The following is a 117,500-nucleotide window of genomic DNA, read 5'->3' as shown; positions in this document are numbered from 1 at the left end:
AATTAACCCTTTAAGGCACTTGGGAATAATTTAATACCAATGTTCAAAAATTCGGAAAACACTATATACTTGAAAAATGATCTATATAATAAGATGAATAACAGAAATAAAACCAATAAGTGAGAGTGTTATATTTGGCTGTGCCGAACCTCATATACCCACCATCGAAACGTCTACAACTTACCGTAAAAGGAATGCTCCTCTATAAACACCAGGGTGATATTTGAAATATGGATTAAGTCAATTATGGACTGAGTTCTTTTGAAATTTCTAAGTTATTTTCTGAAGAGTACCTTCTTTATGAACCGATACTCATGAAACTGTGTACAAATATTTCATTTTATATAGAACTTGTTGATGTCAAATTTCATCGCAATGCGGGAAATTTTGGATGGATACTCCCTAAATTTGGTAGAGAGATTTTGGCTCGCATAAAACTTATGTGTGTTAAATTTCGTCACAATATTCCAATTTTTAAGTTAGTAATAAGCGTTATAGTCATTTTCAGAGGAGGATCTTATATGGGGGAAGGGTCACTCATGGTTTGGTTCATAAGAAATATACTTGCATCAAATTTCATCGCTATACTCGAATAAGGAATGTTGAAGTCACTTTCTGAAGGGGACTTTTTATGGGGGGTAGGGTCAATTTTGGACCGATCCACATTAAATTTGACAAAGACCTTTTCAGAGACCTCGTGCTTTTAAAGCAGTAATGCTTTATGCTCCCGTGTGCTCCCTATCGTGATTTCAACAGACAGACGGACGGACATGGCTAGATCGTCTTAGAATTTAATAAGGACCCAGAATATATATGTACTTTGATGGTGGGTATAAAATTTCTATATTAAGTAAAAAAAATATAATTAACCCTTTTTGACTATGGACTTAGCTTGAGGTGAACATTTTTAAAATAAAATTTTGTTTTTAAAACTGATATTTATGTAATTCTTTTTAAAGGTCGAACTTCAACCAAGTATGTCTACAAATAATTTTTATGTGCATAAGCGCGGTTTTAAATAAAAAGTGTTAAAAAAAATAAACATTAAGTTTAAGTGATAAGAAAAACTAATAAGTGCTAATATCCTCGCAATTTTGCGAAGAAAGTTTGAAGTTTAGTGAGTGCGTTTAGTTCTCACAAGTTTGTTTTATTCTCTCAGAGCTCGTCTGTGTGAAGAGAATAAACATTTTTGTTTGAAAACCGCTTTACTTAGTTTCGCCTATATGTACTACTATATGGCATAAGCTTTTCTACCTAATATATAATTTTTTGTATTTTGTGTCATTTCTCTAATTATATGTAGAATTATTCAAATTCAAATAGCGTTTTAATTTCACTTTAATAGCTGTTATTTTAAACATAAGATTTTATACTAAGAATTAAACTCATATTTATTAATCATGGCCAAAATATTAATAACTAGCTTATAACCCGCTACCTTGTTAGCAAACAGTTTTATAGGTTTTGTAAAAAAAAATTAAATTTGTAAAATTGTGGCAACCTCACTATTTCTTAATGTTGTGCTACCGATATTATAGAAATTTCAAGAAGTACCTTTTGAAGAACGAGAAAGTACCAAAAAGTATACTTTTACAGATTATCATTTACTACGGGCTCTATATTCTTAATTTCAAGTTTCAAAAAGTTCCTTTTGAAGAACGAAAAAGTACCAGAAAGTTCTCTATTACAGATTCTCACTTAATCCTGGTAATACATGATTAATTTCACGATTCTAGTATATTTTGTATATTTTGATGACGAAAAGTACCAAAAACACTTTTTTATGGTATCTCACTTAATACAGGCCATACATACTTAATTTATATGTTCAATATTATAGAAATTTCAAAAAGTACCTTTTGAAGAGAGTAAAGTACCAAAAAGTCCCCTTTTATGTGTTTTCACTTAATTACATGTTTCTAGGTTCAATATTGTAGAAATTTGAAGAAGTACCTTATGAAGAACGATAAAGAACCCAAAAGTCCCCCTTTATGTGTTCTTAATCAAGGTTATACAAACTTTATTAATGTTTCTAGTTTTAATATTATAGAAATTTGAGAAATACTTTTTGCAGAACAAAAAAGTACCAAAAAGTCTCCTATTATGGGTTCTCACCTAATCCAGGCCACATTTCACGTTTCTAGGTTCAATATTATAGACATTTCGAAAACTACATTTTGAAGAACGAAAAAGTACCAAAAAAAAGTACTTTTGTGGGAACCCATAAAAATGTTCCCACTTAATCCAGGTCATGCATATCTAATTAATTGCTTCTATGTTCTATATTATAAAAATTTCATAAAGTACATTTTGAAGAACGATAAAGTACCAAAAAGCCCCTTATTATAGGTCCTCACTTAATCCAGGCCATACATGCTTAATTTCATGTTTTTAGGTTCAATATTATAGAAATTTCAAAATGTACGAAAACGTACAAAAAAAGTACCCTTTTATGAAAAAAGTGCCGAAAGTAAGTACATTTTTCACTCCTTAAGGGTTGGAATATCCAAAAAGTACTAAATTCGTATTTTTATTTTTTTCTTTAGGTTATGAATTAGCCAAAAATATTTTTTGTATGTTTATAGGTTTAAAAAATACATTGGGTTTTTCCCTAAAGGGTCCGAATTTGAAAAAAGTGCCAGACACCTGTCCGCTTATTTTTTAAGTGAACGACGATAAGCTTTAAATTGTCAAAAATCCTTAGGGGATATATTTGGTGTGAGACCAATCTCCAGTCCAAGCTTCTACTCTTTAGCTTCAACCGTTTAGGCTGTGGGATGATGAATCAGTCATATTCAATAGTCTCTATCTAAAATAACACAAGTTTTTAGGAGAGCAAAAAAACTGTTTAATTCGCTAGTTCGTGAAGATTTTTGAGTTTTTTCTTATAGGTTTAAAAATATATTGTAGAAGAAAAAACTCAAAAATCTTCATGAACTAGCAAATTAAACAGTTTTTTTTTTGCTCTCCTGAAGACTTGTATTATTTTACATAGAGACTATTGAATATAGTCCCTCGATATATATTTTTATTTGATTTAATATCAATAAATTTTATATTTTATGCAATTTAATGAGGTTTAGGTACAAAATCAATGTTATATGGTTAAACACGGCAATAAAATTAATAAAATTTGTACCATAATGAGCAATATAAGCAAAATAAATAAGTCGATTTCTAATATTTTTGCGGATTTGTGTTCAGCATGTCCAAATAACTAAAAACATTTATTTAGCAACAGAAAACTATCCAAAATAATAGATTTTGAAGCAATTTTTCGATAAGATAGAGAGTTTTGCATTCAGAATTTTTCTTTTTTTAGGATAGAGAAATTTAAAAATTGCTATATAAATGCCAAAATTTTTTTCTTTTAAAATGTATGTCACTGGTGCGGGATAGTTTTCTGGATATTTTTCCATCAAAATCTTATTTTCATGAAAATGACAGATAGAGGCTACTGAATATAGTCCCTAGATATATGGATAATAGATATACTGAAAGTTCACAAATTTTGCAAAATTTGACATTTGAACTCCATATTTTATGGGTTAAAAATGTCCGATTTGAATAAAATTTTGAATATATATTTTATATTATCTAATCTTAAATACTCTTAAAATACTTTATATAAAATGTGCAACAAATTTTACAAAAAAAGTCATAGTTCAAATCGCAGGTACAGCTAAACAGTATTATTGATCTAATTTTCTCGCCATTTTCACTTATCTGTTGTTCATAAATCCCCATGAGATCTACTAAAAATTTTGAAATTAGTTTAACAAAGTTTCAAAAAACCTTAAATTGGGGATTTGAAACGGCCGTTGAAAATACTAAAACTTTTTGACCATAGCTGATAACAAGTTCGCGTTATCATATACAGACAAAACCTATTAATCTAGTAATTATAAATATATTTAAGGTTAGGTTAGGTTGATAGGAAAATGTATACTACATCAAATCCAAAGAAATACACCTAGGCCACATCGGGCCTGTTGTGCGCTCCAATTCATGAAAAAAATATTGTTCACTGAATGTATTATTTTTCCATGTTTAGAAACTCAGTTTCCTGAACGTTATTCCTGAGAATCTTCCAATCAGTGTTGGTTAAGAATGTTATTTCCGGAATAACATCACTTCCAAGATACTTGGATCTAACTTCGACGTATGCCTGACAGTGGCAAAGGAAGTGAGTGAGAAAATGAGTTTCACTGTCCTCTACAGATGCTATACGTCTGAATCCGTACGTCCAATTTGCATAAATGTGTTCGTAATCCTATATGTCCACTCAGAATACGTACCATCATACTAACTTCAGACTTGCTCATTTTGAGGAGATTTTTCGTCTTGCTCTAATCAGGGTCACCCCAAAGAATTTTCGTGATTTTACCCACTGTTGCATTATTCCAAGAGGTCTTATGGGATTCTCTCACCGATATTTTTAAGTTCAGCTTTTGTTGCGTCGAATGGTTTTGCGTTTGTCAGGTTAACAGTCTCGAGCTCCCTTCTCTTTAAAGCTATTACATTCGCCCTTTCGTTGCCGACTACTCCCGAGTGGCCTGGTACCCATATGATGTAAACCTTATCTCTGGGAGACTATTCAGTTAAAGCTTTCTTACAATCCAATACGATCTTAGGTTTAATTCTATTACCTGATATCGCCCTAATTGCCTTCTGGCTGTCGGTAAATATATTAATCTCTGTAGGCGCCATATTTATACTAACACAATTTACACATTCCGTTATTCTGCCGTTACTTCTGCCTGGAAGCTTGTGTTATGATTAGGTAAACGGTGGTATATTTCTGTTTCTGGGTCTTCAATGTAGATCCCCAGGCACAGTTTGTCCCCTAATTTAGAGCCATCCGTGTAGCAACGGATTCCTACTGGTATTTGCTCCAATGTTCCGCTTGACCAAGACATTCTATCTGGGATTAACGTTTCAAAGTTTCCGACATATTCTGTGTCTGGTATACGATCAGGCATGTCTGATGTGTCGAGTATACATTGATGACGTATACTCGACACATCAGACTTCAGAAAACCTTAACATTTTATGAATTTACATATTTTTAGAGTTGTTCCACTACTTTGGTTGGAGTAAAGTGGTAAACAATAGTGTGTAGTACCATTATTACAGTCGAAAAATATTGATAAAATTAAAATTATCAAACAATTTACATGTAAAACAATTTTTGTTTCTTAAAGGATCTTGTTATTAACTAGAAAACTTACATTGACTACTTAAAAACTAAACTTTATATATAAACATATCTATGTAAGTTTAAAGGTGTCTATGTATGTATTATAAATACAAATAAATAATAAATATATTTTACGTTAGTCATACCTCACTTGGTTGGTTTTTTTTTCTTAATTATTTTCTGAGTTTGTGCTGTTGTTGCTTCTTTATTTGTTGTATATATTAATGTTTTTTCCTCGATTTTTGTTGCTATTGTTGTTAATTCTATTTTAGCGTTTCGCTTGCTGACGTGTTTCGTTTGTTGTGTTTGTTTTTAATGATGGAGCAGCAGTGAAACCTTGAAAGTGTGTATTCACTTTATTTTCGTTTATTTTACTTTGTTTTTAATGTTTATTCATTTTAATCAGACGTTTTTACGTAAATTCCAATGACAGTGTTTTAATACATTTATTTGTAGTCGTATTAAATGGAGATTCAAATGTACAGCTTAAATACATTTAGTTAATTTTTTAGTGCTTAGACGCTCGAAATAGTGCGAAACTTTCAATTTAACATTTTCTAGGTTTTGTGAACATAAATTGACAAAGGTTTTATCCATACCCAACGTTGTTGCATCAATTAGAAACATTGAGCTTTACGTCCTCCGCACTAAATTGTTCTTAACTCAGATTATAAAATATAATAATCATACATAATTTTTAGTTTTTGATCTATCTATCTATCTATCTATCTATCTATCTATCTATCTATCTATCTATCTATCTATCTATCTATCTATCTATCTATCTATCTATCTATCTATCTATCTATCTATCTATCTATCTATCTATCTATCTATCTATCTATCTATCTCTATCATATTTTTGAGTTTAAAAGTGGCAGGTAATATTAAAAATTCTCCATTAATGTGTCTCAGATCGCTTGATTAGGAAAAGTGAAATTTAACTTATGATCAATGACAAAAAAAGTAATTTTTATGCGGTAGTTTAAAAACTCCTTTTCCAGTTTTTTTATAAAAATAAAACAGTGAAAAATTATGTTAATCCATCGTATAGTTAAACGTCAAATATACTATTATCTCTCTCAAAATTGTCACAAATATGTTTTATATCTATATAATTAATAGGCAAAGCGATTTTTTGTGACCCCTTTTACTCTTACAGTATACATCCGATTTTGGTCAAACCTATATAATTTTAATGGTACTTGTATGTATTAATAACACTGCAGATTTTCGTAATGATCGGCCCTTAATTTACCCTAGCCCCCATACAAACCCCCCTTCAAAAAATTTCTTAAGCGTCTAAAATTGACTTGTAACCATTTGTATTGCAATGAAACTCAACAAAACTTACTGTTATTTAAAACTATATCCTTTTCCCAAATTAACCGAGGATCGGCCCATGTTTGACCTATACTCCTATATAATGCGTCATTTAGAAAATATTTTTTTTTTATCAATAAATTGCGTAAAAACTTTGGAATTAAGGTAAAATTCAATATAAAAGTTTCTAAAAATTCTAAAAATATACTCATGGTGTAGGGTATTATATGGTAGGCCATGCCCGACTATACTTTCCTACTTGTTTCGTTTTGCTTTTGGTGTAATAATAATGTAGTTGGGAAAAAATTTATAAAACTAATATGTTTAAAATTAACAATAGTGAAGTGTATATAAGATTCGGCGCAGCCGAATATAGCATTCTTAGTTCTTTTTTTAAGTCTTTGTTAAACAAATTTTAAAAATATCACCAGAGTATTTTTAGAGTCAAGAGATTAGAGAATAAAACAGTGAAAAAATTAGGTCAATACTTCTTATAGTTAAATTGTACGTGGGATTTGAATTCTGCGATTTTCGCGAATAACTATTTTTACTCTTTGCGGATTGATGATGTGAATCTAATGGTAGGAAAAAATTTAGGTTTCGTAGAAATTACTTGAAGAAAGAAATGCAGAATTTCGGCTTTAATTACCGAAATTAGATTATTTATTATTTATTTTTCGAACAAAATTCCGAACTTGAAATGAAAACGGAAGTATTATATGTCAATTTGAAGAATCATAACATTATATTCAATTTAGCTTTTTTAACTCAAATAATAGAGTTGATTATAAGCTTAATCTCCAACTACAGGGAGAAAATTAAACAAAATTCTAAACTGGTATTGCCAATTTAACAATTTGTTAACAATATTAGACATTTTATTGTTTAATTCAAATGATAGAAACTTAATTAGTTTGAAAATTTACAGAATCTCCATGATTTTCATTTTTCAGAATTGTAAGGACAGAGATTGATACGCATAATATGCTCAAAGTTTGCGTCAGAGTATCAGCTGCATACCGGAAAATGATGATTCACATATGTAACTTCTTCCAAACATAGAATATAATTTGTAGATTTTATTTTTTTGTATTTGGATAAGTATGTTGATCTAACTGCACCCAAAACTCTTTTCCACTGGAAAGAGGTAAACTTAGATCCAATCTTATCTCAACCTGAATTATAGGACTTTGCTTTTGTAGATCACACAATAATGGATTATTGGGCAAATCGATAAGGAAATTTTATTCAAATCTGAAAAGCGAGCCTTAAAATGGGAAAATGTTAAAGACAGCTGATAAATAAATCAAAGCGAATTTTTGCTAAACAAAAAATGGTTATAAATTTGAATCTGTTTGTAATTTAATTTGATGTTTAAATTTTTAAAGATTAAACCCAGCTAGCATTTGGAAGATTGTTGGATGATTAATCAGTAAACTGAGTCATTTTTTACTTTTTTTAATGACCTAAAAGTGATTAATAAGTTGAACGCTTAAAAAATTACACGAAAATGATCCCCATATATGACTGAAAACTGAATATTTGAAAAACAAAATGTATTGCAATCATAAATTGATCATCCTGGTGTTTAAAATATGATGGGTTTAAAAACTTATTTTGTGGTCATATTTTAAGCAGTTGGATGATCTAAAATTGTTCCTTATGAAATTGTTTTTGTTTTAATGAAATAGCTAAACTTACACTTAAAAATTACTCAAAAACGACTCAGAACACTGAATAACCTTTGAGAATAACGACGTTTGGAAAGCCACCATATTTCGGCGAACAAAGATTAATCAGCGAATTCTGCTTTTACTTCTTCAAGTAATTCCTTACAATGTTTCAATTTTAATTGAAATTTTCATTGTATCCATTAAAATCCATTTTTTTGTAAACAATGCTTGCTGATGAATGATGCAATGAAAAGCAAATGTATCGAAATTATTTTATATTAAATTTCCAACGAAACCATCATGTTTTCCTACTATTACACAAAACATAACTTTATCCGCAAGAGAGATTACTTCTTCATTAACAACTTCGAATAATAGCTTTTCTTTGACATTTCTATGCAAAAAAACAGTCTTGCCATTTCTTCATGGGTGTCAAAATTGCCATTAACTGTTTTCACACAAACCATTAATTGGGCAATATCGTTCATGTCAGTGTTTTTATCTAAACATTTAGAATATAATTTACCGCTCTGAATTCTATTCCTTAAGTTTAAGTAGATACAATGAAAATTTCAATTAAAATTGTCAGTAAAATAGGGGTCGCCATAATGCATTGAGCCATAGACAATTCAAGGAATTACTTGGAGAAGTAGACGCAGAATTTGGTGATTTAACTTTGTGCACCGAAGTAAGATGGCTTTCCTAAGGTCGTTGTCTTCAAATGCTATTCAGTCTTCGGAATCATATTAATACATTTTTCGGAGAAAATATAAATCCTGACGAATTACTCACCAATTTTAATAATCCTAACTTTATATTCAATTTAGCTGACATGACAGAACTCATATATGTCAATAAGGGGAAATATAAAACAATTTTTGAACTCGTGTTGTCAGTCAACCAATTTGTAAGAAAACTAGAAATGTTATTTGTTAAATATAAAGGATAGAAACTTTTAATAGTTTTAAAGAAAACATTCAAAATTTCGAATAGTATTTATTCAAACGAAGATGTATTAATAAAATAGTGTTATCAGAACAGCTGATTGTTTTTTGCTACTATGTTAATTTTTCTCCGTGTTTTAGAATACATGTCAAACTTCATTTACATTCTGTAAATGTCAAATTTTGTTTTTATTTTGTTATTGTCAAACTGGTTTCATTTTGTATATGTGAAATTTGTGATCAAAGTGGAATTGTGTGATTAGGGTATATTTTTGAGTTTTTGATCTTTATAAGTTTAAACATTAAATTAAATTACAAACAGATTCAAATTTATAAATATTTTTTGTTTGATAAAAATTTGTTTGATTAATTGGTAAGCTGTTTTTTAAATTTTTTCCTGACAGCCAATTCGCCTTCAAGTGCAGGCACAATGTCAAACTACATATACATAAAAATATAACCAATTCGTTCGGTATTCTGAATTCGTCGAAAGTATATAAAATTAATATACCTTGATCCAAACATGGAAATGTTACATGAATTTGTAGATGTCAATGAAATTAAAAGGCCTGTTTTTCAGATTTTAATACAATTTGCACAATAATCCATTATAGTATGATCTGCAAAAACAAAACCCTATTATTCAGGAAGAGATAACCAGGATGATATTGGATCTAAGTTTAACCCTTTCCAGTGGAAAGGAGTTTTGGGTAAACTTAAATGAACATATATATCCAAATACAAAAAATTAGATCTACAAGTTGTATTCGATATTTGGATGAACATACATATGTGAATCATCGTTTTCAAGTCTGCAGTTAATGCTCAGTCAAATGAGAAATTGACACACGGACGCAAACGTTGAGCATATGTTGCGAATCAAATGCTAGAATCTAGTTTTTCTAATAAATTGCTTAATTGACGATACCAGTTTTCAATTTTGTTTAATTTTCTCTCTGTTATTGTGGATTAAGCTCGATTATAATCTCTTTTATTTCAGTTATATCAAGTTTCCACGATCACTTAAATTAGCTATTATTTGTTTTTTTTTTTTTTGTTATTTTTTTGAAAATTGTTCATTTCAAAAATGGACTTTTTGTATCAAAACTGGTCATTCCTTCCATTCTCTAAAGCCTGAATGTCAGTGTAATTTGATTGATTGGCATTGACAGCAATTGTATTGAAATAGTAATTTTAAAACTGCAAATTTGAAAGGCATACTTTGGTACTACACTATTCTACTGCTGCCGCTTCATATAAAACTTGTAATTATTAAAACTTTTTAGAAGAGCTAAACACGAAGAGTGCAGGTTACTATTTCTAATTTCTCATTATTCACGAGTTCTTAATGGATCTGATATTAGAAAACTTACCATGTGCCGGTTCACACAGAGAAGCTTTTGATTTTGTATGTGAGAGGAAGAGATGGTTGATATTTCATTCTCTCGCACGCAAATATCAAAAGTTTCCCTGTGTGAGACGGCACTATTTTAGCGTTAAAAAATTCATAGTATCATGTGATTTTTGAAAAAATGTTGCGTTTTATTCATTAGACCTGGTTCACACTGGGAAACTTTTGTTGAGAAACTTTTGTTTTAGTTATTTTATATGAAATTCAAAATATCACCCTTACCGAGGACTTTTTAGAAGATATTATTCTTCCAGTGTACGGAATCGTTACTAGCATTTACAGAACCAACATATTTTTATAAATACAGTTTCACTTGCAAAAAACAACTGACGACGAATAAGATTGATCTGTTCCAGGGATGGCAAAATTGGTACGTTGGTACTTTTTTTGTTACTATTTGATGTGCTAAAGTACCGTGATACTCCCGAGTCTTATTTGATACCATATAGTAGTATATAGGCGAAACTAATTGTCAAGGACCTAAGTCCCCTCTCAAAGACCTAACTGGTGAGAATGTATTGGTAGAAGCTCAAAAATAAACACAGTTGCTCAAAAGGTACTAATTAAAAAATGTTTTTTTTTTGGACGTTATTTTCTTTGTGTGTTATTATTATCTTAAAATATATTTTTCTTTGAAACTGAAGGGGTTCAGTTTCGCCTATATGTACTACTATATGACTATATGTTTGATACTTTCAGGGCTACAATCTCAATATCCGATTATCGTTTAACCGGTAGTAAATCTGTCTGTTTAAATAATTTTTTTTTGTATGGAAGTTTCAATAAATCGTTTTGAAATAACAAGAGAATTAGAATATGGGGATAAAAGTTCCTTTAAAATTTAAAATACTCTTTAAAATATTTTTTTTACACTTTTTCTCGAAAATGCATCAAATAAAAGTTGTAGGAAACAGCTACTAAAGTCAGAGACAGTAATTGTTATTATTTTTATTTAAACAATTTTAAATTACAAATTTTATTTGGTTTGTATTTTATTTCTCAAAAAATACAAATTGCTTTTAATCTGTATTTTTTATATTTTTCGTAAAAATTACTGAGATTTTTTTTCAAACAAAAATCAATAATAAAAAACACAAGTAATTGTTAAACCATAAAGCACAAATAAAAATCAGATAATAATTTTTATGATTTTACCTTTAAAAGACGGTAAAAATTATCGGGTTTAAACATAGATTAATAGAAAATTGGTAAAATTTCTTTACCACTGAGATAATCGACAAAATTTGCAGAAATTAGATTAGAAAATTGGAAAATTAAAATTTTTTGGGTGATTTTTATTCTTTGTTTAGAAAAATAAAAATCATTGATTGATTTCTATTTTTTGTTTTAATAAATAAAAATTACTAAGTGAGTATTATTAAAAAAATCATAAATAACTTTTTTTTTTGAAATAAATAGAATAAAAATCAAAAATAATTTTTATTTTAAATTTATAATATAAAAATCAAGAAAAAATGTTTATTGAAGAAATCAATTAAAAAAAGTTCGGGAAATATTTTGGTACATTCAAAATATATCCTGAGTTTTGAGAAAACGCAATTTTGTTCCCTTTTCGAGACTTTATATCAGCGCCATGAGTGCTTTAAATATAACATTTAATTATATCTTCCAGTTCAGTTAAGGCTGTAAATCTGTAAAGTCCCCCACCGGTTTCTTTTAGACTCTTTGAATTGCTTGCAATCTTTTTCTTTGTTCGGGACTTTAAGCCAGCTCAAGTCTGTTAAAAGTAATAAGACTATAGATTACAATACTGACTACACTATAGACTAGAGTAAAGACTAAACTATAGACTAGACTATAGACTAGACTATAGACTAGACTATAGACTAAACTATAGACTAGACTATAGACTAGACTATAGACTAGACTATAGACTAGAATATAGACTAGACTATAGACTAGACTATAGACTAGACTATAGACTAGACTATAGACTAGACTATAGACTAGACTATAGACTAGACTATAGACTAGATTATAGACTAGACTATAGAATAGACTATAAACCTGGCTATAGACTAGGCTATAGACTAAACTAGACTATAGACTAGACTATGGACTAAACTATAAACTACACTATAGACTAGACTATAGATTAGACTGTAGACTTGACTTGACACTATAACCTAGACTACAGATAACAGTCGAATGAACTTTTTTCCATTCATGTATAGCACGTGGTCCAATGGAATTCAATTTTAGGGTTAAATTTTGCCTCAACAGTTTGTCTCCTCAACAGTTTGTTTCTTTGATCCAAATACTGGTGTTCCCCTAGAAAATTCTGGATTTTCTTCCATATAGGCAACGAGCATTTTCAGTTGTTGCATGGTTGATTTATTTTAACTGAAACTGTTATTAGTTAAAATTGTATAAATATTTATCTTATTTTTTACTTACCATTTGCTATCCATTATTGTTTCCTTTTTTACGGGAAAAAATATTTTTTATAATTTTATTTTTTTTTTTTGCCAAGTCGAAAACAAAATTCCAAGTGACTACTTTCGAAACTTACGTTCATAGAGTTGACAACTCGATCGAAGTAGAGAAACCAAATTTTATATGAAAATGCTTACGTCATATAGTAGTATATAGGCGAAAGTAATTGTCAAGGACCTAAGTCCCCTGTCAAAAACCTAACTGGTGAGAATGTATTAGTAGAAGCACACAAATAAACGCAGTTGTTCAAAAGGTAGCAAATAAAAAATGTATTTTTTTGACGTTATTTTTTGTGTGTTAATAATGGAATGAATGAAAATATTATTTAATTATTTTTTGGAAAAGATATTTATCTTAAAACATATTATAAACACGTCTTTTCGTAATTTTTTCTGCACTAATGCAAAATGAAAAAAAAGTATGTAAAATACATTTTTTAATTTTCAATACGAAAATGTACAACTTTTCTTTTTTCAGTTTTAATTAAAATGAAATGTCAAAGAATAAAAATTATTTTTTTTTTCGTTTGCAAAATATAAATTATTTGACGTTTTGTTTTATTAAAAAAAAAACATATTATTTTTTCAAAAAACAAGATAGTAACACATTTATTTATTAAAAACAATTATGATAATTATTATTCACTACTTTTTTTCTTCATATTTTGGTTCTTTGAGTTCTCATTTAAGCTAAAGTTAAAAAGGTGCAAAATTTACGTCACAAAAGTAAGTATACAGATTATTTCAGTATATTTTTGGTTTAATGATATTAACAAAATTTATGAAAATTGTACTTGAATTAATATAAATACTTTTTAATAAAATATTTTTTACACAATAACTTGGAAAAAATCTACTTCTAGTTCCGAAATCTTGAAATTTGGGCCGATTGGCTCCGGAATTAATTAGTAGAACAGTTTTTTCTCATTTCTACGATTTTTTTCCACTTTAGACCCCGGATTGTGGATCTGGTGGTCATTGAACCCTCCAAATGATGCATTGGAAATAGAATTTTTTACTTTTGAAAAGAGTTGTTATTTCGAAATACATGTTATGTATATGCATGGATTTGGCCATTTTGAACACAGTACGTTCTTAAAAACCCGAAATTTAACTCCGATTTCTTAAGACTTACAACATAAACTTTAAAATTTGGATAATTCTATATATTTTCTTTAATTTAAATAGGTTTTCCAAATACTCCGATTTCCAAAGCATACAATAATGCTACCAATCATATCTGGATAACCATGTTTTATGGATCGGACATTTTATTTGTTCTAGCAACAAATTAAGATGTATCCGTGTTCAAAATTGTTCAATTCGTATTCATACCACCAATTGAGCCTGATTTAATATAAAAATCTTACTATTTTGGACAATAATCATTTTCAGAACCGACATGTAGTGTAAGTTATTGGCATGGTCAACATTCGACGATTATTGGTAGTATTTAGTAGTGTGTTATGGATGATTAGAACCAAAAAACTTATTTTAATTAATGGATACTAGTGCAAATATTATTAATATCGCATTTTAAGATATAAATTTTAGGAAATCGCCGTTACGTTTTGTATCCTTGAAATAAGATTCAAAAGGACCATTAGTAATTCGCATATGGTTTCAAATGTATTAATTTGTGACCGAATAAGATTGAGCAACATTGGTAGAACGCAATATGTTTCGCTAAGGTATTCCTGGAGATAATACTTAGTCAATATCCTTGCAGATTATTTTAGAATAATGACTTACACAGAATTGAGTGCACACAAAGTGCCGGTTCACACATAGAAACTTTTTTGGCGCAACTTTTAGATTTTGCATAAGAGATAATTAAAAAAAAATATTTTTATCTCTCCCAAAAATTAAAAAAGTTTTTCAGTATGAAAGGGCACAAATTGGGCTTTTCTCAAAGTTTTTTTTGTTTTTTTCGACCTCAGAAAGACATTTTAATTTTGTAGACAATTCTTGAATATAATATTTATAAATAGCGGACTAAAACGTTAAATACACACATAAGATAATGGCTTTAACATTTAAGATCTTCTAACAGTACAAAGTTTGTTCGAATTGCATGCTAACTTTCAATACTAATAAAACAGTTAAAAATATTTCTTGTAAATAAATATTTTAAGCCTGAAAGTATGTTACAAAACCATAAGTGAATCCAGGCTTAATAAATTCTTTATAGCCGTTTTAAAATAAAATATAACTTCAATTATCTCTCTGATTTAAGAGGTTTTAATACATAAACATCCGCAGGCTGCATTATGTGTGTGTAGTGTTTGGAGGAAGGGCGTACAAAATAACACTGTTATTTTCGCAAAACTTAGACCTGATCCACACTAGGAAACTTTTGTTGAGAAACTTTTTCTTAATTCTCTTTTGAAGTTTCCTTAGACCTGGTTCAGACTTGGTTCACATGCATATAAGATTTATGACCATCCACAAATAAACAAATTAATCGCAGAACATTATGCCCATTAAGCTCATTATGAACCCAATTTGTATTCAAAACATGTTTCGCTTACTATTTATAATTTACCTACAAACCTATTTGCTCTTATCTTCAGGTGGTTGCACAAACTTAAAGACCACCATTGAAACCAATGGCATCAGACCCTTTGTTAACAGTAAAGCCGGAGGTCCACACCATGCGTCTTCGCGACAAAGCACTACGAGCTTTTCATATTTACTTCGCTTTCTACACTATTTCACCATTAAAATCATTTTATTTTATTCAAATTGATAAATACGCATTAAATTAAGAATATAAAATGTAAAAATCAGCTGACACGATCGTGCGTCTCTTGTGACACTTATAAAAGTAGAATGTAGATCTACTTTAAGCATTATATGGGTGAAGGCATTCTACGTTTTTGCATACAAATAGATTGTCCAGTGACACAATGTTCATTGACATTACGGCACACCAAATGTGTGTGACATTGAAACTTCCTAAAAAGAGTAATGTATTGGAAATTTAAATTGTCATAACGTCCAAGGACACTATGACTCAATTAGGGGTATCTATGAACATTATGACACTTTTAAGAATTGTCAAAACGTCCGTGGACAATATTACACTTTAAAAAGAGAAATGTATTGGAAAATTTGTTTAGAATTTAGGAAAGGAAAACTTTTTTCCCGAAAAAATTTCTCCTAAGTTTGGTGTATGTTGCATTTTGGATTCCTTTAAAAGGATGCCCTTGATAGAAGGCCTTAGGCAGGGTGCAGGTATTTTTTGATCTGATGTACTTCGAATACCGGTTTTGCTAAATAAGGACTTTTCCGTAAATAGAATCTTTTGAATCCATGGACTTCAAGTCATTTTGTTCATAGACAATGTGACACTTTTTAAATTGTCTTAACGTCCATGAAGTCTATGATTCAGATACGACACTCCTTGGAAACGACTCTATATACATACATATGTACATACATACATATGTATATCTATCTGGCTGTAGACTAATGATCCACAGAGATATTTCAAGGATAGAAGTGGGATTTAATATATCTGACTAATAGCGTGATTTGAATTGTACCTTGCCTCAGCTATACTTAAGCCATTTATTGTTGAATTAAACTGTGTTCATATAAGTCAAATTTTGAAGGGGGCCTTTTATAGGGGCTAGGATCAAATGAGGCCCTATAATTATAGAGTTCATGATAGTCATCAAGGCTAGTATCAAAGTTGGGTTTTCAGCTTTTTGTCGAGATGCGAGTATATTAAACATAATTATGAACTTAAAAGCCCTATTTGACAGATTCAGTTGTACGTGGCAAGGTGAAATAATGGATCGATGTTAACCATTATCAATTGGCTTCATCTTCGATACCACAAAAGTCATGTGTCTAATTTTCATTGAATTATCTCCAAAATTGCGACATGTAGTTTGATTACAAGGTTTACAGCTACATCGACTCAGAATGATTCTGAGCTGATTGGTATACTTTAAGGTGGGTATAGGACCAATGTTATTGTGCGTTACATACATCAGCACTAACCCAATATACCCTCCTCACTAAAGTGATGTAGGGGATAAAGAGAATTTCCCATATGTATCTGGCTGTAAACTAATGCTCTACAGAGATATTTCAAAGATAGACATGGGATCTAATATATCTGACTAATAGTGTGATATCTTCTTAATGAAGTGTTTCGAATCTACTTGAAGTTTAAATGACTTTTATAATCACAGAAACTGAGTATAAAAGTTTAGATTTTAGACCAAATAAGTGGAAATTTCTTAATCTTTAGACATCAAAATAATCAAAATACCTATTATGTTAAAATTACTTAAACAATTTATAACAAATTTTATAACAGTAAACTATAGAAAAATTACTGAAAATCTCAAATTATATAAATGTTCTTAAAACTACAAAAAAATAAAACAATGATGGTAAAAGAACAAAGAACTAAAATACAAACAAAAGTACTTTACAAACAACAAATCATTATCGCTTTGAAAATCATACACACACACACACATACGAATACACAATTATGTTTCGTACATGTAAATGTTTGAAATAAAACAAAATTTAATGCTTACAAAATGGCCGCTATAAAAATTATGTGAAATTGATGCTAAAATAACATTAACAATGTTAAAAGTGTTTAAAACAAACAACAGACTTTGTAGAGTCTAATGGAAAATGTATGGAAATGTTTAGGTTTAATGTACATACATACATACTTATGTTATTATTGTTGTTAGAAACAGTTAGAATGAAGAAATTGTTCAAGAATGATCTTGATTTCGTTTTTGTTAGTTATAAAAGAAGCAGCAATGCTGCTTAAATTGCCATTTTAAATAAACTTGCTCTTGACAAGTAGTTTTTTTTTGCTCTTTAGTTTTTTTTTACTATTTTTCCTTAAACTCTTTAAAATAAACATGTGTTTTATATACTCTTACTTTGCTAACCATAGAGTTTTTATGTAAAGAGTGTACCTAAGAGAAGAGATAAGAACTGTCAAAAACAAAAAGCAATGTTAAATGTTAACAGTTTGAGAATTTTAGTACAACCAACAAAATGATAGTTTCTTTTATTTAATTTTTCTGTATATGTCATTGAATATGTTTTATGTTTTCTGTTTTGTTCTTTTTCTTTTCGGTCTAAAACGAACACGTGTGTAATGCCGGAATAACGATTAGTAATTTTTGCTACTTTTTATTTTGTTCTTTTCCTACTTTATTATTTTACTTCAAGTCCAAACCATAATTGTAGTAAAAACAACTGTAGCAAAAGCAAAAACAAAGCAGATATATACAAATGTCTGTATGTATGTATTTAGTTGTTGTTTTTGTCTGCTTTAACATTTGCCCTGTCAACGTTTTTCTTTTCAGTTTTCGCTACACTTGTAGTTTTTCTATATGTGTGTGTTTAATATGTGTGTTGTATGATTTTATCACAAAATTTTGCCATTATAATCACTTTTATGTTTTTGTTTTTTTTATGACTTGATTGCATGAAATCTAATTGAAAGCCGAAAAAAGTTTTATACAAGGTAGGATGCTTTTACTTAAGGATTCTTAGTCATATATCCATGTGGATAACTTGTAGCTAAGGGCATTTTGTTCGTACTTGTTGAAATCTTTAGTTAAAATATAAGAAATATCTGTTGTTCACGATGGAATTTAGAATTATCTATACCTATATAAAAAAGAGTAGCGTTACTGACTGACTGATTCATCATCGCCCAAACGGCTGAACCTAGAATCATGAAATTTTGAGAGTGGATGTGTTTTTAGTTATGTAGATCCACTAAGGAGGGATTTTTGGAAATTTGTACATATACGGGTAAAAAGGAAAAAACGGGTAAAACAGGTTTTCTTAATTATCTTACACAATAGTAATGATACCAGAAAAATTTTAAATGCACCTGTATCTACTCATAAAATGAGCAGATGGGTGTCTGGTACTTTTTTGAAATTCGTACTTTTAAGGGGTAAAAATGTGTAACAAAGGTGATTTTTGTACCTTTTTTGGCCCTTTATAACTTTTGAACTAATTAACATAATAAAATTTTTCTAAATATTTTAGATACATCTCTCAAAATTATGAGACACCTGTTTCGTACTTTTTTTTAAAATTTAGTCCTTTTTGAGTGTAAAAGGGAGAAAACTCTATTTATGATACTTTTTAGCACATTAAGAAAATTTTTCAGTTTATTGAATTATTCCTATTAAATTTCGGACTAACTCTGTAATATTTATTGAAATAAAATGTTTGCTATTTCACTGGGGAAAAAAGTACCAAAAAGAAAAAAACGGGAAATTTAATTTTATTGAAACTCATTGGGCCATTTTCGTACTCACATAAAATAAGCTGTTGGTATATTATTATTATTATTATTTTGGAATTCGAGTACTAAGGCCTATATAGGACCAAATTCAAGTAAATTGTTTGGTACTTTTTGAAAGCACTATTTTTCTGGAACAAATGAATGCAGATTTGAATCGTTTGAGTTTTATCTGTGATATACCTATATATTTAAATACGGAATATTTTGTAAACCTAATTCTCGAAAAAGTATATTTCTACTAAGTAAAATTAATCTACTTAAGTAAAATTTATTCCATTTTTGGTACTTTTTCTTCCTTTAAATGATACTCTTTGTATGTTCTTCAATATGAACTCAAAACACATGATTATTAAACATACACAGTCCTCATTAAATAAGATTTTTTAAGAGACAACTTTTTAGTACATTTTATCTCATAAATTGTACTTTTTTAATTTTCTAAAATATTCAACCTAGAAACATTAATTTTAACATACCTATATGGTCTTGACTGAATAACATTCTGTAAGCGGGAACTATTTGGTACTTTTCTATTCTTCAAATGGTACGTTTTTATAATGGTTAACCGGAACAAACACCGTTATTAAATGAGAATTTATTGAACTTTTTCGGTTTTCTGATTTTTTTTTAATAATTTTATGATATTGAACATAGATATTAAAAATAAAATTTAAAATGTAAGGATCTTAGTGAATTAGAATGTACTTAAAGGGACTTTTGGTACTTTTTCATTCATCAAATTATAGTTTTTGAATTGTATATAATATTGAACACAGAAACATAAAATTTTTGATTAAATCTATTAGGGGTATTTTATAGTACTTTTCTTCAAATATTAGTTTCGAAATTTTCCATAATGTGGAAGCTAAATGAATGAAACTGAAAATACAAAGTTCCTTACTGAATGCGAAGATAATATTCACGTGATATTGTACGTATAAAACTAAAAGATTAAAATAATTTTATTCAATTTTAATATTAAAAAAAGAAAAAAAAGCTAGCGCTAAAAATCTACGATGATTTACATTGCCAAGGCCACCAAAATGATTGAAATCTACAAGAGACTAAGCACTAGTAATTACATTTTTAAGGGCCAGCTACCAACATGTCAACACATTTATCGACCGAAGCCGCTAAGCCGCATCACTTAAATATATAATTCAGCCCCTAATCACAGCACACTGGTCTGCGGACAACGGTTTCCTGTTGTATCAGAAGTCTGATGAATTTAAGTTTTAAGTCTAATGAAATCGGTTGCACTTCAGGAGCCCCTTATAACCAATATGTACATAATTATCTGTGTATATAGTATGTAATACCCAGCAAAAATTATTGGAATACGTTTGGAGTACATGGTCCGTTTAGTATCTTTTTTATGACAACATGGTCCACAGATATACGGACATGTTTGTCTTACAATCTTGTAAGGACTTATTGTATACATAGGGCAACTTCGTGTCAAGTAACCCAACTCAAAAATTGATTTGGATGAAATTTGCACCATGGATAGTACTATCTCTATTAGCTCAATCGGCCAAGAACTGTCCATTATGGGACTATAAGCCCTTAAAAGAAATTGTATAAGCTTTCAACTGCACGCCAATAGTTGATAAGTTAAGTTTGAATAAAACCCTGTATGACCAAAATGTCCAACTTTGACCCCAACGAAAAACGGCAGTTCTTGACCGATAGAGCTGAGAATGTGTGTCCTACTATTCAATAGTAGGGTAGAAGGGGCACCTCTGTCAATGCGAATAACTTGAAAACCCAGTAATCGATTTTATCGCATTATTAAATTTTGTTTTCGTTTATCGATTATCTATCATCCCTGAAAATTTGAAACATTAACTTTACATGATTAATTGTTTTTCAAAGGGCTGTGAAAATATTTCACTGTGTGAACTTTTCGTGCTAACTTTTTCAGTTTTTATGATAGAAGAAATATATTGGTCCCTACTTGTTGAAATCTTTGGTTTAAATATAAGAATTATCTCTACTTTTAAAGCACGTTGGAACTTAGAATTATAGCAAATAACACAAGAGAGTAAATTTCTATCAAAGACTTTTTGAAATCACATTCTAGTGCGTATCAATGTCATTCATATTTTCAAACAAAATTTCATTGATTATTTAGCGCTAATGTTCTCCTATCATTGATTATGATGTTAAAACGATTGAATATTAAGCATAACGCAAGCTCCTCTTCCTTTTTTGAGAAAAAAAGTGCGATGATGCCATGAGCATGTAAATCTCGATAGTTCCAATCAAATCGGCCAAGACTATAAATGTTTAAAAGTGGGAACACTATAACATGCTGAAAAAGCATCCTGTATTAATATCCCAGCAGTCATATATCAATGCATACGAAAAAGACTGTAATTTCCACTAATTGTTAACCACCTGGATGATCGTAATTATTATGTTTTGGGTCATTCGTCACGAATGTTCCCTTTGTAATCGAGAATGAAGACAGTCGTCACTTTAGTGTTATCTTAATAAGCGGGAGCGGAGACAGTCGTCTTTTTACTGTCCTTAAGTAACCTAAAGATTATACTCTTAAAAGTATTTTTATATCCTACACCACTATAGTGGGGAGGGTATTATACGTTTGTGCTGATGTTTGTAACTTACAAAAATATTGGTCCAATACCCACCTTAAAGTATACCGATCGATTCAGAATAATTTTTTGAGTCGATTAAGACATGTCCGTCCGTCCGTCTGGCTGGTTGGCTGTCCATATAAACCTTGTGCGCAAGGTGCAGGCCGCAATTTTCAAGATAATTGGATGAAATTGGGCACACACGCTTCTCTTGGCCCAAGGACGAAGGCTATTGAAAATGGTAAAAATCGGTCCATTATTTCGACTAGCCCCAATACAAACGTACCCCCAAATAGGGCCTTTTGGCTTATAATTAATTTAAATGATCTATTATGTTAACAAAAGTCGACAAAACTTAGTTTTATAGAACTTTAAATGACACTGCCGATTTTTGTAATGATCGGGCTTCATTTGAGCCTATCCCCCATACAAACTCCCCATCAGAAAATGACTTAAAGGTCAAAATTCACTTACAAACACTATAATTATCATTTTTGATAAAATTCGAGAAATTTTTAGATTTAGTTAGTTTCTTTAAAAGAAGGAGAAATATACCTAGTCCACTATAGGGCAGTTGTGAGTTTCCTAACCAGTTCCGGAGATGGCAATCGAACCAACTACCTCCGGTCTACCAGACTAAAACACTAACCACTTACTTGAGACCACAATTAGTAGATTTAGTAACGTTATATATGCTAATGGGTTAAAACTTGGAACTCTGGTTTAAAGGACATTTGTTGGTACTTTGCGTACCTATAAGACATCTATTTGATATTTTTTCGTTCTGTGAAAAATACTTTTAAATTTTTTTTATAATGAAACATAAAATTAAGCATGTAGAGCCTGGTGTAAATTAGAACTTTTAGTCGTTTAACTGATACTTTTTATACACACCATCAAAAAAGATGGGGATATATTGGTTTTGTCATTCCTTTTGTAACACATCGAAATATTGATATAGACCCACAAAAATGTATAAATTCTGGGTTCTTATTAAATTCTAAGACGATCTACCAATGTCTGTCCGTCACGATACAGTCCGAACGGAATGAGCTGGAAATTTTTCACAAATATTTCATATGACAATATAGGTCCACATTTTCGCATTGAAAAAAAAAGAAATAATATTGAACCTTAAAACATAAAATTGGACACCCAGCTTTTTGATTGTATAAAGAATCTGTATGAGAGGAATTTCTGGTTGAAAATTAAACATGCATCATCCTGCTTTAATGATGATCTGTATTAAAATTTCTGTCATATTGAGACTAGAATCACATAATCAAAACTTTTTATACCCTTCACCATCTGTTTGTAATTAACGCGATATATTTTTTCGACCCTATAAAGTATTCTTATAGATAGCGGTGTCGATTAAACCATATCCGTCTGTCTGTGTGTCTGTTGAAATCAATTTTCTAAAGACCTCAGATATCTTCGGGTTCCAAATCTTCAATAATTCTGTTGTTGTTTTATGTTTTGTTATTGGTAAAGTAACGGTAGGGCTGAAGCTTATAACATAAGTTGGAATGTTATAAAATTGAACTTATTTTAAATACTCTTTGGTGAAGGGTATATAAGATTCGTTAAAGGCCAGGAATATTGTTCTCGATCTTGTGTTATCTATTTAATGAAAAAATGTGTTTTAAGGTAAGTACCGAACTAGAATATGGCTGCTGTCAACGAAATTGTGCAACCTAATCGGAGAACGTCGACACGTCATCGATCTTTGCAACTCGAGTTGTATATTGAAAATAGGGTCAGGGCAAACAGAAATAAATATATAGGCAGTATCGGGGCAAGTACACCAAGTTTATTGAAAATATGACCAGGGCAAACAGAAATATATAGGCAGTATCGGGACAAGTGCACCAAGTTTAGTACTATTCCATAGTAGGGCACGTGAACTGCCGCAGTTAGGGGGCGTTAAAGTTAAACATTTTGATTATACAGGTTTTTGTTTTGATGAGTGTAACTTTTCACCTATTGCTTCTACAAAAAATATAGTCTGGCCTACTATCCAATAGTACTAACTGACTGGGTCCTTGACACAAAATTGTTTATTAAATGTATATTAAATGAAGAAATCGCTGATGGATTATATATTGTCATCTGCAAAAGTTTTAGAACGGTGCAAATTATTCCTAAGAACGAAAGCGAATGATTTGATGGATCAGTGGGTGTATGAAAAGTCATCATTTACTTTGAAGGAGTTGATGATAAGTGTGCAAATAGATTTACAGAAATCGATAACAAAATGTACACTATCAAATCTGTACATTATGAGATAGTAACAATGAATTCTGTAGAAAACAAACAAACAAAAAAAAGAGCTAAGTGTGCAGAAGTTCTAAATGGACTAATTCGGAGTGGGAAACAAATTACTGTAGGGATCGACGAGACGAATTTTAACTTGTTTTGTAGAAGAGCAAGAAGTTAGTTCTGAAGAGAGCCTAGAGCAATTATTTGAATATCAACTTTTAGAGGTCCCAATATCCAATACATTGGAGGCGAAACATTAACCGGAATCGTCTTAATGACAAGAAAACGAGGTTGCTTCAATGTGGTGAACGCTAAACAATGGATTATGACACAATATCGAAAACTTTTGGACAACTAACGAAAGTAGGGTTCTATAGTTGAAACGAAAAGTCGACTTTTCGACTTTTTGCATTTTATGAAAAGTCGACTTTTCGACTTTTTGCATTTTATGAAAAGCCGACTTTTCGACTTTTTTCATTTAATTAAATGTCGATTTTTCGACTTTTTTATAAATAGTCGACTTTTTCGACTATTTTCGACTTTTTCGACTATTTTCGACTTTTTCCGACTATTTTCGTCTTTTTCTGAATTTTTCGACTTCTTTCGACTTTTTCCGACCTTTCGACTTTTTTCGACTTATCGACTTTTCGTTTTTTTTCGACTCTTTCCTACTTTTCGACTTTCCGACTTTTTTCGACTTTTATTTACTATGTCGACTTTTTTCATAGACTATAGTCGAGTTATCAACTTTTTTGGAACAAAATTTTTTGAGTTTTTTTCGACTTCTTCCTATTTTCGACTTTTTCCGACTTTTCGACTTTTTTCGACAAAAAGTCGATTGTTCGATTATTCGAAAGTCGATTTATAGAACCCTAAACGAAAGATGCCGAGTTAATGCCAAGTTTAATGTCAATTGCTAGCTGCGTTTCTATCCATAATCGACCCTAACTTTCGTGTTTAACATATTAATTTGGAATTTCACAATTTAAACTTAAAATGGTGAAGAGACTTCCGATAAAAAATCACTGAACATTTACTTTATAATGCAAACAAGTTATCGGTTTTTTTGTAATAAAGTAGCACTTTCTTTATTATTTGAATGCATTTAGATGTGAGCTAAAACGTTGAACAAATAAAATACTAAAAACAAATAACAAAAATAAGTATTTTAAAAATTAATTAAAAATATTTTGATTTTGTTAACCATATATTCGCATATATGTATGTATGTGTAGGTAATATAAAGTATATATGTATGTATGTAATAGTGTATATGTACATTAAGAATAAAATGCTGAAAAGAGAAAACAATATTATACAATATAAAAAAGAATAGCCTCAATCGGCATTATCCAGAACAGCATCGATAAGAGCCACAACCTTTTGGCGAAAGCGTCTATTTTGTTTCCCAGACATTTCCCTCAAATATGGATGCAAACTATTGAGAAATGATTGATCAGCATCAGGTGAAGTTGTCATTAAACAATGGCGTTGATGTTCATTTTTACTTTTTATCCATTCGGCAAATTCTGATAAATCCACAGCACTGGCACTGCGTGTTTCCGTTGTATGTGTAAATGAACCACTTTGTTGTTGTGATGGATGAGTGTTGTTGTTGTTGTTGGAGGTGCTATTGCTGCTGTTGGTGATGTTCGCATTTTTATGAGTGGAGGAGGAAGCATTCATAACGGCTGCGGAATTATTAGTAGTGTTAAGATTATTATTTGTGGTGGGATTTGTGATGTTGTTTAAATTGTTCTTGTTAATGTTGCTGCAGCTATTATTGTTTACACCTCCTGCAGTTGTATGATTTAGTAAATGTCTTTGTTGATCTAATGACTGTAGCAATTGATCCATAGGTGCCATCATAGAGTTTACACTGTTACTTTTTATATCATTCTCCTGCTTTATGGCTTGTAAATTTAACGGCTGTGGCAATGGCAACGGTGCATGCTGCCCTATAGCCACTCCTCCTACAATTGTTCCTTCATGTAATGATACCACAACATCACCCTCTGCTATGCCTGCCACTTCGGCTGAATTACTAGAATCTTTGGTGTCATCACTGCTAACAATAGGCATGTTACTGATACGCGTCATAGGAGGAATATTTCCGGCTGCTGCTGCTTTTCTTTGTGCGATTATGGTGCTGCTGTTTTTTAGTCTAGTCTTGGTGAACGGTATCAAGAATTGCAAGTACTTGGAAAGATAATATTTACGTTTACCCCGTCCAGTACTTGTACGTGATAACTTTAGGGAACGTAAAAAGCTGCTGCGTATGGTACGCCATCGCTCGCGACAGTTTCGAACTGAAAAATTAAGGAATAAAAAGAGTTCAGTTAATAAAACTTTTTAACGTGAGAAATACAAAGCGTTTGCAAATAAAATATGAGTTACATTAAATACAAAACAAAAACATATTAAGGTCTAGTTCCTAAACTATGACAAATCTAAAAATGCCAGAATTGATTTTAGTTCAAAAATATAAGGGGTCGTTTAAAGATAGCAACGCTGATTTAGTTGTTTTGCCAGCAGTCAACGCAACTGACATAAAACTTGGTATTATGAACGCCAACTTTCGTTAGTTGTCAAAAAGTTATCGATATTGTGTGATCTGTGATTATTTTGACAGACTAACAACTAAAAAATGTAAAACAACTTAGACCTGGTTCACACTAAGAAACTTTTGTAGAGAAACTTTTGATTTTTGCGTGTGAGATCTCTTTCTCTCTCTTCACACACAAAATCAAAAGTTTCTCTATAAAAGTTTCCCAGTGTGAACCAGGTCTTAATTTAAGAAAATATAGCAAAATTCTACACAATTGCTTTAAAAAACCCTTTCAGCAACCACAAAGTTTTAGCTGTCAACTGAAATTTACAGCTGGCGGAAGTCATCTGTAATGTAATTTTGGCAACTGACAACTCAACTAAGGTTTGATTCCTATTAACAATCGACCCATAAATTTTAAAAGAGAAATTTGAAAACGTTATATTTAGTAAGGAGAATAGATTTATTTTGGATGGATCTGATGGACTTCATAAGTATTGGAAAGATCTGCGTCTCGACAAATGTGTCAGAATTAAAACCACGTGGTTCTCTGGTAGTTTGGTAAAGTTTTCCTACAGAATGTCGCAACAAACTCTTTAGACTATTTGGACATTAGTAAGTATATACATATATACATGAACTGCAATAGGTCACTTGGATTGTTTATCGTATCCAAATAATATGGATTATAATGTATATAGTTAATCTGGAATGAAGATTCCTCTTTTAACCAATTCTTTCACCTGTGGAAGTGTTTTGTAAGTTGTGGACATCTAAAATTACTAAAAGTTTTGTGGAACAGAGATTGATTAAAGTATTGGAACATGTATTTTACAGGGTCAAACAAGATCCATTGCTATACATATGATCACATTTCTTTAATGGATGTAAAGATCAATTCTCGTGATATGGCAGTACCAAACGCGATCATTTAGTTTAAAGTTAATATGATCAGAAGCAGAATATTTAAATCAGTTAGTGCTCGACCGCGTACAGGAGAGGGCGAAGGTACTTATCGGTGAGAGTAGGGTATCCAACTCTATTGATTCACTGGAGCCCCGTCGCAACGTGCGGTTTACTGTGCTATCGATACTACAATGAAATGTTTTCCTTTGAAATTAGGGAACTTGTTCCCCATACCCGTATATTCTTGAGTAACACATGTCTTTCTTCAAGAACACACCTATTTGTGGTAGATTAGCCAGTGGACCGCACAACACATTACAGGGAAAATTCATTCTTTAGCCGCACTGTTCTTATGTGGAATAAACGGTATTCCCTCCCACTTTCGATATAAAAAGATTTAAATCAAATGTCCACAAATACTACTCCCTCTATCATCCTTCCCACAACCTATTTTTTTAGTTCCAAAACATCGCTTCGCATAAGGGGATGACCTCCCTATATTGGTGTAGGTTACAAAAAGATATACAAAGCACTTGGACTAGCATTTGCAACAACTTTACACAACTAGACTTTAGATGTGCAGGACATTTTAAAGCGGACCCCAAGCAGTTATTCGGATAGTCTAACTGTTTGGGGTCGAAATATTCAAAACACGAAAAAATTTATAATAGAAAAATATATATGTTTGTGCATATGTATACTATAAAAATTTAATAAATTTATCAATTAATGAAATACTACTCTAAATAACAAAAAAAATGTAAAAGCTTTAACAATTAAAAAGAAAATTTTAATGTACAAATAATTGAAATTCTAAGAAACTATAAAAAAGTTAAAAACAAAACATATGACGAATGTTTTTTGTAGAACACAAATAAAAGCTTTTTCTTAAAAATAATGCAAGTTCTAATAGTCTAACTAACAACAGCCAGTGGGTCTCTCAATTGCAGTAGCAATAACGATATGCATACAAACAAATTGCATTAAAGCACAGCGTCATCGTAAATGGTCTAAAAACACATGCACAAGCACACTCAGAAGAGTACAGCAAATAAGCGTTAAAGTAGAAATAGGAAAAAAAATTGAAAAAAAGCTTTTTTTCATCATTGCTTTGCAACAAATGCCAAATGTTTGCAAAAGTTTCAAAAGTATTTGAGCAGTAAGTATATAGTATAAATGAAATATACAAAAATACTTGTAGTTTAAGCGTCAAGCGAAAAGTTTTTAGATAAATAATCGAAATACAACTTTGAGTAATAGCAAATCAACACTTTTAATCCACAAAGTCAAATTGTTACAATGTCAGTTCTTGCGAAGGAAACATGTATGTATTTGTGCACTTCCAAGTAAATTGCATGAGTAATTGTATGTATTTACATGAAAATTCTATGTGCAACATGATTTGTGGTAAATTGTATTAAATTACAATAGGAATTTCACAATGGAAACTTTTTTAAGATCTTGTTAAATGAAGGTTTTATGCTAAGATACTTCTAATTGATACTTATTTATCAGACTACATGTCTTTATCCTACATAAAACATAATAATGATCATACTGTTTCCCGAACTATTCAAAACCTGACAGCAAAATAAAATCTGGATCCTCAGATCCTTAAAGCATAGACCCAGGTACATACGTTATACTACGAAAAAGTTGTTTAAGGCATAATTATCGGAAGTGGTTCTAAAGGCGACCAAAGTAATACATTGGTTTTATGCTTCTTGCTCGATAATGAATAGTATTATAGATCGAACTCAAAAACTGATAATACTAGATTCTATTAAATCTGATCATGTTATTTTAAGTTTTTAAATCCAATTTCAACAATTATTGGAATCTATGACAAACCACTATGTTTCAATGATTACTGCATAATGAACTACGAAACGTCGACATGTATGTGTAGATTTACGCATTTCAGTTTCCTAATCAAGAATTTTATGTTGTTTATCATCTTTCATAACGATTATTGATTCAAAAGTATCCTATTAGCCCTGATCGCGACAAATTACTAAAGTTGCGAATGCTTTCAAGAAAGATCTCTAAACTATCTAGAACTATGTACTATTAGAGGCACTTCACACGATCACACTTTACTTACATAAAGTCTAATGAAAAAGGAGAATAAAATTTATCGTATGATTAATATTTTTATGTTTACACTATTGGTATAAAACAATAACACGGTAAGATGGAAACAGCTGTTTCACTTTTTTGTATATGTTTACATAAAAATACATCCCTGATCTAATGCGACCTGCTTGTTTTTTGAATCATTTCAAAAAAAATGAAGAGAGCCATACGTCTATCAAATGTGTGATGGTTTCATTACATATACCATATCCCATTCGTACTCTTCTACACAAAATTTTGGCGGATCATATTACTAATGTGATCATGTAAAGCCGGCTTAAATAATTTTAAAAGGAAATTGGCCATCTGTTACACAAAATGAAGACAATATTTCCCAGTCAGGTTATAACCTTAGAATTCATTTGGATCGACATATTAAAACCGAGAGACTTTACATGAAGTTAAAAACTTCTAGTCTCTTCTGGTTAATAAATTACCATTCTGTATAAATCTTTATTAAAACCTATTTAGACTTTCCAGTATCAATATACAAAGAACACAATTAAAAATTCTTAAGATCATGTCGTTAGCATTATATTATTGCAGGTCCACACACGGAAACTTTAGTTGAGAAACTTTTTCTTAATTCTCGTTTAAATAACAGGTTAGTGCCGGTCCACACTAGGAAACTTTCGTAGAGAAACTTTTTCTTAATTTTCTTTTGAAGTTTCCAAAATCCTGGTTCACACTAGGAAACTTTTGTTGAAAAAATTTTTATTTTGTGTGTCAGAGAAAGAGAAAGAAATATCAATCATATCTTTCACTCACACACAAAATCAAAAGTTTCTTAACTAAAGTTTCCCAGTGTGAAACAGGTCTAAATGTCCACACATAGAAACTTTTGTTTTAGAAACTACGTATTAATTGTATTGATTTGTTGTTGTACGAATGAGAAGAATAACAAAACAAGTTTCCGAGTACGGGAAACTCCGTACCGTGAGAGAGATGAATGATATTCCTTCTGTTTCTCTCTCATGCAAAATCAAAAGTTTCCCAAAAAAAGTTTCCTAGCTGCTCGGTTTTTGTACGACTTTATATTGCCTTGACCTCTACTTGCTAGAAGATTTGTGTAAATCTACGTTATCCAAAGTGTGTCAGTTTATACTGAACAACTTTTAGATTTACCATGTTAGGGAGAATCTTTAGGTAAAAGATTAGGTATTAAATTAATCTTCGAAAGTAGTTTTTGAATACTCAATCAGCTAATTTTGTTTGCTAGTTTAAGCTCCCAATGGAGGTTTTTTAAACTTGAACAAGAAATGCAAAAGTGTAAACAGCTGATGCCAAAAAAATTAATACAATTTTTATTAAAATAAACATTAAAATGTTTGATTTATCGATTAATATAAATTATGGGGCCTTCACAATATATTTTTTATACCCTTCACCTTCGTGAGAAGGGTATATATAAGTTTGTCATTCCGTTTGTAATTTCTATAATATAATTTTCCGACCCTATAAAGTATATATATTCTGAATCCTTATAGATAGCGGAGTCGATTATGCCATGTCCGTCTGTCTGTTGGAATCAGTTTTTAGAGGTCCCACGATATCGACGAGATCCGAATCTTCAATAATTCAGTTAGACATGCTTTAAAATCAGCAAAATCGGTGTATAAATAACGGAGATATGAGCAAATTATGAAATATGCAATGTTTTGATAAGACCTGGTCCACACTAGGAAACTTTTGTTGAGAAACTTTTTCTTAATTCTCTTTTGAAGTTTCCTTAATGTCCACACATAGAAACTTTTGTTTCAAAAACTACGTGTAAATTGCATTGATTTTTTCTTGTTGTACGAATGTGAAGAATAAGACCTGGTTCACACTAGGAAACTTTTTTTTGGGAAACTTTTGATTTTTGTGTGTGAGAGAATGAGAAAGAAATGTCAACCATCTCTTTCTCTCACACACAAAATCAAAAGTTTCTTAACAAAAGTTTCCCAGTGTGAACCAAGTGTAACAAAACAAAACAAGTTTCCGAGAACGGGAAACTCCGTACCGCGAGAGAGATGAATAATATTCTTTCTCTTTCTCTCTCACGCACAATCAAAAGTTTCCCAAAAAACGTTTCCTAGTGTGGACCGGCAGTAACAAGCAATGACGTTTTCTGTGGTTTTGTATGGCAACACTGCGAAGTTTAATCTTGTACTCAAAATCATCAAAGGGGATTAACATCAAAATAGATTAACTAATCTGATTATGGTCATTTGATTGAATACTCAAAAACCACTCTTAGTGAATAAGACAAATACCAAAATGTTGGTCAATGTAAACGTTATCCAAAATGTGTCGGTTCACCCTGAGCAACTATTAAATTTTGTATATGAGAGAAAAAAAGAAAAATTCCAAAAGTTGCTCAGTGTAAACCGGTAACTTGTAGTTTGGGTCTTTAAGGGATCTAGAAAGCGGAAAACGTTTGAACCTCGACTAGGGCAGTTTAAAGCAAATATAAGATCCTTTTTCAATTATACATATGATTTATGTTACAACAACAACTATGAACCAAATCCAAATTTAAAATAAAAATTAATTTAAGGTCAATGCTAAAAAATATTTCAATTCATTTAAAGTTAATGAAAATTTAACATTAAATGTCAAGTTTAAAATTAGGAAATCAGCATCAATTGGCAAAATCGGGTTATTGAAACTTTTAGACATTTATAACTGCCAAACACACGCTTACACATATGCTAATGTCAAAGTCTAACTGTAAAAAAACGCAATTTATAAATAAAGCCAACTTTACTTACAGTTAAATAAAAAAATTAAACTAAAAGCTTAAATACTGCTGCAACTGCTTTTAGTGCATATAAATTGCAAAGCTCAAAAGTTAATGCGTAAACTAAACATAAAATATTAACAAAAGAAATAAAAATAAAAAGAATTTATCAAATGTAAAGAACAACAAGATTTTCACACATGGAAACTGCAACAGAAATGCAAAAAATTAGAAATAAACAAGGAAAGAAAAAGCTTTTCATAAGTTAAGTTATATGTACATGAAGAAGAGCAGTAAAAACAATGAAAACTAAAATATCAAGAAATAATAAAATATAGGAATAACTACAACAACAATACGTGCAAATATGTATTTTCCTCCAATGTCGCGAGTCATGCACACGCGAAGAAAAATGTATGTATTTAAATAAAATACCCATTTGAACAATTACACATAATAACAACAACAACTACTACAAGTACACCAAAAACGTCGACTGAAACTGCGAGTCCAATCGTCAATGCCCAACAGAAATATTATGTGTCTAACGATTGTATGTACATACATACGACTCATACTCTTCTTTAATAGTTAGTTGGTGACATACATGTGAAACATACACGAAAAGAAATTTAAAGCAAAGGTTTTATCAAGTTCTTGAAGTTTGGACAAAAAGCGTACAGTGTTCTTATAAGATGATTTTAGTTTGGGTGATTTTGTTTTCGTAATTTTCATACTCTTCTTTAAAAGTTTGTTTGTTTGTTTGCTTAAAGTTTGGACAAACGGCTCACAGTAGTATGTAATTTTTATGTACAGTGAATCAATTAAGTAATTTGCCTATGTAAAATTTTAAGAAAAAACTTTATCTGAATAATTATTTTTAGCAAAATAATGCAGAAAATGACTTGTAGGTCAAAATTAACTTATAATAACTAATAAAACGATTAAAATCTACATAAATGACTTTGAAGTAGACTGTTATTCATCTACCAAAATTTATATAAAATTTTATAAATTTTCGATTCGTCCAGTTATCAAATTATCTTGAAAATTGCGACCTGTAGCGTGCGCACAAGGTTTACATGAACACACAGACAGACGGACGGACAGAGCTAAATCGACTCAAAAACTGATTCTGAGGCGATTGGTATACTTTAAGGTGGGTCTAGGACCAATATTTTTGGGTGTTACAAACTTCAGCACAAACGCATAATACCCTCCCCACTATAGTGGTGTAGGGTATAAATACTTAACACTCGTCCTTTAAATTTTTGAACAAAGAACAAAATTCTCTTAAAAAAGGTAGGCTAAAAACTTAGTTGATTCACTGTATATGGAATTCTTGTAATTCTTTATGTATTGTTTTTTTATATTCTATTTATTTATCAATCAACCTATCTATCTATCTATCTATCTATCTATCTATCTATCTATCTATCTATCTATCTATCTATCTATCTATCTATCTATCTATCTATCTATCTATCTATCTATCTATCTATCTATCTATCTATCTATCTATCTATCTATCTATCTATCTATCTATCTATCTATCTATCTATCTATCTATCTATCTATCTATCTATCTATCTTAATAATAATAACAGCATCTAATATTTTTATATTATATTTTTATATTATTATATTTTAGAATAATGATGGTATTTGTTTTTGTAATGCTGTGAGTCAAACCAATAAGAACTTTAATCATTAATTCAATTCTAGGAATTGATAAGAGCAATTAACTTTGGACATCAAATGAAGTTTTATAGGTTCTTCAGGACAATTAGATTACAAAAGTTTACTTGGAGCCATAAATGGGCATCCTAAACAACGACCTTGAACTCCGCTGAGCAGCTCTAGGGAGTCTTCAAAAATTAAATCACAATCTTGAAATTATGAAGTAAACAAGAATTTCACAATTTTGCGTGTTCCTAACGTTTTTTTTCCAAACCCACTGTGCGACTAAAAAAAAGGTAACTTCCCCACTTATAAGTAACAAGAAAACAATTACACATCGTTTTCTGCGTGTATTATCAACAAACCAAAAATCAAATACATACAGCGTAACATGTAGCGTTTGTTTTTTTTCTCCAACAACAGCAGCACTGTTTTTAATAATAACATTCAAAGTAACATGCATGTGTACATATACGACGACGACAACAACACAATGAGTAGTTCGAACGAATGTCCGACCAAAACGACCCAGTGCAAAAGCAAATTGAGTCAATTGCAGCGGACTGAGTAATTGCACACACACAAATTGCAGTTGTAGATTTTAACATTGTCTGATACATTGTGTAAATGGTTGAGGTGTTCGTTCTTGTTGTGGTTACTTACCCGTATCTTTTGTTTCATTGGCCACCTCTTGCCAAGCATTTTGTATTTCATCTTTCTTACTATACTCGGGCAATGTTGAATTCCATAGACAAGGTTTCGATTCGACCAGTTGCACAAATTTCACATTGAATACGGGATCATCTTTACGACTACTCATCGTTGCAGTATTGTTTCTGTAGTGGGTGGCGGTGGTGGGGTTGTTGGCGCTGTTCGTCGATGAAGGGGTTGTTAAGGTGGTTGTGGTATTGTTGGCACTACCAGTAGTTGTACGAGTAGTATTATTGCCAAATGCTGCACTTGCAGCAGTGGTTGCAAAGTCTGACGTGGTAATGGTTGGTTGAGATTTTGTAACTACTTAATGTGTTATTTAATTGATTTGTAACACTGTCAATGTTGCAGTGTATCTAATGGCGCCGTTTTGTATTTCTTTGTTAACGACACTCGACCACATATCAATAATGTATACTTTATACACTGTGTGTGTGTTTGCCTTGTTTAGTTTAAGGCGGGAGGTGTAGTGTAGAGACGTTTTCAAAACTAGGTTGCAGCAATTTACAAAATTGTTTATTCTATAACGTTTTACTAGTTCTCTGCTCGTAGCGCGCGCGTTAAAAACCTTAGTGTATGCAGTTTAGAATATTAGCAAGTAAAAAGCCCAACCTAACTCAACGGCTGTTGAGTACGAACTGAGCACACAGAAAAAGCGCGCAAAAACACTGACACATCGGCACTCATACAGCGAAATAACACACAAAAGCTGTCACTGCAGTTGCCGTGTTTACTGCAGATTTGCATGCAAAATAATCGCCACTACACTAAACAAATCAAAAAACAAATTAACGAACGAACAATTAAGTTAGCAACTGATTAAACGACCGAAATGAAAATCACATTTTTCTTGCTATTCGCCATCAAAAACTTGCGTAATGTATTTGATGGCTAAAATACTAAAATGCAGTAAATGTTGAACTCGGTCGTAAGAATAAAAGTGGCCATAAAAGTTACCTTTAAACGGAATTAACAAAACTTGCAACACAACACTTTACTACCCGTGCTCGTTGTGTGCATTTTGAAAAAGAGCTTTTTTCTAGATGACGTCATCATTGCCATTAACTAGCCTACCCGGGGTGCTTCGCTTTCATAATAGAAATAAAACGTGAACTCTTTCGAGAAATAATATTTAATCCGCTCATATTCCCGCAAAAAATGGTGGAAAATTTGATCTACAATTTAATATCTGGTAAGTGCCGGTCCACACATGGAAACTTTAGTTAAAAAACTTTTTTTTTAATTCTCTTTTAAAGTCTCCTTAATGTCTATACATATAAACTTTTGTTTCAGAAACTACGTGTTAGACCTGGTCCACACTAGGAAACTTTCTCTTAAGACCTGGTTCACACTAGGAAACTTTTTTTGGAAACTTTTGATTTTTGTGTGTGAGAGAAAGAAATATCAACCATCTCTTTCTCTCACACACAAAATCAAAAGTTTCTCAACAAAAGTTTCACAGTGTGAACCAGGTCTCATTCTCTTTTGAAGTTTGATTAATGTCTATACACAGAAACTTTTGTTTCAAAAACTACGTATTAATTGCATTGATTTTTTGTTGTACGAATGAGAAGAATAACAAAACCAAACAAGTTTCCGAGTACTAGAAACTCTGTACAGCGAGGGAAATGAATTCTATTCTTTCTCTCTCACGCAAAATCAAAAGTTTCCCAAAAAAAGTTTCCTAGTGAGAACTGGCACTTAATTGCATTTTTTGTACAAATGAGAAGAATAAGACCTGGTTTACACTGGGAAACTTTCGTTGAGAGACTTTAGATTTTATGAGTGAGAGAAAGTGATGGTTGATATTTTTTTCTCTTTCTCTCTCGCACAAAAATCAAAAGTTTCCTAGTGTGAACCAGGTCTAACAAAACAAGCTTCCGAGCACGAGAAACTCCGTATCGCGAGAGATATGATTTGTATTTCTTTCTCTCTCACGCAAAATCAAAAGTTTCTCAAGGAATAATTTCCTGGTGTAGACGGGCGCTAAAATATCGTTTGATATTTAGATTTTATTTCGATGAAGGTCCCGCAATGACAGAGAAAGCGTTGGAATTATCTTAAGAATTTTAGTGTTCTAACGCACGGGTCCATTATTTCAAGTTATTGTACAGTTGTGTCAAACGATTTTTCGTTTTTCCTATTTTCTTTATGAAGCTCCTCTCTCTTTAAAGTTCCTTTATTGGTGATAATGTAGATCGGCACTTAATTGCATTGATTTTTTTTGTACGAATGAGAAGAAAAACAAAGCAAGATTCCGAGTACGAGATACTCCGTACCGCGAGAGTGATGAATGATATTTCTTTTCTTCTCGCGCTAAATCAAAAGTTTCCCAAAAAATAGTTTCCTGGTGTAGACTAAGGGCACTAAAATATCGCTTAATATTTAGATTTCATTTTGAAAAGGCTTCCCGTTGGAATTATCTTATGTATTTTAGTGTTGTTACATACGGGTCCATTATTTCAAGTTATTGTGTCAAACGATTTTTCTTTCATCTGATTTTCTTCATCAAACTTCTCATCAATCATTCGACTCTATATTCGATCTAATACATTTTTCAAGGACTTTCACTGGAAGCTAGAGTTGTTATTAGAAAGTTTATAGACTAGACTAACCAATAGACTATATTTCGTATTCGGGGTTTCCAATGTAGATTATCAGCCCCTTCTTTCCAGTTCATATAACAAAAGAATACTATGTATTGTTCCGCTTGTCCGCGATAACCGATCTGAGTCTAATATCTAACACTTGAACGCAATTTTCGATTCCAATATTCGAGAGGACATGTCTGGTGTTAAAGTTTGTATAACTTCCCAATATACATTGATGACGATTTTTGACTTTATCAAATTGTAAAAATTATCTCAATTTTTACCCCCAAATATTTAAATCGATCCATTTAATTAAAACTGATGATTCAGTCACTCATTAACACGACTCTTTTATATATAAAAAAGTTAGATTGTACACATGAATATTGTATGAGAATGCAGCATTTGCTGCGCTATCAGTATGTTTATGTATATGAATGTGCGTGTGTGTTTCTCTTAATATTGTAGTTGTTATATTTATTTTCCTTCTAGTCTTTGTTATTATTATTTTGTATTTATTTTTTTTTTTTTTTGCAAAATAGTACTCATACGTTTTAAAGCTTATCTAACGTTGCTGGCATTTTATAAAAACACAAATAAAGCTTTCGTTCGTTCGCTCTTACTCAAAGCTTTTGCATTTTAATATTTAATGCACATTTTGTGCATTATTTTTCAACACAAGTCATTTTGCATGCATGCTTCTCTGTTTATTTTACTCATCGTCGTATGTAGTTCTCTTCAAGTGGTTGTGTGGATAGAAATAAAAAGTTTAGATTTTTTTGGTTATTAGGAAATTGTGTCGTGGTCGCACATACTATTGTCGTAACAATCAGTTAATGTTTTTGTTCTGCCGCCACATAGTATGTGCGTGTGTTTCAAGGGGTTGCCAAGCTTGTAGTGAACTCTCCTCGGTTTTAACCTAAACTTTGTTGTAAAAAGATGAGTTTAATTGTTGTAATTAAGAAAATTAGCGGACATGTAAAATAGTTGTGTAAAGTTTGCCATTATTTTTTTTAAAAAGGCTGTAAGTTTACGATATTTTAAATAACAGTTAGCAACAAGTAAGAAATTATAGACGGTCGTGGGCGACCATATAATACCCTACACCTGTTACAAGAATAATATGTAATTAAGTTTTTATAATAAAGCATTTAAGTTGAATTGTACCTCAGATATACTTAAGCCATATATTGATCATTTAAGCCAAATTGTGATCATTTAAGTCAAATTTTGAAGGGGGGTTTTTTATAGGGGCAAGGGTCAAATGGGGCCCTATAATTATAAAGTTCATGAGTGCCATCAAGTATAGAACTTGATTTTGCAGCTATTTGTCGAGATACGAGTATATTAAACATTATTATAAACTATTCGGCGGGTTAAGTTGCATGGGGTCTAGGTGGAATAATGGACCGATGTCAACTATTTTCAATAGGCTTCGTCCAAGGTACCATAAAAGATTAAAATAATCGAATGATGTTAACCATTTTCAATAGACTTCGTGCCTTGGGCAATAGAAAATCATGTACCAAATTTTATTAAATTATCTCTAAAATTGCAACTTGTAGTTTGATTACAAGGTTTACCGGCTCTTTTCGAGGGTTCAGTTTTATGGGTTCTAGGAGAGAAAATGGACCGATCTTAACCATTTTCAATAGGATTCGTCCCTGGGACAATAGAAGATTATGTACCAAATTTTATTAAATTATCTTTAAAATTGCAACTTGTAGTTTGATTACACGGTTTACCGGCCCTATTCGGCGGTTCAGTTTTATGAGGTCTAGCTGAAATAATAGACCGGTCTTAACCATTTTCAATAGTCTTCGTCCTTGAGGCAATAGAAGATCATGTACCAAATTCTATTGAATTAACTTAAAAAACAGAACATGATTCGGAGCCGATTGGTATACTTTAAGGTGGGTGTAGAACAAATATTATTGTGCGTTACAAACATCTGCACAAAACCAATATAACCTTCCCACTTAAGTGGTGTAGGGTATAAAAATGCGCCAATTTTTATTCTTTCAAAACATACATCATCTAGTTTTGTACGGACGACTATATGAACGTTTTGGGAAAAAATGGCCAAACTAGTAATAGTATGTGGGGCACAGGTGTGTCCCCACGCCTAATATCGCTTGTCAATACCAAATGTCGTAAATTTGGAAAACTATTACAGCTACAGTTCCCAAGTTTGTTAATGTCAATATTAACATTTTGTGGGTTTGTCAGCTCCCATATAAGAGTTATATTAAAATTAGTATATCTGGGAAACTATAAAAGTTAGAGTTCTCAAAAAAAAAAAAAAAAAAAATGGCACACTAGCTATGGTGGGGTTGACTAGAAGAGGGGGAAATGGTACCTCCTAAATGATTTAATTCCAAAAATATTTTAAGCGGCAGAGTACCTACAGGTTTAACGATTACCAGAGATGAAGTTAACGGGTCTTAGTCGGAGAAAGATAAACAGAAAGGACAACATTTTTTCTATATAACATACTCTGGCAAATATTTCTGTAGAATGAATTTTACAAAAAAATGCGCCGTTTTTATACCCTTCACCTTCTTGAGAAGGGTTACTATATGTTTCTCATTCCGTTTGTAATTTCTATAATATAACTTTCCGACCCTATAAAGTAGATATATTCCGGATCCTTATAGATAGCGGAGTCGATTAAGCCATGCCCGTCTGTCTGTCCGTCTGTCTGTCTGTTAAAATCAGTTTTTAGAGGTCCCCAGATATCGGCGAGATCCGAATCTTCAAGAATTCAGTTAGACATGCTTTCGAAAAGATCGCTATGAGCAAAAATTCGAGACAACCTCTGAAAATTTCATGAAAAAAGCCAAATTTTTTCTTGCTTTGTTAAAAAAGCAACAACAACACTGTGAATTGGATAAAGATGTACATGTGCGTGTGTAGATGTATTTGGTTTTATTCAGCTGTGTACTTTTTTTGTATGTTTGTATGCTGTACTGTTCTCGCGAAGGTAAATGGTATAACAAGAACAAGGGGATAAAGCAGTAATATGTTGGTAATACAGCTCATATTTTGGGTGTGAGAGAAAGAGATGGTTGATATTTCTTTCTTTTTCTCTCACACACAAAAATCAAAAGTTTCTCTACAAAAGTTTCCCAGTGTGAACCAGGTCTAAGTGTTTGTGGGTTGAACGCCCCAAAAATTGCTGCGGCTCCAAATTGCATGCAAAATATTTTTGAACGCAGCAAATAAGCAATATTTTATATTGCGCCATCTATTATTTTGGAAAAAAAATGAACGCTTATCAAAGACAATTTTTTTGGTTTAATTTTACACTGAATACCAGATGAAGCATTTTGTGAGACATGTCTCGCTAAAACATAATGATTATGTTTTTTGGGGGAAATTATGGGGATTTTATTAAATTATGGAGATTTTAATTTAAAAATAATGATTTTTGGGAACTTCCAGCCTAAGATTAAGGACTTGAGTCAACATTTTTCTGATAATACTGACTGCAATTGAAAAAAATTTACTTGTATTTTGCACTGTTTTAATTTTGTTTTTCAATAATGTTTATCCAATTCATAAACCATAGAATACAACTCTGTGTAATAATACTTCCCAATTTAAAATAGTTTATAGAACACCCTGTTATTTGACAATTCCATCAAAACAGCTGGTTTTAGTTTTGTAATCATAGAAAAAATACAAAACCGAAGTCCATTTTAATTTTAAAGAAATATCGCATAATTTTCAAAGAAAATATGGCTTTAACACAAAGATTTTTGAAAGAAATCATAGGCAAAACTGTCAAGGTAAGAATTGAATAATATTTTGTTTAAAAATGATTACAATATCTCTTAATTCCAGCTGCCAGTTACAGCACGTTTTTCAAGTTTCTTGTCTTCCGAAAAAGTACGTCCCTTAGAAGAATATCCCGAAGTGGAAGTTTTAAAAAATCCACCAGAATGGAAATATGTAGAACGTTTACTACCCAAGAAGGTAGTACCCAAAATTGAACCAAAAGCAGAATATCCCTCCGGTTGGAAACCACCTTCTGTGGGCTTACACAATATAGATAAAGTGGAATATTTTGTAGCACGTTCCCGAAATCATATGATACCCGTTTACTTAGAGGTAACATACCGTGGTCAGCGCAGAGTAACAGTGGTAAAGCATGTACAAGGTAATATTTGGCAACTGGAAAAAGAAATACGCCAATTGGTGGAAAAAGCACGCGATGGAAAATTATGTGCCACACGCGTAAACGAAATGAGTGGTCAAGTGCGTATACATGGTGACTATGTGGATATTGTAAGAGAATATTTAAAATCAAAAGGCTACTAAACAACAATAAAGTGTTATTGCTATTTCATGTTAAATTGTTATTCCATCAAAATCATGTTTTATTCAATTAGGAATACACAAAAAAGTGATTTAAACTTAAAAACTAAACAAAAAAATTAAGATGACTTCAAATTAGCCTTTCTAAGTATAAAGATAGCAGTTAGATTTTTGAGAGAAAGAAAGATTTCCTTGGATGGCAATTAAGGTCATGTGGCTGTTGAACCCACCGAGCCCACCACAGTTGAACGTTTGAGTGCTTTACGTATAGTTGTCCAGTCTTCTAAAATGTCTTCCTCATGAAGCATATATACAATAAAGGGACCATTAACGGTAACCGCTTTCTTACGAGCCGGCCCTCGGACTTTACTGTGACGTTTATCGTTGCCCCAGTCATCCCACGATATATCGACATTATGTCGATCTTCCTCCAAGCGTCTGATTTTCTCCATAAGATCATCGTAGATTTGATCTAGTGCTAATTGTTTTTCGCTCTGTAAATGAGAAAATAAAATTAAGAAAAACTTGAACATAACATTTCTTCAAAAAACTAATGAATTACTTGATTGTTGGACATATGTATATTTCTCTAAAACTTCAGTTTCGAATTAACTTTAACGGCCTGTTCCTCTAAATGCGAACGAACAAGTATTTTCAAGTTTTATATTGAAAACAACAAATAAATTCAATAACTTTTGTCTTGGCATGAAAAAATCTAAATATAAACTTTCTAATAACTACGGAATTGAATAGATTTAAAAGGTTGTACAGAACACATCCTAATATATAAAGAATTAAAACTAGATATGACTTCCTAACTCAGTCCTTTAACGGAATGCATTTTAAAGCTTTGTTCTTGAAAAGTGTCTATGAAAGATTTTAAATTTAACAATGCTATTATATACATTCAAAATGGTTTCACCAGACAACCTGTCTAGTAATACCTAATAAGAATTTTGCTAAACTGAAAAGAAAATTTAAAAAAATACCTACAAATTTAATAAAAAAAAGAACTCAGAACTCCTTATAGCTCACCTCAAAATTTTGCAGAGCCGCTTGTTCTTCACTTAAAAATTTATGCTCTATATTTTCTAGTCTAAAACGTTTTAGAATCTCGGCCACTTCTATGCGATTTTTGTAGACTTTGTCCAATTCTTTCAAAGGCTGTAAATACTCTTCGGAACGGCCATTACGTACTTCCGCAGATTGACGTTCTATTTGATTAATACGCTCCGTATAATACTGCTCACGCAGTTGACTAAATTGTTTTTCCAAATGATCTAAAAGCAAAGTAAAAAGATGTACAAATAATGTTTCACATCTATGGAAAGAACACCTACCCAATATGTCTAAACATTCATTCCGTCGTCTTTCGATTTCGTCGGCATCCATTTCTGATGAATCATCGGAATCAATTTCATTTGCCTCCTCATCGCTGGACTCATGACCCTGACTAGAGTTGGAATGTTCTGATTCGCCACCTGATACGTCACCTTCTGCATCAGATTCACCACCATTTTTGACAGGCATTGTGTTTAACTTATTTATAGTTTTTTCTTTCAAAACTAAAGAGTGTTTGGTTGTTTTTAGGCAAATTGTGTCTTAATGGGTTTTATTGCGGATATTTTGAATTAAATAAATATTTTTTTCGTCCAAACAATATTTTTTCTTTCCTTTTGCTTTTTCTTTCTGTAAATGTCAAGAAAATAAAAAGTACTTATGTTACCAAAGCAAAGAGAACGAGAAGAAATTGAAACAGCACACACAGGGCGTATCGTAAGTAATATATGTTTGACAAATAGGTGGCGCTGTTAAAACAGCTTTTTATTATAATAAGCAGTGTTGCCAGAAAATTTTTGACTGATGTCCCTAAGAAGTTCTTGAAATTCTTTAATGATCTCATTCTTTTCTTATATTCTAATTTTAGTGTATATTCTAATTTAGTATTCGAATTTATTATCGTTTTTTATTATGAGGTGCAATATGAATGAATCGCTTAATCGCGACTTAATAAAAATCTCTGAATGGGGTCGTGTAAACAGTCGATTTTAACGCCCGCAAGACTCAATGTTGTTTTTTACAAGAGAGGGCGAAGGTACTTATCAGGTGACACTAGGGTATCCAACTCTATTCACTGGATCACCGTCGTAATGTGGGGTGCATTTCACTGTTCTGTCGATACTATAATATAATTTGTTCCTTTGAAATTAGGGAACTCGTTCCCGATACCCGTATATTTTTACGTAGCACACTATTTTCAAAAACACACTCCAAACTTCCTGCAGAAGTATTCCCCGCCACTTTCGGTGTAAAAGGCTTTAAATCAAATGTCCATAAACACTACTCCCTCTATCCTCTATCCCACAACCTCTTTTCCCTAGTTCCAGCACAATGCACTGCACGAGTAGGGGTCAAGAAAAAATATGTTACTCAAACGGGCAAAACTAAGACGATGAGAAACATTTGTATTTACCACGAAGTTGCTGCCATATGCTATATTATTAAGTCAGTCCATATTCAACATTTCACCTGGAAGTTAGTTTTTATAACAGCTATGACTTAACTATTCCCTAATCCGGGGTTTCTGCATTGACTGCGAGACTTTAAAAAGTGAGCAACTTATACAAATTCGAAACCCATTCCTTATATGCTTATAGGGAGTATCCAACTGTATAATGGTTAAGGTTCGATAACTCTTTCCTTGACATCCCCGGCGATGGGATCTGGAAAGAGCTCATGTAGTTTATGTTGCATGAAGCCTTTACTGTTGTTAAGGCTGCTTGTCCGGGCAATCCTTTTAAAGGTAGCTAACAAAGTTTTTTTTTTTTTTATCAGTAACACAAAGGATGTCAGCTGGATTTTGAACATTTATCTCTAAACTGAAGGAATGACTCTCGGTCACTCAGATAGTTCACGGTCCATCTCTTCCTATAGTTAGGCATAGATAGGATGAGGTAGTATTATGATTTTGATGACCTACTAGGTTGCATTGGTTAACAGCACCAGCATCAATTCGTCCCTGATAGCAGTTGAGAAAACTGTATATTCTTAAATCTGCAAGTACTGAATATGTTTGACAGGATTTATGTAATTTGGAGGCTTTGGATATTGTATCTTAACATTTATTCTTGCAACACTTACGATATAACAATCCCAAGAGAGAAGCTAATTAAGTGTTTGACCTTTAATATGTGACACATACAGGTAACCTATATACACCCTTGATTTTACATAATAATATACAAATGCATTACAATGTTATATAGTGATAAATTTAATGATTTCCTTAAGTAGTTTTCCATAAAAGTTTAACCCCATAAATTAGCTAAACGTTCTGTTAACACTTAATCAATTGTTAAATGTTTACATAAAAACCTCGTTAACAACTATAATTTCTATTATTTAAACGAAGTTAACAAAATAAAATTTTACAATTCCATTACAGTTAAAGAATTATATTTAACTAGTAAATTAACGTTGGACTTCATTTCAGCACTCTGTCAACATACTTAGATACATAAAGTAATCCCTCGATTTACGCTGTTTTTTTTGATACAAAAACAACTTAGAGTTTGTATTCATACAAATGCAATTTTCCTATAGTCTAGTCTATAGTCTAGTCTATAGTCTAGTCTATAGTCTAGTCTATAGTCTAGTCTATAGTCTAGTCTATAGTCTAGTCTATAGTCTAGTCTATAGTCTAGTCTATAGTCTAGTCTATAGTCTAGTCTATAGTCTAGTCTATAGTCTAGTCTATAGTCTAGTCTATAGTCTAGTCTATAGTCTAGTCTATAGTCTAGTCTATAGTCTAGTCTATAGTCTAGTCTATAGTCTGGTCTATGGTCTAATCTTAGTCTACTATATTGTCTATTGTTCTTTAACGGAAATATGGCGTTATATTAGTGTAAAGTGTAGATATTTAAATGTAAGATTCTTTTTGTTTTAAATGCTTAATACATGTATACATACATAAGTACATGTGTGTGTATTTATAATACATATTTTGTTTTATAATTTCTTAATAAATATTGTACTAACGTACATAGTTACATATTAATTTTTTGTCAAAATGTATGTAATTTTAAATTATTCATGCAACATTTCAATAAAATCTACTATCATTAAAAATACTATTTAAATATAATTTGCATATAAAGCTTTTGTCTTACTATTGATTTTGTTTAAACGTATTTCAAACTTCTTTAAGCTTTGTTTAAAATATTTAAATTAAAAAACTTATTTAAAGTGTTTAAATAGTGTCTGAAAAAGAAAATGATTTTAAAGCAATATATTTGTTATATTAGCGCCATTTTATGCTTGTGCAAAGTAACGGAAGTTATCGGTGGTGTAAGTTTGAATTTGCGCTGACCATGGTGAATTCGAAAATGTGATATTTTTTAAAAGGAAGAAGTTATTTTCGGTTGCATAGAGGAACAAATTTAAAAAAAAATTAAAAAAATAGGATATTTTTAACCTCTTGCCGATTAAGAGCTTCATGTGTAAACTTAACTTATTATGGTGAACTAAAGGACCGTACGATAGATCTATAACGTTATTGTCCGAATTGGGATTCATCATACAGTGTTCAAAAACTCTGTGCCTTTATTATTTTCAACTTAGATCCGAGAAAATACTCCTAAGCCGTTCTTCTTTACATGGAATATATTGGCGGATGGGGATTTAATATCCAGTATTCACAAACTCTGTTCCTTTAAAATTTTCCAATTAGTGTTTCTAGTGAATGTAAAATTTGGAACAACATCGTTTCAAAGATATTTGAACGTAACTTCGGGTTAAGTCTGGAAATGACAACTTAGCAGCATTTCATTCATATATTCATCCAATTTTACCATTCTGACCTGTGACTTTTTTATTACGGAGAGGCTACTTGTTCTCTTCTCATTGAGGAGAACAAGTAGCTTCCCTTTCTTTTTTTCCTACGTTCATCTCAATCAGTTCATTCAATTCTCCTCATAGTATGCGTACTATCATACTACATACATACATACTTGTGCCTGCCTTATATGTGTTTTGTGGTTCTACCCACCATTCTTTTAGTCCCAAAGGTCGGAAGGGATTCTTTCGCTCTTGTTTATAAATTTGTGTTATATACGTTTTGTTCCTTGAGATTCCTTTCGGAGTACTAAAATGACGCAGTGCTTATTATTGGAACAGTAATTGCTTATGAATATGTTGAATGTAGATATTGCCCTTACTTGGTTTAGCTATTGGCGTCATATTTAATACACATTACTTGATGGTAAGGACTTCTGCAATTCTAATGTTTTGAATAGGTAGACAGTAGTATGTATATCTAAGTTTCCGCGTTTTTTTAATATAGATTCCAGTGGCCTTCGGTAGGTTAGTAGTTAGTGTTCTAGTCTGGTAGTCCGGAGGTGGTGGGTTCGATTCCAACCTAAGACACTGGTTAAGGAGCGCACAGCAGGCCCGATAGAGGCTTAGGTGTATTTCTTCGGATTTGATGTATATACATACCCCTTTAAACTAACTAACGAACTAACGAACTAACTAACGAACTAACTAACTAACTAACTAACTAACTAACTAACTAACTAACTAACTAACTTACTAACTAACTAACTAACTAACTAACTAACTAACTAACTAACTAACTAATTAACTAACTAACTAACTAACTAACTAACTAACTAACTAACTAACTAACTAACTAACTAACTAACTAACTAACTAACTAACTAACTAACTAACTAACTAACTAACTAACTAACTAATTAACTAACTAATTAACTAACTAACTAATTAACTAACGAACTAACTAACGAACTAACTAACTATTATAGATTCCAAGACCTGTTTTGCATTCAAGTTTTGCGCTGGAGTTTCCTCTAATGTTCCACTTGATCACGATCTCGAAAATATTCACCATATTTTTGTATGACGCTATGAGCTGAGTCTGTTTAGAATAGGAATTGCATGGAGTCTATTAAGGCAATTCGACGATTATGATGAGGATGATCTCCAACATACAAACGAAGGTTTCTACTTTATTACGGAGCTCTAGAACCATAATTAATTAGTTTAAATAAAAGATGTATATGAACAGAAAATCAGAAGAAATACTCCTAGACCTCTATAGGTCCTGTTTATGTTCGCTTTTTAGCCAGTGCCTCAGGTGTTAATCGAACACACCATCTCTGTTCTAGAACACTAACCACTTAATTACCGGAGGCACACACATCTGAAACCCATACTTACTTACACATATAAAACATAAAAAATGGAGGTGGATTGGAAATATTATCAGAAAGAATCTTGACAGTTAACAGGGGTGTCGATAGAGTAGAACACTCAAGGTTCAGGAAAGTCGTATGCTCTTGAACAAGAAAAGAAAAAACCCAGTGTGTCAAAGTTGGATTGAAATTCCATTTCAAACATTGTTGCCCAGCGAGTAGTTCTGATTAGGGAAGTCATAACTGGTATTTGAACCTTTCTTCTGAAAAACTAGATTTTATATAGCATAACTTGACTTAAAAACTTTCTGTTAAGAAAACTCTAAAACCTAATGTAAAGAAGATATTATGGTCTCAATTTTCTATATTTTAAGAGGTTTTTGGAACAAAAATATATATTTATTTCTGAAAAGCTGTAAAACTTGCAATTTCAGGCTACAGAAGAACAGATGTGGGCCGCTGGTAATTTGATGAGAGATGTTTGTTTACCTAAATTTCCCAAGGTTACCAAGGAAATTGCTGATGGTATTCGAGAGGGTAATTTACCCAATGAAAAGGATCCAAAATGTTATGTCAACTGTATATTGGAAATGATGCAAACGGTAATAATACAAGATTGTATCATGGAATATTTGTTCAAATCTGTAAACAATATTATTTTGTATTATATTTTCAGATGAAAAAAGGCAAATTCTTGTATGAGGGTTCCCTTAAGCAAGTCGACATATTAATGCCCGATCATTTTAAGGACGAATATAGAGCAGGTTTAGCTAAATGTAAAGATGCAGCTGTTGGCATTAAAAATAATTGTGATGCTTCATATGCAATTTTCACTTGTCTCAGAGCAGAAATCACCAGATTTGTATTTCCTTAAAGATGGAAATAATGTGGAATTGAGTTCGTTTTTTTTTTAAATTTTAGTTTTAGACAATATTGGCTAAGTTGCTTAACATTGGTAAAGTAGTTGTATATAGTAGATTTAAATGTATATCTTTGAATTAGTAAATTATTTAAATAAAATAATATAATACAAGAAGCAAAAAAAAAAATAATTGCATTTTTCATTAAAAGTAAATGCAGTAAATATAGTAATTATTAAAATTATAATGTTTTGACAGTTTTCCTTAATACATCATGTATTATGTGTTTATTAAGATAGAAATGAAGGTATGTATGCAATTGGTTTGACAGTAACGAAATGATTAAACATTTTGTCTATTCTCTCAAAATATCCCAACAAAAACATACATTGAAAACTAATGTTATTAAAAAATCTATTTAAATAGCTTTTTACTACTAATTCATGAGCATGTTAATAGTACTAAAACCACACTCGCTTAAAAAGAACTGCTTATATAAGTCATTATGAATAGGGAGTTGTTTTATTAAGCATCGGATTTAAAACAGAAATACTCTAATAAACTCAAAAGTAATTCTCTTGGTGCATAGTAGTCATTGAAAATTAAGTGGTTTTATCGGTTTTAGTCATTATACTCTTTAAAGGAAAATATTTTCGATTTGCTTTTTCCATTTATTTTTTCCTCAATTGAAAATTTTTAAAAAAATAATTAAATATATAGAAAATACCTTGTCATGTTAAGTATACCTATGCATGTTTGAGAAATTTTAACAAATATGTATTTATCTAAAATATTTCTTAATTATTTATTTAAATTTTGATTGTTACGGTTGATTTATTATTTAAATTATTAGGTATTATATTACTTTATTATATTGTTACTAAATAAAATGTTTAAATTTTAAATTGTAATTTTAATATTTTTTGTTAAAAATGTGTATAGCAGTGTAAGGGAACAGGAAATATAGTAAACAGCAGCGATCAATATTTGACTGAATAGATCTATAGTAGTTAAAGATAAAATCAATCTCTTTGGTTAACTTTATCACCTCTCATTCATTTTTAAACTCACCATCAAAAAGGATTGGGGTTTATTGATTTTGTAATTCAGTTTGTAACACATCAAAATATTTGTCATTAACCGAAAAAATTCTGGGTCCTTATTAAATTCTAAGGGTGGAAATTTCAACAATATTGGTCTATCTTTTTTTAAATAGCCCCCTGTGAGGTGGACCTCTGAAAATCAGCTTGTACTGGCATTTTTGTTCTTACAAGGCCTATTTGGGGGTTCAGTTGCATGGGGGCTAGGAGAAATAATGGGCCGATCTTAACAACTAGGCTTCGTCCATGGGACAATAGAAGATCATGTACCAAATTTCATTAAATTATCTTCAAAATTGCGAACTGTAGTTTGATTACGGACAGACGGATGGACATCGACGGACTTAATCGACTTAATCTGAGCCGATTGGTATACCTTAAATTGGGTATAGGACCAGATACAAACATCAGCACAAACCCAATAAATCCTCCCCACTAAAGTGGTGTAGGGTATAAATATGAGTATAGCGATGAAATTTGACATAACAGAATTGATTCATACCTATATGAACCAAAATCGGTCTAAAAATTTTCATTGAAAATAGTAAACAATTCTCCCAACCTGTAATATAACATCCTCTTCAGTTAATTTGATGAGTAATATATCGCAGATAGCATTTGAAATAGTTTTGAATGATTAATCATTAAACTAAGTCTTTTTTGACTCCTTTTGACTATCGAAAAATGATCAATAAACTGCGCGCTTAAAAACGAAGATGATTCTAATATATGATTGAAAACTGATTGCATTAAAAAAACAATAACAATATGTAGAGCAATCATAAATTAATAATACTGGTGTTTGATGTATGATAGTTTTCAAATTTATTTTCAGAACAGCAGATGAAAGATCTAAAATTGTTTCTTCTGTAATTGTTAGTATTTGAAACGGAACAAATGCAATTACACAACTGAATCCCCGAATAGGGCTTGTAAACCTTGTAAATAAACTACATGTCGCAATTTTGGATATAATTCAATGAAATTTGACACATGATCTTTTATGGTACCGTAAACGTTTGAAAATGGTTTACATCGGTCTATTATTTCTCCTAGCCCCCATACAACTAAACTCCCGAGCAGGGCTTATAAACCTTTTAATCAAACTACAGGTCGCAATTTAGGAGATAATTAAATTTGGCACATGATCTTTTATAGTACCGTAGACAAAACCTATTGAAAAGGGTTAAGTTAGGTTGATAGGAGGATGTATAAACTCTTGAGTAGGGCTTGTAACCATTGTAATCAAACTACAGGTCGCAATTTAGGAGATAATTAAATTTGGCACATGATCTTTTATAGTACCGTAGACAAAACCTATTGAAAAGGGTTAAGTTAGGTTGATAGGAGGATGTTGATAGGAGGATGTATAAACTCTCGAGTAGGGCTTGTAACCATTGTAATCAAACTACTGGTCGCAATTTAGGAGATAATTAAATGAAATTTGGCACATGATCTTTTATAGTACCGTAGACAAAACCTATTGAAAAGGGTTAGGTTAGGTTGATAGGAGGATGTCGCAATTTAGGAGATAATTAAATGAAATTTGGCACATGATAATTTATAGTACCGTAGACAAAACCTATTGAAAAGGGTTAAGTTAGGTTGATAGGAGGATGTATATTACATCAAATCCGAAGAAATACACCAAGGCCGCAATCGGGCCTGTTGTGGGCTCCTTATTATGAGAAAAAGAGGAAACAGAATGAGTTATTTTACAGTGTTCAGAAACTCAGTATCCTGAACGTAATTCCTAAGAATTACGTTCAGGAATATTATTTCGGGAATAACATCACTTCTAAGATACATGGATCTAACTTCAACGAATGCCTGACAGTGGCAAAGAAAGTGAAAATGATTAACATCGGTCCATTATTTCACCTAGCCCCCATACAACTGAACCCCCGAAATAGGGCTTTTAAGTTCATAACTATTTTTAATATACTCATATCTCGATAAAAAGCTGCAAAACACAACACAATTACAACTCAACTTTAATGCTTTATTATGACAACTAAATAACATTTTATTTTTGTAAAAGCTGTAAGGTATTTTATGGTCGTCCTCGCCCGACTATAATTTCTTACAATCGAAAGATCAAAAACTGTTTCTGTTTCGTTGTATTTGTTTGCAACAAAACTAAAATTACTCAGAAAAGGCTCTTAAATGTTTATAATGTGATTCGAAAATTACTGTAAAACGACTAGTATTTCGACTTACAAATGACTTGAAATATATACACAAATGAGTCGCAATTGATCAGAAGTTTCATAAGCTCATAAAAGACTCTTTAAGAAAAGTCACGGATAGGGTACCATATTCTCCCGACGATTTATCATTTATGATCAGAAAAAGAGCGTATATATGATCATAATCGTGTAGAAGATTCATAAATGACTCGAAGGTATCAAAATTTTCAAAAAAATGCTAGCTGGGATGTTTATAGGGGAGCATTCTTTTTACGGCAAATGGTAGTTACATATATGAGGTTCGGCACAGCCGAAACTTTCAGCTACATTAAGTTGGTGTTTAAAATTTTGAATAAAATATGTTTAAAAATATTTATAGTAAATTTCATAGTATTAAAATTATTTTATTGTTATTTTTTATTATAATTTTAATAACACATTTTTAACATTATTCACTCACTATTTTTGCAAAGTCAATGTACTTTCAGTCCATCACCAGTTCTAATAAGAAACATGCAAAAAATCACAGACCATAAAAATTTTGACCAAAAAAAAAACAAAAATTAAAAAAAAATTATAACATCGTTCACTTTAAAATAATAAACCCTAATATACATACACATCTCCATATACATATAAGATCTAACCTAAAAATTACAATTAACTTATACCAACCCGATCGAAATTGTTTGCAATTGTTTACCCGACAATAATTGTTTTAAAAGGTAGTTTCTCGTAAACCTTATTCGTTAGACTTGTTTAGGTAAAATGAGCAATTTGGTTCATTGTGGAACCCACTACCAGAACCTACGGTCGGTAATGAAAAGAACGTTGCACCCAGATATTTTAGTTGCCAAGGTTCACAACTCCTTGCATTGTTCGACGTATTAGTATTTAGGTACAAAGTGAGTCCACTAGATTGCGGTAGTGTGGGGATGCCTTAGTGGTCATAAGAGTTCTTTAGAGTAATACTCACTACTTCCAAAGTTAAACATGTTCGATTTACGAAAGTAAAGATATTTTTAAGACTTATTCTACACAGTTTTACTTTCAAGGGAAAAGTATCCAAATTAATTGTTGGATCCTCTGAATTCGACCTTGAGTTGGGCTTGACAGAGATGTCTCAAATGTTAATCATAAGCTATGTCTGTTTATAATAGAAATTACATGGAGGCTGTCATGCCATTTCGACGATTTGCATTATAAGGTCCCTAACCGAGAAATGACTTCCCAACTATGTAGACGATGTCGTTATACTTCTAAGGAGAAATAAATAATAAATTTATTGTGTAGAAGAGCTGAAGAGGAACTGAATGTAGCTTTGAGTTGGGCTCGACTAAAAGGGTAAATGTAAACCCATTCGAAGAAGTAAATCCTTCTTTTTTACAAGATAGGCAAACATTTCTAAATATATTGAACCCTGTTTTCCTGACCTTTATATACCGTTGACATTGGACACAACACATAGAGGACAGGATCAACAAAGTATATCGGCGGTGGGCGTTATGTAGGTGAAGCATAAGCAGACATGGGTGCTTATTCCTAATATGAAACATTTAAACCAAACTATAGCGTATGTGTCAATAATCTTCTTATTTGGACAAAAAGTGTAATATCGAACTACTACAGGAAGTTCAGCATACATTGCGCTTAGTTATAAGTAATGCTACGTCTACGAAGGATCTGGAAATGTTGCTAGGCGCCCGGACGGCACAAACATAGGCGTATAACATTAGGCGAATTGGCCATAAATAGACAAGTCATGAATGTATACTATGTACATTGAAAGCCTATACTCATTCATAAGGCGTGTCCGACCGCTGACACGCAAAGTCTTGGTCAAGCATACTAGACATATAATATGCCTGAAACTTTGAAACACCGATCCTAGATAGAATGCCTTGGTCAAGCGGTACATTTGAGCAAATGTCGGTAAGAATCCGTTGCTACATAGATGACTCTAATTTGGAACAAAATTGGCCTGTCATTCTATATTGATGATGAAGAAACAGAAATATACCACATTACCAAAACACTGGCTTTAAGGTACATTAGAGTAAATGTCGGCAAAAATCCGTTGCTACATAGATGACTCTAATTTGGAACAAAATTGGCCTGGCATTCTATATTGATGACCGAGAAACAGAAATAAACCACATTATCACAACATTAGCTTCAAGGTAAAAGTCTGAGCACTAAGGAAATACGTAAATTGGATTAGAATATAGTTCCCACAGTGTTTAAAATATTTTACTACAGCCAAAGTCTAATCCTCGTATTCATAAAGATGTTAATCGCTTATTTTCCTGCAATAAACCATTAATAGCTTTTTTACAATCCAATACGTAAGACCGTATACTCTGTCACAGGAAAGGTTTACATCATATGGGTAACAGGCCACCCGGGATCGAGAGCAGGAAGCATCGCTTCCTTAAAATGAGCAAGTCTGGCGTGATTATGATGGTATGTATTCTGAGTGAAGACACAGTATTACGGTATTATCTCTACAAAATAATCAGATAAATGTAGAACTTGAAGAGAGGACAGTAAACCTTTGAAACATTTCGGTATTGTCAGACTTTCGCCGAAATTAGATCCAAATATTTTTCGGGTAATATTATTTCGGATATAACATTCGTCATGAATACTGAAATTACGTCTGAATATCGGACTATAAAACATTCAGTAAATAATATAAAAGGGTTTTGAGTTTAGCAACAAAAAGGAGATCTGTCACCTGTCTGACATTAAACTTGTTTGGGTTCCTTCACATAGAGACTTCTATGGTAATGAACAGACAGATGAGCTTGCCAGAACAGGATCTGCTCCTGACATTTCCAACGCCGTTTCAAAGGAAAAAGGTAGAAACGGTCATCCATCTCCTCTGTAATTGCCCTGCTTTGGCCGAAAAGAGAAACCGCTTCCTTGGCAATTACTTCATATTTATCCTTGGTGTGATATCTGAATCTAGGCTTAATGATATCCTCAGACAGCAATAGGCTGGATCTAATACTATATCTACTACATCTGACGAGTGGAGTGGTCCGGAGTGTCATCGACTCAACTTGACAGTTCGCGTGTAGTGAACTACCACCTAAACTAACCAGGCCGATCGTGGGCCTTAAATCTAGAATCAATCCATAACGTTACAAAAAGTGGAGAATATATGAAAAAAATATTCTAAATCTGTTTAACCACACCATTATTCATGTACATTTATTTTGTAAAAAAATTAATACAAATATTAGGGCTAAAGTAAACTACTTTGAGGTACCGTATGAACTAATGCCATTTAATAAATAATATTTAAAATATTTAAGTTTAAATTGAAATCGGAAATTCAGGATCACTATTCATGTATTGTAGGTCGTCATCAGGTAGACTGGGTGTAGGATAGAGCGAGTTTTTTGTCCTTATTATTCATCCTTTAAATCGGGTATTTCAAAACCACGTTCTTTCATTTGATCTAACATGCACATGCCATGTGCATGAGCATTTTCACATCTAGGAAATGTAAGTTAAAAAGGGGATCTTAAATAACCTAAACGCTTTAACTTACTTATCGGCAATGGCCTGATTTTTATTATTACAACCATCGATTATTTCAGCTAAATCATCTTTACGATCTGAAAACATTGAACCCATCATATCAAGGGTTTTTTCTTTATCCATTATCTGAGAACCTTCGGCAATCTGAAGTTAAAGAAAAAATGTTATTATGGAAATTAATTTCGAACAAATAATATATTACCAGATCAAACTGAGCCATTAGACAGTGTCTGAAACATTTCGAAGTATATTGGGCATCTGGTACATTTTTAATCACTTCGATAATGTGTTCTAAAATTATGAAAATAACATATTTGGGGTTAAAAATATATATATAAAACTTCTAAGATTTACCTTCTTCAGGTTTGGGCTCACAATCTTCACTAAAAGATATTAAAGCTTCCGCAATATCTTTAACTGTCATACCATCATCACCCGCCTTTATTTTAATAAAAGAAAAATAATTACAGTTCATTTTTCTAATCCCCACGATTTAGTACTTACACAAGTCACAGCTATTAGGGTAAAACAAATGAAAATTTTTGTCAATAAATTCATATTGCTTTTAGAGTTTTAACACTTTCTTTGAAAGTGTTTCTTTAAATTTCCTACTATTTCCACTGCAATTTTGTTTAAATTTAATTTCACCTCCAGTTAATATAAACTGAAGTGTAATTCTGATTTTATATACGCTTTTATGTGTTGTTAATTAATTATTTAAATATTCGTGTTTTTATTTTAAATAACATTATTTTATATCAGATATATATTTGAACATTTTAGAAATGTATATTACATTTTTTTAAAATTGTTTTATCTCAATGAAATTGTTTTCCTAAAACCGATTTAATCAAATTTTTTGATCATGAAATTAGGAGTGAAGTTGTTACAATTACTATTAGCATATTGTCAAGTTGCAGTAAACTATATATAGTATGTAATTATATACTTTTCATTACCTGCAGTTTAGAGGGTTTAGGGTTCCATAGTTGAAACAAAAAGTCGACTTTTCATTTAGTTAAAAGTCGACTTTAAGACTTTTAGTACTTCATAAATAGTCGACTTTTTCTGACTTTTTTCGATTTTTTTTTCGACTTTTTCGGCTTTTGACCACTTTTTTTACTTTTTCGAATTTTTCCGACTATGTTAGAGTTTTTGACTTTTTTAAAATTTTCGACTATTTTTGACTTTTTCGAATTTTTTCGACTTTTATTTACAAAGTCGACTTTTTTCATAGACGATAGTCGAGTTATCGACTTTTTTGGAACAAAATAGTCGACTTCGACTTTTTCGACAAAAAGTCGATTGTTCGATTTTTCCAAAATCGATTTATAGAACCCTAGTGTAGATATACATATAAACTGTGTTATGCTATGTATACACGGTTGTTAAGTCTTACAACATTGGCAGTAAAATGTGCACAAAATGTCTAATAACAGTGTAAACTTACAAATGTTGTCTTCCAATATTGTCAGTGATGACTTTTCTGACAACGTTACAAAAGAAAAATTGTAAGTTTAAACGATTGTTAGACATTTTCTGAACATTTGACTGACAACCTTGTAAGATCTGACAAACGTCCATTACGGCTTTTTGTATTCTCAGCAAAAACTTTGATTGTCATGTAAGGGGTTAAAATGCTAAATTTTACTTGTACATGTTGATGCCATTTAGTCACGCTTACAAATAGGGAGTTAAATAAGTGCTTATCACTATCGCTTGCTAATAACTAGTTTCGTTTTTGAAAAAATAGCCAACGATGATACTTTATTAGGTAAGTAAGTTTTTGGGTTATTGCCATGTTTTTACTGGGATTATACGTAATTCGATTTCTAAGTACCCGAAGCCAAACTATTTGGTATATTTCTAGTTTAATTTGGCAACAACATATTTGCTTCTTAAAAAAATGGACACAGAAATTTTTTGATAACCTATTAACTTTTGGTTGAAATTTTTTGACTAGGTATGTAATTGTTTTTTAAAAACTTCCCCTTTAAAACACTTAAAGTAATTAAATATGGAAACAATAGAACTAATAGATTCATATCATTTAAAAAATTTGTTAGCACTTTCATTTTTTACTTTTAATTATAGGGTTTTATAATATTTTTTACTTATTTTTTAAAAGTGTGATGTAGGGTATACATAGAAATACTCTCATTGATTCACAATGGGACAGAATTCAAATATTTACGAAATAAATTTGACATATCTAAACGGTTGTACGGTCGATCAGTTCAGAATCTCAATAAGTTGGTGGTGATTAAGAATGTTGAAAATTGCTTTTGGATCTATTGAGTATTTGGTAGGACTATAACTAATTACAAGATATTCAAACAGTTGAATATCAGTATCACTTACTTCTCGAGAGTACGAATACGATCGCAATTATCTTGTTAACCCAGTCACTCTCTTCTCGAGGGTAATAATGGATACCATCGCAACAATCTTGGAACGTCAATTATATATCTTGGAAATTTATCATTTGTTTAGTAAATTTCGTATCGATGAATGTTCAGAGAGTCATGTACAAGTCTTCGGAGAAAGTCTAGAAAAGAGTTGGTAATTTTAATTCTCTTTATAAGTACATTAGATCATTGTTATTAAATAGATTCCTATAGAACTGGACAAAAAAGTTATAAAAGTTAAAAAGGCGATTAAGTGCTACTAGTGTCAGTAATGTTTCAGTCAAGGCGAATGACATCTAGTACTCTGGAGATAGTCAATAACTGGACCACACCCATTTATCTAGGATTATTATGGAAACAGAACATTGAAAACAGATTCCAAAAAACAAGACTTTCCCTATAACCCTTGTGGCACGTTCATAAAAGAACATAAAAGATTTTGAAGATCAAGAACATATGGACATGCTTGGACTTTAACCCTACAGATTCTTAATCTTGAGCCAACTATCCGACCAGAATACACCAAACGCGGTCTTAAATGGAGCTCTCAAGGTCGGAGTTTCTTCCAGGAATGAGTCATAAAAGGCTTACTTACCAATACAATATAAAACAGATGACTTAAAAATGAACTGCAGTTGTTCTTTTACGAAGGAGCTAGGATAAGAACCTTTCTCCATCTTCCCAAACTGTAAGGCATCACATTCTTTTAATAAACGCCTAAACTACAACTTCCCGAGTAGTCCGACAATCCAAGAAGTATTTACCAAGGCAGAGAAGTCTGTCTGACATTAACTTTATTTGGGTCTAGTTAGTTAGTTAGTTAGTTAGTTAGTTAGTTAGTTAGTTAGTTAGTTAGTTAGTTAGTTAGGTAGTTAGTTAGTTAGTTAGTTAGTTAGTTAGTTAGTTAGTTAGTTTGTTGGTTAGTTAAATACTGAAAGGAGGATGCGTACACATCAAATCCGAGGAAATACAACAAGGGCCGCCAGTGCCTAAGATGGGCATCAAACTCACCATCTACCAGGTGGGGTTCTAGTCTATCAGACTAGAACCCTAACCTTCAAAATGTCTTCTTCATTTGCAAAATGTCCACATTTTTAAATTGTTCAATTGATAAAAAAATTATTTAATTCTTTATAAAAAATATGTATAAATTGAATTTTGTTTCATAAAAATAATTTAAATAAAAAATAATTTACTTTATCTGCCACTTTAGAGTTCTAATAATACAACTTCAATTTGGCCGCTTTTAGCTCAGTGCCAATGCATTTATTAATCTGATAAGCTGCCTCGCAGGGATGATTTGCTCTGATCAAAGTGTTGCAATTATTAGCTTTAGCCACAGCAACGGACACTACCAACGGATTGTTTTCCGAAATCATGCTAGCAATACGAGCAATAGTATTTGTTGACAATTTGTTAACATTTTCCATCTGAATAGTTAAAAAGGTTAAAAGGGAAATTTTAGTCGTTTAGTTTGAAATATACTTACCAACTTGGTTTTCTTTAACATGCACATCATTAAACATTTCTCCTCATCTGTGGGATATTCCTCATACATAAGAGACTTTTCCATAATGCTGGGATCCATATTCATCTCTTTTACACATTCCACTTTGGCGGTGTTAAGAACATCCTGAAAATCTTGTATACCTTTGGATGTTTCACGTTTGGCACGTTTATAGTTATCATGGATACCATTGCCCAAAGGACTGGCCAAAGGTTTTCGTTGACCTTTGCTATAATTAATTGAGTTGCCATAGTAACTTTTTAACTGTAATTAAAGTACAAAGGATACTGAGGTTAAAAGTCACATTTATATTGGTTAATAATGGAATATTTTAGTTCCAATTATGGCATGGGTTTACTGTTTATAGCCTTAACTTACACTTTTACTGTTGACCGCATTAAAGTAAATGCAAACTGCGAATATAATAATTGTAGCTGAAATTTTCATTTTAACTTTGTTTATACGCTGAAAGATTGTTAATGTTTTTGATGATAATTGTCTTTGCTTTTATATTTAAAATTTGCTTTATAAATTTTGCTGATTTATCATTTTTTGGTAGCAAGAAAGAAATTTCTGTGAAGACCTTGTCTGAGGTCGTGCAATGATAAACTTGACTTTGGAATGAAGAGAAAAATTCACGTTTTATTAAATAAAAAGTCATGTATGAAAGTATGAAGTCACTGAGTTAACCTAAGGGATATGAACAAGATGTTGGTATATCTAACAATTGTGATTAGATTACCTAACTAACTTACTAACTCTATCTATCTATCTATCTATCTATCTATCTATCTATCTATCTATCTATCTATCTATCTATCTATCTATCTATCTATCTATCTATCTATCTATCTATCTATCTATCTATCTATCTATCTATCTATCTATCTATCTATCTATCTATCTATCTATCTATCTATCTATCTATCTATCTATCTATCTATCTATCTATCTATCTATCTATCTATCTATCTATCTATCTATCTTAAGCGAAATAATGTATCGAATTCTCATACCATGTTGTCATAACAATATATGGTTTGACAACTTTAAGAATTTTTTTGCGCTTTAGAGTATGCCTCACTATGGCACATTTTTATTTATGAGTACATATTGAATGAATGAACGTTAAGATGTAACAGTTTTAAATTTTGAATTTATAACATTTTAAAAGTAGTGTGTTTTAAACCTTTAAATCATTTATGTCAAACAACATCTCTATAATAGACTTTATAAGTGTACTATTTTAGGTCAGATAATCATATGTACTTTAATTGTGTCTTTATATTTGTTTTATTAAGGAAAAAAACTTTTTGTTCAAAGTCACAAAAACAACGAGTACTTATTTAAAACAAAATGAGTAATATAATGACTTAAAATTTACACTTCATTGCGAAATTCAAATGCTTAAAATATAATAATTAAAAACTCCAAGATGAAGCGTAGGAAGATGAGGAAGAAGAATTCTGATTATCTCCACGATTTGTATTGGTGCTAGCATAACTATGTGTACCCATAGAACCTGGTTGTCCTGACTGGCTAGACTGTTGTCCAAAACCTCCTTGGCCACCAACACCACTGTACGAATACTGGCGACCGTGCTCATCGGTTACATTCACATAATAGCTACCATTACCACTAGCTCCGCCATAGGGCATACCATTAGCGTCTATACCACTATAACCGTAACTAAATTGACTGTTGCCTGGAGCTCCAGGTTGTCCAGATTGGCTGCTAGCGCTGGACCACGAACCGGCAGTGCTACCATTACCACCTTGACCTTGTGCTGAAATTTAAATTAAAATTACTTAGAATTTTATTTAAAAATTTTTTTGTTAATCTATTGAAAACTTTCGAATTTAATTGCGACTTACCTTTATTCATTGGAACGTTAGTCGATACTATTAGAACACCGGCTAAAACAAATTAAACTGACTTCATCTTTTCTTTTGATGTTTACAAATATATATAAACTTGACTCATTTCATTCATCAGCATATACAAATATGTATGTGTGCATGTATGTTTGTTTATTCTTCCTAAAATTTCCAAAATATAAACAAACAATAAATACGAGAGAATGAAATAGAGAGAGAGAGAGACAGTGAGAGACAGACGCATTACATTTACTTGCACTCATTTAGTATGAAACAAGTTAGTTATTATATGTTTTATAATACCCTATAGCAGAACGTTGTGGCCTAATAAGACATTTCTATGTGGACTAGATACCGAGTTATTTGTGTGGGTTTCCAAAATATAAGCAAACAATAAATACGAGAGAAAGAAATATATATAGAGAGAGACGCATTACATTTACTAGCACTCATTTCATATGAAACAAGTTAGATATCATAGGTTTTATATTACCCTATAGCAAAACGTCGCGGCTTAATATTACAGAAGATCAAGAGTTAATTGTGTGGGTTCTTTAAAGATTCTAAGACTATCTTTACATTATTGTCCGGCCGTCTGTCTTTGAAATCTCTAAACGCCCTATGCTCGAAGAGAAGAAAATTTATACGAATAAAACTGCCCAGTCGTAAAATATATTACAAAAAGAAGAGAAATAAGTCGGTATGAAATTTGAGGTGCGTTAAGATCCAGTTAGGATCTTTAAAAATGTATAGGAAAATACATGTTTAGCAATAATATCTAAATTACCACATAATAGGATTAACATTTATCCAATTTTATCATAAGACATCGGCTTCAAAATAGATTTTTATAAACAAATTATGTTCGTTGTCGTAAGTGAACTTTATACGATCCAAGTTTTAGTTAGCAGTAGATATACATACCGATGTTCTAGAGGAAATCAAAAACTAACTATATATAAACCATTAACCCGGATTATGTAGATTTGTAACGATTGTAATAAATTTCAATAATGTTTATCCTTGGAAGAAAGTTTCTGGAAAAAGAAATCAAAACCATTTATGTCCCAATTCTAAATTGCTTTGTTTTCAAATACTCATAGAATTAAAGAAATCGGATTTCTCAAATATCTGGGGGCATTTGTAAACTGATTTCACATTTCTATGTGAACGATTCACATTTCTATGTGAACGATTTTCAATTAAAAATATTTGTTGAAAAGTTCAGACCTTTTGCTCCTTACATTCGAATGCTATTGTGCTTTTAACAGAGAAGCGAACAGATTTGGCCACATCATCATAGCATCTAGTAAGGGTCCATATTACTTTTTGTAACAAATAGAATAGGTTTAACAAGTACGAGTGTTATATTCTGCTATGTCGAATCTTATATACTCAACATCAAACCGTATGCTCTCCTATTAACGCCCAGTAATGTGCGTTTAATTAGTTTTCTTATAGGGACCTTATATTGTGGGAAGGGTCCATGATGAACTGATTCTCATAAAGCTTGGTAGAAAGATTTGTGCTCATTAAAAAACTTACTTATGTCGAATTTTATCCTCCAGTCGGTATGAGGGCTAAACGAAGACTTGGATCAATATTGTCCATTTTCAATCCCTAACAAACCTTAATTATAGGAGTAATTGTGGAAAATGTCTAGCTCTTTTCGTTGGGACTCTATCGTGCTTTGAACAACAGACATGGCTAGATCGTCGTAGAATTTAATAAGGACCCAGAGTATACATGTATTTTTTTATGGGTCTATTATCAATATTTCCATGTGATACAAACGAAATTACAAACTCAACATACCCCCCATCTTTTTTGATGGTGGGTATAAAAATCTTATCATTTTAAGTTTTTCTGAAGAATGTGGCAACTTTAAGAAATTTTTTGCGCCTTAGACTATGCCACACTATATTACTTTTAATCATGAGTACATTTAAATCATTGTACCGAAAGTTGTAACAGTCTTTCACTACACATTTGAATAGTAATGCGTATTAAATATTAAAATAAGTTGTTAGTTGATATAATTAGTAATGACATAATAGGAAATTTATTAAAAGTGAGCTAAACTTTTCAAATTTTTTTTATAAAATACATTGAACACTGATACAAAAATTCTCACTGTAATAAAATCCAGAAAATTGTTTGTATTACAAAAAAAAAAAAACATTTTGAAGTTATTTATAATACACTGATTACAATGATTTCAATTGACACATCATCAAATGACTAAAATTTAATTATTAAAAACCATTATTAAAAACCATTAAAAACATACAAACAACATAAATAGTACTCCAAGCCGAAGCGTAAGTAGATGAGGCAGATGAGTGTTGATAACCACCACTACTACCGTTAGCTCCTGCATAACCACTACCGCCTGGAGCACCCGGTTGTCCGGCATTACCACCATTACCGCCTGGAGCACCCGGTTGACCGGCACTACCACCATTACCGCCTGGAGCACCTGGTTGTCCGTCACTGCCACCATGACTACCTTGACCTTGTGCTAAAATATAATTTACGAAAGAGAAAATTTTCATATTACACATCCCAATTTGATTGGCTCTTTCTTACCTGCACTCATTAGAACCTGACTCAATACCACTATTAAAATACCGGCTACAACATATTGAACGGATTTCATCTTGACTTTTGTGTGGTTTTTGAAGAACTAATGCATTGTGTTTACAAATACAATTCATTTAGTAAAATATGTTTTCTTAAAAATTCAATTATATAAGCAAAACCAATACATTTTTTAAAACTTGTTTACATTATATACTTCGGTTATTGTACACCAGTATGGGCGACCATATAATATCCTACAGCAGAAAATTTCGTTAACCCTTTAACGTACAGAATTAAACCATTGGGCCTTTTATGAATATAAGTTTATTTCACATTTTATTTTGACGTGTTAACCCAGAAATAACTTGGTAATGATTTGTACTTACTTTTCAATGACTATTATTTACCGTATACATTACTTTTAAGTACTCTTATAATGATTTACATATATACACGAATTCGAGTGCTTAACGTGAACACCTGCCTTGATGGCCTTATTTCACGGTTGGATTTTTCATCCACTGCCCCTGAATCCTTCAATGAAGAACACAGGAAGCATTTTTTGTACATGGACGTGCCGGTCCATGTACAAGCACTTTGCTGAAGTACTCGAGCTATATATGATTAAGCCTAATGCACACCCCGAGAAGGAAAAAGCAATCACTGGTCTAAAGCCAATAGAAGGGGGTGACAAGTCCCAACATCAGGTGAAATCAAATCTTCCGGTTATACCTCAGGATGACCACCCTTATGATACGATGAAAGATTGCATTATTTAAAATGCAATCCTCATCATCTAATGACCCATTCCAGTGCATACCTTAACCTCTTTAAGCCCGCTCGCCAACACTACTGAGATGGCTCTGTTGTTTAGGCAACAACATCTAGAAACATATTTGGTAGTTCGAAATACCCAACAAAATGGATCAGGATCTCTTTTATGAACCAATAATGTGACAAAGGAAATAGGAATCTCCAAAGTCAATAAATTCCAATAATTGCTCCGACAATGTATCAATATATCCTGTTGAGAAAGGCATACTAAATCAGTACTAAACTCCAATATATGGAGACCTTCCTGATCGTTCACCAATGTATCAATATATCCTGTTAAGAAAGGCATACTAAATCAGTACTAAACTCCAATATATGGAGACCTTCCTGATCGTTCACCAATTTATTGCATCAGTTCCATTGCCATGATCATGAAGATCACTCTACGGAATGACAGGCAATCATTGAATACTAACCTGACAATTGACCAGCATATATAGGCGTCCCACTACGCGGCCGGTAAGAAATACCAATCGGGTTCAGGAATACAGCATATGATGCTTTGTTCGAAGAGAGAATTATCCAACCCATTAGGTATAGGATATATCAGTCCTTAAACCAACATTCTCTCCCCGCGATTTTTGGTAATAAACCACAGCCACTACGTGTATCCCAAAGGAACCTCAACCAACTGACCAGCCAGGACAAGTCCTTCGGACTACTGGCCACCGGTAGTACCAGATTATCTGGTGCTCTGGTAAGACCCAATGTCAAATCATTGCAAGGAAAGACCGAGGATACATTTGATCATCACCAGAGGTACTGATAGCACCCCTGATCCCCGGAATTGCAATAACACCAAGGTGAAGATTTCACCAGGGTAACATGCCCCCGGGGGGCTTACATATATTAGTTTTACCGTTCTATCATTGAAAAGTAGGTAAGGTAAAGTTAATTTGGCAGCCGCCCGAGGCTAAGCTCACTTGGGTCTAGATAGGTCCCCATTGTGTTACCATGATATTAACACTTTGAGAAGTAAGTGGTTATGTAAGTACATGCCATTAGTTTTTGCTGGGCGAGGACCCAAAGGGACAACAGTGTCCCCTATAGGTTCTAATGAGATTATAATTTCCGAAGTCTGTACTTTTCCATGTGATACCATTTCTCATTATTTCCAAAAATCATCAGATTTAAATAAAAGTCGTCATTTTGCAAGATAAATCAAAGTCAAATCTGACAGCTATGAAGGCAAAAATAACTTATGTTTTTTTTACTTTTTATTAAGGAATAAAAATATTTGTTCGAGGGGGACAAAAAAGCCATAAAAATGAGTACTTATTTGAAAATACACTGAGCAATATAATTATTTAAATTGACACTTCATTGCGAAATGCAATGGTCTAAGATTTAATAATTAAAAACAATGAAAATAAACAAATAACATAAAAAGTACTCCAAGCTGTAGCGTAGGAGGAAGCGGAGGAAGAGTTTTGATAACCGCCACGATTTGTATTGGTGCTAGAATAACTATGTGTGCCCATAGAACCAGGTTGACCTGGCTGGCCTGGTTGTCCTCCAAAACCTCCTTGACCGCCACTGTACGAATGCTGGCGACCATGCTCATCGGTTACATTAACATGATAGCCACCATTACCGCTAGACCCACCATAGGGCATGCCATTAGCGTCTACACCACCATAACCGTAACTAAATTGAGTGTTGCCTGGAGCTCCCGGCTGTCCAGATTGGCTGCTAGCACTGGACCAGGATCCGACACTGCCACCATAACCACCTTGACCTTGTGCTAAATTCAAATTTATTTTCATTATTATTATCAAATGTATTAACACTTTTATTGCGACTTACCTGCACTCATATAAACGTGACTCAATACTATTAGAACAGCGGCTAAAACAAATTGAACTGATTTCATCTTGGCTTTTGTGAGGTTGTTTAACAACTAATGCAACGTTTTTACAAATACAATAACTTTATAAACTTGACTCATTTCATTTTTACTATATAGATTCTTCCTAAAAATTCCAAAATATAAACAAACAAACAAATAAACGAGAGAATATAGGGAGAGACGCAATAAGTATGTATATTAGTACTCATTTTATTCGAAACACGTTAGAAAGCGACAATAAGTTACCGTACGATAGCAGTAGATTACTAATATAGATGCCAGAATTTAGTCGTGTGAGAGTTATCACTGTTGTACAAGCAAATGATCAGTCTTATTATCTTTAAAATATTCGGGCGGACAGTGACAAACTACATGGCTTTTTAGCCAACTACTTACGGTTACAATATGGGACTATCAATTTTAACCTGTGCTTCTCCTATGATGAAGACATTACTGTCGAGAGTTTTAACGTGAGCACCTGCGTTGACGGGCTTATCTCACGGTGGTCTTTTTCATCCACTGGGTTGAATTGAGAACGGTCTACCATTGCACCTTTGTTCTTCAATGAAGAACTCAGGTGGCAATTTTTGTACATTGGCTTTGACCGGTCCATGCACAAATACTTTGCTGTAGTACTCGAGCTATCTAATCTCTGACCATTTGATGGCCCCTGTTGATTCGGCAACAGCACCTAGAGACGTAACCGGTGGACCAAAGTAAGATCCATCATTAAGCCGAAGACATTCACAGGGACAATCTGTGGTAATTCTGATATGAACAGAGTATACTCTGAACAACCCAGCACACATCTCATTCATACGACACATTAAGGCCCGTCGAACCTCACATTCATCCCTTACCATATATAATTAATACCAACTCATTTCCGACGCTTAATCCCACAGCCACTTCTCTGTGGGGTATCTGTTGTTTTCGGCAACAGCACCGAACTTATTCCGAAATATTAACTTTATGCATACTCTCCATGCGAATTTGGGTTTAAACCACAGCCACTACGTGGATCCCGAAGAAACTTTAACCAACTGACCAGCAAGGACATAGTCCTGCAGGCAACCGTAGTACCAGATAATGCGTGCTCTGGTCTGACCTCTGTCAATCTATGCAAGGACTAAGCTAAGCAGTAGACCGTAAACAATTTTCCAGTTCCGGCCAGACTGGAGGTATTGACCACCTCTTTATACCCCGGGATTGCAATAACACCAAGGTGAAGGTATCAACAAGGTAACATGCCCCCGGGGGAGCTATGATAAAGACAATCGTCACTCAATAGATTACAAAATGACAGTCAAAATTGTATTTTAAAGTGTCTACTAGCCCTTTACTTTACGTGACGGTATTACTTCCTTCCATACCCCTGCAACACATAAGGCATTAACAGAGCAAATGTCGATAACACAAGGAGGACTATTGTACGTCTATCAATAGAGTTCTACAGTTAATACCAAGTTCACACGAGCAGTTGAATGACTTAATAGGCCTTTGACAACAGCAAACGTTAATCCGAACAGATTGTGCAATTCGCAGCTGAAATTTTGTATGGCGAATCATGTGTGTGACGAATCAGAGAGTGAATGACGAATAATTGCACCATGTGAACGGGGTATAAAACAAAAAGTCAACAAAAGTCGAATTTTTGACTTTTGTGTCGACTTTTGAACTCTGTATGGCGAATCATGTAATTAAGTTAGTAATTGGTTGTTGTATGAGTAATCAGAGCGTGAATGACGAATAATTGCATCATGTGAACAGGGTATAAAACAAAAAGTCAACTTTTGAGCTTTTTTCAATATTGACTTTTTGAATTTTATAGTTAATTCGACTTTTTTACTTTTTTATACTTTTATTTTCAAAATCCGTTCTTGACTTCAATTTTTTTCGAAAAAGTCGATTTTTTGATTATTAAAAGTCCATTTAATCCATCACACAAATCTTCCGTCTTAGCAATAACATTTATTTAACATATTCATAAGTTTTCGGGTGCCTCAGTCAGTTTTACATTCATGTGACATCGATTCATACCCGATGTCACATATATTGCAGTCCTTGCAGTCACTTCTCTGTGTTTCTTTTTTAATTTGACAACGTCACCAGATACCAGATATTAAGTTATTATATTTATTACACGGGCAACACATTTTTACCCCAAGAGCAAAGTATACATTTCTAAAGAATTTATGCAGCTCTGAATTTGTATGGTGAATACTTCTCAAAGAGCCTTTATTTTAAAGCTATCAGAATGGACATTTAAACTTCAATATACGATATCTCAAATCCCAGATTCGATGAAGAAAATCAGATTCGTCTCTTTTCATATTGAATCACAATTTGATTTAACTTGGCACGTTCGTCTTTTTTTACGCTATTGAAATCGGTAAATTTTTTCGCCTACACCACAAACATATAAAGTGTAGGGTATCATATGATCAGTTTTTTTCCACTACACATTTTTACACACATATTTGCAATTAAAAACCGTATTGCATTAACAATTCATTTAACTTGATAATTTTCAATTTTCTAGTTATAAAATTCGATATAATCTAAATATACTATATCGAATCCGTATATTTACGAGAATGTCCTCAAATTGTATTACAAATAGTCAAAACTCAAAGTGTTGTTCTCATTATTTTTGAATGTTACAAACATAAGAATGAGTCTGTACATTTCCCACTATGGGGGTGTATCATACTTAAAACAAATACGCCAAAAATAAATTAACAATACAATGTTAGGTTTGATGTTTTTAACTTTAACCGTGAAGGGCTTTGAAGGTATTAAATAATTTGGTGTCCACCATAGCTTATTTCTTATGAGAGTGAAATTTTGATACTAGTTGGCCAATTCGTACGCCATTTTAGAATATATGTACAAGACAAGTACTAGTCATTGTCGAAAATACAACGTATATTTTTTCGTAAAAATTACAACGGGTCGCCAAAACTTCAGGAGGCTATAACAAGTGCATGAAATTATATCGTTATAGATAGATAGATAGATAGATAGATAGATAGATAGATAGATAGATAGATAGATAGATAGATAGATAGATAGATAGATAGATAGATAGATAGATAGATAGATAGATAGATAGATAGATAGATAGATAGATAGATAGATAGATAGATAGATAGATAGATAGATAGATAGATAGATAGATAGATAGATAGAGATAGTTAGTTAGTTAGTTAGTTAGTTAGTTAGTTAGTTAGGTAAATTGGTTAGTTAATTAATTGGAAGTTTCCATACATTTACAGAACTGACAAGTACATATGAATCATATCTTAAACTAAAATTAGTAACAACATTGTTTTCATTTTCGTTACTCATTGTAATGTTTTACTTTTATTATTTAAATGTAACGCAAAATGTTTGTATATAAACTAATTATTTACTTCTTTGTTTTTTTGGGAACTTTGCTATTGTTTTAATTATAAATGTCAAGTGTCTACCTAAAATATTTAACATTCACATGTTATAACAAATACAGCAAATTATTAATTAGTAACCGAACAACACATGAATACTTTGAAAAGTAATAAGTTAAAACACTAGTTTAACTATAAATATTTTAACATGGCTATGTCAGCAGAATAATTATTTATATAATTACTTATAAATGGGCGATTTCTTGTCAAAAAATCCAACTGAAAAAACAAACCGTTAAAAAGCTTTTAAAACTCATTTGAAAATGAAAAGTTACTCACATTTGAATAAGACCATATATGACCAAAATGATCTCCTCTGAAGATTTGTGTCTAGCCTACTATCCAATAGTACTAATCCTGGTCAAAATTTAATCCAAATCGATTTTTGAGTTGGGTCTCTTAATAAGAAATACGTATATGTCATTGAAAATTGTGTATTGAGTTTGCATAATAAATTACCAAGTTTTAGCTGGGAAGTAGTTATTAAACAAAACTGTTTTTTGATAAGTCGTTTTTTATTGGTTAAAAGTGATCTATACTTGATCATTCCAAAGCAAAGGTCTTATGAACCCATACACTATAGACTAGACTATACCTTAGACTATAGTTTAGACTATAGACTAGACTATAGACTAGACTATAGACTAGACTATAGACTAGACTATAGACTAGACTATAGACTAGACTATAGACTAGACTATAGACTAGACTATAGACTAGACTATAGACTAGACTATAGACTAGACTATAGACTATACTATAGACTTGACTATAGACTAGACTATAGACTATACTATAGACTAGACTATAGACTAGACTATAGACTAGACTATAGACATGTAAGATTAGATGAATGATTTACCACTCATAGTCCTGTATCTCAAGTTAGGATACGTAATAAAAAATTAACTTCGGATTTGCTTCCACTAAGGAGTCTTATTATTTTACTTTTGTTTCACTTCAATATTAGCCTCTATTCTTCTTGTAATTGTCGGAATTATGTCTCTGGTTTTCGATTGGTTATGACTGGTGTGTATTAGTAACCGTCAGTGTACAATGATGATGATCGCTCGGCTGCGCGTGCTCTGATTAGGGAAACAACTAGCAATATTTTCCGGGGAGAAACATTGTAGCCTCGTTTTTACTTTTCTACGAAGAGACAGATTATCGCCTTGTTAGTTGAGAACTAAAAGGTTTTAATCAAAGGTAGCAATCTCCACTTTTGATATTTCTAAAAATTATGCAGTAACTTTCAAATTTCCAGCAATTTGTAACAGTAACAATTTGCAATTTTTAAACATTTTTAAGTGTGAGCTAGACTAATAGATGTACATAATTTTAGCAATTATTTTCAATACATTATTTCTAATCGAAAATACTTTAAAAAAATATATTAATTAATAATTGTTTATTCATATTTATATATGATTTTGATTTCGTATTGTGTCAAATGATAAGAATTACATTTAGTTTATAATAATAACATTTTGTTGTATTTAAAAAATAATTAAATTGTATACATTTTGAATTAATAGTATACCTTTAGCTATATACAAAATATATTCTATATGTATATATGTATACATATAAAGAAATCTTGTTACTGACTTACTCTTTATTGCATAGACCAACAAGTGCAACAAAATATTGGTCCTACACCCACTTTCAAGTATACCGATCTGAAACCGATGCTACTAGCATACCCTAGGTGCCTCGCTACCCAATCAAATTACAAAAAAAAAAAAAAAAATAACCAAAATGTTTCCAATATAGTATATTATTCATTAAGCACTATGTATGTTAACCCAGCAAAAATAAAATGAAGTACTTCCAAAATAATAACATTTTTCACCCCTCTAAGAGTAGCACAAAGCGATTTCTTTAAGTTCTGTGGGAGTGATTTTTATTGACGTCCAAAGAATTCTTCTGAATTAAACCAATTTAATTTTATTATTAATTGATAAATATGTGAACTTATTTATTTATGTTAATATTATCTGAGAAAAATCGATTGTATTCTATAATACTATAATTTCACTGCCTTATAACTTCTAAAAAAGAACATAAAAATTACTTCCTGAGAATGACTTCAGATGTAGTGAATTTGGATTAAAAAAAGAGAATATTCCTCCTATGACAAGCCTTTGTTAAAATCATAACTTCTTCAGGTATTTTTCGGTACTCCCATGGAGTAAATTCTACTTCTTTTTCGCTTCTGTGGAAGTTCTTTTTTTACTGGGAAGTATCCAGTTTCTATATGCAAGAAGTATCATTTGATCAACAAAAAAATATATAAATTTTTTGTTTAAGAAGATTAATATGTTTCACTTTCGAACGCAGGAAATTCAAAACTAGTACCATTTGAAGAACGAAAAAATAGCAAAGAGTCACCTCTTATGGATTCTCATCAGTCATGTTATAATGCTATGTTCAATCCCAGCTAGCATTTGGAAGATTGTTGGATGATTAATCAGTAAACTGAGTCATTTTTGACTCCTTTTGATGACCTCATGACTCGAAAATGAGTCATGATTGAAAACTAACGATTTGAAAAACAATGTATAGCAATCATAAATTGATCATCCTGGTGTTTAAAATATGATGGTTTTAAAAATTTATTTTGTGGTCATATTACAAGCAGTTGGAAGATCTAAAATTGTTCCTTATGTAATTGTTTTTGTTTATAATGGAATAGCAACACTTACACTTAAAAATGAATCAAAAGCGATTCAAAAATGAGTCGAAACTGATTAGAAAAAGGGCTCAGAAAAGAGCAAAAGAGTTAGCAAAACATTTTGTGTGTCCTAAAATGAGTTGAAATAATTCTCATTTCGTTTATCAAATTAAATGTATAAGTATTTGAATTTGTGTGATATTTATAAAGTCGATTTTCGGTCAACGAAATTGAAATTATATTATGCTTTAATTATAATAATTTTATATGTTTAATGATCTTCAACGATAGATAGTTGGACGACTAAACTAAAGTCTAAATAATTCCAATTAATGTTTAAAAACTGATTTATTTGAAAAAAGAAAACAATAACAAAATGTATACCAATCATAAAGAGCTCATCCAGGTGTTTGAAATATGATTGTTAATAAATTTAGTATCATTTATGATCAGAATATGAGCGCATATATTTTAATCATGCAGAAGAGTCATTAATGACTCGAATATGATTAAAAATTTCAAAAAATGCTAGCTGCGATATTAAAAAAAAAAAAAAAATACAAAAAATACTAATTGATGAGCAAAAAGTACCAAACATTTCCCCCTTATATGTAGATTCATTATTCGAACAGAGCCGTGCAGATTAAATATAATTGTTTCTACATAAATATTATTAAAATTCAAAAAATACAATTGGAATAATGAAATAGTGGAATAAATTCAACTTTTGTGGAAAGTTCCAATGAAAAGGGTACCATTTTCACCTAATACGAACATTAAGTTCACAAAGTATTCCGTATTGAAATCTAAATATCACAGATATAACTCATACGTTTTAAACATTTTAACCGAAAGTATCAAAAATTTTACCGGAATTTGATCCTATAGTGGCCTTAGTACCCAAATTCCAAAATAATACACCAATAACTTATTTTGCGTGAGGAAATATAGTATTTTTTAAATTTTATAAAAATTAGATCAATAAGATTGAATAAAATTAAATTTCCCGTTTTTCCCCTGTTTGGTACTTTTTGGCTTACTTATGGTGGTATAAAACAGGTGTCTAATAATTTTAAAAGATGTATCCAAATTATTTACAAAAATTTTATTATGTTCATTAGTTAAAAAGGTACCAAAATCACCTTTGTCACACATTTACAATCCTTTAAGGTACGAAAATATACCAGACAACCAGGTACCCTTTTAAAAAGTAGAAATAGATGCAATGTTTCTTTAATCAATAATGTTGTGTAAGATAATTAAGAAAACCAGTTTTACCCGTTTTTCCCTTTTTGATCTCCAAATATCCCAAAATCCCTTCTTAGTGGACCTACTTCTACTGTCAAAATTTCATCAGACAAGCGTATCAGTAATTGTACATCGCAGGTTAGTTAGTTAGTCAGTGGGTTAGTTAGTTACTTAATTAGTTAGTTAGTTAGTCAGTGAGTTAGTTAATTAGTTGGTTAGCTCATTAGTTTGTTAGGAAAGTATTTAGGTAGTAAGTTATTTAGTTAGTTAGTAAGTTAGTTAGTAAGTTATTTAGTTAGTTAGTTAGGTAGTTAGTTAGTTACTTAATTAGTTAGTTAGTCAGTGAGTTAGTTAATTAGTTGGTTAGTTCATTAGTTTTTTAGGAAGTTATTTAGTTAGATAGAGGCCTGTCAGTTAGTTAGTTATTTAGTTAGTTAGTTAGTTATTTAGTTAGTTATTTTGTTAGTTAGTTAGTTAGTTAGTTAGTTAGTTAGTTACTTACTTAGTTAGTTACTTAAATAGTTAGTTAATTAGTTAGTTAGTTAATTAAGTTAACCCAATTAATTTGTGGGTTAATGCCTAACTTTTGCGTTAATGACAATAACCAAGAACTCTTAAAAAAATAAAGTTTTCCAAAAATATTTTTATTTCATATTCGCTTAGGGTAGCGAATCATCCCGGGTACGTTAGATTAATATAATTTAAATAATTTCGATATTCAAAGAAATAATAACAAACGTATTTTAGAAAAACACAACAATATAAAAACCCCACACAAATGTCATTTATTTTTCAGTACTTGACTGAAAATTTAAATTCAATCATCTGTTAAATTGTAATTAATCAGTTAACTGAAACCTGTTGATGAACGCAGAACGTTGTTATTCGGTAAATTTAAGGAAAAATGAAAATTGCAATTGCATGTTTTTTAACCACATTTGTGGTGATATTTAGTGAAGGTACGAGTTTTTAAATGAAATTAAATCATTATATTATAATAAGTTATATTTAATTAAACAATTATAATTATAGTGAACGCGCAGGGTGGTAGACCCGGCTCTTATGGAGGTGGAGGAGGCGGTGGTGGACCCTTAGGTGGAGGTGGTGGAGGACCTGGTGGTGGTTATGGAGGACAAGGTGGTGGTCAGGGTGGAGGATTTGGAGGCGGTCAAGGTGGTGGTCTCGGTGGTGGTCAAGGTGGTGGTCTCGGTGGTGGTCAAGGTGGTGGATATGGTGGTCAAGGCGGTGCCGGTGGATTTGGCGGCCAACCTGGTCAACCAGGTGGTAGTGGTGGCAGCGGTTTTGGAGGCAGTGGTGGTTATGGTGGCAGTGGCGGTTTTGGAGGTAGCGGTGGTTATGGAGGTCAGGCAGGCCAACCAGGACAACCTGGCCAACCTGGTGGTTTTGGTGGTAAAGGAGGTGATGGTGGATATGGTCGCTAAAAAATAATGTAGTAATCTCGATTAAATGTTATATTCCTAATAAATTATGTTATGTTATTTGCCCTTAGGGGCAACATATTAAAAAAAGGACATGTCTTTTATATCAAAATGTTTTACGTAAAGATGCCTTTCAGTATCTTTTCTTATATCCATTTTAGTTTTCGACCAAAACTTACGCTTATCGGTTATTATTATCAACTTTTTAAAAGGTCAGTATAGATAGGGATTTTCGCCTTTTGTGCATGTGTTAGATGCTATTCAGTCCATTTGGTTAAATCACTACAAATGCTTATTAAAGGCTAATAATTGTGGTTTTTCAACTGTCGATTCTTCTTATTCCAGTCATAAAGCACCGGACAACTGGAACTAGTCTAAGGTTTAGATAGGTGTGTCAGTTTGTATTTGTATAGTGTTTACACATTTCTATAGATTAATGATAAATATATTGGACTGCAGATGTAGGATCAGAATCCAAATTTTAGTTGAAACTTTTTTCTTTGTCCAAAAATAATCATTTACGTAGAGTGAAAGAGTCATAAATATTGACTTTGGGGTAAATATTATATTCTGGTTACAAAAATGGCCTAAAAACGACTAACGACTATGTTAAACATTTTAAACTTTTCTAAAGTAAAAAAATTTTTAAAAATGTACAACTTTTTGTTACATTTGTACCACTGTAGGGTCATCGAATGGGTTTGATATATTTAGGAACATCGGAGTACCATATACCCAATGATTTTTTCCTTAATTGCCTTAAGGTATACAATATAAAATGTATGTTCAACAAATAAGGGTACTATAAACGGCGGTTTAGAATCTTTTATACCCTATATAAAAATGTTAATTTAAAATATTCGAATTCATACCGATTTTGTAATTTATTTTAAGCTACAAAATATATATTTGTATCTTCTTTGGTAAACAATATTTTCCATAGTTGATGACATAAATTTTAAATTGAGTAATTATAGAAACTTGTTCATCATACTTTTTGATTGGAATTGGGATATCAAATTATATTTGTTTGCTGTCGAAATAAACATAAAAATCAATAATAACGTATAAATCGATAATAGTAGGTAAATGCAATAATTTTTAATGGCGCAGTAGATCTAATTTCAAAATAATTTTGACAAAATTAGACAATTGTGGGGGAATTACTTAAAATGTTTTTTTTTTGTTGAAAACAATATTATAAAACGTAATAAAAACCAAATTAATTGTCTCAGTTCCTATGAAGTTGTCCATATTAGCAACACATGTGCTGTCACTTAAGGAAAAAAATCTGACAAATAAATGCCCACCCCAGCGGGGTTTCACTTACCCCTCTAAAAATAATCTCTTAACGACTTAATTTCGAAACTATGTTTTTAAAAAGCATATAAGTTTATCACTGCGTTTGCAATTATTTTAAATTATGCGAACCAACAATAAACGCAGTTGGCGAATCAGTGGGAAATCTGGAGCACATACATATTGTCCGCAAAATTTTATATTTTTTGAGTTTATTTATTCTATAATATACGCTATAATCTATTGTAAATTTTATAGTCTAGCCAAATCTATAGTCTAGTCAATAGTCTAGTCTATAAACTAGTCTATAATCTAGTTTATAGTCTAGTCTATAGTCTAGTCTATAGTCTAGTCTATAGTCTAGTCTATAGTCTAGTCTATAGTCTAGTCTATAGTCTAGTCTATAGTCTAGTCTATAGTCTAGTCTATAGTCTAGTCTATAGTTTAGTCTATAGTCTAGTCTATAGTCTAGTCTATAGTCTAGTCTATAGTCTAGTCTATAGTCTAGTCTATTGTCTAGTGTATAGTCTAGTCTATTGTCTAGTCTACAGTCTAGTCTATTGTCTAGTCTATTGACTAGTGTTAAGGGTAAAAATAGGTTCAGCAAAAAACTCACAAAATATATACTTTATAGGTGCGAAAAATTACATTATTTAAATTACAAACACAATGATAAATTTATATACATTTAAAAAATTTGGTCTTTAAGATCGTACGAGAAATTATTGTTTGCGAAGGGGTAAGTGAAGATGCGGTAAGTAGCAGCTGCATTGGGCACGTGTTTGTCAAAAATTTTTCTCAAATTTAAATGACAGATAAGTGTGTTATAAATAAAGACAATTTCATAGGAACTGATATAAAAATTGTATATTTTATTGCGTTTTTAATATAACATTGTTATAAAGAGCAAATAATAACATCTGTTACATTCAAGTTTATTTCAAGTTATTCACTCCAATTGCCTAATTTTATAAATTCAAATTTAAATAGATCTGCGCCATTATAAACTACAAAATTAAAGTTTGTTAAACATGTATATTTATGTTACTTATGACTTTGGTATATTGATTTCCATTCCACAGTTTCTTATTATACCCCTGTCCTAAGTAGAAGGGAATATATAAGATTGTAATTCTGTTTGTAATTTTTATAATATAATTTTCCAGTCCTGTAAAGTATATATGTATTTTGTGTCCTTGGGAGTCGATTAACCTATGACTGTCTATCTGTCTGTATGTATGTTTGTTGAAATCAATTTTCTGAAGACCTCAGGTATCTCCATGATTCAAATCTTCGAGACGTTGCCTAAAATCAGCAAAATTCCGAGACAACATCTGATAATTCCATCCAAAAAAAAAAAACTTTATGTGAAATGTTGTACATTGCTTTTATTAACGTGTACGTATACGTGTTAATGATTTAATGATATTGCAAATGTTAAGTATACGCCTAATTTAGAGAAGCATTTGAAATATTTTTTGAATAAGGATAAAATCGTCCATTATTTTGCCTAGTCCCCATTTGGCATAGACAACGTTGATACCCATAACTATATTTTTCTACAAAATGGGCGAAATAAAATAGTGGGCGTGGCATCTCTTCCATATCAATAATAATAAACAAACAACAACAATGCAAATAATCATACGGAAAATTTTGTTATTGTACTTGCTCTTTCATAAAAACAAAGTAGAGCAAGAACAACATCTTACGAATAAAACTTTATGTGAAATGTTATACATTGCTTTTATTAACATGTACGTATACGTGCTAATGATTTATTTACATTGCAAATATTAAGTATACGCCTAATTTAGAGAATCATTTGAAATATTTTTTGAATACGTAAAAAAATGAAATTTTTAGATGTTTTGTTATACCCTACACCACTTTAGTGCGAAGAGTATATTGGTTTGTGCTGATGTTTGTAACATACAAAAATATCCGTCCTATACCCACCTTAAAGTATACCAATCGGCTTAGAATCGGTTTTTGAGTCGATTTAGCTATGTCCGTCCGTCTGGCTGTCCATGTACACCTTGTGTGCCAGTGGAGGAGGTGACCACATGCTAAATAACTATTAAAAGTGTTATATCTCGGAAACTGGTAAAGTTACAGTCAAAATATGGCATCGACAACTTTGACATCCATAACTATATTTTTGGACAAATTGGACGGAATGGAATAGTGGGCGTGGCATCTCTTCCATATCAAGTTGATATATCTCTGAAAATATATCAGAGTCTTCAAATTTTGTCGGAGACACTTTAGTGTCAATATGATTATTTAGGACAAAAAAGGTAGGCGGACTTGCAGCAGGAGTGTTGTCCCTCCCATATTACAAAAGTTCGTTTATCTGAGAAACTATTAGAGTTAAAATCTTATTTATTGCTAAAAATATAATAACAACATTTTACCAAAAAAAATTACAATTATATATAAAAGCACATTATTAATTGATGAAAAATGTCATTTTATTAATTAAATGTTAAATAATAACAATTGAGATTTTTTGTGCTGACTTAAAAAATTTAAATCTTTTAGAATTCTGATTGAAAATCATAAAATTTTTATTGCTCGTGTTTTTTGTTTGTTAATAAAAACTCTTAAAAATACTCATTTCACGTTATTGATTTTCGAAGTAAAAACGCATTTAAATATTAATATAAATATTCGTCTCAACACTCTAAAGTCACATCATTGTCTCATCTTCGCTTACAATAAGATGAAATTCTACGCTTTCTTTATTATTTTGGTTTTGGCTTTGTTAGCAAGTGCTATGGGTAAAGTAGACTAAAAATAAAAATTGTTAATATTTTCTTAAATATTTGTATATGATTTTTAAAAGGTAATCCCAATCCCGAGCCTCTGCCAGGTGGTGGCGGCGGAGGAGGTGGCGGTGGAGGCGGTGATTATGGAGGTGGTGGCGGCGGAGGAGGCGGTGGTGGTGGTAGATAAATAGTGTCCTCCACCACATGCAGGACTATTTTTTTCTTCTTTTAAATCATTAATTTAAGTGTTAATTATTGTAAAATAATTAAAATAAAAATTATTGTTATTTTAGAAAAAAAAATTTATTTTATTTAAGTTTTAGTTTCAAATCTTAAACGAAGTAATCCAGTGTTATGATGCCAGATATAACAATAAAAAATTGTCACCGCAATGTCAAGTGTCATTTCACAAGGTTGCAGTATAATTGTTAAAAAATCCTTAGAATACACATAGACCTTGTTCACACTGGGAAACTTTTTTTTTAGAAAACTTTTAATTTTTGTGTTTGGGAGAAAGAAATATCACATCTCTTTCTCTCGCACACAAAATCATAAGTTTCTCAACAAAAGTTTCCCAGTGTGAACCAGGTCTTATCAAGCAGATTGTTTTTCAGATCACAAATCTTTCCCCCTGGCCGTCACATATTTACCAATTCTTTGGCAACCTATAGCCTTATAAATCGACTGGCACAAAGGTAGATGCCAGGGTTGTGCCTTAAACATTAGCATGATATCCAAATCCTTCTTTCACATACCCTAAGCCTTCCCAAATTTGACAATACAGACAGCTGCCAGATCACATGGCCTTAGAATACACTTATCAAGCAGATTGTTTTTCAGATCACAAATATTTCTCCCTGGCCGTCATATATTTGGCTAACTATTTCCTAATAAAACGATTAGCAGAAAGGTAGATGCCAGGGTTATACCTTGAACATAAGCAGGACAGACAAATCCAAGACAAATCACATACTTCAAGCCTCCCTCTCTGGGCAGAAGAAATTCTGAATCAGACTAGAAAGGTGCAGGATATAGGAAGTCCAAAGAATTGGAGACTTTATCTGGGCAGAAGAAAAAGACCAATCTTCTGATTGAAAACCTGCCGATCGAGAAAAGTGGCAGAATATGAAAGGTCCCAATAATTGGCGATAGAGTTAAAGGCTAATCTTCCTATTCAAACCCTGTCGACCGAGAAAAGGTTCATGATATAAGAGTCCCAAATAATTGGCAATAAAGTAAAAGACACAACTTAAAATTTCTCTAGAATTATTAAATCGAGGTTTCTCAACTTGCAGGAAACCAAAGAAATGACATGTAGCACCTGTTGTTGAGGTAAAATAGAAAGTTAGTATCGTCAAAAGCTCGCGGTCTTGATAATACGATTAACTTGTAATCCACCTAAATCAATAATAACGGTCTGGGATCATCGAACACGAAAATTTCATAGAAAATAGCTCCCAGTAAAGATCTCTATGGAATACCTGTAATCACAGTCTTTTGGTCAGATCAGATATCAAATTGAGGTAATGGATCTGTAAGGAAATCATGTACTATTCTACAGACATTCCTGTCGAAATCCATTTCTGACAAGCAGATTTAAAAACTTTCGAGAAAAACAGGCTAATCACAAACGAGTGGTGACATTTGTTCAGATCACGGAAAGCATAGTTCGAAAACATCATTAAGGCGCACCCTTGAAAAAGCCAGTTTGGTGGTAAATCACCATCAAATATTATTTCATTAATTTCGTCCACAATAAACATTTATCTGCTTCACACACGGAGAGAAATAAGAAATTGGGTCAGATCTAGGGTCAGATATAAATATTCGTTAGTATCACTAAAACAATAATCTTTTTCTTACTTCTTAAAGTTATAATGAGTCATCCTTGTCAGAAAGAATAACCATCTTGCCTTTCGAGTTCCCTTCTGTTTAATAACAGGAACTCTGTCTGATAAATAAGTTTCTTGAACTTTTCTATAATCTCGGCCCTAATTAGAGTTTATCCTTTCGTGATTTCGTCATACGCAGAATGTGGAAATGTTATCAAAGTTTCTAAAAATATATTTTTTCCGATTCCTATCCTATTTGATGTACATGGTATAATGATCAGCAAGAAGTGTTACTATGTCCTGTTGTATGTTATCTACCGATTTCACCCAGTATTCGCTTTCATGTCCTGATATTAACCTTATAAAATTCTGTCTCTGTTTCTAATATTAGCCTTTAGAGTGAGAGTTTCTTTTCTTTAGTGATGAGAGGCAAAACATTAGATGGGCTCGTTTAACCCATCTCAACAAATGTATTTCTTAATGCTTGACTCTTCGACTCAATTATTTGGTCCATGTCACTATCAGCCATATACTCATCTACTGGTGGGACACTTCAGCTTAATCGTATTACTAATCCAGCACAATTGTTTTGATAAATATTGTGTCTTAGTTGGGAAATCCCTGTTCAACATTTACATATTTTAACCAGTCATAAGACATTAGATGAGGTTATAGAAATTAAAGCTTTGCCATCTAACATTCAGCACGTGATTTTTTTATAAATAATTTATTCCATTTAAAATTCAGTATTATAGAACAAATTTTATTAAGTTCGCAATGATGGAATCTGTTGAATTTTAATTATCAATAGTGTCACAATTCTTTACAAAAGAAAAAATCCCCTAAGTTTTAGTAAAGAAGAATTATAATAGCAGATGGAAAATGTCATTTAAATTAATTAAATAAATACAGCTGCATAAATTAAAAAATTTAATAAATACTATTTTTTAAATGTAAACAATTGAGGGGTGTAGAAGCAAAGGCAGTAAACTCCATTGTTAGTTAGTCAGTTGGTTGGCTAGTTAGTTAGTTAGATGGATAGATAGATAGATAGATAGATAGATAGATAGATAGATAGATAGATAGATAGATAGATAGATAGATAGATAGATAGATAGATAGACAGATAGATGGAAAACTAGTCAGTTAGACACCATGAATGCTATGGAGATTACTGCCTTTGATTCTAAACCCCACAATTATAATTAGTTTCTTTCAGTCAGGTTAATTGCAGATAGATAGATGGAAAACTAGTCAGTTAGACACCATAAATGCTATGGAGATTACTGCCTTTGTTTCTATACCTCTCAATTATAATTAGTTTCTTTCAGTCAGATTAATTGCAGATATCTATGAGATCGTTGTAGATGTTAATTCTTAGAAATTGTTATTTTAAGTTTTGCTTAGATTTTCAAAACAAACACTAATTTAAAACTTCATATAAATAATAGGTTTAGCCACTAAATCAAACATCATTGTTCAACATTCCGTGTCAATAAGATGAAATTCTACGCTACATTTATTTTGGTATTAGCTTTAATAGCTTGTGCCTTGGGTAAGTGGGATAATTGCGTAACTTGTAAAACTGTTATAAAATATTTATCCTTTTTTCCAAAAGCTAATCCCAATCCCTTGCCAAATCCTAAACCATTAGGTGGCGGAGGAGGAGGTGGCGGCGGCGGAGGAGGAGGTGGTGGCGGTGGAGGAGGTGGTGGTGGAAAGTAAATTGTTCACCTTTTATATAGAACAAATATTGAAATAAAAGTATTGTTTAAAATAATTCTTACGATTTTACATTCGATTTTAATACGAATACATATTTACATATATACTTGGGAATTAGATCGATTAACATTTGTCGGGGAAGTTTGTTCAAGCGTGCCACTGACCACAGATCTTACAACGTTGTCAGTAAAATGATCAGAAAATGTCTAATAATCGTCTGAACTTACAAATTTTCTTTTGCAACGTTGTCTGAAAAAGCATTACCGAAAATATTGCAAGACAAAATGTGTAAGTTGACAGTATTGTTAGATATTTTCTGTACATTTTACTGCCAACGTTGTAAGATCTAACAACTGTGTATATATACATAGCATTAGTTACCCAAAATTACCCCTTAAGAATTGAGAAGTAGCATAGTTTTCTTACCCTATATACGTTACTGTAACTATTAGCTTAATTTAGGTAATGAAATACACCTAGGCCCTAATTGGGCCTTTTGTATATTCCTTTTCATAGAAAACTATATGGAGTTTCATTATCTTTTGAAGCATTTGTAAGAGTATTTGATTAATATGAATTTATACTTAAACTTATCACCTGATATTTCCCAGATGCCTTCTGGCTATCGTTAAAATGTTGATGACATATTTATTCAAATCCAATTCATGAAGTTTTGCCTAGAAGCTAGACTTGCTATAGGTTAGTTAGTTAGTTAGTTAGTTTAAAAGGAAGTTGTATATATGTATATACATAAAATCCGAAGAAATATAGCTAGGCCTCTATCGGGCCTGTTGTGCGCTCCTTAACCAGTGTCAAAGGTGGGAATCGAACCCACCACCTCCGGTCTACCAGACTAGAACACTAACCATTAAACTACCGAAGGCCACATAAATGGTTATTTGTGGTATAATTTTGTTTTGTCTTTGACGGTTTAATATTCAGGCCATTTGATTAAGTCCCGCTTACTGTAACGACAGGATTTTAGGATCTTTTAGAGGCTATTAATCTAGATTATCCGGATTATCCAGAGTAAACAGCTGCTATATAGCTGATATACTGTTCCGATTGGCTTCAGTTATAAATGATTAGTTGTGGTATAATTTTGTTTTGTCTTTGATGGTTTAACATTCAGGCCATTTGATTAAGTCCCGCTTAACTGTAACGACAGGATTTTAGGATCTTTTAGAGGCTTTTAATCAGTATAATGATTATCCAGAGTAAACAGCTGCTATATAGCTGATATACTGTTCCGATTGGCTTCAGTTATAAAAGAGTTCATTTGTATCGAAAAACTTTGCGGATAGAACTACAGTCGTCTATTGCATATTGTTCACATCTGGACTATTAAAGACCAGATCTTTTATATTATTCAAAAACATCATTCTATTATTATCGGGATATGGACTATGGGTTAATTAATAATACTGCGTTTAAAACCATTTTTAAAATCAATCTTTCCACTTCCTGAATTCTGCTATTTCGTTGAGTTTTTCCATAATATGTATTTATTACAATTATTTTTTTAGATCGGACCCAATGTGCCTTTTTAAGATGATAACATTAGTTGTCTTTATGCGCAGTATACGAGTTGTTTTTTTTCCAAGAATAGACATATTTACATTTTATATTATATTTGAAATAAAAATATTTTTTTTTAAATCTACTTAATTAGGTATAAATACCAGTTTACAATATTGTTATTACATTAGAGTGTTTTTAACTTTTCCACAATGAAATTATACGTTTTACTGATTTTTGTTTTGGCTTTAATAACCTTGACGTTAGGTAAGTGAAATTGGGTGATTGGGATGATTTAGAAGAAAATTTTTTTAAAATTATTAAACATTAATATTTTAGGTCGCGAAGTTAGTGATCATGGTCTACCAGGTCAACCTGGTTTACCAGGAGGTTTAGATGGAAAGGGTGGTGACGGTGGTAAAGGTGGTGGTAGTGGTGGTTCTGATGGCGGTAAAGGTGGCGGTTCAGATGGTGGTAAAGGTGGCGATTCTGATGGTGGTAAAGGTGGCGATTCTGATGGTGGTAAAGGTGGAAATGGGGGTGGCGGTTGCAATGGCGGAGGTGGCGGAGGCGGCGGTGGCGGAAACGGCAAAGGTGGCAAGGGTGGAGATGGCGGCAAATGCCTTCATTAACATTTTTTTTGGCAGAATATCTTATATTTCTAAATGTTTAAAATTTATGATTTAAATTGATTTTGTTTTAATAAAAAAAATGTTTCTTTTTAAACAATTTTTAATAAATTTTCTCTCATAACGCCACACATTACTAAGTAATGCATGAAATAACTAATTAATAATGGTATACTTTGTTAAGTTTTCGTTTTCGTTTTAAGTTTTCGTTCTTCAAATGGTACTTTAAAACCTTGTAATAAAATTTAACTAAAACATAGAATTTTAAACAATTACGGTCCTGATTATATGAGAATCTATAAGAAGGAACTTTTTTAAACGTTTTTCGTTATTTATATGGTACTTTTTTTAATATTCTATAAAACGAAACAAAAGACATATAGAATTAAATATTCACTGTACAAGTGGAATGGAAATCTATAAAAGGGAAGTTTTTGGTACCTTTTCGGTATTCAAAAAAGCAACGATTTGGTACTTCTAAAGTAATTGTGATGTTTTTTTTATTATATGGAATCTAATTGATTCGAAAATAAACATTTAAGGTCGTTATTGAATAAGAATCTATAAGACGACACTTTTTCGTTATTCAAACAACAACATTTTGGTACTATTTCATTATTCAAATGGTACTTTTAAAATTTTCTTTGATAAAAAAACATGAATCTTTATTATATAAGAATCTATAAGAACAATATTTTGGTACTTTTTTATTATTCAAATGGTACTTTTAAAATTTTCTTTAATAAATAAAAACATGAATCGTTACTATATAAGAATCTATAAGACGACACTTTTTCGTTATTTAAAGAACAACGTTTTGTTACTTTTTCTTATTCAAATGGTACTTTTAAAATTTTCTTTAATAAAAAAACATGAATCGTTATTATATAAGAATCTATAAGACGACACTTTTTCGTTATTTAAAAAACAACATTTTGGTACTTTTTCATTATTCAAATGGTACTTTTAAAATTTTCTTTAATATTCAATCGAATCACATGAAAATATACATTCATGATACTGACTGTATAAGAATTTGAAAAAGGAAACTATTTGGTGCTTTTTCTTTGTTCAAAAAGTAACAATTTGGTACTTTTTTCGCTCCGCAAGTGATACTTTTTGAAGTTTTTATAAAATGGAATTGAATTACATGAAATTAAATATTCACGATCCTTTCCGTTGTTCAAAAAGACACATTTTGGTACTTTTTCACTCTACAAAAGGTACTTTTTGAAATTCCTACAATATTGAACCAAACATTGTCGGTTCTGATTAAATGAGAAAATATGAAGGGGAATTTTGTGTTTTTCAAATGTTATTTTTTAATTGTCTAAAAGATTGAACCGAGAAACATAAAATTTAACTTGAAGGGTCCAGAATAAATGAGAATTTAAAAGAAACAATTTTTTTTGGAAATTGTCGTTATTTTTTTGTAAATTTTTTACTTATTTAGGGACAGGGTGGCAGCCAAGAAGGTCGTACACAATCAGGTCCAGCAGCACCTCCCAAACCACCCGGTCCATTTCCATTCCCACCACCTCCGACACCTCCTCCACCACCACCTGGCTCACAATTACAACCTCGACCAATACCGCCGCCGCCTCCACCACCTCCTCCACCACCATCAGGCAGGGGAGAAGCTGAAAAGTATAAAGACACATTTTAGACTTAATAATTTTTAAATAAACTGAATTAATTTAAAAATGCAAACCTTTAGTAAATACCAGTAGAGCACACAAATATGTCAATAACATCAGATATCTCATGTTCAGTTTCTCGAGTGAATCTAATGACTGATTTAATTTTGTTTATCGTTTTGAGATTTTTATACTTTTGCAAAATATTTGTTTAAAATATTCAATAAATTCCAAAAGAAATGTATTTTATTTAAATTTTTAAACAAACAGAGCGTTATTTTATTAACCCATTTGTCTACTTATTAAAGGGGTCCGATGGTGACGGTGTTATTTTATTAAATTTATTTATTTGTCTAGTACATTTACAATTTTATTCAAACTTAATTAAACTCTAATTATCTTCTAACAAAAGATTTGCACTTCGGGTTTCTTTATAGAAGTCCAAATACGGGAAGGGATACTACCATACTAAGCTTCGATCCCCTTTCGGATTTCATACTGAAGATTCTTGGGAGTTGAAACAGTGAAATTGTAATTGCTGGTAATTTTAATGTTTACAACTCCTCATGGCTTCGCTGCTGAACTATTCCCCGAGCACAACCATCTCGCGCAGTTTGTGTAAGAACCAACATATATCGCATGACTTGAAGGGCTCCAGGAACTTCGCAACGTTTAACAACCAGTTACGAAACGTTCAATTTTTATCTATAAAAAGGCTCGTTGGGTCGAAAACCAACGAATTCTTTCGGCAATTCAATTGTTTCGTAGGCGATAATGAATGCAATGGAATGAAAACATACATTCCTTAAAAAAAAATCGGTTTAATCAGAAGTGCAAAAGTACAATCCAATTAAGAAAGGAAGCTTTCAGAATTTGGCACAATAACAATAACGCCTAAACTGACAGCAGCGCAAAAAGGCGAGGTCTTCGTGTGCCAGAGTACTGATAAGGTTCTTGCTGCTCCTAGAGGCAACAAAACCTCATGGTCGTTCGTAAAAACTGTAAAAGTTAATACTAGTTCTTATCACCGACACGGTTGATAAAACTAAACTTTTAGCTGATCTATTCGCAAGTAATTCTTGCTTACCGGAAAGCGATCAACCAATTCCTGAACCAGAAAGGGTGCCGTTAAAAGGGCTTTAGCGGATCTCAGCATAAATAAGTCTTCAGGACCTGATGGCACACTGTTCTTGAAACAGTGTGGTATAAAGTACCATAAAATTTCCTACATGCGGAAAGATTGCTAATGTCACGCCAGTTCCTAAAAAGAGGGAGGCTCATAACCTTGAAAATTATCGCCCAATTGCAATTTATTCTGCACTTTCGAAATTTATGGAAAGTATGGTTAATTTCCATCTTACCTAGAGACCAAAACTTTACTTAGCGACCGCCAGTATGGCTGACATAGTGGTCGGTCTACGGGGGACCTTGTGGCCTTCCCTTCCGAGAAATGAAGTCATTCTCTTTTCAATTTTGGTGAAAGTTAAGTGGTGGCTCTAGGTATTTCCAAGAGTATGGTATCAAACTTGCATTTGGTGTCGGTAATAACTTCAGTAGATATTATTATATGGGAACTCATCAAACTAGTTCATGATTAGTTCAGCAGTACCGCAAGGATCCGTTCTTTCTCCTACCCTATTTCTTATCTTCAAAAATGACCGATGACATACCTATTCATTCAATAATAGGCCAAGCCTTCTAGAGATTGAGACAATGATGCGCAATATGAATGAATCGCTTACCTCTTACTATTTACACCACTTATATTCGATCGAAAATGAAATACAACTCACATGTATGGGCCGGAGCTCCGAAGTTTATTTTGGAGCTAATCGACCGCGCAAAAGAAACGGCGAAGGTACTTATCGGTGATAGTAGGGTATCCAATTCTATTGATTCACTACAGGAATGTGTTCTTCTGAAATTAGGGAACTCCTGCAGAAGTATTCCCCTCCACTTTTGATGTAAAAAGGTTTAAATTAAATGTCCAAAAACACTACTCACTTTATCTTCCCTTTCACAACATATTTTCCTAGTTCCAACACAATGCACTGTATTAGTAAGGATCATCCAATGAGTGCTATTCCAAGAAAAGAAAATCATACTTACCAAGTACATATATATTCTGAGGAGGCTTCTTCTGCTTTCGTTGGGCTCACTCCATCGAATATTAGTTTCATTATTTGAGCAGATCTTGTTGTTTCTGTTATGTTTGTCATACCGTTTGAAAATATATCACAACATAAGCTTAGAAGCTTTGCTGTTATTAAGCCCCGGAAAGAACATCTCAATTTCTGGATTTTCAATATAAATACACAGATCTATTTCCTTAATGTTTAGAGAATAACATCCATGTGACAACAGTTTAAACTCCGCAATATTCCGCTTCTATTTGAAATTAGAGCGGGTACATATAAAGTGCGATGTTTCCATTTTAATATCCGATCAAGGATTATGCCTATGTAGTAACTTGACCCTGTCGGTTCAGATGTCATTTGGTCCAAGAAATGCGGTTCTCTTGGAATTTCTTTTGTAAAAAGAAAGATTTCCATCTACATTCTTTTAAAATTCAGCAATATTGGTTGTACTCAGCCAGAATCTCTAATATGAAACTAGGATATACGCATATACTAACTTGGATCTACGACTAGTATATCGCTGAATCACAAACGGAATGACGAAATCAATATACCCAACAGATCGTTTTTAATAAATTTGTATCACTTGTAATATTATTGCAGAATTTAAGGCGTTTCTTTATATAAACTCGTTCATGTTATGAAACTTGCACATTTAAGTAAATTTTGTTATATAACTTTGCAATGCCTATAAAATTTTACAATATCTGCTGTAATTGCTGAGATATCATCCTTTGAAGTTATCGGAGAGACAGACATCGTTAAAGCAGATCAGAAAGAGATTCTGAGTTAATATTACCGTCATTAGGTAGGTTTTGGATCCAGTATTTTTGTTTCTTATAAATGAAATTTGAAAAGCAAAATACACTTTGCACTAAAGTAGTGGAGGGTATAAATGTTATTAATATGTCGAACACCTTGAGTTTTCAAGTTTTAGGTGAAGATATCTCGAAGAAACACTAATATGTGCCAGATGTTAGGTCTTTATTTTAAAGTTAAATGACATATAAATAATGACATCTAGGAGCTGTTATAACGTCTCAAAAAAGTCAAAAAATGATATACTTCAGATGGAGACCCAATCGTCTATTAAACTATAACTTGGTTTCAGGGTTTTCAATCTTTTAAAAAAATTGTCGGCCTGTGTAATTGACAATGAAAGAACGAATATATAAATGGAAAAATATTTTGTGAAAGTTTTACAAGCGAATGGAAGACCATTTGACATTGTGAGGAGCGAATTAAGAACATGATCCATGGCGAATCACACAAGGAATAATGAAACAGTAGTTAGAGCCTGTGTGATGACTAATGAGAGGTTAGTATGATGACATGTTTTTTGGTGGAACAAACATAAGTTTACGGACACAACTTTACAAAATTATCGAACAGATTCGGGCGAATATAGAACTTGTGGCTTTTGTCAAATTTAACTCCAAATATCTTAGGAAAGATATTAAATCCCTTAGGTATACTATGGAAATAAAACTTCTGAAGACTGAACGATCATTCCTTTCATAGGTTGCTTTAGATCTGATTTAATATGTTGATCAAATTTAATCGATTAACTGATCGTTATCTGAATTTCCTAATAACTAGATTGTTGGTTTGTAAGGAGGATGTATATACATCAAATCCAAAGAAATCCATCTAGACCTCTATCGAGCCTGTTGCGCGTTACTTAACCAGTGCCTTAAGTGGGAATTGAACCCACTGCCTCCTGTCTAATATACTAGAACACCAACCACTAACCTACCGGAGGACACTTCTAATAACGAAGTAATTTATAAACTTTCTGTTAACATTCCTTTTTTAAACAAATTAATTAAAGACGGATATGTAAATATAATTTTAAACTAATTTTTTTAAAAATAACAATTAAAACTTAACAATTTGCTTAAATGATCTTATAAAGGCTTTTTATGGACAAGGAGGCATCCAAGAAGGACGCACACAATCAGGTCCTCCTGCACCACCAGGCCCACCCGGTCCATTGCCATGACCACCACCACCGCCTCCGCCACCTCCTCCTCCACCACCGGGTTCACAATTACAGCCGCGACCACCACCGCCGCCGCCACCTCCACCTCCTCCGCCAGGCAGAGGAGATGCTAGAAAATAAAAAAAATTAATTTTTAATTACTATATGTCAATCTTATTAAAATACGAACCATTAATAAATGCCAATAGAGCACACAAACACGTCAAAAACACTAGAAACTTCATGTTTATTTTCCCAGGTGAATTTAATGACTGAATTAATTTCGCTTATCGTCTAGAGATTTTTATACTTTAGCAAAATATTTGTTTAGAATATTTATTAACAGACTGATAAGGGAAATCCTAAGTACATGGAAATCACCGATTTGAGAGAATTTTTACTGTTACTCAAGTAATGAACGTATTTAAAATAATAAAACTGTTTACGAAATATTTGTTAGTTCACATCATGGATTTTCCAAATTAATACATATATAATACTGCTATGTATAGGTGAAAGTGGCAAACATTATTGAAGCATTTTTTATATGTATTTTTTTAGGAACGTTGACGTATTGATCATTTTCAATATTTCATTACATTTGTTTTAATTAGCTTATTGACTTATTTTATTTATTTGGTGCGACTGTAAATTTTTGATTTTCATATAATATTTTCAATTTAGCATTGTATTAAGTCGACTTAATTAAATTTTAATCATTAAATATATTTGAATAAGAATTTGTTTCGCAATACCTAAGTATTTTTCGTTGTAAAATTTTTTGTTTCTTAAGTCAACTTTTAATATGAAATTTTGTCATTAGGTAAATTAAATAAATTGAGGTCTTCCACTGAAATTTTGACAGCATAAATATTTTTGTACGAAATTATTTGTGGGAATTTTTTGAATGTGCTGCAAAAGACATGTAAATAAAACGATATTCTTCGAACGTCCACGAAAAGTTTTAAATAAGGTGAATTGGATAACGTAATCGTACACTAACTAACTAACTAACTAACTAACTGACTGACTGACTGACTGACTGACTGACTAACTAACTAACTAACTAACTAACTAACTAACTAACTAACTAACTAACTAACTAACTAACTAACTAACTAACAAACTAACTAACTAACTAACTAACTAACTAACTAACTAACTAACTAACAAACTAACTAACTAACAAACTAACTAACAAACAAACAAACTAACTAACTAACTAACTAACAAACTAACAAACTAACAAACTAACAAACTAACAAACTAACAAACTAACAAACTAACAAACTAACAAACTAACAAACTAACAAACTAACAAACTAAAAAACTAACAAACTAACAAACTAACAAACTAACAAACTAACAAACTAACAAACTAACAAACTAACAAACTAACAAACTAACAAACTAACAAACTAACAAACTAACAAACTAACAAACTAACAAACTAACAAACTAACAAACTAACAAACTAACAAACTAACAAACTAACAAACTAACAAACTAACAAACTAACAAACTAACAAACTAACAAACTAACTAACTACCTAACTAACTAACTAACTAACTAACTAACTAACTAACTAACTAACTAACTAACCAACTAACTAACTAAGTAACTAACTAACTAACTAATTAACTAACTAACTAACTAACTAACTAACTAACTAACTAACTAACTAAATAATTAACTAACTAACTAACTAACAAACTAACAAACTAACAAACTAACAAACTAACAAACTAACAAACTAACAAACTAACAAACTAACAAACTAACAAACTAACAAACTAACAAACTAACAAACTAACAAACTAACAAACTAACAAACTAACAAACTAACAAACTAACAAACTAACAAACTAACAAACTAACAAACTAACAAACTAACAAACTAACAAACTAACAAACTGACAAACTAACAAACTAACAAACTAACAAACTAACCAACTAACTAACTAAGTAACTAACTAATTAACTAACTAACTAACTAACCAACTAACTAAGTAAGTAACAAACTAACTAATTAACTAACTAACTAACTAACTAACTAACTAACTAACTAACTAACTAACTAACTAACTAACTAACAAACTAACAAACTAACAAACTAACAAACTAACAAACTAACAAACTAACAAACTAACAAACTAACAAACTAACAAACTAACAAACTAACAAACTAACAAACTAACAAACTAACAAACTAACAAACTAACAAACTAACAAACTAACAAACTAACAAACTAACAAACTAACAAACTAACAAACTAACAAACTAACAAACTAACAAACTAACAAACTAACAAACTAACAAACTAACAAACTAACAAACTAACAAACTAAAAAACTAACAAACTAACAAACAAACTAACTAACAAACTAACTAACAAACTAACTAACTAACTAAGTAACTAACTAACTAACTAACTAACTAACTAACTAACTAACTAACTAAGTAACAAACTAACAAACTAACTAACTTCATATGTCATTACTATATATATTTAAAAAGTAGTTAAAAGTCTCCTTTTAAGGATTCTTATTTAATCCGCGCTTTACACACTTAATTTCATATTTCTCAGTTCAATATTATCGAAAATGTAAATGGTAACAAACAAGTAAGAGTGTTATATTCGGCTATGCCGAATCTTGTATACCCACCATCAAATCATTTTCATATAAATATACTTTGATATATAAATATTTTATTATCATATATCGATGTTAATATGAACATCATATTAAATATGGACCGATCCCTACAAAATTATGTATATTTATTTAAAAAACGGTAATTAGCGTTATAGTCATTATATGTGGGTGGGGTCAATTATGAACTGATTCTCTTAAAATTTTGTAAATCGATTTTGATTCATACAAATCATGTGGTCGATTTTTTAGGCCAGTACTGATCGCTAAAGCAATTTCTGATGGGGACCTTTTAGATCGATCCACGTAAAATATTGTAGAATGATTTTGGTTCATAGAAATCATACATGCTTTATGTCATATTTCTGGGTTCAGTATTATAAAAAAATCAATAAGTACATGCTCTATAGCACTTTCTAGGTTCAATAGTTGAAAAATTTAAAAAGTACCTTTTTGGAAAACATCAAACAGTTCCATTTTATAGGTGCCAATTAATCCGTGTTTCATTTTCTAGGTTCAATAAAAAAACTCAAAAAATACCTTTTGAAGAAGAAAAAAGTTTATATTTTTCCGAGACATGGACCACAATCTAAACACCACACAATCTGCTGGTTATTTGGTTGGAGGTTCTTCGATATACAGATAGTGGCTAAGGTTTAATCCAAATTTATGGATAGCGCGCAGTTTGGGTAAAAGTTAAGAGTTTAAGAACTGCCAGAGTGTTTAGATAATCATAATGTTTGAGGGATGAAGCAGCATTCCTTATAGCATCAATGGGGCGATTTCATATGATATTGGTTACGATCTTTCTATTGTCTGTAAAGTAGTTATTATCTTTTCCTTGTAGGGGTATGTGTTGGGCCTGTCATTCTGCAACGGCGCTACTACGATAAGAGATTAGATAGCTCGAGTACTTGAGCAAAGTGCTTGTACATGGACCAGCAGAGCCATGTACAAGCACTTTGTGCCGTGTAAAATACACAAAGAGGGCGCTAAGTGTTCCAGTAAACCATTTCGACATTTTATTCACATCGATTTATCAATCTGCAAGGAAACGGGCTATATAAACTTAATAAGAGTTGGAAAATTATGTTATAGAAATTATAAACAGAATAACAACCCTTCTATTCCAATGATGTCTTAAGTTAATTAATTGTAGCGATTAGAGGAATGTTATATCTGGAATAACGTCGCTGCCAAGATATATCTGTCTAATACCTAAGAAAGCCTAATAAAGACAAACAAGTAAGAAGTTATGGTCGGGCGAGGGCGACCATATAATACCCTACACCTGTATACGAACAGACAGACGGACAACTCAGAAAATGATTCTAAGCCGATTGATATACTTTAAGGTGTGTATAGAACCAATATTATTGTGCGTTACAAACATCAGCACAAACCCAATATACCCTCGCCACTAAAGTTATGTCGGGTATAAAAAGATAATCCGTTTTCCCAGCTTTGTATATTATCATACAAGCCTCTAAATTTTTAACTTACGGCTTTTCATAGGTCGGGTTTCTTACTTCTCTGTTAACCTAGGCTTAACTTGCTGTTAGATTAAACTCGGAACAAATTTAGTCGGACTTTAACAGATGAATGTGTTTTTCAGTTTTGGATTTATGTTCAGTTAACTTTGTTAGTATTGCCAACTTTTTACTCAAAAACATAAACAATGAACAGCTGTTTTTTGCAAATAATACTTTTGTAAAATGAAAAATTTTGGAAAAATGTTAAACAAACATTTAAAACAATAATAAATAAAACAAACAATTCAAAAATTTGCAATTTAATTAAAATATTAAGTTTTTATTCTTCCAAAATCATTGTTTTATTATTTTTGTTAATTGTAATTAACCAATAATACACAGTTAAACTAAGATTATAAGTAACGTTACTGTTAACTGAAAAACATAAAACATATATTAAACTAGGTTTAAACAAAGAATGTAGATTATCTTTATCTGAAAAATCCGCCCTTTATTGGTTAAGGAGCGCACAACAGGCCCGTTAAAGATCTAATGTATTTCTTCGGATTCGATGTAATACATCCCCCCTTCAAACTAACTTTAGCCACTGTAATTAAAACAAATCACTGGAACAATTCTTTGCATATGTTAAGGAGCTCGTTTTTTTTTCTTTAAATCAAAATGTTAATTTTTTATTTTTATGTTTTGATTATCTAATAGATACTTTTAGCAATTAAGTAATTGTAAAGTTCAAATACAACAAACATAAGTATATATTTCAATAAATTGCAGAAATTTTAAACAATTTTTATACTAAATTACAACGCGTTTTGAAAACTGATGTTTTTATTATCTTTATGAAGGTGGAGTTGTAATTTTTTCTGTAGTAGTCGTTGTTGTTGTTTCTATAGGTCCTTGATTATTTGATCCTGTTGGTGTGTTGGTATTGGTGGAGGTTTGGGCATTGCTTTGCACTTGATTTTCTTTTGGTTTTTCACCTGCATTTATTATAATTTGAGGAATTTTTCCAAAATCCGTTAATATTTTATGTGCAGTGTTGTCATTCAAAAGAGTTTTGCCTGTAGCATGTACCTTGCCAATTAATCCTGTTAATAAATCCATAGGTACATCTAAAATGCCACCCACTTCTTCCAAGAGAGGAGCAAAACGTAATTCCACACTAGTCAATAAAAGTGAACAAACTATTAGAGTGATTTGAAGTTTCATTTTTGAAATGAAGTTTAACTAAAACTGTAATATGTTATTGTATGACGGATGACTTTATAGGATTTGTTTTCTTAAACTTAAATGTGTTTGGGCATATAATTATTGGAAAATGTAAAATTATTATTTTATTAACAAATAGCGAGAACGCATAATTAGTTTAGTTTTATGATTGCAAATTTGAATAAAAAAATAACAAAGAAAAATATTTACAGACAATTTTTTTGGAAAACTGACCACAAAGATGATGAGAGCAAGACGATAAATCTCCTCAAAATTAAAAAGTCTGAAGTTAGTATGATGGTACGTAAGTATTCTGAGTGGATTCACAGAATTACGGGCACAGCTACACCAAATTGGACCTGCGGATTCAGACAACTATACAACATGTTGAGTAAAACTCAGAAGAACTTTCTTTGCCATTTTAAGGCAGGCATTCATCGATGTTAGATTCAAGTATCTTGGGAGTGATATTATTCCGGAAATAACATTCCTCACAAACACAACAAACATTTTCTTCCATTAAAAGGTGCGCACAACTGGCCCGATTGTGTCATGGTTTTATTTCAGTGATTGGATTTGAAATAACTTTTTAATTAGATCTCCTATTGCCAATATTTAAATCAATACATAATTATCTATTTTTAAATCCATAGAAGTTTATTACTAAATAAAACTACATACTTAATTTTTTTAACTTGCTTTTTAAATAAATTAATTTGAATTTAATTATACAACTTTGTCGTAAACATATTTATATTCATACGTTGTTTTTAATTAATAATTTCACTTAAAGTTTAACATATTTCAATTCTTAATTAGTTAAGTTGTTCAAAATTTTACAGTACAAATAATAATTTGTGTATTGTAGTAAATAAGAATACATTTATTACTAACATGATCATAATTAAATGGGGATTTACTCTTTATGACACAATTATATATGTATTTTTTTTTAAATTTTATTTTAAATGTTTGCAGTACAATAAACTAAACTGCCAGATTAAAGACCATAAAGTCCATCTCATTATGAACTTAATGTATATGTAAATGATCATTTTAATTGCATGGACAGGTACGACAATTTTACTTAAATTAATATGTGCATTTGAATAAATTTAATATTAATTTATCTGTCTGTCTCTTAGATAGATAGATATATATATATATAGATAGATAGATAGATAGATAGATAGATAGATAGATAGATAGATAGATAGATAGATAGATAGATAGATAGATAGATAGATAGATAGATAGATAGATAGATAGATAGATAGATAGATAGATAGATAGATAGATAGATAGATAGATAGATAGATAGATAGATAGATAGATAGATAGATAGATAGATAGATAGATAGATAGATAGATGGATAGATAGATAAATAGATAGCCGAAACAACATCCACAACGCCATAAAGGACCAAGTTAGGCAAAATTAACAACAAAATTGGAATGGAGACTAAGGCACCCCAACAAATAAAGCCCGTTAAAAAAGATGCCAAACGTGTTAGGGAAATAGATGAGGAAAGCCCTAAAATTACAAAAACGTCAACCATAAAGAACATTATGTCCCTCTTTAGGAGAAGTTGCCTAAGAGTGTGCTGCGGATACCGTAATATATATATCGAGGCAGCCATCGTCATAGCTGGAATGGTACCAATAGACGGTCAGCGAACAAACAGATATTTTTCATGCGCTGTGCGAAGACTCAAGGACAGATAGGCGTTCAATTAAATTCACGGAAAGGAAAAAATCTATTCAAAGGTGGCAAAGACAGTGGGATAACATACCAAAAGGCAGGTGGACATATAGGCTAATACCTAACATAAAAGCATGGGGAAATAAACTATAATCTCACTCAGTTTCTGTCAGGCCACGAAGGTTAGAGGAGCTATCTACACCGATTTGGGCTTGATGTTTCTCCTCGATGTCCTGAGTGCCTAGACAAGAATGAAACGGCGGAGCACGTAGTATTTAATTGCCCTCGTTTCCTCAACCAAAGACGTAAATTAGAACAAAATGTAGGTGAAAACCTTGTAGCTGAAAATATAGTGTCAGTTAACTAACTAACTAGTTAGTTAGTTAGTTAGTTAGTTAGTTAGTTATTTAGTTAGTTATTTAGTTAGTTAGTTAGTTCCTTTGTTAGTTCGTAGCTTGAAAAATACAATTGTTTTCAAGAAAACTTGTTTTTGTACCACTGTGCTTATGTTCGCAACGTACAAAGTATTTTAACAAATTAAGTTGTTCTATGGAAATTAATGTTAAAAATATATAAAAAAATGGCAATAAACTACGAACGATTTAAAAGTAAGAGTTGTATTTTATATTTAAACACGTGCTGAATTTAATGAGACTTTGTGTAAATACCCCTAATAATACATAAGATTTATCAAAAATCCATATCCATATGTACATACAATATTTTGCTAAATTCGAAAACATGTGTTTTTTCTCTCCTCCATGTGCAATGATAAATCTTTAATTTAATTGTAGCAACAAAAAAAATATATATTAAAAAACGTGTCTGTCATATAAAAAAAAGGAATGTAATTAATATGATTATTATAAACTTTGCATAAATGAATATTAAAATATGCTAATAAATGTAAATCATTTTTCTACAGCAATATAAATATTAAAAAGAAAAGTGATGAAAAAACTAACACAATCTATTTAAAACTTGTTTAACTCACGTGGCCGTTTTAAATAAAAACTGGAATCAAAACAAAACAAATTTTATTTCAAATAACAAATTCCCATAAAATGTAAACAAAACAAATAGCAAAACGAAATAGAGGTTGAAAAACATTTACAAATGCTCAAGTTTAACATACAACGTACAGATTTTGATTGATGCAATTATAAATATTTTGCAATAGCTTATACTGAAAGAAACTACGTCTGACTATCTTTAACGGGACCATACAATCTCTAAATGCAATACTGTTGAATGTAGCAAATGACAATGCAAGCAGCGTGACAGTAAATGGGAAGTTGCAATTATAACACTTTAAACATACATATGTATGTATATGTGTGCATAAGTACCCAGCAGTTCGACGGGACAGTCCCGAACTGACCACTTAACCTACCACTTGTGGTGGCCCCTAGCCAGGAAGTCAATCGTCACTCTACACCCTACAAAGAGACAGTAAAGAAACGATTGCCTCCGCTCTCGCTTACAAAGGGGACACTAAAGTGACGACTGTCTTCATTCTCGATTACAAAGAGTTTATTTGTGACGAAAGACCAAAAACATGCGAATTGGAGTCAGCCAGGTGGTAAGATATTAATAGAACTAAAATTTAAAAATTTCAAGTGTTTACTCTTCAGAATACTATGGGACAATAATGTGACGATTGACCCAAAAGTTATAAATTTGAGTCAACCAGATGGTGGCATATTAGTAGAAAGTAAAAATCATTTCTCCAAAAGATGGGTAAAATAACTACTTTCGGAAGTACAACAAAAAAAAACAACTTTTAAGAGTATAATCTCTAGGTTACTTGAGGACAGTAAAGAGACGACTGTCTTCGCTCTCGCTTACAAAGGGGACACTAAAGTAACGACAGTCTTTATTCTCGATTACAAAGGGTACATTCGTTACGAATGACCCAAAACATACAAATTACGATCATCCAGGTGGGTAACTATTAGTGGAAATTACTGTCTTTTTCGTATGCATTGACTCTTTGTCGAACTGTTGGGTAGTTATATTGTTAATGAAACACATAAACATTAGGGAGGTTTGACGATGACACTATATTTAACTAGTAAAAATTTTAAACTTAACCAAGAAGGTTAAGTTGTTCCAGAAAAGTTTAGCTTCGAGATCAGGATGTTGACAAATTGATCGATCAATTCCACTTCATTTACTTAATCATATACATGCAAAAAACCTTTTTTAACAATGCAATCACGATCAGGACCAAGATCTCGAAAGAAAAAGAAAGGAGGTATACGAAGGTGTTAGAAGGCACTGATGCATACATCCTAAACGCATTAACTCAAAATATGTATTGGAAAATCTTTATATTCCATGATAACTAAGAATCCAAACAATATTCCGATGTTTGGAACCGTTAGAGATCTCAGTTTCAATTCAAAAAGAAATAGAGAACAAAATCCGTGTTAACAGAAGTCATTGTAATAGATCATTATAGATAGATCAACAAGATTTGGATAAATCGAGTGTGTTCCAATATTCCCTGAAGCATAACTACAACAGGCTAGGTTTTAAACTAATTTTTTTAACGTCTAAATCCCCAGTACATAGTTCCAGAAGAAGAACAATTTAATGTTCAAGATCTGGTGTATCAAAATTGTCACTTTCACCTGATTTGCTTAGCTCCAAAATCACAACAAAATGTAAACTAGAAACGAGAATTTTAATGCTCGAATAACCTTGCGCGGTTTTTTTAGTCCAGAAGTTTGTTTTCTCGTACAGCTGTAACATTATATTACCATAGATGTTATTGAACTTATTAACAAGTATTTTCTGGAAATATAATACAAATCTACAAAATATTTAACTGATATATTATATATCACTTAATTACATGTTATCCAACATTCAACTGGACTAGTAGAATTCCAGGAAATTGAAATTTTAATAAATATAGACTCCGCAAGATTATATACATTCTTTAAAGAGTCCTTAAAGTGGAATAAGGTAAAAGGCCGTGTCAAAACTTGCTTAGATCACCTATAATATCTAGCTAAGATCGTTACAGATTTCAAAGTTAGGCTTTTAGAATAATTTCTCGGTTCTAGGATAGGCTTTTTTTATTATTCTGTTAACTTATAAACGACTTAATCTTAAAGCTAAAACGATGTTATACGTTTGTAGAAAAACTATCAGCCTGCATTGTGGGATCAGCCCAGGAAATGTTAATTGGCTATATATGAGGCGGTGATTAAACCGTTTATGATGTATGGTGTAATTGTCTTGTAGTATGAACTTGAGAAACCATTCAGAAAAATAACGAAAGTTGTGAGATAATCGTCTCTTATAGAAGGTGTTCTTACCTGATTTTGAACTGGCAACCTTGGATCTTTTAGATAAACAAGTGGCAATAATTACTGCACAAATAGTTAAGTATTACTATTAGATGGAAATTTGGTTCCAGAGGTCATGCAAAGATTGCAGACCGTATATTACGAGAAACTTTTGGTATAGTATAATCTTTGTTCATAATGAATCGATACCCGTAAATGGCTTTAATGCGTAAAAGAAGAATTGAAACGGAAATATCTTTCCGACTGAATAACAATACAAGCTGAATTTTCAGCGATATAAAAGTGCTTTTACTTGGCTAAGGTGTTATCGGACATCTAACAGGTATATCAGAATTTATACTGACAGCCAAGCCGCTAGAAAATCCTTTATAAGTGTTTACTCTTTATCTAAACTTGTCCAAGACTGCCGGGCGTCTCTTAATGAGATGGCGAGACATTCAAAAATTACCCTTTTTTGGGTCAGAGGGCATTGGAATATAATTGGCAATATCATTGCTTTTATCTTGGGGAAAGCTGGTACGAGGATGTCATATTGGATATAGACCAGTTTAGCAGCGTCCCCTTAGAGGCTTCTAAGACAGTTATATATTACTTTTGTTTTAGCTCAGCTCAAGACCGGTGGTCTCAGGAGCATATTTGCTCGACTGCTAAGATGCTGTAGCAAAGACATTAAAAAATTACCCCTGTTTGGGTCAAAGGACACTGGGATATAATTGGCAATATTACTGCTTTTATCTTGACGAAAGCTGCTACGAGGATGGCCATACTGTATAGAGTCCTGTTTAGCGGCTTCCCCTTAGCGGCTACTAAGACACTTATATATTACTTTTGTTTTAGCTCAGTTCAAGACCGGTGGTCTCAGGAGCAAACTTGCTCGATTGGGAGGATGGTGTGGCAAAGCGGATTATATCTGAGTGATCTGTTATCAGTTCTTACTGGTCACTCCAAGTTGAACCTGAACGTATTAAACGTATTCTGGCATTACTAAAACGATCGAAATGGGTATGTAATTAATCTTTACTTTTTTATGGACTCGTTAACATCCCTAATCTTTATTCATTTTCTATATCATCTTTACTCTATATATCGTGGCCTCCGGTAGGTTAGTGGTTAGTGTTCTAGTCTGGTAGACCGGAGGTGGTGGGTTTCGATTCCCACCTGTGACACTGCTTAAGGAGCGCACAACAGGCTCGATAGAGGCCTAGTTGGATTTCTTCGGATTTGATGTGTATACATCCTCTTTTCAAACTAACTAACTACTCTCTATATCGCTTTTTTTTGCTTCTCTTGTTTCTTCCCAGACGTTAAAAACGGACCCAAAAGAACCCCAAAAAGCTTTACTCATGGTAGTAAACAGTCTGCAGAATCTGAGACAAATTATTGACAATTTAAGTCATTGAATTAGAACTTCGGTTCTTCAATGAAGATGAATTAATTGGTTCATACATAAAATTTTGATAGAATTTAAGAATGTAATATTCTAGAGAATCTTGCGAACAAATTCTCTTCTGTAATATTAGAATCTGTCGATGGAATATCCCTATTATTTAAAACTTAAACCGTTCACACTATCATTACTGTTTAATAGTGTAAAAAGATATAACTTTTCAAAAACAAAGCAAGAAGTTTTGACACTAATAGAACCAACATCCAGTGCCAGTGTTAAAGTAGCGCAATTAACCGAATGCCGGTTAATTAAAAAACAACACATGGAATTGCAATTACAAACAACTTTTCTAAAAAAATAGATTTTGCAATATATGCACTCTGATTTCACAGTGTAATATGAGCAAAAAATAAAAAAGAAACACAAAAATTAACATCTAAATGCAAGTCACTACCTTGTATCTTGTTGCTTGCCTTTTAAATATTACAAAATCTTAGTAAAACATTCAACCGATAGATATAAGTTTTTTATACATTTTTTTCTCAAACACAATTTACCTCACATCTTGAGATCTACGACAGTTAACACACTTCACTGTCGCTTAGTTAGTCTGTCTGTTAGTTAACCAACCATACACATAGATTCATATGAATACTACAACTACATGGAGCTATAAAAAAATCACCAACAAACCAACCAACCGCCAGATGATTTTGAAATATATTAAACTTGTTCGTTGTTCGTTCGTTCTCTTGTTAGAGTTAAAATTTTTGTTGTAGTATTTTTTGTTTAAAAATATGTTCATTGTTTACGAATATAAATATTTGTGTGAACAAGTTAGCTAGTTGTGTTACCAGATAAATTGGTAATAAATTACCAATTAGTCGCATAATTTGTTCCATAAAATCAAGTTTAATCGACCCATTTATATCCATTCACACAAAACCTATGTAGCCAGATTACTGGGAAAAAGAATAGAAATATTCGCAAAAGAAATATCAGTTAGGTTTATCCCTATAAAGTACTAACATACATATATACCTGTAAGATGAATGTTGATTGCTTTACGTGAGTACCTAGCATGATGCCCTACCCCACGGTGGTCTTTTTCATTCACTGGGTACACTTGAACAACAGTCTACAATTGCCCCTGAATCCTTCAATGAATGGGCCGGTTCATGTACAAGCACTTTGCTGAATTACTCGAGCTATCTAATCTCTGACCATTGCTGCCCGTTGCTTAACTTCTGAGATGTAAAACATCTTTTCCGTTTACAACCACGCAGAAGGGATTCCTTTGTTGATTTGGCAACAGCACCTAGAGACGTATTTGGTAGTCTGAAATACCCAACAAATGGATCAGGATCCCATTAATGTGACAAAGGAAATAGGAATTCCAAGATCAATAGTTTCAATAATTGCCATGACAAATAGTCGCGTAGCATGTATCAATATATACTGTTGAGATGGCAACAGCACCGAGGAACTTCCCCGAAGCGAAAAAGGCATACTAAATCAGAACTAATCTCCAATATATGGAGACTTTCTCAATCGTTCACAAAATCCATAGCATCAGCTCCATTCTCATGATCATAAATTTCAATCTACGGGATTACAGGCAACCCTTGAATACTAACCTAAAAATTCCCCAGCATATGCCAGTGTCCCATAACGAGATCGGCGTCCGACCTCTTTCAATATATGCAAGGACTAATCCAAGTAGTAGACGGCATCAATTTAGAGTCCAGGTCAGACTGAGGTATTGGAAAACACCTCTTTTTCCCGGGATTGCAATAACACCAAGGTCACCTAGTCGTAAGAACACATAGTCTACCTCAAGCTGTTTTTTCGGGATAAGTTGGGTACTGTTACAAAGACAGCATAAACCTCACAGAGAACTGACTGTGAGAAGCTAGCTTCCCTATCTATCTATCTATCTATCTATCTATCTATCTATCTATCTATCTATCTATCTATCTATCTATCTATCTATCTATCTATCTATCTATCTATCTATCTATCTATCTATCTATCTATCTATCTATCTATCTATCTATCTATCTATCTATCTATCTATCTATCTATCTATCTATCTATCTATCTATCTATCTATCTATCTATCTATCTATCTATCTATCCCATTCCCAATTCACAAGTAAAACAAACATCTGGCCACTTTACAAATAGTAACCGCTAAAATACACATCGACAGCGTCATGTTACAGTAACACACATTTTTTTGCAGTCGTCTCAATACTTGATCGACCGAACCAAATGTGTCTCGAATCGCTTGCCGTTAACTCACCTTGTAACCGCAATGAAAACGAAGTGCAAAAACAAAAACGATGCGGTCGTATTCGCTGCTTCCGTCTTAAGAAATTAAAATGTATGAAATTCAATGGAAATGTAAGAATTCTTATCAGTTTGTTTACAATTCTGTGCGCAAGCGCACGTATTAAATAATATAAAATTAACAGGCAATAACAAATAAACAAAGAGTGAAAATTTAAACAAATTAAAAACAATTAAAAGAAATAAATTACAAAATTTTTGTATGTGAAAGTTAACAAATGATATAATAAGATGTTATGCGAACTGGAGAAGTCGAAATAAGATTAAAATAAATACGAAAAAAATTATAAATTTATAAAAATAAATTTATAAATTTTTGCTGGTGCAGAATAAAATATAAAAACAAAAACACATGTTCAATTCGGTTTAATAATAATAACTAAAAAGTTAGTTGTTGTCATAAAGTGCTAACTTTAACGTATTGCTTAATATAGTATTTTGTAAAAATAAATGCTATAAAACCGGTTAAGACTGTTGCAAGTTCTTGAGGAAATTCTTAACATTTTGATGTAAACACAAACAACTTGCCACCATTCAAAAACAACAACCAGCAGTGATGACGTAAAACCACCAGACATTTTAAACCGCACATTCTTGCCTTTAACTTATAATATTGTGTGTTTAAACTTAAGTTAGTTATATAAAACAGTTATTTTATAATTAATCAAACTATTTAGTTAATTTCGTTTATTATTAAATCATTAACAAAATGGATAATGCTTTAGAAGTGTCCAATGATTTCATAAATGCTGTAGTCGATTTCAATACCTGTATGACGCAATTAATCGATAATTTTCATTTTAATTCGATATTTAGTAATTTTGATATTTGGAAATATTTATTTTTATGTTAAAATTACCTACAGTTAACATATTAACTATAAATACCTGAAGTCTGTGGCCGGTTTTTGGACATGGTTTACTACTTCCTTCATTTATTTATTCTTTTGTCTGCATTTATTTTTAGCTAAAAAAAAATAAACATTCATATATGTATGTCGTATATTATGGTCATATCTGGTCAATTTAGCATTCAATAAAATAAAATGTTTATATACGTTTTAGTTAATTATATTAAGGTGATTTTTAAACAAACAACTTTGAATTTAACAAAGCTACTAATTGTTTTTGTTTGAATATATTTTAAAATGTTAAGTAAGACCTTCAAAAGACTTTTAAATTAGAATAATTTTTTTCTTATAATATTATCTACAACTTTGTGTAAATATTTCATGTTTTAATGATTAAATATACATAAATATAATTAAAAAAATTATACGTTTCATTGGCATTTATTGATAAAAACTGAGAGTTTCTTAAAATGGTAATAAATCCACTTCCTCTTCATATAAAGACGAAACTTAGGTGTTTATTATGTTCATATATGGTATATGTGAACAATTTTAGAACGAGTTTTATAAAGTTGTATTTTAGTTTAGAACAGATATCGGTAAAGAGTTCAAAATAAGCTCTTTGGATTTAGAACGACTTATTTCGATTACGATTTTTATAAGTTCGTTTGTAATTTCTACAATGTTATTGTCCGACCCTTTAAAGTATATATTCCTGGTCCTTATATAGCGGAATTGATTTAGAAATCGGTTCGTTTGTATATTCGTGTGTATGAGCCGAAGTTCTTTTCATAAACACCTACCAAGGATCGATTCAGGTTCTAATTAGATCTTTTTCAAAGTGGTACTTCTACAACCACTTAGTAAGCTGTTAGATGACTTACTTCTAGGGTTCTATAAATCGACTTTTGAATAATCGAACAATCGACTTTTTGTCGAAAAGTCGAAGTCAACTATTTTGTTCCAAAAAAGTCGTTAACTCAACTATCGTCTGTGAAAAAAGTCGACTTTGTTAATAAAAGTCGAAAAGTCTGAAAGTCGAAAAAAGTCGATAAGTCGAGAAAGATCGATAAGTCGAAAAAAGTCGCAAAAAATTGAAAAAAGTCGAAAATTCGAAAAAAGTTGAAAAGTCGGTAAAAGTCGAAAACTAGAAAATTGTAGAAACAAGTCAAAAATAGTCGAAAATTTAAAAAAAAGTGGAAAAAAGTCAAAAACTCTAAAATAGTCGGAAAAACTCAAAAAAAATCAAAAAATAGTCAGAAAAACGTCGGAAGAAGTCGATAATTGTAAAAAAGTCAAAAAAATCGAAAAGTCAAAAAAAGTCGAAAAGTCGGAAAAATCTAAAAAAGTCGAAAACTCGAAAATTGTAGAAACAAGTCAAAAATAGTCGAAAATTTTAAAAAATTGGAAAAAAATTCAAAAACTCTAAAATAGTCGGAAAACTCGAAAAAGTCAAAACATACTCGGAATAAAGTCGAAAAGTCGGAAAAAGCCGAAAAGTCGGAAAAAGTCGAAAAAAGTCGAAAAAATCGACTTTTAACTAAATGAAAAAAGTCGAAAAGTCGACTTTTCGTTTCAACTATAGAACCCTACTTACTACCTCCACTTGTACCTTCCAAAGAGCACATGGTTTCGCCGGTCTATGAACAGAGCTAAGTATTCATTCAATGACTTTTGCTGGGCCATATTGCATAACTTTCGAGATGCAAAAACAACTTCTATTGAAACAGCAATCGGTGAACCGAAATACGAATATATATTTAAGGAAAAGCATTTTTGTGATTTTATCTAAATAACATATCATACATCTATCGCGATTAAGCCCAGAACACATCTTGGATATGGCAACGTCAATATACCGCATATTCTAATCTGTATTTATACCCTACACTGATGTTGTTTTTAACCTACACTGATGTTTGCAACGCACAATAATATTGGTCCGATACCCAGCTTAAAGTATACTCAGAATCATTTTCTGAGTCGATTAAGCTATATTCGTCCTTACCTCCATGTAAGCTTTGTATTCAAACTACAGGTCGCAATTTTGGAGATAATTCAAATTTGCACATGATTTTCTATGGTACCATAGACGAAGCCTATTGAAAATAGTTAACATTGGTTCATTATTTCACCTAGCCCCCATACAACTGAACCCACCAAATAGGACTTTTATCTTCATAATTATGGTTAATTTACTCGTATCTCGACAAAAAGCCAAGTTCTATACTAGCCTTGATTCCCCTTATAAACTTCATTCCAAAAGGGACTCCTCTTTGGGGTATTTGTCAACTTATTTGGCAACAGCATCAAACTTATCTCTTAACATTGATTTCACCATCTTTAAGCAACATATGCACACCAATGGGACCTCTCCTATAACCGGGACAAGACAATGTCTCAACATTTGTTCTGTGGCCTGCTGGTTTCGGTGGTAGCAGATTATATGGCTCTCGAACATAGGTTAACTCATTCCAAGGAAAGTTCGCGTATGCGTTTAACACTAATAGTTTATAGTCCTCGCTGACTAGAGATACTTGTACGCCCTCTTTTGCTTAGATTATAGTAACAACAAAATGGGGCGTACATCATATACATATGAATCATATTTCGTTTACATAGTTCCCAGACAAATTAACATACTGACAGAAAATGAATTTTTTTGTTAATAATAATATAAACAAAAATTGCATTAACAACTACAACCTGGATCAATTCATAATTGACTTTAGCTTCCATATAAGATCCACTTCCATAATTCAAAATCACTCTATCGTAAGTATGTAAATTTAAAATCAATCTGTGAAAGTTTTTTTTTTTCGATCGGTCCATAATTGGTGATAATAATGAAAGAAGAACTTCAAGCCAACATCGCATGAAAAATATCTGGTATTTTGAATGATTTATGTATTCGCTCGAGTCATGAGATATAAATTTATTGTAGTTGAAATTTTTCTATTTGGTATTATCGCTAATGGACCAGAACAAACATGATAATGACTTATAGTAACTCAAGAACTTTATTATCAGAGACTGCTTTATAACATTGTTGCATTACTTGTAAAGTAGTGTATTAATGACTTACACATAGCCTGATATGTAAGTACTTATTTTGAGCTGATTTCCTTTAGTTGGCAGACATCAGAATACATACATGAGTACAACAGTCGAATCTAAAAAGACAACATTTTTTATGTGAAAAAAAAACATATTACTCAACTGCTTATTAGGCCTCCGGTAGGTTAGTAGTTAGAGTTCTAGTCTGGTAGACCGGAGGTGGTGGGTTTGATTCCAACCTGAGGCATTGGTTTAGGAGCGCTTCGGATTTGATGTATATATATACATCCTCTTTTCAAACTAACTAACTGCTTATTTGGTAATACCTTATTTATGTTCATTATTTTAGCTGATTATAGTAAGCAATTACCTCCAACAACATTTATGTAGTAAACTGAGCTTAAATGCCGATATATAAGTAGCGAAAAGCAGCTTACTAGTTCCAGCCGTAATTTGGATTGTGACATGAATTTAGCGAAGAGTTTAATTACTTTACTACCGCCATCAAGAACTGCGCTGAAGTGGAAATGAGTAAGTAATTGTTATTAAATTGGATTAATACAATGAATGTTCAATAATAATTGATTTATTTTGTAGGTAATTCGCTAAAGATATCATTAACTTCACTGACAGAAAAAGTAGCTGATCTTTAATTTCTTAACTAAATGAAGAAATTTTGTAAATCTGACAAAACACGTCAACACTTTAGACGCTATGTTTAACTAGCAGATACAAATTTTATTGCTAAAATAGTACGATCAAAATTTGTAAAAAGTGTTTAACCCAGGAAAAGATCTTGAACTTTCAGATTCTTAAACAACAATTTTGTAACTAGTGATGCCACCTTTACTTGAACTTGTGGATTAAAATAACTAATGACAAATCTTTGGACTAAACTGATGTCAAGTTTATTGACTACTCTATGGAATAGCCCATTGACTATTTTTGTTCACATAATATAACATTTAACGTAATCATGTGGCGCTCTGTTTAGAATGCTTTTCAAATCATCCAAGGTCAAGTCAAAGATTGAAAAGTAAAAACTTCTGTATAGTCCCGACAGTCTTGAGGTATTGATAGCATCTCTTTACACAAGATGGAATCTAGCATTAAGGAAACCTTTCCAGACGAACGGACGGATATAGCTAAATCGATACTTGTGATGCTCTTATTAGACCGCTTTTCAAATCAGCCAAGGTCAAGTCAAAGATTGAAATGTAAACACTAGTTTATAGTCCCGACAGTCTAGAAGTATTGGTAGCACCTCTTTATCCAAGATGGAATCCAGCCTCAAGGAAACATTCCCAGACGAACCAGATTATGTGGCGCTCTGGTTAGAATACTTTTCAAATCATACAAGGTCAATTCAAAGATTGAAATGTAAACACTAGTTTTTAGGCCCCACAGTCTTGAGGTATTGGAAACACCTTTTTACCCAAGATGAAATCTAGCATCAAGGAAACATTCCCAGACGAATTAGATTATGTGGCGCTCTGTTTATAAAGCTTTTCAAATCATCCAAGGTCAAGTCAAAGATTGATAAGTAAAAACTTCTGTATAGTACCGACAGTCTTGAGGTATTGATAGCACCTCTTTACACAATATGGAATCTAGCGTAAAGGAAACATTCCCAGGCGAATCAGATTATGTGGTGCTCTTGTTAGACCGCTTTTCAAATCAGCCAAGGTCAAGTCGAAGAATGAAATGTAAAAACTAGTGTATAGTCCCAACAGTCTTGAGGTATTGGTAGCACCTCTTTATCCATGATAAAATCTAAACGGCTACACCGAATGTTAAAACTTGCACAGTGTATTCCTGTATATCTGGAAGAGGATATGGGCTACTTTTTACTCTACTTTTTGTGAATTAACTCCCGATGTACTCACCCATCTTTATCACCATATACTTATTAATTTGTTTTATTATTCATTATTTTTGTTATTGTTTAACATAATAAAACTGGTATAACCCAAATGATATCAGTGTCATGAAATCACAATTTAAAATGAATATATTTTATTTAAAACTGGAAATAAATAATACATGCATATTATAAAATTTAATTAATTTTAAGTATCTCTAATATAAATTAATTCATTTCGAGAATTTAATACTTAAAAAAATAAAAGATTTTTTTTTGTAAATATTTACATTAAATTGCACATTTAGCAGTTTTTTTTTGTTTTGGGTCAGTTGTACTTTAAACTTACTTTAAAAAACATAACACCTTTTGAGTAGTACTCACCTTATAGTAGGGTTCTTTAGTTGAAACTAAAAGTCGACTTTTCGACTTTTTGCAATTTATGAAAAGTCGATTTTTCGACTTTTTTTATTTAATTAAAAGTCGGCTTTTAGACTTAAGTATAGTTGACTTTTCGACTTTTTCTGACTTTTCGACTATTTCCGGCTTTACGATTTTTCGACTTTTTTCGGCTTCTTGACTTGATTGGACTTTTTCCTACTTTTTGACTATTTTCAACTTTTCGACTTTTTTTTCGATTTTTCGACTTCTTTAAACATTTTTCTACTATTTTCTGAGTTTTTCCGACTAATTTAAAGTTTTTGACTTTTTTCGATTTTTTTTTAAATTTTCGACTATTTTTGATTTTTTTTAATATTTTCGAATTTTTTCGACATTTTTCGACGTTTTCCGACATTTTTCGACTTTTTACGATTTTACGACTTTATTCGACTTTTTATTTACAAAGTCGATTTTTCGACTTTATTCACAGACCAAAGTCAAATTATCGACTTTTTTAACGACTTCGACTTTTTTCGACAAAAAGTCGATTGTTCAGCGGCGAAGTTTACAAGCAAAAAGTAAAAAAAAATCTTCTTTAAAAAATGGAGCAATCAAGGAAGCAAGTTTTGTAAAGCAAAACAGTCACATGTGTAATCTTATATAAATCATTTTGTTTTACAACATGTTTCCTTATAAGGGATTAGTTTAAACTGAATTTTTTTAAAGCTCAAAACCTGGGTGTGTACCTTGTCATAACTAGTTTATACATATGTATGTGTGTAGTAATGTATAAACATTTTTGTTCTGAAAACATGCTTCTTTGTTATTAAAATAATCGTAGGTATGATGATTTACAGCTTAATTACAACTGGAACCACAACCGCTGCCGACAATGAGTTGTCATACGTTTTGTGTGGAGAACAAAATATCGTCTTGTGGTTGTCGACATTGTGGTTGAAATAGATTCTATTTTACTATTATTGCAATCTCTGTCGATCCTCTCATTATTCTCGTATTTTTATAGTGTAGCGTTGCCATATGTTCAAAATATTTTGCATGTGTTATTATTAATGGAATATATTAAATAGGGTTCTATAAATCGACTTCCGAATAATCGAACAATCGACTTTTTGTCGAAAAAATCGAAAAAGTTAAAGTCGACTATTTTATTCCAAAAAAGTCGATAACTCGACTATCGTCTATGAAAAAAGTCGAAAAGTCGACTTTGTAAATAAAAGTCGAAAAAATTCAAAAAGTGGGAATTAATCGAAAACTCTAAAATAGTAGAACAAAAAGTCAAAAATAGTCGAAAAAAATAGTAGAAAAAAGTTTAAAATTTAAAAAAAGTGGCAAAAGTGAGCAAAAACTCAAAAAAAGTAAAAAAATAGTCAAAAATGGTCAAAAAGTCGAAAAGTCGGAAAAACTCGATTATTTATAAAATACTAAGAGTCGACTTTTAATAAAACGAGAAAACTAATATGTTTGTTCCCTTATTTTATTCAGAATAATTTTGTAATCATTCCTTTTTATTTCATAAAAAAATTATTTTAAACAAAACATAATTTTTCTTTGATATTTTCTTATAAACGTCATAAAATGTGGTCTCCCGACAGTCGCTTAATTTTAAATCGTCACTCGCTCTTTTTGTGTGATATGTCGACAGCGGTTCCAATTGTAATTAAGCTGTTACTTTGCACAGTGGCACCATATAATAAAATTTTGGGATTTTATGGATCCACTTAGGCGAAATCTATTGAGTCTGTACTTGACTTACATCATACCCATGTTGGGTATGTTACCCATACAGGCAAAGATGACTCTCGTAATCATTTTCTAATATATATTCTATTTGGGAGAATTTTAGTTTAAACGAAGATGGAAAGGCATAGGAAATAAAACATCGAATCACTTAACTATACACCAAGAACGTAACCTCTGACCAAGTCCATCTCTCCATACTCTCTGCGCTTACAAGAGTGTCTAGGTTGAATGACATGTTGGGTCTCTTACCATAATCATTCCTTTTCTGATAATTTTCTAAGCTACTCCATTTGGTTGAATGTTATTCTATACAGAGATGGATTGGCATAGAAAATGAAACATCGGATAACTTAACGATACACCAAGAAGAAGCGTAACCTCTTGCTGAGTCCATATCCCCATACTTTCTTTGACACACCAGGTGTATTCCCTTCGATTTTATAATCGGTATATAGATTTGTTAATTTATCATTCATGTCATTCACATATACCAGTAAAGGTTCATCCCCTACCGGTTCCATTGATGAACTTTGTGGTGCCTCCTTTCATGAGAAATAAGGACCTTTAATATATAATATTACACTTGTTCCACTTTTTTTTTAATACTCTGTCATTGTTGCCAAACTAATATTCTGTCACTTTTGAAATATTCTTTTAGTCATCTGAAACTTTCCCTCATCTTAATCAATCTCAAATTAATCTATCATTTGGCATGTTACCGTGTCAAGTCCTATATCTATCAACTTATAAACTGTATACATTTTTCCGATCAAGCCAAGTCCTTAGAAAAGTCTATTAATGCTTACGCCGTTCATAATCCCGTCTTAAATCCAAAATGATTGATCTTTTGCATATTTCTTTCCAGTATCATTGATAGTCGCCGAAATCAAGAAAATTGGAATACAAATCCCATTATCACCAGAATCAGACCATGTTTTAAGTATAGGTCAACTTTAATAGTTCCCTTTTTTGGCGTTAATGTTTTCACAATTCAGTCAACATCATAAATGTCTGACCCTGATTCTAGAGCTCAAATAACAAAAAGACGACAACAAGAAAATGGGTATGTTGTGACCAGTATCTACCTGGTAGGATAGTTACGAGCAAGATCGTAATTATGGATATAATGCGATGAAATAAAATCCTTCAGATGTCAATAGTTAAATATTTATATTTGTATTAGTAGGGGAACATAATCACTGATACAAATACTTCGGCTACAACCTATAGGGGACTAACGAATTATTATGAGAAAGTTGAAAGACTACGTCTAACCATAACATGTATATAGATTAAGACTAGCTAAGGAACACAACTCACATAAACTATTTGGGAATTACATATAGTTATGTTGGGTATATAATTAATATGGACAGTAGTAAATCAGTTAAGAGATTGGATCGACGTTTGTAACAAATATAAATATTGTCTTTATCGTTTATTTATGCCTAGCAAAAATAAAACGAAGTACTTCAAAAAAAAAATAACATTTTTCAGAACTTCAAAAGAAGCCCTAAGTGATTTTTTTTACATTCTGTGGAAGCGATGTTTATTAACTTCCAAAAAAAGCTAAAATAACATAAAAATTACTTCCTGAAAATGTCTACAAATGTAGTGAATTTGGAATCAAATAAAGAGGACAACCTTTCTATGACAAGCAAAATCATCACTTCATCGGGTCTTTTATTTATCACTTCCATGGACTAAATCCTATTTTTTTGGCTTCTTTAGAAGTTCTTGTTTTGCTGGATGTATATTAATTATTCAATTATAATTTTATTAAAAACAGGCTTTTTTCGTTTAAATTATTCAAAGCTAATGACCAAATTTAATCAGTATTTTTTTTTTTGTAAAGCACGAGGCACGTGTATGTAAAAAACACACATTTTTGTACAATAAGCATTTGTAAAATTTAAACATTTTATAATTAAATGTAATTTTTTTCAATTACTAAACTTTATTTCATTTTTTTAACTTTAACGAACACTTAAAACGATGGTTATAAATATCCTTATTTAATAAATCCCTTAGGAATACATTTTACTTTCCACCACCGCCGCCTCCGCCACCACCACCTCCATTAGAACCGCCACCACCGCCACCTCCTCCTCCACCACCTAAGGGTCTAGGATTTGGTCTAGGATTGGGATTTGGATTGCCTATTATAACAAAACATTTAAATAAATATTAAAATATTACAAAATTTCAAATTCTCCACTCACCCAAAGCACAAGCTATTAAAGCCAAGACTAAAATAAACAAAGCGTAGAATTTCATCTTATTGAAAACACTGATAAGATAATGATGTTGAATGAAGTGTAAAAACTATTATTTATATCAAGATTTAAATGCGTTTCGGCTTTGAAAATGACAAACGTGAAATGAAAATTTCTTAGAACATTACAACTGTTAGGCAAAGACTCACGTGCCCCAACAAATGAGGGATTCACCTGAACCCTAAACATGTTTATAAAAACAAGTTCGAAAAACTATTTGTAATTGTTTGGATTCAAAAAAATAAATTAATTCCACTTGGTTTGGTGTTAACACTTATATAATTGATGAAAATGACACTTTTGATGTTTAAGGTAAAAGGGACTTTTGCATATAATTATAATTTAAGTCATTAATTTTTTAAGATTTGTTTACAAAATTTTATGCAAATTTTACACAACGCTACATAATTCCATATACATATGAAATAAGATAGATAGATAGATAGATAGATAGATAGATAGATAGATAGATAGATAGATAGATAGATAGATAGATAGATAGATAGATAGATAGATAGATAGATAGATAGATAGATAGATAGATAGATAGATAGATAGATAGATAGATAGATAGATAGATAGATAGATAGATAGATAGATAGATAGATAGATAGATAGATAGATAGATAGATAGATAGATAGATAGATAGATAGATAGATAGATAGATAGATAGATAGAAGAACATTTTATTTTTCAGATGTTATAAACATATCCACAAACAGATATTTTCCAGTTTTGAGGTTATTATATGTCAAAAACTTAAATTGATCAGACAATGCTGAAGCAAAATACGGAGTTAGCTCGAGCCTTTACAAAACAATATTTTCGTCTGTGTATTAAAAATTTATTGGGTTTCGTTACATAACTAATTATTAAATTGATTTGGAATTCCTTTTCTTAATCCGTTAGAAAATAATAATTTGATCTGTGGAAAAAAATACTAACCTGTATTATTTAACCAATAGTTAAACTAGTCTGGAAGTCATTTTCATAGAAATCACAAACCAAACCAATTTTTTAATCTGTTGATTGACTTTTTTTGACCTAATTAGATCAGGTCAAAAATTTTGGATTTTATTATTATAAGTATACTAAAGTCATTAGAAATTAAATTAAATTTAAAAACATTAAAAAAAACTTTGATGATTTTGCATATTTCAGCTCTAGACGCAATTCCAATTTCAATCTCGTTAACCTTTGTTGTACCTACAATTATTGATGCGCATTCTATATTAAGGGTTTTCCCAGATGATAAGAATGTAATGAATTTCGTTTACTTAATCATTAAAATAATCATTACATTAATTGCTTTATAAACATTTTAATAAATTATATTTGATAGGTGTAACTATTTTAATCTGATGGGGGCATAATCGAAAACTCGTTATGAGTGATTAGAGTATATACTTCTTAGAACTCAATAATAGTTTTCATAAAGCAGCGTACTTAAACATTTTGTAAATTCTTAGTATAAATAATAGTTTCAAATTAAATTTTAGCATCATTCAATAAGATGAAGTTGTACGCTTTCTTTGGATTTGCTTTGGCATTATTAGCTGTAGCTTTGGGTGAGCACTTTTAATTTAAAATTCCAAAATTTGTTTTTATTAAATTTTATCATATTTGACAGGAAACCCTAATCCCGAACCTCATCCTAATCCTCTGCCATTAGGAGGTGGTGGTGGTGGAGGCGGCGGTGGTGGTGGCAAGTAGAGTCTCATGCTATCCTGCTCAAATAATTATGATTAATTAAAAAATAAAAAAATGCTGTTATTGAATACTTTAAAAATAAACTTTTATTAAATATCTTAACAAAACAATTATGTATTTAAAACTTCTGTCTTCAGCAATGATCCAAAAATATGATTAATTAATTGGTAAACTATAAAATAGGACTTTTTGGTACTGGCTTCTTTTTTTACCACATCATGGGTATATAAAATTCGGCATACTAGTTTTAATGTTACAAATAGTACGACTCTATTATTTACGAAGTGTTATTAATATTGGGCAATTTTAAAGCATAGCTGTGAAGGACAAAGGCTAAATTTTGGCTATATGCGAGGAAGTCTATGTAAAAATCATATAAT

General features: G+C 31.6%; 14 protein-coding genes and 5 long non-coding RNA genes across 20 annotated transcripts; 8 read left to right on the top strand and 11 right to left on the bottom strand.

The window, feature by feature from the left end:
* Positions 1–12,150: 12,150 nt before the first annotated feature.
* LOC124418632 lies at positions 12,151–12,909 on the bottom strand. The gene is made up of 2 exons (XR_006940114.1): positions 12,699–12,909; positions 12,151–12,289 (listed from the first exon to the last, which is right to left on the bottom strand). It is a non-coding gene; the product is annotated as an uncharacterized LOC124418632 (long non-coding RNA).
* Positions 12,910–25,246: 12,337 nt separating this feature from the next.
* LOC111677751 (putative uncharacterized protein DDB_G0275317) lies at positions 25,247–35,673 on the bottom strand. Its single transcript, XM_023438939.2, has 2 exons — positions 34,841–35,673; positions 25,247–26,494 (listed from the first exon to the last, which is right to left on the bottom strand). The coding sequence occupies exons 1-2, from the start codon at positions 34,995–34,997 to the stop codon at positions 25,524–25,526; spliced, it is 1,128 nt and encodes a 375-aa protein (XP_023294707.2). The 5' UTR covers positions 34,998–35,673; the 3' UTR covers positions 25,247–25,523.
* A 5,438-nt stretch (positions 35,674–41,111) lies between these two features.
* Positions 41,112–41,854, top strand: LOC111677749 (probable 39S ribosomal protein L49, mitochondrial). The gene is made up of 2 exons (XM_023438937.2): positions 41,112–41,270; positions 41,326–41,854. Exons 1-2 carry the CDS (start codon positions 41,220–41,222, stop codon positions 41,800–41,802), a joined length of 528 nt encoding a protein of 175 aa, XP_023294705.2. The 5' UTR covers positions 41,112–41,219; the 3' UTR covers positions 41,803–41,854.
* Positions 41,833–43,505, bottom strand: LOC111677748 (breast cancer metastasis-suppressor 1-like protein). Its single transcript, XM_023438936.2, has 3 exons — positions 43,140–43,505; positions 42,835–43,079; positions 41,833–42,293 (listed from the first exon to the last, which is right to left on the bottom strand). The coding sequence occupies exons 1-3, from the start codon at positions 43,327–43,329 to the stop codon at positions 42,009–42,011; spliced, it is 720 nt and encodes a 239-aa protein (XP_023294704.1). The 5' UTR covers positions 43,330–43,505; the 3' UTR covers positions 41,833–42,008.
* Positions 43,506–46,028: 2,523 nt separating this feature from the next.
* On the top strand, positions 46,029–49,043 carry LOC111677747 (general odorant-binding protein 19a). Its single transcript, XM_023438935.2, has 3 exons — positions 46,029–46,146; positions 48,446–48,613; positions 48,688–49,043. The coding sequence occupies exons 1-3, from the start codon at positions 46,072–46,074 to the stop codon at positions 48,883–48,885; spliced, it is 441 nt and encodes a 146-aa protein (XP_023294703.1). The 5' UTR covers positions 46,029–46,071; the 3' UTR covers positions 48,886–49,043.
* A 6,302-nt stretch (positions 49,044–55,345) lies between these two features.
* Positions 55,346–56,366, bottom strand: LOC111677755. The gene is made up of 5 exons (XM_023438943.2): positions 56,214–56,366; positions 56,064–56,148; positions 55,912–56,000; positions 55,720–55,853; positions 55,346–55,664 (listed from the first exon to the last, which is right to left on the bottom strand). The coding sequence occupies exons 1-5, from the start codon at positions 56,265–56,267 to the stop codon at positions 55,577–55,579; spliced, it is 450 nt and encodes a 149-aa protein (XP_023294711.1). The 5' UTR covers positions 56,268–56,366; the 3' UTR covers positions 55,346–55,576.
* Positions 56,367–59,208: 2,842 nt separating this feature from the next.
* Positions 59,209–60,149, bottom strand: LOC111677754. Its single transcript, XM_023438942.2, has 3 exons — positions 60,003–60,149; positions 59,607–59,888; positions 59,209–59,547 (listed from the first exon to the last, which is right to left on the bottom strand). Exons 1-3 carry the CDS (start codon positions 60,069–60,071, stop codon positions 59,335–59,337), a joined length of 564 nt encoding a protein of 187 aa, XP_023294710.2. The 5' UTR covers positions 60,072–60,149; the 3' UTR covers positions 59,209–59,334.
* Positions 60,150–60,966: 817 nt separating this feature from the next.
* LOC111677758 (pro-resilin-like) lies at positions 60,967–64,202 on the bottom strand. Its single transcript, XM_046946943.1, has 4 exons — positions 64,091–64,202; positions 63,792–64,022; positions 61,499–61,540; positions 60,967–61,410 (listed from the first exon to the last, which is right to left on the bottom strand). The coding sequence occupies exons 1-4, from the start codon at positions 64,158–64,160 to the stop codon at positions 61,046–61,048; spliced, it is 708 nt and encodes a 235-aa protein (XP_046802899.1). The 5' UTR covers positions 64,161–64,202; the 3' UTR covers positions 60,967–61,045.
* Positions 64,203–66,065: 1,863 nt separating this feature from the next.
* Positions 66,066–66,882, bottom strand: LOC111677756 (keratin, type I cytoskeletal 10-like). The gene is made up of 2 exons (XM_023438945.2): positions 66,725–66,882; positions 66,066–66,662 (listed from the first exon to the last, which is right to left on the bottom strand). The coding sequence occupies exons 1-2, from the start codon at positions 66,789–66,791 to the stop codon at positions 66,259–66,261; spliced, it is 471 nt and encodes a 156-aa protein (XP_023294713.2). The 5' UTR covers positions 66,792–66,882; the 3' UTR covers positions 66,066–66,258.
* An 8,066-nt stretch (positions 66,883–74,948) lies between these two features.
* On the top strand, positions 74,949–75,660 carry LOC124418942 (acanthoscurrin-1-like). Its single transcript, XM_046946944.1, has 2 exons — positions 74,949–75,097; positions 75,171–75,660. The coding sequence occupies exons 1-2, from the start codon at positions 75,043–75,045 to the stop codon at positions 75,578–75,580; spliced, it is 465 nt and encodes a 154-aa protein (XP_046802900.1). The 5' UTR covers positions 74,949–75,042; the 3' UTR covers positions 75,581–75,660.
* A 3,857-nt stretch (positions 75,661–79,517) lies between these two features.
* On the top strand, positions 79,518–79,923 carry LOC124418943 (putative uncharacterized protein DDB_G0287183). The gene is made up of 2 exons (XM_046946946.1): positions 79,518–79,659; positions 79,725–79,923. The coding sequence occupies exons 1-2, from the start codon at positions 79,602–79,604 to the stop codon at positions 79,832–79,834; spliced, it is 168 nt and encodes a 55-aa protein (XP_046802902.1). The 5' UTR covers positions 79,518–79,601; the 3' UTR covers positions 79,835–79,923.
* Positions 79,924–82,871: 2,948 nt separating this feature from the next.
* LOC124418944 lies at positions 82,872–83,278 on the top strand. The gene is made up of 2 exons (XR_006940323.1): positions 82,872–83,034; positions 83,098–83,278. It is a non-coding gene; the product is annotated as an uncharacterized LOC124418944 (long non-coding RNA).
* A 1,600-nt stretch (positions 83,279–84,878) lies between these two features.
* Positions 84,879–85,445, top strand: LOC111677750 (putative glycine-rich cell wall structural protein 1). 2 transcript variants are annotated; one of them, XM_046946945.1, is made up of 3 exons: positions 84,879–84,989; positions 85,062–85,145; positions 85,203–85,445. In XM_046946945.1, exons 1-3 carry the CDS (start codon positions 84,935–84,937, stop codon positions 85,352–85,354), a joined length of 291 nt encoding a protein of 96 aa, XP_046802901.1. In that variant the 5' UTR covers positions 84,879–84,934; the 3' UTR covers positions 85,355–85,445. The 2 variants fall into 2 exon arrangements, with proteins under 2 accessions (XP_046802901.1, XP_023294706.2); XM_023438938.2 differs by having other exon boundaries at positions 85,062–85,445.
* A 642-nt stretch (positions 85,446–86,087) lies between these two features.
* On the bottom strand, positions 86,088–87,211 carry LOC111677762 (putative glycine-rich cell wall structural protein 1). The gene is made up of 2 exons (XM_023438950.2): positions 87,063–87,211; positions 86,088–86,991 (listed from the first exon to the last, which is right to left on the bottom strand). Exons 1-2 carry the CDS (start codon positions 87,115–87,117, stop codon positions 86,801–86,803), a joined length of 246 nt encoding a protein of 81 aa, XP_023294718.1. The 5' UTR covers positions 87,118–87,211; the 3' UTR covers positions 86,088–86,800.
* A 3,749-nt stretch (positions 87,212–90,960) lies between these two features.
* On the bottom strand, positions 90,961–91,500 carry LOC111677757 (putative glycine-rich cell wall structural protein 1). The gene is made up of 2 exons (XM_023438946.2): positions 91,298–91,500; positions 90,961–91,237 (listed from the first exon to the last, which is right to left on the bottom strand). Exons 1-2 carry the CDS (start codon positions 91,350–91,352, stop codon positions 91,047–91,049), a joined length of 246 nt encoding a protein of 81 aa, XP_023294714.2. The 5' UTR covers positions 91,353–91,500; the 3' UTR covers positions 90,961–91,046.
* Positions 91,501–105,096: 13,596 nt separating this feature from the next.
* On the top strand, positions 105,097–111,183 carry LOC124419064. The gene is made up of 3 exons (XR_006940371.1): positions 105,097–105,277; positions 109,480–109,661; positions 109,728–111,183. It is a non-coding gene; the product is annotated as an uncharacterized LOC124419064 (long non-coding RNA).
* Positions 108,913–111,497, bottom strand: LOC124419065. Its single transcript, XR_006940372.1, has 3 exons — positions 111,376–111,497; positions 109,501–109,646; positions 108,913–109,246 (listed from the first exon to the last, which is right to left on the bottom strand). It is a non-coding gene; the product is annotated as an uncharacterized LOC124419065 (long non-coding RNA).
* A 3,563-nt stretch (positions 111,498–115,060) lies between these two features.
* On the bottom strand, positions 115,061–115,501 carry LOC111677752 (glycine-rich selenoprotein-like). Its single transcript, XM_023438940.2, has 2 exons — positions 115,356–115,501; positions 115,061–115,292 (listed from the first exon to the last, which is right to left on the bottom strand). Exons 1-2 carry the CDS (start codon positions 115,408–115,410, stop codon positions 115,174–115,176), a joined length of 174 nt encoding a protein of 57 aa, XP_023294708.1. The 5' UTR covers positions 115,411–115,501; the 3' UTR covers positions 115,061–115,173.
* Positions 115,502–116,790: 1,289 nt separating this feature from the next.
* Positions 116,791–117,199, top strand: LOC124418888. The gene is made up of 2 exons (XR_006940283.1): positions 116,791–116,978; positions 117,041–117,199. It is a non-coding gene; the product is annotated as an uncharacterized LOC124418888 (long non-coding RNA).
* The last annotated feature ends 301 nt before the right edge of the window (positions 117,200–117,500 follow it).

This window comes from Lucilia cuprina, chromosome 3 (genome assembly GCF_022045245.1).
Source record: "Lucilia cuprina isolate Lc7/37 chromosome 3, ASM2204524v1, whole genome shotgun sequence".
Taxonomy (NCBI): Eukaryota; Metazoa; Arthropoda; class Insecta; order Diptera; family Calliphoridae; genus Lucilia; species Lucilia cuprina.
The sequence above is the reverse complement of the archived record's forward strand: the minus strand, read 5'-3'. Positions and strand labels throughout refer to the sequence as shown.

Excerpts from the sequence above, each read along its gene's own strand:
- LOC111677752 (XM_023438940.2), bottom strand. The coding sequence starts at position 115,410 with ATGAAATTCTACGCTTTGTTTATTTTAGTCTTGGCTTTAATAGCTTGT. Across the intron at positions 115,293-115,355 it reads TTTAATAGCTTGTGCTTTGG|GCAATCCAAATCCCAATCCT; the intron begins GTGAGTGGAGAA and ends TTGTTATAATAG.
- LOC111677757 (XM_023438946.2), bottom strand. The coding sequence starts at position 91,352 with ATGAAGTTTCTAGTGTTTTTGACGTGTTTGTGTGCTCTATTGGCATTT. Across the intron at positions 91,238-91,297 it reads TCTATTGGCATTTATTAATG|CATCTCCTCTGCCTGGCGGA; the intron begins GTTCGTATTTTA and ends TTTATTTTCTAG.
- LOC124418943 (XM_046946946.1), top strand. The coding sequence starts at position 79,602 with ATGAAATTCTACGCTTTCTTTATTATTTTGGTTTTGGCTTTGTTAGCA. Across the intron at positions 79,660-79,724 it reads TTTGTTAGCAAGTGCTATGG|GTAATCCCAATCCCGAGCCT; the intron begins GTAAAGTAGACT and ends GATTTTTAAAAG.
- LOC111677751 (XM_023438939.2), bottom strand. The coding sequence starts at position 34,997 with ATGAGTAGTCGTAAAGATGATCCCGTATTCAATGTGAAATTTGTGCAA. Across the intron at positions 26,495-34,840 it reads CAATGAAACAAAAGATACGG|TTCGAAACTGTCGCGAGCGA; the intron begins GTAAGTAACCAC and ends TTAATTTTTCAG.
- LOC111677756 (XM_023438945.2), bottom strand. The coding sequence starts at position 66,791 with ATGAAATCAGTTCAATTTGTTTTAGCCGCTGTTCTAATAGTATTGAGT. Across the intron at positions 66,663-66,724 it reads TCACGTTTATATGAGTGCAG|CACAAGGTCAAGGTGGTTAT; the intron begins GTAAGTCGCAAT and ends ATTTGAATTTAG.
- LOC111677748 (XM_023438936.2), bottom strand. The coding sequence starts at position 43,329 with ATGCCTGTCAAAAATGGTGGTGAATCTGATGCAGAAGGTGACGTATCA. Across the intron at positions 43,080-43,139 it reads TGAATGTTTAGACATATTGG|ATCATTTGGAAAAACAATTT; the intron begins GTAGGTGTTCTT and ends CTTTGCTTTTAG. Across the intron at positions 42,294-42,834 it reads CGGCTCTGCAAAATTTTGAG|AGCGAAAAACAATTAGCACT; the intron begins GTGAGCTATAAG and ends TCTCATTTACAG.
- LOC111677755 (XM_023438943.2), bottom strand. The coding sequence starts at position 56,267 with ATGAATTTATTGACAAAAATTTTCATTTGTTTTACCCTAATAGCTGTG. Across the intron at positions 55,854-55,911 it reads TAATGGCTCAGTTTGATCTG|ATTGCCGAAGGTTCTCAGAT; the intron begins GTAATATATTAT and ends CTTTAACTTCAG. Across the intron at positions 55,665-55,719 it reads AATCAGGCCATTGCCGATAA|ATGTGAAAATGCTCATGCAC; the intron begins GTAAGTTAAAGC and ends TACATTTCCTAG.
- LOC111677754 (XM_023438942.2), bottom strand. The coding sequence starts at position 60,071 with ATGAAAATTTCAGCTACAATTATTATATTCGCAGTTTGCATTTACTTT. Across the intron at positions 59,889-60,002 it reads ATGCGGTCAACAGTAAAAGT|TTAAAAAGTTACTATGGCAA; the intron begins GTAAGTTAAGGC and ends CTTTAATTACAG. Across the intron at positions 59,548-59,606 it reads TGTTAAAGAAAACCAAGTTG|ATGGAAAATGTTAACAAATT; the intron begins GTAAGTATATTT and ends TTAACTATTCAG.
- LOC124418942 (XM_046946944.1), top strand. The coding sequence starts at position 75,043 with ATGAAAATTGCAATTGCATGTTTTTTAACCACATTTGTGGTGATATTT. Across the intron at positions 75,098-75,170 it reads TGTGGTGATATTTAGTGAAG|TGAACGCGCAGGGTGGTAGA; the intron begins GTACGAGTTTTT and ends TTATAATTATAG.
- LOC111677747 (XM_023438935.2), top strand. The coding sequence starts at position 46,072 with ATGATTTTAAAGCAATATATTTGTTATATTAGCGCCATTTTATGCTTG. Across the intron at positions 46,147-48,445 it reads TAACGGAAGTTATCGGTGGT|GCTACAGAAGAACAGATGTG; the intron begins GTAAGTTTGAAT and ends TTGCAATTTCAG. Across the intron at positions 48,614-48,687 it reads TATTGGAAATGATGCAAACG|ATGAAAAAAGGCAAATTCTT; the intron begins GTAATAATACAA and ends TTATATTTTCAG.
- LOC111677758 (XM_046946943.1), bottom strand. The coding sequence starts at position 64,160 with ATGAAATCCGTTCAATATGTTGTAGCCGGTATTTTAATAGTGGTATTG. Across the intron at positions 64,023-64,090 it reads TCAGGTTCTAATGAGTGCAG|CACAAGGTCAAGGTAGTCAT; the intron begins GTAAGAAAGAGC and ends ATTATATTTTAG. Across the intron at positions 61,411-61,498 it reads TAACGTTCCAATGAATAAAG|CACAAGGTCAAGGTGGTAAT; the intron begins GTAAGTCGCAAT and ends TTTAAATTTCAG.
- LOC111677762 (XM_023438950.2), bottom strand. The coding sequence starts at position 87,117 with ATGAGATATCTGATGTTATTGACATATTTGTGTGCTCTACTGGTATTT. Across the intron at positions 86,992-87,062 it reads TCTACTGGTATTTACTAAAG|CTTCTCCCCTGCCTGATGGT; the intron begins GTTTGCATTTTT and ends TATACTTTTCAG.
- LOC111677750 (XM_023438938.2), top strand. The coding sequence starts at position 84,935 with ATGAAATTATACGTTTTACTGATTTTTGTTTTGGCTTTAATAACCTTG. Across the intron at positions 84,990-85,061 it reads TTTAATAACCTTGACGTTAG|GTCGCGAAGTTAGTGATCAT; the intron begins GTAAGTGAAATT and ends TTAATATTTTAG.
- LOC111677749 (XM_023438937.2), top strand. The coding sequence starts at position 41,220 with ATGGCTTTAACACAAAGATTTTTGAAAGAAATCATAGGCAAAACTGTC. Across the intron at positions 41,271-41,325 it reads TCATAGGCAAAACTGTCAAG|CTGCCAGTTACAGCACGTTT; the intron begins GTAAGAATTGAA and ends TCTTAATTCCAG.